This window comes from Oncorhynchus keta, chromosome 23, assembly GCF_023373465.1.
Source record: "Oncorhynchus keta strain PuntledgeMale-10-30-2019 chromosome 23, Oket_V2, whole genome shotgun sequence".
NCBI classification, from domain to species: domain Eukaryota; kingdom Metazoa; phylum Chordata; class Actinopteri; order Salmoniformes; family Salmonidae; genus Oncorhynchus; species Oncorhynchus keta.
The window spans coordinates 22,622,697-22,766,875 of NC_068443.1; the positions used below are offsets into that span (position 1 = coordinate 22,622,697).

Below are 144,179 nucleotides of genomic sequence, written 5' to 3' on the forward strand. Positions count from 1 at the left end.
CGTTAGCGTCTCTCGAATGAGCCATGTTTCCGTGAAGCAAAGAACGTTACAGTCTCTGATGTCCCTCTGGAATGCTACCCTTGGTCAGATTTCATCAACCTTGTTGTCAAGAGACTGGACATTGGCGAGTAGTATGCTAGGGAGTGGTGCGCGATGTGCCCGTCTCCGGAGCCTGACCAGAAGACCGCTACGTTTCCCTCTTTTACGACGTCTATTCTTGTTCTGAGAAATGAAGGCTATTCCATGCGAGAAATTGCCCAAAAAACTGAAGGTCTCGTACAACGCTGTGTACTACTCCCTTCACAAAACAGTGCAAACTGGCTTTAACCAGAATAGAAAAATGAGTGGGAGGCCCCGATGCACAACTGAGCAAGAGGACAAGTACATTAGAGTGTCTAGTTTGAGAAACAGACACCTCACAAGTCCTTACCTGGCAGCTTCATTAAATAGTACCTGGAAATCACCAGTCTCAACGTCAACAGTGAAGAGGCGACTTTGGGATGATGTCCTTCTAACTTGGATTAGCTAACACATTGTGCCATTGGAACACAGGATTGATGGTTGCTGATAATGTGCCTCTGCGCGCCTATGTAGATATACCATTAAAACATATGCTGTTTCCAGCTACCATAGTCATTTACAACATTAACAATGTCTACACTGTATTTCTGATCAATTTGATGTTATTTTAATGTACAAAAAATGAGCCTTTCTTTCAAAAACAAGGACATTTCTAAGTGACCCAAAACTTTTGAACAGTAGTGTAAGTCTCACAAAACTCTGTTTTGGACCAGACTGACTTTATTACCAAAATTATTCTATTTACACTTTGTAGTCAATTTTGACAGTAGAATAAATGTTTCTGACTTAAATCAATGCCATATAGTTTTCTAAATGGGAAGTTGTTTTTTAGAGGCAGTTGCTCTTTAAATCAAATCATGTACTTCATATTGATTTTGTTTTGTTGATTTTGAATAAGTTCTTTATTTTCCTCATGGTCTAAAGATTTTTTATTCGACCACACAAGACATTGTAGCTTAGAGTTACAGTTAATCATTACTGAAATAACAATGTAGTAAAGCTCTAAAAATAATATGTTGACTGACGATACTGCACAGATGACATTAATATCTCTCTCTCTCTGTAGATCTCTCTGTGTATAATAGTCAATTATAAACTGGGTGGTTTGAGCCCTGAATGCTAATTGGATGACAGCTGTGGTATATTTATTTTAACTGCTATTTTACGTTTGTAACCAGTTTTTAATAGAAATAAGGCACCTCAGGGGTTTGTGATGTATGACAAATATACCTCTGCTAAGGGCTGTGTCCAGGCACTCTGAGTTGCGTTGTGCAGAAGAACAGCCCTTAGCCATGGTATATTGACCATATACCACACCCCCTTGGTCCTTATTGCTTAAATAACCCATTGCATGTGTGTTTGTGTGTGACAGTGGGCCCACCCCCTTATTAAAAAATCTCAACTCAACTCAAGTGCATCCTCTCTTCTCCTTTCCCTCCACTATGACAGACCTCCTATTGTCATAAATATAAGGTCAGGCCTATGGGCCTAGTAAACGTCTCCTAGGCTACACACATTACAATGGAGATCTTTGTCGCTATATAGAGCCAAAACCGTGTTATGCAACCTGTCGGGGTTAGCACTGCTGCGAGTGAGCTACAGACATGGGCGGAGGGTTGCTCAAAGTTCCGCCTCTAGTTTACCAGACGGTTAAATGTTTTTATCTTTCTTCCTATTCTGTAGTTACAGAATCTGTCCGTGTCACTTCACCGCTGTGAAATTTACATTTAACTTTCGATATATCGGATGACGTGGTCAGGAAGAAGGAATAGGCTATGTGTTTACAGACCATCAGATGACTGTATTTCACTATTTGTACAGGTGTGTTACCTGTAGCGCCATCGAGAAAGGGGCAGTGTTTAACGTCATCCCTCGATATACCACTTCTTCCGGCACAATTATATGCTAATGAGGTGTAGCCTATCTAGCAGAAGGGAATATTGGTGATTAAAAACATCCCTGACAATTTCCCATGTTGTCGCGCTTGTTTATTCTAAGTTTGGAAATTTGCCAGCCTACATTTAAAGCTGCTTGCTGTCACTCAAGTAGCCTAGTGCTCTTAGTTCAGTGGCAATAGTCCATAGAGTCCACCTAAACAGGAGCACAGGGAGTCCAGATCCTAAAGAAGCGACTCTTATTTCAATTTCAGTGGTTGCTTGCGCACGGCTTTCACCACTAGAGCGGGGGCATTGACGCATTTTGGAGTCGACGGGTAACACTGCCAACCCGGCTGCGCTACAGACGCATCCATGAGCGAAACCGCGATGGCCGTGGTGCAGCTCGAGACAGAGGACCATCAACCGGAGAACGGCTTCGTGTCCCCCGAAACAGAGTCGCCGGGATTGCTCACACGCATCGACGATTGTGTCTTGCCTTTTCTTGGGGGATTTGGGAAGTATCAGAGACAGCTAATCGTGCTGACGTGGATTCCGGCGTTATTTATTGGATTCAGCCAGTACTCTGATGAATTCCTTCTTGCCCAACCGAACAATACATGTGTTCCTCCAACTGCAAATACGACTAATTTTACTATAATTCCTTCCTCTTTATTTCATGGTCCAAATAATAGTTTCCCACGAACAGCGGCGTACGTTTATTACAATGGCACCCACAATAATACAGCCAGGCATCTGCAACATTGTATGTGCAAGGAGTGGACGTTTGAGCTGCATACGGGACTAATGCAGAATGTGGTTACTAAGGTAAGTTGTGTTGCCTGACATTGAGCAATAAGGGCTGACTTTACATTGTTTATTTTATGTCATTAAGGCCTATACATGTCTTCCTCGATTCAGATGAGGTGCATTGGATCAATTGCATTATAATATCAGCATATTGTGGCGGGTTACCCACAACTACCCACAGCCATAGTAAAGTATGTTAGCAGACGAGGGCTAACACTATCACATTGTTTCATTGCGGGAATATTGCAGTCTCTCAAAGAAAATGCATATTGTTTTGATATAGGCTGGCACCTCTGCTTAACCGTCACACCTTTATGAGTCTAAAAGCATGTGACTGGTTCATGCATTGCTGCCTCCAATAGCCTGCTAGCGCATGCAGCCCAGGAATGTAATTTTCCACAATTGGCTATCCCTGTATAATAACACGAGCTGCTCCACTGAGTGCTTCAATAACCAATTCATGGGGCTATGAATACTCATGGACAATAACGACGAGTATGTCGGTTGGAGAGACTGTTCTGTAGCCTATAGCTCACCTAGATGCCGACAGTTCCTAAGCCCGTGATGTTATGCCATCACTCATAGGAGCAGCTGACGAGTTGCTACCTATCATGGAGAGATGTCCCTCCCTATGACCACGGCAGAATGTGCCATTGGTAATAATGGCCCAGACCTAAGCGATAATCGAGCTTTGATCTAGAGCAAAGGGCATGTAGCCCACTGTCACGTTCGTAAGTGCTCTCCCTCGCACACCTTGCGCCACGCGAGAATAATGAGTTCCCTATGTTGATTATCTCACCTGCTCTAAAATAAATCCAACGATTGTCTTTCTTCCTTATCTTATCTGAACAGTAGCCTATACACTCTTCTACTGTGCCCAGTTTCGACTCTGTATCAGACATTTCGTTTTAGTTACTTGGAGAGAATACTAATATTTCCAATGCTCTTGTGCTGTTGATGTTATAGTTCAGTTTCTCAGCCTCAGGTGTTTATCGATCCACACAGGCCTCCTAAGCCCATATAGCTATACTAAGCCTAGATATACTTTCTGAACCCAAATAGTGAAAGGACATGATTTCCCCATTTACACTTTCAAAATGGACCGTGAGGCCTACTATTTCTAGCCTGACGACTCACACAAAATTCTTCCTTTGCTCTGTCTTACGCAACATACTTTATTCTAGACTGCCATCATTGAAATCGTTTGTTAGTGACCGGTGGTGTTGTACAAAATAAAGTCATCAGCAATTGGATAATCTCTAACCAATTAGAGTATCAAAGCCAATGACACATTTTCTAACTGCAGCTTTACCCACGTGTTCCAAGGAGCCAAGGGTTCCGGTCTAGAACCACGGTTTTGACTACTACAATTTTGCTTCGGTACTGCAGTTTAACTGACCATTTCCGTAGACGCCACATAGAGAACTCCGATTTGAAAATCCTGAAAAAGACACTCTAGTCATCACCTTCGTGCACAAAACATCCATTGAATTATTCAAATAATTGTAGCTCAGGGAGATTTTTTCCCATCACTCACAGCCGACAGTATTAAAATGTTATATTCATCCACTGTCTGCCATGTTTTTGGATAACGTGATGACATCCACTGTCTGCCATGTTTTTGGATAACGTGATGACATCCACTGTCTGCCATGTTTTTGGATAACGTGATGACATCCACTGTCTGCCATGTTTTTGGATAACGTGATGACATCCACTGCGCATGGGATGTTGGTCCGTATAAACCCGATGCCACCCGGATATAGACCGTCCATGAGTCGGCGTGAGTAGATTACCTTGAAAATAACGGGCGGACATCTTGGATGCGGTCTCCAGTCCTTATACCTTAGTGGTGTGTTCTGGCTCTGGCCCAACCCATCGGTTTCTGGACCAATCAGACAGCCCCGGATGTGTTTGCAGTCGGTGAAGGGCCTGGGAGGTATTCGGATCCAGACTCATTGCGGAGAAGAAACTAACGTCCGTGGGCGTGGCGTAGCGTTTGGCCAGAGCAAGAGGTCTGGGAAGCAAGGCAAAACTATTTCACAATAGGGTGTCTTTTCTGTAAGAAAGATAATGAGAAATGATTTGGCATTCTTCTCATGGACCCCTAGAGGTATAAGAGTACATCCATTGCAGGGATGTCAGTCATGTCCTTCGGGGCTATTTCTGTGATGCTTGGAGGATCACACAGCAAGAAAACGACTACCCCATAGTGGACACCCCCTGGTTTTTTGTTGGTCTTGTACGTTATGTCCTATTGATTCCTTTATAATCTGTAGTAAGTTCTACAAAAACAAACTACACATCCTGATTTATATTTTTATCAAAAAGGTTAAATACTGAACTTTGAAGGGGCAGTGGAGTGATAAAATATATATATATTTGCACACTATGTTGAATCTCTGAAATTGTGAAATTTATTATAATGCTCTTTTAGTGTAAGCTTTTTGACATAAACACCTGGAATTTCAGTCTGTTCAGGTGGGAGGGAGTTTTTGGCCCAATATCAATGACTGGTCATCTTTTATTTGCATATGTATCCTCCTACTTTGAAGGGAAAGAGGGGTCGGCTCTGGAATATAGTCTAGACAATCCTGTCCGCCAATCAGGTCTGTGTATGTAAATATATTTACCTTTGTATTAACACGCCTACACGATCAGACTGAGCATTTCAATGGCAAACGGAGGCTCAGGGAAATGAATGCTTTAAGTATTTAGAGTTATTTTCATGGAATGAATACACAGTGATTTATTAGAATACAGTGCTTTAAAGATGAAATAAAACATACTTTATCTGGGCTTTAAGGTCACACATATTACTACATTGTAAATACTGCTCAATAGGCCTGTGGTCACCAACCGGTCGATCACCCAGGAATGATCTTCAAGGCATAACTATAAAGGCTTGCGCTTCGTGTTGCGCTGTTGGCAGTAGGTGCACTTGATTCAGACGCCCAGCGAATGCAAAGTGTTTCCATTTTGAACCATTTCATTAGTCTGAAAAGACAAACTGCACCTAGCCGGCTGACTGGAAGATCTGTGGCTAAATTCAGTGTGCCTACCGAGCTGGCCAATCGGATAGCTCAATCACCGTGCCTACAGTTTCCACAACCCCACAGCAAAGTTTGATACTAACCTATGTGAGATTTAATAACTTTTGAAACCTTGACCAGAGAGAGAGACTGTCAAAGAATACAGCAAAGAGCTGCTGTTTTTATGAGTGAGTTCACGTCTACGTTTTTATTTAGCACAATCAAAAATGTTTTTATTCAACACTATTACAAAACATAAAATGTGCTTCTCCCTACTTCCACTGGCGCTGCAATGAATGAGTAGCTAAGTATCGATAGCCCTGCGTTTTTATTATAATTTGCAGCTCATCGTGTCTATTTTAATGTCAAGGAGTGTTTCACTTTCTCTGGTCATAGAAATAAGATGAATTTGTGCATGAGACAGATGTGGTGCGACTCAAGTTTCGCAATCAGATGGATGACGGTGTCCCCTCTCTGGTCAGTCTCTCCGGAGGAAAGGAAGGAGAAATTAGGGACTGGGAGAGGCGGTCCCTCTATTGCTCTCTCCCTCTCTCCGCTGAGACTAATGCTATGTTCAAAACAACTGGGTACTCGAAAATCTCCGACTTCAGTGCATTCAAGACAACTGGGAACTCGGAAAAAAACAGGTTCCAACTGGCAAAGATCGTTTTGAAAGGTCTTGCAACTCGGAATTCCATGTCGGAAACGGGTATCTTTCTTGAGCTCTGGATTGCCGATCAGAAGATCACCGGCGTCATGATTTGACCTAGTTTTTTCCGAGTTCCCAGTTGTCTTGAAAGCACCATGACCATCAGATGCAAGTACCATCAGTGCAGTAAAATAAAACATCTAGTAATTTACAAATGAATTCAATTTATGCTCAGCGGTGCCTCGCAAGTGGTACACCAACGGATCTATTTGGTTATCAAAGCTTGAGTTCTGAATTACAATACGGTCTGAGAAGAACAACATTGGCATGCCAGGCATATAGCCAATATGTTGTAATGATTTATTAGTCCTACTGCACAAACCACATTTTTATTAGGTTAATGTTCCGACTTTATTAAGTCTTGTTTAAAAAATATAAAACATATTTCAGCTTGCTTCTTCTTTGCAAAAGCGATCTTGACTCAGAAAAAGTTGATGACCACTGCTATAGGCCTGTGACCCTGTCATTTGTGTTTCAGGTGAGTCAAAGGGGTGTGTGTTTACACCTGACTAAAGTTATATTTTTTCATCTTCAAGGAAATCTTGATGTTTATGTGTATCCTAACCCATCCATCTCCATGGGGGCGGCAAGGAAGAGTTAGCTTTTTTGTTGAAGCTTCATACATGTTCATTTATCAAACACTACTTAAAATACACCAGCTTACCCACAGACATGTCATCTAGTCTGCTCAAAGGCACAAGAGGACCAGCTTGATAAAGAGCCTGGTTTTGAAGCCTCTCTCAGTATTGCACAAAGGGGTTCTAAGTACCACACCAAGGCTTTAGGCCAGTGTGATACGACTAGGAGCAGCCAAGCGCCCCTCCCTCTGCCCACAGCCTCGGACATCTGTTCATCACAGATAATATCCCCTGTTAAACGAGCAGCAGATAAAAATGCGGCAGCCCTGCATGCACAGTGTTCCAGTCCACCACGAGTCAAGGAACACGTTAGCCACGCTTTCATTTTACTGTACTGTCTGGAGGGAGGCTAATATAGAATGTCTGTATGCTCAGAGGACAGCAGGCCGACTGCATAGCTTTATGGTACACACAGAAAGCAGGGGTGGGCAACTCCAGTCCTCGGGGGCCTGATCGATGACACCTTTTCTCCATCCCTAGCAAACACAGCTGATTAATCAAAATTCATTGTGAACTGAAGATCATGATTAGTTGATTATTGGAGTCAGGTGTGTTAGCCGGGGCTGTGGAAAAACTGTGACACCAATCAGGCCCTCGAGGACTGGAGTTGCCCACCCCTGCACTAAAGCATGTAAGCGTTCATATTTATGTTTCTATGCATAACATCCATCTTGGATATTCAAAGGCACATTTAGTCGCCGCCAATGGCAGCTCATACAATCAAAATTTGATTGGTAGAGTTGGTATCAACTCCAGGGTTGCAGAGTAAATGATGACGTTACAAGTAACGGATTACAAAAGAATGGTAACTCTAATCCTTTACGTTACCAGCAAAAATACTGTAACCAGATTTCAGATACTTAACTAAAAAGTTTACTTCTATTATTATTTTTACATTCAGAAAGGATGTTTGCGAAAACATTCCTTGACACCTTTCTGTTTTCTCAGTGACATTCAAATCAGCATTGAAAAAAGGCGCAAATTTACAGTAAGTTGAGTCTGACCACAAGTCAAAGACCACTATGATGGCACACCAAATGCTTTTGATGGATTGCGGGAAAAGAGCAGGAATAGGCTTTTGTAGTCTACAGTCCAAGCTATGTCTTCCAATGGTGTGACATCTGTCAGCATCCAAAGATTATCCAATTTGAATAAAGGCTTGGTGGGAAGGACAACAACATTGGTGTAGCCTACAGGCGGGGCGATATGAATATCACTTATTACGTAGCGCATTGATGTGAATTACACTGCGGCTCTCTCATTTAGCACCTTATTGATTATGGTTCTTGTGGATGGCTGTTCACAAATGTATAAGTGTACTTAACCCAATAATGGTTGAATTGAAGAAGATTAAGCTGCCTTTCAATCATTAGTTTTGTGACCAGTAGACAACCAATGAAAAATGCTGTCTTGCAACAGTTGCATAGTGCGGATCCCAGCCGGTGGAATAAAAGTTTGAGAGAGTTCTTCCCTTCCTTCGTATTGTGATCCATACTGTCAAAAACAAGTTTAATTTAAGAAGACCACGGGTGGAGATTATTACTCAATCTAATTGGTGATGATTTCCAAAGAAATTCCATAGGCGTAACGGACTCATGCTCAAACTCGCACACTTGATTACCTTAAACAGCTGCAAATTATCGAGATATCAAAGTGTCACCAACAAAAACATAAACAATAGGACTACAGTGGCAAGAAAAAGTATGTGAACCCTTTGGAATTACCTGGATTACTGCATAAATTGGTCATCAAATTTGATCTGATCTAATAATGTGCTTAAACTAATTACACAGAAATTATTCAATTTTTCTATATTGAATACATTTTTAAACATTCACAGTGTAGGTTGGGAAAGTATGGGGCGGCAGGTAGCCTAGTGGTTAGAGCGTTGGACTAGTAACCGGAAGGTTGCAAGTTCAAACCCCCGAGTTGACAAGGTACAAATCTGTTGTTCTGCCCCTGAACAGGCAGTTAACCCACTGTTCCTAGGCTGTCATTGTAAATAAGAATTTGTTCTTAACTGACTTGCCTAGTAAAATAAAGGTACATTTAAAAAAAAAAAAAAATGTGAACCCCAAGGCTAATGACTTCTCCAAAAGCTAGTTGGAGTCATCTAACCTGGAGTCCAACCAATTCATCGAGATTGGAGATGTTGGTTAGAGCTGCCTTGCCCTATAAAAAAACACTCTCGAAATTTGAGTTTGCTATTTACAAGAAGTGAACCTGATGTGAACCAATGTGAATAGATTTTTACATGCAAATAGCACTTTTCGGGTTGTGATTAAAGCATGCGAGCCCATGACAGCCCAATCAGTCCTCCAAGACAATAAAATCAAAAACAAAACTACACTCTGTGGTCGTTAGCTAATAAGTCCATAGTTTTTGGGTTATGGTCAGATAAAACAATTGAGCTAATCTATATTTTCAAGTCCTATTCTTGAAGTTCTGGTCCAACGCTCTAACCACTAGGCTAACTTCCATCCCAGTAGAAAGCAATGGGTTAGAAGAAGCCAACATAACAAACCCATGTAGTGAAATCCAACATCCATTTATGGGCAGCTTTGTAAACTCTAACATTGGCTTATCCTGCATTAGATGTCGTTCAATTGGTAATATACATTTTTGTCTTCTTCCAATGCTTCTTAAATGGAAGTCGGCAGATTATGTTACTGAGTTTGGGTAATCCAAAAGTGATGCTACTGATTACAATTTTGGACAGGTAACTAATGGATTACTTTTAGAAAGCAACCTTCCCAACCCTGCGAAACTCAAAACTATTTTATATAGCCTATCATTTTGCCTCTTCGCTATGTAATTAATTACAAAGCTATTACTAAGTTATCATCTATTACTGTATTAATTACAGCTTTACTACACAGGTACAAGAGCAGCTGACGGTAAAGTGTTACCACAATATTAACAATATCGAACAAAATGGCATATCATTCCATTACACACACACACCCAACAAGGTCGTCCCCAGAAGGAATTGATTCTCAGGTAAATGGACGAGTTCAATCCCACTAAAGGACCTCGCTATAAACCCCCTCCCTCGACTCCTGGGGCCTCATTTATCCATCATTCGTAGTCACAAACCTGTGTAAACCATGCGGCGGATCATTTCCATGCAAAGTATGAGACTCATCATTTTGAATGTTTGCTTGAGAGTGAGCGTAAGTTTACGTCACAGCCTTGACCAAGCGTGCACACAGTGCCATGTGCTGGAACAGGGGAACTGCTTGTCAAGCGTAGAATGGAGAAATATATGTTTAAAATGTGTGAAATTGCGAGTGTAATAATACTTTTTTTGATTTAGTTGTATTTCCATTGTGAATTCATGCAACATATTGACAGGCTATATATAATTTGACATCCATCAGTGCATTTGTTACGATAATAATCCATATAAAGTACAATCATTTGTTAATTCAGAGGCACTTGTGAAAGTGAAACCATTGTTGAAATACTATTATACTAATGCTAAGTCAGAGATTGCGTTTATGGCATGCTATTCTCATGCTTAAGTTCAAGGTCAGAATACACAGAGAGAAGTACATATAAAAGGAATCATGTTCCATTCACGCTTAACTCAGGTCGGAATCGGCCCCTAAAAGCATTGGATATATCTCCTTGAATAGTTATATCATAGACATAATGCAACTTAGTGATAATACAATCAGAGCTTTGGCTCTATCTCCTTGAAATACTGGCATAGTGACACAATGGATTTCTTTGGTAGCGTCTCCTTGAATAGTCATGGCATGGTAACAGTGCAGCTCTGTCCCCTCAGAGCGATGTTCAGAGAAGGCTTTGATAACGCTGGGCTCAGCGGTGTAGGGGATGGGGGCTGATGGGGAATCCAGAGTGGCTGGTGTGGATGTGGATTCTAATTGATACCTGGGGCTTCTTGGGGACAGAGCTGAATAAAAGAATAAAACGAGCCTGAATCATTACAGAGAGATACAGATGGGCCGGATGGGTGGAGTACCCCACTCTCCCTGCTTAATGCTTCATCCTTCTCTGCTCATATACTCTCCATTACATTCAAATGGCAGCAGCATCACACAGCCTGGAGTAGAGACAATAAACTACCATCACACTCTAGATTACACTGACTGAAATCCCCAGTATGTTCAAGGAAAGTTGTGATTGTGTGATTGTCCAAGTTCATTGGAGAGCTAGTGGTTAGAGAAGGATCAGCTATTCTTAAAATATAGCTGGAGATTTCCTGTCCTGTATCTAGATGGGACTGCAATTGGTGCCAGGCAGTGAGTGTGGAGAAATATTACGCTATCAACAGCATATAACAATGTAATTCCTCTTTACGTTAGAAAGGCATTTTGCGACACCTGCAATAACATGTGCTAAATATGTGTACGTGACCAATGCGATTTGATTTGAAAAGTAAGAATATACTCCTCCTCAAGCTGGCACCCCTGTGTCAGCAGATGTTACATTGTCTTACGAAAGTCTGTACGCTTTAACTGTACAACAAGATAACTGTGTGTCATAAGTACGGAGAGATAAGGTTTGCACCCAATTCCACTGTAGTGCTAGCAGGACTGGACAATGCTCCACAACGCCCTGAGAGTGAATACAGGAACGCCTAGTCCTTAAACATTCACTGTCTGTTTGTCCAGCTGTCCTGTCCTGTCTTATCTACAGACCCAGCATCAGTGTGGGACAGCATGAGACAAACACAGCTGTTAGGAGGGGTTAACCCTCTGCCCAAGTCAGTTGTGTGTAGACACACACACACACACGTCAGCTGTGAGGAAAGAGAGGTCTGCCTGTGGGACTGAAAGACAAAGCTTCATACAGTCATTGTATGTATTTGGTGAAGGGAGTTAGTTTCTCGTAGTGGTATTTTTGAGCAGAGCAGCAGTAAACCTGGAACTGAACGTGTGACCCAGAGCAACCTGTGTCCCTGGTCACAGTTGTTTTAATCACACCCTTTCTCTCCTTCCCTCTCTCTGCATAATCACAAACCGTTAGATTGTTCAAATTAATTGAATTATATGGTTCATCTACATTGCCATGACAGGATATGCTGGAGCACTATGTGTGTGTGTGTGTGTGTGTGTGTGTGTGCGTGTGTGTGTGTGCGTGTGTGTGTGTGTGTGTGTGTGTGTGTGTGTGTGTGTGTGTGTGTGTGTGTGTGTGTGTGTGTGTGTGTGTGTGTGTGAGTTAGAAAGCGATGAGAATCATGCAGAAACCACCTCTCGTTTTACCTACTATCCACCTAATACTATTTGTTTCGTCTATCTTCCTCTTTCCACACAAAATAAGGTTACTCACTCTCAATCTAAGCTACTATCTTAGTGTACACACACCCAAACTGAAGAATATATTTTTTATTCTTGTTGTTTTCAAGTCTGTCTGTGTGGACACTTTCAGGATACAGTAACAAAGTGTTGGGTATTGCCAGGCTCCCTGCAGACCTCAAAAACAACACTGCAGATGTATCTGATCAGCTAGTCTGTATCTCTCTCACACAGAAACTGGGCTGACAGGCACCGGAACCAACTGTCACTGATGGTGTGCCGTCTCGGACACACACACACACACACACACACACACACACACACACACACACACACACACACACACACACACACACACACACACACACACACACACACACACACACACATACCTCTCTTTATAGGGAGATTGTGGCATTGTGTTTGACTGTTGTCCTTGCCATGTCACTGCATGATCATTTGAGGAATAATGCTATGTTTCCTCAGACTGTTAATTGTGCCCCTAAAAGAAAAGATGCCATTATCTCCATAAAATGTTAACAGTAGAGATCGACTTCAATAGGCCACATTAGGTTTTTGACCTGAGGTGGTTTTTGAATAGATGTCTCCATTGTCTGCTCAACATGTAAATTGTATGTCTTTTTATTATTATTTTTACAAATTAATTTAACTAGGCAAGTCAGTTAAAAACAAATTCTTATTTACAATGACAGCCTCAGTTGTCTCAAGAGCATTCTCCTCCCCTTCATCTACACTTTTTGAAGTGGATTTAAGAAGTTACATCAATAAGGGATCATCGCTTTCCCTGACTCTCTCTCTCTCTCTCTCTCTCTCTCTCTCTCTCTCTCTCTCTCTCTCTCTCTCTCTCTCTCTCTCTCTCTCTCTCCTCTCCCTCTCCCTCTCCCTCTCTATATATATAAGGGGCAGACTTCAAAGGCTTTAGCTTGTATTGTTTACATATGGACAAGTAATTAAGGATGTGTCCTTCTCCTGCTGGATGTGTGCTTCTCTCTCTCACCTCCTACTCTCCTCTATTCCCTGATCCCAGAGATGAGAGAATTCTTCTAAACTTATACTGTAAATTAGAAAAAGACTCATAACCAAGGTGATAGTCTGTTGCTAGGCAGTAACTATGCAGCAGTCTCACTCCACTCTCCCTGTCTCCCTCCCCTCACACTCCCTGCCAAGCATTTAATGTGTCTCTGTCTCTCTATTTACTCACTATATTTCCCTATTCCCTTTCTCCTTCTTCATCTCTCTCCATTCACTGTCAAGCGTTTTGTTTCCTTCTCTATCTCACCCACCTTCTCCCTCTTTCTACTCATTCTCCCCTCCCTCCCTCCCTCCCTCCCTCCCTCCCTCCCTCCCTCCCTCCCTCCCTCCCTCCCTCCCTCCCTCCCTCCCCCTCCCTCCCTCCCTCCCTCCCTCCCTCCTTTTTTAAATGTATTTAATTTTATTGAACCTTTATTTAACGAGACGTATCAGTTAAGAACAAATTATTTTTTACAAAGACGGATACCAAAAGGCAAAAGCCCTCCTGCGGGGACGGGGCCTGGGATTAAAAAAAGAAAAAAAGTAATACCATGCAAATCTTGGACAAAACACACATCACAACAAGAGAGACACAACACTACTTAAAGAGAGACCTAAAGACAACAACATAACAAGGCAGCAACACATGACAACACAGTATGGTAGCAACACAACATGACAACAACATGGTAGCAACACAACATGGTACAAACATTATTGGGCACAGACAACAGCACAAAGGTCAAGAAGGTAGATACAACAATACATCACTCAAAGCAGCCACAACTGTCAGTAAGAGTGTCCATGATTGAGTCTTTGAATGAAGAGATTGAGATAAAACTGTCCAGTTTGAGTGTTTGTTGCAGCTCGTTCTAGTCGCTAGCTGCAGTGAACTGAAAAGACGAGCGACCCAGTGCTTTGCTTTGGGGACCATTAACAGAATGTGACTGCCAGAACAGGTGTTGTATGTGGAGAATGAGGGATGCAGTAGGTATCTCAGATAGGGGGGAGTGAGGCCTAAGGGTTTTATAAATAAGCATCAACCAGTGGGTCTTGCGATGGGTATACAGAGATGACCAGTTTACAGAGGAGTATAGAGTGCAGTGATGTGTCCTATAAGGAGCATTGTTGGCAAATCTGATGGCCGAATGGTAAAGAACATGTAGCCGCTCGAGAGCACCCTTACCTACCGATCTATAAATTATGTCTCCGTAATCTAGCATGGGTAGGATGGTCATCTGAATCAGGGTTAGCTGGGGTGAAAGAGGAGCGATTACAATAGAGGAAACCAAGTCGAGGTTTAACTTTAGCCTGCAGCTTTGATATGTGCTGAGAGAAGGACAGCCGTCTAGCCATAATCCCAAGTATTTGTATGATGTGACAACTTCAAGCTCTAAACCCTCAGAGGTAGTAATAACACCTGTGGGAAGAGGGGCATTCTTCTTACCAAACCACATGACCTTTGTTTTGGAGGTACTCAGACCAAGGATAATGATAGATAAAGCTATATGGACACTAAGAAAGCTTTGTTGTAGAGCATTTAACACAATATCCGGGGAGGAGCCAGCTGAGTATAAGACAGTATCTCTAGTTAGATATGTACTGTACATGCAGCTGTGGCCGTTGGTGTTAAATGACACGGTAGACACCGCAGCAGGGTGCCTGCAGGGGGGCTCCTGCCCCCCCTGAGCCCCCCTCCTCTGTCCCCTCCCTGGGGTAGTACTGTCACTTGGGTCAGTGTTCAGGACCTGATGCCCTCCCTTGCTGTCACACACATACCCGGAGCACCAATAGGCCTTTTGTACTCCCGCCTACCTGTCAAACTAAAGGATTAATCAGGCATTGCCGACTGTCTAACATAGAGCCTTCAATTCAGAGCCTTCAATTCAGCTATCCCTAATGAACACTACAATAGTGAGTGAGTGAGTGAGTGAGTGAGTGAGTGAGTGAGTGAGTGAGTGAGTGAGTGAGTGAGTGAGTGAGGGCACTAAAGGAAGCATAAGGGACAGAATGTTCAGTAGAACTTCTGTAGTGAAGTTCAGCTATAGGTTTACTAACATATTTTGTCCCTTGACCTCAGTCGTGGTTAGGATTTTTACCTTGGTTAACATTAAAACATTATGTTCCTATAACTAAGATGTGGTCGGGCATCTTGCACAGTCAGCTCTCTCTTTGGTTCCTTTCAACTGTGCGGTCACCAGCTGCTTTGAACCGCGTTCATCTGTCACGCTTAGTCAGTCACCCTGGCCGCGTGGTCTGGTTGAACCCCCACTCTGCACGGTCGTGAGTTTTCCATATCCCGTGGTCTTATACATAGTCCCAGCTCTGACACACATCACACTTTCAACACGCAAGTTTGACACGGCCAAAGACAGAGCAGACGTCCTTGACTTTGACACACTACCTCATGGTTTATGTGGTATTTCGCAACATTGGGGAACTTGTTTGCCTCCCATCTTGGTCTTGTCCCCTAGTGACATCGATACCAAAAGTATGCATGTGTGTGTCATGTGATCACTGCCTCGTGACAGTGAATAATCGTGGAGCTGGAGCTTTTTACCCTGAACAGGACAGATCGCTAAGCCAGAGGTTATAAGAGGTCATAAACTCTGATAGCCTAAAGACATATTGTGAGTGGGGAACTTCAGTTTCAAATGAGAATGAAATACAGAGTGCAAACTCAGTCCACCTGTCCCCAAATGAAGAATATTGTTTTATTTATTCTATGGCTGTTCCCGACTAAAATAAATCTTGCTAACCCGAAAGTCGTCTGTTCTTTCACCCAATTGAGGGGTCAAATTTGTTAAAAGTCTATTTTTCCATATACAGTTGAAGTCAGAAGTTTACATACACCTTAGCCAAATACATTTAAACTCAGTTTTTCACAATTCCTGACATCCTAGTAAAAATTCCTTGTCTTGGGTCAGTTAGGATAACCACTTTATTTTAAGAATGTGAAATGTCAGAACAATAGTAGAGAGAATGATTTATTTCAGCTTTTATTTATTTCATCATATTCCCAGTGGGTCAAAAGTTTACATACACTCAATGAGTATTTGGTTACATTGTCTTTACATTTCTTAAATTGGATCAAACGTTTTGGGTAGCCTTCCACATGCTTCCCACAATAAGTTGGGTGAATGCTGGCCCATTTCTCCTGACAGAGCTGGTGTAACTGAGTCAGGTTAGTAGGCCTCCTTGCTATAGGATTGAGGTCAGGGCTTTGTGATGGCCACTCCAATACCTTGACTTTGTTGTCCTTAAGCCATTTTGCCACAACTTTGGAAGTATGCTTGGGGTGATTCTCCATTTGGAAGACCCATTTGTGACCAAGCTTTAACTTCCTGACTGATGTCTTGAGATGTTGCTTCAATAATACAAAATCATTTTCCTACCTCATGATGCCATCTATTTTGTGAAGTGCACCAGTCCCTCCTGCAGCAAAGCACCCCCACAACATGATGCTGCTATCCCCGTGCTTCACGGTTGGGATGGTGTTCTTCAGCTTGCAAGCCTTTCCCCTTTTCCTCCAAACATAACAATGGTCATTATGGCCAAACAGTTCTAGTTTTGTTAAATCAGACCGGAGGTCATTTCTCCAAAAAGTATTATCTTTGTCCCCATGTGCAGTTGCAAACCGTAGTCTGGCTTTTTTTATGGCGGTTTTGGAGCAGTGGCTTCTTCCTTACTGAGTGGCCTTTCAGGTTATGTCGATATATAACTGTTTTACTGTGGATATAGATACTTTTGTACTTGTTTCCTCTATCATCTTCACAAGGTCCTTTGCTGTTGTTCTGGGATTGATTTGCACTTCTCACACCAAAGTACGTTCATCTCTAGGAGACAGAATGCGTCTCCTTCCTGAGCAGTATGACGGCTGAGTGGTCCCATGGTGTTTATACTTGCATACTATTGTTAGTACAGATGAACGTGGTACCTTCAGGCATTTGGAAATTGCTCCCAAGGATGAACCCGACTTGTGGAGGTCTACATTTTCTTTTCTGAGGTTTAGGCTGATTTATTTTGATTTTGTCATGATGTCAAGCAAAGAGGCACTAAGTTTGAAGGTAGGCCTTGAAATACATCCACAGGTACACCTCCAATTGACTCAAATGATGTCAATTAGCCTATCAGAAGCTTCTAAAGCCATGACATAATTTTCTGGAATTTTCCACGCTGTCTAAAAGCACAGTCAACTTAGTGTATGTAAACTTCTGACCCACTGGAATTGTGATACAGTGAGATAATCTGTCGTCCAAACAAGTCAAACAACGTTTCTATTTCATCTTCACGTACCCTAAAATGTAAATAAACTATAATATTTCATACAGAAAGTAGTATGTTCAATATAAAAGCTAAATTAGTAAGCACGCTCCCTCTCGCACCGAGAGACTGATATAGTTCCGGTGTTCTCTTCACCAAAACGTCAAATTCTTGCTATTTAAAAAAAAAACAAGCCTAAAACCTTGAATAAAGACTGTTGATATCTAGTGGAAGCCATAGGAATTGCAATCTGGGAGACGGAATTACATAGGACCGATAGCTTTCCATTATAACAGCCTTCGACCTAAAACAAAATACAATTCTGTTTTTTTTTTCTTTTGATTTTTGACTACCATATCAATTCTGTTATAGTCTCTGAAAATTGCTTTAACAGTTTTAGAAACTTAAAAAAAAGTATATCCAATGCGACCAATTATATGCATATCATGGCTTCTGGGCCTGAGTAACAGGCTTTACTTTGGGCACATCAGTCAGGCAGAAATTCAGGAAACTTGTCCCTATCCTATGTGTTTTAATAAAATAAACTATATGCATTGAGCTTGTCTGATGCTTTAAGCTTACGGTTTGATGCTTCAAGGGCACCAGAGATCTAGATAACCAGTAGAAAATATCCTGTTATATCCTGATAGGAGCTCACCAGAGCTGAGTACCGGCACCTCAAATGTTCTACTGCTTGAGCTCCTGTTCCTCTCATAGAATATTAGCTCAAATGTATTGTAGAGCTCCTGCACCTAAATATGAACAGTACCAGCACCCAAAATGAGTACCAGAACCTATTCCAGTCCAAGCCAAGCACAGATAAGAAGTAATCAGGTAGGCCTATTTTATGACGTTTCCACTGGATTAGAGCATGACATTTTTCCCTTTCACGCTGAGTGGTTATCGAAAGGGAGAAAGCTAGAAATATTTTTCAAATACATTGAGGAACTATTGTAAGATCCACAGGTCATAGTTGGTGATGCATAAAGCCAATCAGAAATACTATCAAATCCCCCTACTTCTATTCATGCGCAACCTTACTCAACATTGACAGAATCGCTCCAAACAAAACACAATGACTAAATTGACAAAACAAAAAAATGTTTTTCACAAGTGTAGAATAGGTTGTGCACTCCTCAAACAATGTGTCCACTCTGACAATGAAAACAGGAAGACTGGAATAATAATATTGAATGCATTATTATAAATTACTGTAACCAAAGTAACAAACATTGTAGATTAGAAATGCTAGGAAATAACAGTAAATCTACTACTGGTGATATATGTATTGTGGAATTGACAGACAATGACAATCAAATGCAAACAATTCACACCAATGAAGTTCTGAAACAATTAGCGGGAGAGAGTGCATTCTGGAGAGAGAAGTGCATTGTGCATCTAGGCACATTGTCAATCCGACTTCTGCCTTGGCCAGGTGATACGATCTCAGCAGAAGTCAGGGCATTCATACTTCTTGCGCTTTGCAGAACAGTGGAGAGCTGTTGTCAAGGAAGTGTGTTTGTATTTTCTACCGTCAACCAATCATGTCAATGTGGTGCTATACAGAGCCCTCCACGTTGTTACAAAATTTGGGAGGCGCATGTCAATACGGTACAGAGCTCGATTTGGCCTCTGCATGGCTGTGCAGGCTCAAGCATAAATTGGCTTTTAGTCTAGGCCTAGATTAGTTCACTGAGATGGTCACAAATATATTTATTACTGCTCGACTAAGACAATCTCGGTCAACCAACAGCCTAACGACCAAACAATCGACCAGTTCCGAGCCATTGCATTCACGTTTACCAGAAATCAAAAAGCGATGCAAAGTAATGGATGTGCTGTTTGGTACTTTCCAAAGCTGTGTCTTTGGGTATGTATTGGCTAATCTCAGAATTTGGAACCAAATCTTGTGTGTGCTTTTCTGTCTCTGTTGGCTAACCAGAGCTCTACTCTGGGTGTCACATCGATAGACAGACACCCCATGTGTCACACACCTGTCACCATCACGCCCCACCCTTACACACTCTCTCCTTGACTCTTATATATCCCTCAGACAGCTGGGAGCACAGAGGAGGCTCCATTCCAGACCAGAGTACCAGGAACCCAGTAACCCCAACAGCCTGCCTCTCAGTACTGTTTACTCACAGCTGCATTGGGCTGAAAGTGTGGGGTGATAGTGGAGTGGATAAGTCAAACAGATTTGGGGTGACATTATCATCATTGACTAAAGTGGGTTTATTCTGTATTGTACACATACTTTACATGTAGACTTGAATCAGTAAAAAATGTATTTATTAGACATACTCCACATACTGTATTCTACTTCAGTTCCCCCTAAGGTTTTTTCCCAGCAGCGGTGGCAGAGTTAGCAGGGGATGAATGGGGTCTAGCTATTTTTTGCACTGTGCTTTATTTATCAATGATTGATTGATTTCTCCAATGTGGGGTCATTCTGTTCACACATGTATGCACCTACAATTGTATTCATCCACAAATAATACAAAAAGATGAGCATGAATGTATTTCTAATGCACATCAGCTGTAGTGGCACAGCATACTTTACGTTCTTGGAAGCCTACTACTGATGGGGCAGAGGACTACACCACACAGCCAGAGGAAGAGCACACAGGCATAGGGGTTGAAGTGGGAGTTTACATCATTATAGACAACACACAGAGGGCAATCTAGACATCGGAAGGGGAAACTCAACATAATAGGCTACAGTACATTTACATGGTTGAACACTTTTAATGGAGGCTTTAAATCAATGGTTAGTCTCTCTTTATGTTTTAATAACCTCGAGTGACTCCCCATCCGGCATGAGGGAGCGTAATCATCGACCGACACTAATTAGCATAACGCAACGGACATAAATATTCCTAGAAAATATTCCTATTCATGAAAATCACAAGGGAACTATATTGAGACACAGCTTAGCCTTTTGTTAATCACCCTGTCATCTCAGATTTTCAAAATATGCGTTACAGCCAAAGCTAGACAGGCATTTGTGTAAGTTTATCGATAGCCTAGCATAGCATTTTGTCCAGCTAGCAGCAGGTAACTTGGTCACGGAAATCAGAAAATCAATCAAATTAAATCGTTTACCTTTGATGAGCTTCGGATGTTTTCACTCACGAGACTCCCAGTTAGATAGCCAATGTTCCTTTTTTCCAAAATATTATTTTTGTAGGCGAAATAGCTCCGTTTGTTCTTCACTTACTACGTCACAATGCTGTAGACACCTTGGGGAATACGGAGAAAAAGTAATCTGGTTGATAGCCCATTCACTGCTCAATAGGGACGCATTGGAACGCAGCGCTTTCAAAACATGAGGCACTTCCGGATTGGATTTTTCTCAGGCTTTCGCCTGCAATATCAGTTCTGTTATACTCACAGACAATATTTTACAGTTTTGGAAACTTTAGAGTGTCTTCTATCCTAAGCTGTCAATTATATGCATATTCTAGCATCTTGTCCTGACAAAATATCCCGTTTACTACAGGAACGTTATTTTTCCAAAAATGAAAATACTGCCCCCTAGTCACAAAAGGTTATTAACACAGTGTCCAAAGAAGAGCCAGAAGTATACAGAATGGTGTCGTCTGCGTAGAGGTGGATCAGAGAATCACCAGCAGCAAGAGCAACATCATTGATGTATACAGAGAAAAGAGTCGGCCCGAGAATTGAACCCTGTGGCACCCCCATAGAGACTGCCGGAGGTCCGGACAACAGGCCCTCCGATTTGACACACTGAACTCTATCTGAGAAGTAATTGGTGAACCAGGCGTTTACTACGGGAACGTTATTTTTTTCCAAAAATGATAATACAGCCCCCTAGTCACAAAAGGTTTTAAGGCGTTGTTAGCAAAGTGTGATGTCGGTTAGGGAGACTGGATTGAGATCAGGGGTGTGCTGCCTGGTTCAAATCCAATAGGAAGTTAGCTAGAATGCTCTTGTAGCTCTTAGTTAATGTTCCCATACAATCTGACAAATAATGTATATGCTTCATGTCGTTATTAGATATATTGAGTAACACTCTGGCTGAGGTTAGTCTGAATACAAAATGGCTGATGTGAATTGGTTTTTTCTCCGTATGCCATAGTTCCGCTGCCCTCTGTGTGTTTGTTACTTTGTGTGAGAGTCTTTCAGAGGATTTGGGATAAAGCAGAAGACACGTTTCTGTTTGACATTTGTGTTCATTAGACAATCCAGTAACCTTCCTCTGTTCTTCTTCGTCTTCTACAGTGGAGTCTGGTGTGTGACTCGGCGTGGAAGGTCCACATCGCTAAGTTCTCTCTGCTGGTGGGATCCATATTTGGATACCTGGTCTTTGGGGTCCTGGCAGACTGGTGAGCACAATTATTCACTATTACATAATAAGTTGTTACATGATATCTTTGCTTCATAATAAATGTATTACATAATATATTTTCATAGACATTTCATTCAGGAGTTTTCAGTGTGTTTCTTGTTAATGCTTCAGCTTGTATTGTTTAAATATGGACAAGTAATTAAGGATCTTTCCTACTGTATTTGTGCTTCATCCTCTCTCTCTCTCTCTCTCCCCCTCCCTCCTTCTCTCCCTCCATCCTCAGGTTTGGTCGCCACCCGGTCCTAATAATCTCGGTCCTGTTCATGCTGGTGTTCGGTCTGACCGTGGCCTTCTCGGTCAACGTTCCCATGTTCAGCACCCTGCGCTTCTTCGAGGGCTTCTGCTTGGCAGGCATCGCCCTCTCCCTCTACATCCTCAGTAAGTCCTCAGTAAGTCCTGCAGACCTACTACACCATGCTATTTTGAATGCCTTCCCTATACTGTACAGTCCATTGATTTATCTGTTAGGTGAGAATTTCTATTAGTGCTTTAGTAATGGATGTGCTGCTATGTGGGCAGTAGTTGGTTCCCATAGCCTTGTCCTTGTGTTGAGTTTCTTGAGTTTCTTATAGTTAGTAGACCCCCATGTCTTGAGTTAGGACTCACATTCTATATATTGTCAGATGGTGTACATTGCATTTGGAAAGTATTCAGACCCCTTGACTTTTTCCACATTTTGTTACGTTACAGCCTTATTCTAAAAACAATTAAATAATTGTTTTCCCTCATCAATCTACACACAGTACCCCATTATGACAAAACAAATACAGGTTTTTATACATTTTCGGAAATTTATAAAAAATAGAAAACTGAAATATCACATTTACGTAAGTGTTCAGACCCTTTACTCAGCACTTTGTTGAAGAACCTTTGGCAGCGATTACAGCCTCGAGTCGTCTTGGGTATGACGCTACAAACTTGGCACACTTGTATTTGGGGACTTTTCCCCATTCTTCTCTGCAGATCCTCTCAAGATCTGTCAGGTTGGATGGGGAGTGTCGCTGCACAGCTATTTACAGGTCTCCCCAGAGATGTTTGATCGTGTTCAGGCTCTGTCTGGGCCACTAAAAGATATTCACAGATTTGTACCGTGGCCACTCCTGCATTGTCTTGGCTTTGTGCTCATGGTTGCTGTCCTTTTCGAAGGTGAATCTTTGCCCCAGTCTGAGGCCCTGAGCGCTCTGAAGTAGGTTTTCATCAAGGATCTCTCTGTACTTTGCTCCGTTCATCCTTCCCTCAATCCCAGTCTCATGCTTCACCATAGGGATGGTGCCAGGTTTTCTCCAGACGTGAGGCTTGGCATTCAGGCCAAGGAGTTCAATCTTGGTTTCATCAGACCAGAGAATCTTGTTTCTCATGGTCTGAGAGTCTAGGTGCCTTTTGGCAAACTCCAAGTGGGCTTTCATGTTCCTTTTACTGAGGAGTGGCTTCCGTCTGGCCACTCTACAAAAGCCTGATTGGTGGAGTGTGCAGATATGGTTGTCCTGGAAGGTTCTCCCATCTCCACAGAGTAACTCTGGAGCTCTGTCAAAGTTACCATCGGGTTCTTAGTCATTCTTTTTTCTATATGTTTTTATTTTAAGATTTCACCGTTATTTAACCAGGTAGGCTAGTTGAGAACAAGTTCTCATTTACAACTGCGACCTGGCCAAGATAAAGCAAAGCAGTGTGACACAAACAACAACACAGAGTTAAACAAATGTACAGTCAATAACACAATAGAAAAAGTCTATATACAGTGTGTGCAAATGGTGTAAGGAGGTAAGGCAATAAATTGGCCATATTAGTGAAGTAATTACAATTTAGCAAATTAACACTAGAGTGATAGATGTGCAGAAGATGATGTGCAAGTAGAAATACTGGAAAGACTAGTGTGCCAAAGAGCTAAAAAGTAAATTAAACAATATGGGGATGAGGTAGGTAGTTGGATGAGCTATTTACAGATGGGCTGTGTACAGCTGAAGCAATCGGTAAGCTGCACAGATAGCTTATGCTTGAAGTTAGTGAGGGAGATATAAGTCTCCAACTTCAGCGATTTTTGCAATTCGTTCCAGTCATTGGCAGCAGAGAACTGTAAGGAAAGGCGGCCAAAGGAGGTGTTGTCTTTGGGGATGACCAGTGAAATATACCTGCTGGAGCACGTGCTACGGGTGGGTGTTGTTATGGTGACCAGTGAGCTGAGATAAGACGGAGCTTTACCTAGCAGAGACTTATAGATGACCTGGAGCCAGTGGGTCTGGCAACGAATATGTAGCGAGGGCCAGCCGACGAGAGCATACAGGTCGCAGTGGTGGGTAGTATATGGGGCTTTGGTGGAAAAACGGATGGCACTGTGAATGACTGCATCGAGTTTGCTAAGTAGAGTGTTGGAGGCTATTTTGTAAATGACATTGCCGAATTCGAGGATCGGTAGGATAGTCAGTTTTACGAGGGTATGTTTGGCAGCGTGAGTGAAGGAGGCTTTGTTGCAAAATAGGAAGCTGATTCTAGATTTAATTTTGGATTGGAGATGTTTAATTTGATTCTTGAAGGATAGTTTACAGTCTATTCAGACACCTAGGTATTTGTCCACATATTCTAAGTTAGAACCGTCCAGAGTAGTGATGCTAGTCTTGCGGGCGGGTGCGGGCAGCGATCGGTTGAAGAGCATGCATTTAATTTGACTAGCTTTTAAGAGCAGTTGGAGGCCATGGAAGGAGTGTTGTATGGCATTGCAGCTTGTTTGGAGGTTTGTTAACACAGTGTCCAAAGAAGGGCAAAATGTATACAGAAACGTGTCATCTGCGTAGAGGTGGATCAAGGAATCACCCGTAGCAAGAGCGACATCGTTGATATATACAGAGAAAAGAGTCGGCCTGAGAATTGAACCCTCTGGTACCCCCACAGAGACTGCCAGAGGTTCGGAAAACAGGCCCTCCGATTTGACACACTGAACTCTATCTGAGAAGTAGTTGGTGAACCAGGCGAAGCAGTCATTTGAGAAACCAAGGCAGTTGAGTCTGTCGTTATCTCCCTGACCAAGACCCTTCTCCCCCGGTTTCTCAGTTTGGCAGGGCGGCCAGCTCTAGGAAGAGTCTTAGTGGTTCCGAACTTCTTCCATTTAAGAATGATGGAGGCCACTGTGTTCTTGGGGACCTTCAATGCTGCAGACATTTTTTGGTACCCTTCCCCAGATCTGTGCCTCGACACAATTCCTTTGACCTCATGGCTTGATTTTTACTCTGACATGCACTGTCAACTGTGGGACCTTATATAGGCAGGTGTGTGACTTTCCAAATTTTTACATTACATTTAAGTCATTTAGCAGACGCTCTTATCCAGAGCGACTTACAAATTGGTGCATTCACCTTATGACATCCAGTGGAACAGCCACTTTACAATAGTGCATCTAAATCTTTTAAGGGGGGTGAGAAGGATTACTTTATCCTATCCTAGGTATTCCTTAAAGAGGTGGGGTTTCAGGTGTCTCCGGAAGGTGGTGATTGACTCCGCTGTCCTGGCGTCGTGAGGGAGTGTGTTCCACCATTGGGGAGCCAGAGCAGCGAACAGTTTTGACTGGGCTGAGCGGGAACTGTACTTCCTCAGTGGTAGGGAGGCGAGCAGGCCAGAGGTGGATGAACGCAGTGCCCTTGTTTGGGTGTAGGGCCTGATCAGAGCCTGGAGGTACTGAGGTGCCGTTCCCCTCACAGCTCCGTAGGCAAGCACCATGGTCTTGTAGCGGATGCGAGCTTCAACTGGAAGCCAGTGGAGAGAGCGGAGGAGCGGGGTGACGTGAGAGAACTTGGGAAGGTTGAACACCAGACGGGCTGCGGCGTTCTGGATGAGTTGTAGGGGTTTAATGGCACAGGCAGGGAGCCCAGCCAACAGCGAGTTGCAGTAATCCAGACGGGAGATGACAAGTGCCTGGATTAGGACCTGCGCCGCTTCCTGTGTGAGGCAGGGTCGTACTCTGCGGATGTTGTAGAGCATGAACCTACAGGAACGGGCCACCGCCTTGATGTTAGTTGAGAACGACAGGGTGTTGTCCAGGATCACGCCAAGGTTCTTAGCGCTCTGGGAGGAGGACACAATGGAGTTGTCAACCGTGATGGCGAGATCATGGAACGGGCAGTCCTTCCCCGGGAGGAAGAGCAGCTCCGTCTTGCCGAGGTTCAGCTTGAGGTGGTGATCCGTCATCCACACTGATATGTCTGCCAGACATGCAGAGATGCGATTCACCACCTGGTCATCAGAAGGAGGAAAGGAGAAGATTAATTGTGTGTCGTCTGCATAGCAATGATAGGAGAGACCATGTGAGGTTATGACAGAGCCAAGTGACTTGGTGTATAGCGAGAATAGGAGAGGGCCTAGAACAGAGCCCTGGGGGACACCAGTGGTGAGAGCGCGTGGTGAGGAGACAGATTCTCGCCACGCCACCTGGTAGGAGCGACCTGTCAGATAGGACGCAATCCAAGCGTGGGCCGCGCCGGAGATGCCCAACTCGGAGAGGGTGGAGAGGAGGATCTGATGGTTCACAGTATCGAAGGCAGCCGATAGGTCTAGAAGGATGAGAGCAGAGGAGAGAGAGTTAGCTTTAGCGGTGCGGAGCGCCTCCGTGATACAGAGAAGAGCAGTCTCAGTTGAATGACTAGTCTTGAAACCTGACTGATTTGGATCAAGAAGGTCATTCTGAGAGAGATAGCGGGAGAGCTGGCCAAGGACGGCACGTTCAAGAGTTTTGGAGAGAAAAGAAAGAAGGGATACTGGTCTGTAGTTGTTGACATCGGAGGGATCGAGTGTAGGTTTTTTCAGAAGGGGTGCAACTCTCGCTCTCTTGAAGACGGAAGGGACGTAGCCAGCGGTCAGGGATGAGTTGATGAGCGAGGTGAGGTAAGGGAGAAGGTCTCCGGAAATGGTCTGGAGAAGAGAGGAGGGGATAGGGTCGAGCGGGCAGGTTGTTGGGCGGCCGGCCGTCACAAGACGCGAGATTTCATCTGGAGAGAGAGGGGAGAAAGAGGTCAGAGCACCGGGTAGGGCAGTGTGAGCAGAACCAACGGTGTCGTTTGACTTAACAAACGAGGATCGGATGTCGTCGACCTTCTTTTCAAAATGGTTGACGAAGTCATCTGCAGAGAGGGAGGAGGGGGGGGGGGATTCAGGAGGGAGGAGAAGGTGGCAAAGAGCTTCCTAGGGTTAGAGGCAGATGCTTGGAATTTAGAGTGGTAGAAAGTGGCTTAAGCAGCAGAGACAGAGGAGGAAAATGTAGAGAGGAGGGAGCGAAAGGATGCCAGGTCCGCAGGGAGGCGAGTTTTCCTCCATTTCCGCTCGGCTGCCCGGAGCCCTGTTCTGTGAGCTCGCAATGAGTCGTCGAGCCACGGAGCGGGAGGGGAGGACCGAGCCGGCCTGGAAGATAGGGGACATAGAGAGTCAAAGGATGCAGAAAGGGAGGAGAGGAGGGTTGAGGAGGCAGAATCAGGAGATAGGTTGGAGAAGGTTTGAGCAGAGGGAAGAGATGATAGGATGGAAGAGGAGAGAGTAGCGGGGGAGAGAGAGCGAAGGTTGGGACGGCGCGATACCATCCGAGTAGGGGCAGTGTGGGAAGTGTTGGATGAGAGCGAGAGGGAAAAGGATACAAGGTAGTGGTCGGAGACTTGGAGGGGAGTTGCAATGAGGTTAGTGGAAGAACAGCATCTAGTAAAGATGAGGTCGAGCGTATTGCCTGCCTTGTGAGTAGGGGGGAAGGTGAGAGGGTGAGGTCAAAAGAGGAAAGGAGTGGAAAGAAGGAGGCAGAGAGGAATGAGTCAAAGGTAGACGTGGGGAGGTTAAAGTCGCCCAGAACTGTGAGAGGTGAGCCGTCCTCAGGAAAGGAGCTTATCAAGACATCAAGCTCATTGATGAACTCTCCGAGGGGACCTGGAGGGCGATAAATGATAAGGATGTTAAGCTTGAAAGGGCTGGTAACTGTGACAGCATGAAATTCAAAGGAGGCGATAGACAGATGGGTAAGGGGAGAAAGAGAGAATGACCACTTGGGAGAGATGAGGATCCCGGTGCCACCACCCCGCTGACCAGAAGCTCTCGGGGTGTGCGAGAACACGTGGGCGGATGAAGAGAGAGCAGTAGGAGTAGCAGTGTTATCTGTGGTGATCCATGTTTCCGTCAGTGCCAAGAAGTCGAGGGACTGGAGGGAGGCATAGGCTGAGATGAACTCTGCCTTGTTGGCCGCAGATCGGCAGTTCCAGAGGCTACCGGAGACCTGGAACTCCACGTGGGTCGTGCGCGCTGGTGTGGAGCGTTTGTATGGTCTGTGCAGAGAGGAGATAACAGGGATATACAGACACATAGTTGACAGGCTACAGAAGAGGCTACGCTAATGCAAGGAGATTGGAATGACAAGTGGACTACACGTCTCAAATGTTCAGAAAGTTAAGCTTACGTAGCAAGAATCTTATTGACTAAAATGATTAAAATGATACAGTACTGCTGAAGTAGGCTAGCTGGCAGTGGCTGCGTTGTTGACTTTGTAGACTAGCTGGCAGTGGCTGCGTTGTTGACACTACACTAATCAAGTCGTTCCGTTGAGTGTAATAGTTTCTACAGTGCTGCTATTCGGGGGCTAGCTGGCTAGCTAGCAGTGTTGATTACGTTACGTTGCGTTAAAAGAACGACAATAGCTGGCTAGCTAACCTAGAAAATCGCTCTAGACTACACAATTATCTTTGATACACAGACGGCTATGTAATCAAATCAAATCATGTCCAATATATACAATTTACCACAGGTGGACTCCAATCAAGTTGTAGAAACATCTCAAGGATGATCAATGAATACAGGATGCACCTGAGCTCAATTTGGAGTCTCATAGCAAAGGGTCTGAATACTTATGTAAATAATAACAAAGGGTCTGAATACTTGTAAATAAATAAATAAATGTAAATAATGTATTTCCGGTTTTTATTTTTATAAATGTGCAAACATTTCTAAACCTCTGTTTTCATTTTTTCATTATTGGGTATTGTGTGTAGATCGATGAGGATTTGTATTTATTTAATCAAAATATGGAAAAGGCCATGAGGTCTGAATGCCTTCCGAATGCACTGTAAGTATGTTGTGAGGGCCGGAGTGTTTTTTCCAACAGATACTGTTAGTTCAAGTTGCCTATGAAGTGTTAAAACAGGCCTCTGCATCACTAGAGATGACTGCAAGCGTTTCAGAATGAGCTGTGGAGACCTACTGGAGCCTCATAGAGAGATATACCTGTTGTGCATTGCTTTTCCTATGCGTTTCATGTAGATGCTGTTACAGCAGCTTCCATAGGTCCAAGCTAGCTGTGTTTTCACTTATCCCTGTTTCCACCAGCCCAGGCCTCTGCCTTGATAGAGATGACTACAAGCATGTGTACTTGTCTGGACACCTAGCTTGTGTCTGAAATGGCACACTATTCCCTAGATAGTGCACTACTTTTGACCAGGGTTCTACCTTTAACCAGTGCTCTGTGTCAAAAGCACATAGGGAATAGGGTGCTATTTCAGCTGCAGCTCTAGCCTTTCCAATGTGGGTCATGTTTATGCAAGGTCAGCAGAGGGTTAGAGGCTGTTGAATATGTACTAAACACAGAGGGAGGTTGGAGAATGTCAAAGGCCACTGTGTAGGCGTAGCAGCAATACTGTACCCGCAACCTGTCTGGTCTACCTCATGGATTGCTGGCAGAGCAGCGTCAGGCTCACACTTTTGATGGGGTCAGTTAAAATAGGTTTGTTTTGGTCTGAGTTTGTTTTGTTGTAGTTCTAGGGAAAACGACATGGCATTGCTGGTAGACAGAGAGTGGAAAGTTATCAAAAGCGTGTGTAACTGTGACGTCAAATTCACTTGATCAAAGAACCTTTCAGTGTAATGTAGCCTCTGATAGCATACAATTTCTATTTTGGAGTGCGTAACCTCCTTATGAGGAGGTATCAACTGACAGAGAAGTGCTGACTTTCCACATTAGGGTTATTCTTTGGCCCTCCGAAGAAGCACAATCAACATCACTCGGCCAAATAACAGTTTTCCCTGGGTTTGTCCTCTTACTGCTAATCAATAGACTGACAGATACTGAGAGGGAAACGGAAGAGGGAGGACATTGATAACCTGTCTGCTCCACTCTACTCCTTGGCCTTGCCGACTACAGCGCTTCAGTGGTACTGTGTGTACTGTACACTCCATAACAGTCACAGAGAGATGAATCCTCATTGCCGTTGACTAGTGACCTTTTCTCTCCACAGTAAAGGTTTGATGAGCGATAATCTACTTTAGACAGCCGTTCCAGTCGGTCCTGCCACTCGTTACTGTTGAAATAGATTTACCCAGCGAAGCGGGGGGAAGGGAGGGAGGTGGGGTGGGGGAGGGGGAATTAATAGCATCCTGATAACTAGCCTTGCGGTTGATGCCCAGTACAGTCCCGCTGTACAATAGATCCCTAAAAGCCTCTTTGCCTGCAGTAATTGTCTGTCGCAGAGGAAGGGGGGGACAGAGGGTGGCAGAGGAGCCCTCCATGTCCTTGTCATTCTAACTTAATCCATACTGTCTACCTTGAAAAGCCTTGCAGCTCGCCCAAAATAGAGCACTGGGATTGGTCGGTACTGAGTGGATTAGAGTCGAGGGGCCGGATGAATGCGGAGACTAGAGGGGTTCCTGGCTGTTCAGAGGTTGTGGAGAAAAATAATAGTTGTTGTGTAATGGGGCAGATGTTTTTAAAGCAATGATGAGGTATCAGACTGCTGAGTTTTTGACTGTTAAGAATGCAGAGTGATTGACATGTAAAGTACATGCTTCTGCACATTTTTTCCCATCTAATTTCTGTCTCCTTAGATGTTTTCTTTTTTTCACTGAGTTGAAGTTCTTTTAAGGAAATTAAATACATTCATTAAGCCCTATTATGAAAAGATTTGGCATGGGTCCCCAGATCCTCAAAAAGTTCTACAGCTGCACCACCGAGAGCATCCTGACTGGTTGCATCACTGCCTGGTATGGCAACTGCTCGGCCTCCGACCGCAAGGCACTAGAGAGGGTAGTGCGTACGGCCCAGTACATCACTGGGAGCAAGCTTCCTGCCATCCAGGACCTCATATATACCAGGCAGTGTCAGAGCAAGGCCCTAAATATTGTCAAAGACTCCATCCATCCTAGTCATAGACTGTTCTCTCTGCTACTTCAAGGCAAGCGATAATGAAGCGCCAAGTCTAGGTCAAATAGGCTTCTAAACAGCTTCTACCCCCAAGCCATAAGACTCCTGAACATATAATCAAATGGCTACCCAGACTCTTTGCATTCTCGTCGCCCACACCCCACACACACACAATTTTACGCTGCTGCTACTCTCTGTTTATCATCTATGCATAGTCACTTTAATAACTGACTACATATTACCTCGACTAACAGGTGCCGCCGCACATTGACTCTGTACAGGTACCCCCTGTATATAGCCTTGCTATTGTTATTTTACTGCTGCTCTTTAATTATTTGTTAGTTTTTGTCTTATATTTTTACTTATCTATTTATTTATCATTTTTTAAACTTAGCAGGTATGTTTTAAACTGCATTGTTGGTTAGGGGCTTGTCAGTAAGCATTTCACTGTACAACACCTGTTGTATTCGGCGCTTGTGACTAATGACACTTGATTTGATTTTAATCTATGGATTTCACATGACTGGGAATACAGATATGGATCTGTTTGTCACAGAAATCTTTTTTTTTTTTTAAGTAGTGGCGTGGATCAGAACCAGTCAGTAATGGGTGTGACCACCATTTACCTCATGCAGCGCAACACAGCTCCTTCACATAGTTGTTGATTTTGGCATGTGGAATGTTGTCCCACTCCTCTTCAATGGCTGTGTGAAGTTACCGGATATTGACGGGAACGGGAACACGCTGTCGTACACGGCGATCCGGAGCATCCCAAACATGCTCAATGGGTGACATTTCTGGTGAGTATGCAGGCCATGGAAGAACTGGGACATTTTCAGCTTCCAGGAATTGTGTACAGATCCTTGCGATATTTCAGCATGATAATTCTGTGAATTATCATGCTGAAATATGAGGTGATGGTGGCGGATGAATGGCACCACAATGGCCCTCAGGATCTTGTCACGGTATCTCCGTGAATTCAAATTAACATGGATAAAATGCAATTGTGTTCGTTGTCCTTAGCTTATGCCTACCCATACCATAACCACACCACCACCATGGGGCACTCTTTTCACAACGTTGACATCAACAAACCGCTTGAGATATCTTTGTTGTGTTGTGTGACAAAACTGCACATTTAAGAGTGACCTTCTATTGTCTCCTGCACAAAGTGCACCTGTGTAATGATCATGCTGTTTAATTATCTTGGCAAAGGAAAAAATACTCACTAACAGGGATGTAAGCAATTTGATAGAAATAAGCTTTTTGTGTGTCTGGAAAATGTATTTCAGATCATGAAACATGGGACCAACACTTTACATGTGACATTTCTATTTTTGTTCAGTGTACATACTATGTACTAATCATACACTACATAATATTTAGTTTGAAAAATATGAAAATGTATGCACTCACTACTTACTGTAAGTAGCTCTGCTAAATGGCTAAAAATACAAATGTAAAACATGGAACGTACTGTTTAGTAAAATTGATTGCAGTAAGCAACAAAATATGAACATACATGGTTTACCCATACTGAGAATGTGTCATCTAATGTGCAATTGCGTTGTTTCCGCCATTCGTTCAGTTGTGTACACTGCGTGACCTCATCTGGTTACCAGCTGTCAAGCACACCTGGGTTTGAAAAGACGCTTCGCTTCCTCAATAGTGTGCAGGGAATTCTACTTGATCAACAGCCAATTTTTTAAATTTCACAAACTATGAAAAAAATTGATTTTGCATACCCAAAATGGTTACTATTTAGAACGCAAGTATGGGCATTCAGACACGACCCCTGTGTTTAACCTCCACCTCTGTGTGTCTGTTTGATAATTGCTTTGGTTGTTTACATACCTTTTGCAGAGTCATCTCACTGTTTGCTGACTTGATACTGTGTGTATGGACACAATACAATTGAGGCCCAGTCTTTCTTTCTTTCTCTTGTCTGTCTGTCTGTCTGTCTGTCTGTCTGTCTGTCTGTCTGGGTTTCTGCCTTGCCAATTTTTTCTCTCTCTCCACCCTTCTCTTTCTCTCTGTCTAGTCTCCACATCTCCGCCCTTCTCTTTCTCTCTGTCTAGTCTCCACATCTCCGCCCTTCTCTTTCTCTCTGTCTAGTCTCCACATCTCCGCCCTTCTCTTTCTCTCTGTCTAGTTTCCACATCTCCACCCTTCTCTTTCTCTCTGTCTAGTCTCCACATCTCCACCCTTCTCTTTCTCACTGTCTAGTTTCCACATCTCCACCCTTCTCTTTCTCTCTGTCTAGTCTCCACATCTCTTCCCTTCTCTTTCTCTCTGTCTAGTCTCCACATCTCCACCCTTCTCTTTCTCTCTGTCTAGTCTCCACATCTCTGCCCTTCTCTTTCTCTCTGTCTAGTCTCCACATCTCCGCCCTTCTCTTTCTCTCTGTCTAGTCTCCACATCTCCGCCCTTCTCTTTCTCTCTGTCTAGTCTCCACATCTCCACCCTTCTCTTTCTCTCTGTCTAGTCTCCACATCTCTTCCCTTCTCTTTCTCTCTGTCTAGTCTCCACATTTCCGCCCTTCTCTTTCTCTCTGTCTAGTTTCCACATCTCTGCCCTTCTCTTTCTCTCTGTCTAGTCTCCACATCTCCGCCCTTCTCTTTCTCTCTGTCTAGTCTCCACATCTCCGCCCTTCTCTTTCTCTCTGTCTAGTCTCCACATCTCCACCCTTCTCTTTCTCTCTGTCTAGTCTCCACATCTCTTCCCTTCTCTTTCTCTCTGTCTAGTCTCCACATCTCCGCCCTTCTCTTTCTCTCTGTCTAGTTTCCACATCTCTGCCCTTCTCTTTCTCTCTGTCTAGTCTCCACATCTCCGCCCTTCTCTTTCTCTCTGTCTAGTCTCCACATCTCCGCCCTTCTCTTTCTCTCTGTCTAGTTTCCACATCTCTGCCCTTCTCTTTCTCTCTGTCTAGTCTCCACATCTCCGCCCTTCTCTTTCTCTCTGTCTAGTTTCCACATCTCTGCCCTTCTCTTTCTCTTTGTCTAGTCTCCACATCTCCGCCCTTCTCTTTCTCTCTGTCTAGTTTCCACATCTCCGCCCTTCTCTTTCTCTCTGTCTAGTTTCCACATCTCCGCCCTTCTCTTTCTCTCTGTCTAGTCTCCACATCTCTGCCCTTCTCTTTCTCTCTGTCTAGTCTCCACATCTCTGCCCTTCTCTTTCTCTCTGTCTAGTTTCCACATCTCCGCCCTTCTCTTTCTCTCTGTCTAGTCTCCACATCTCCACCCTTCTCTTTCTCTCTGTCTTGTCTCCACATCTCCGCCCTTCTCTTTCTCTCTGTCTAGTCTCCACATCTCCGCCCTTCTCTTTCTCTCTGTCTAGTTTCCACATCTCTGCCCTTCTCTTTCTCTCTGTCTAGTCTCCACATCTCTTCCCTTCTCTTTCTCTCTGTCTAGTTTCCACATCTCCGCCCTTCTCTTTCTCTCTGTCTAGTTTCCACATCTCTGCCCTTCTCTTTCTCTCTGTCTAGTCTCCACATCTCTGCCCTTCTCTTTCTCTCTGTCTAGTCTCCACATCTCCGCCCTTCTCTTTCTCTCTGTCTAGTCTCCACATCTCCGCCCTTCTCTTTCTCTCTGTCTAGTCTCCACATCTCCACCCTTCTTTTTCTCTCTGTCTAGTCTCCACATCTCCGCCCTTCTCTTTCTCTCTGTCTAGTTTCCACATCTCTGCCCTTCTCTTTCTCTCTGTCTAGTCTCCACATCTCTGCCCTTCTCTTTCTCTCTGTCTTGTCTCCACATCTCCGCCCTTCTCTTTCTCCCTGTCTTGTCTCCACATCTCCGCCCTTCTCTTTCTCTCTGTCTAGTCTCCACATCTCCGCCCTTCTCTTTCTCTCTGTCTAGTCTCCACATCTCTGCCCTTCTCTTTCTCTCTGTCTAGTTTATATACTACACATCTCCAAAGCCCTTCAGTCATTTCTCATTCTACGTCTGGTCCCGGAATTACCCTGGCGTTACCGCCACATCTCCACAGAAGGACCACTTCCGCTCTTTCTCTCTGTCTAGTCTCCACATCTCCGCCCTTCTTTTCTCTCTGTCTAGTCTCCACATCTCCGCCCTTCTTTTTCTCTTCTAGTCTCCACATCTCCGTCTTCTTTTCTCTCTGTCTAGTCTCCACATCTCCAACCTTCTTTTTCTCTCTGTCTAGTCTCCACATCTCCACCCTTCTTTTTTCTTTCTGTCTTGTCTCCACATCTCCGCCCTTCTCTTTCTCTCTGTCTAGTCTCCACATCTCCAACCTTCTTTTTTCTCTCTGTCTAGTCTCCACATCTCTTCCCTTCTCTTTCTCTCTGTCTAGTCTCCACATCTCCGCCCTTCTCTTTCTCTCTGTCTAGTCTCCACATCTCCGCCCTTCTCTTTCTCTCTGTCTAGTCTCCACATCTCCACCCTTCTCTTTCTCTCTGTCTAGTCTCCACATCTCCGCCCTTCTCTTTCTCTCTGTCTAGTTTCCACATCTCCACCCTTCTCTTTCTCTCTGTCTAGTCTCCACATCTCCACCCTTCTCTTTCTCTCTGTCTAGTTTCCACATCTCCACCCTTCTCTTTCTCTCTGTCTAGTCTCCACATCTCTTCCCTTCTCTTTCTCTCTGTCTAGTCTCCACATCTCCACCCTTCTCTTTATCTCTGTCTAGTCTCCACATATCTGCCCTTCTCTTTCTCTCTGTCTAGTCTCCACATCTCCGCCCTTCTCTTTCTCTCTGTCTAGTCTCCACATCTCCGCCCTTCTCTTTCTCTCTGTCTAGTCTCCACATCTCCACCCTTCTCTTTCTCTCTGTCTAGTCTCCACATCTCTTCCCTTCTCTTTCTCTCTGTCTAGTCTCCACATCTCCGCCCTTCTCTTTCTCTCTGTCTAGTTTCCACATCTCTGCCCTTCTCTTTCTCTCTGTCTAGTCTCCACATCTCCGCCCTTCTCTTTCTCTCTGTCTAGTCTCCACATCTCCGCCCTTCTCTTTCTCTCTGTCTAGTCTCCACATCTCCACCCTTCTCTTTCTCTCTGTCTAGTCTCCACATCTCTTCCCTTCTCTTTCTCTCTGTCTAGTCTCCACATCTCCGCCCTTCTCTTTCTCTCTGTCTAGTTTCCACATCTCTGCCCTTCTCTTTCTCTCTGTCTAGTCTCCACATCTCCGCCCTTCTCTTTCTCTCTGTCTAGTCTCCACATCTCTGCCCTTCTCTTTCTCTCTGTCTAGTTTCCACATCTCTGCCCTTCTCTTTCTCTCTGTCTAGTCTCCACATCTCCGCCCTTCTCTTTCTCTCTGTCTAGTTTCCACATCTCTGCCCTTCTCTTTCTCTCTGTCTAGTCTCCACATCTCCGCCCTTCTCTTTCTCTCTGTCTAGTTTCCACATCTCCGCCCTTCTCTTTCTCTCTGTCTAGTTTCCACATCTCCGCCCTTCTCTTTCTCTCTGTCTAGTCTCCACATCTCTGCCCTTCTCTTTCTCTCTGTCTAGTCTCCACATCTCTGCCCTTCTCTTTCTCTCTGTCTAGTTTCCACATCTCCGCCCTTCTCTTTCTCTCTGTCTAGTCTCCACATCTCCGCCCTTCTCTTTCTCTCTGTCTTGTCTCCACATCTCCGCCCTTCTCTTTCTCTCTGTCTAGTCTCCACATCTCCGCCCTTCTCTTTCTCTCTGTCTAGTTTCCACATCTCTGCCCTTCTCTTTCTCTCTGTCTAGTCTCCACATCTCTTCCCTTCTCTTTCTCTCTGTCTAGTTTCCACATCTCCGCCCTTCTCTTTCTCTCTGTCTAGTTTCCACATCTCTGCCCTTCTCTTTCTCTCTGTCTAGTCTCCACATCTCTGCCCTTCTCTTTCTCTCTGTCTAGTCTCCACATCTCCGCCCTTCTCTTTCTCTCTGTCTTGTCTCCACATCTCCACCCTTCTCTTTCTCTCTGTCTAGTCTCCACATCTCCACCCTTCTCTTTCTCTCTGTCTAGTCTCCACATCTCCGCCCTTCTCTTTCTCTCTGTCTAGTTTCCACATCTCTGCCCTTCTTTTTCTCTCTGTCTAGTCTCCACATCTCTGCCCTTCTCTTTCTCTCTGTCTTGTCTCCACATCTCCGCCCTTCTCTTTCTCCCTGTCTTGTCTCCACATCTCCGCCCTTCTCTTTCTCTCTGTCTAGTCTCCACATCTCCGCCCTTCTCTTTCTCTCTGTCTAGTCTCCACATCTCTGCCCTTCTCTTTCTCTCTGTCTAGTTTCCACATCTCCGCCCTTCTCTTTCTCTCTGTCTAGTTTCCACATCTCCGCCCTTCTCTTTCTCTCTGTCTAGTCTCCACATCTCCGCCCTTCTCTTTCTCTCTGTCTAGTCTCCACATCTCCGCCCTTCTCTTTCTCTCTGTCTAGTCTCCACATCTCCACCCTTCTTTTTCTCTCTGTCTAGTCTCCACATCTCCACCCTTCTTTTTCTTTCTGTCTTGTCTCCACATCTCCGCCCTTCTCTTTCTCTCTGTCTAGTCTCCACATCTCCAACCTTCTTTTTCTCTCTGTCTAGTCTCCACATCTCTTCCCTTCTCTTTCTCTCTGTCTAGTCTCCACATCTCTGCCCTTCTCTTTCTCTCTGTCTAGTCTCCACATCTCCGCCCTTCTCTTTCTCTCTGTCTAGTCTCCACATCTCCGCCCTTCTCTTTCTCTCTGTCTAGTCTCCACATCTCCACCCTTCTTTTTCTCTCTGTCTAGTCTCCACATCTCCACCCTTCTTTTTTCTTTCTGTCTTGTCTCCACATCTCCGCCCTTCTCTTTCTCTCTGTCTAGTCTCCACATCTCCAACCTTCTTTTTCTCTCTGTCTAGTCTCCACATCTCTTCCCTTCTCTTTCTCTCTGTCTAGTCTCCACATCTCTGCCCTTCTCTTTCTCTCTGTCTAGTCTCCACATCTCCGCCCTTCTCTTTCTCTCTGTCTAGTCTCCACATCTCCGCCCTTCTCTTTCTCTCTGTCTTGTCTCCACATCTCCGCCCTTCTCTTTCTCTCTGTCTAGTCTCCACATCTCCGCCCTTCTCTTTCTCTCTGTCTAGTCTCCACATCTCCGCCCTTCTCTTTCTCTCTGTCTAGTCTCCACATCTCCAACCTTATTTTTCTCTCTGTCTAGTCTCCACATCTCCAACCTTCCTTTTCTCTCTGTCTAGTCTCCACATCTCTTCCCTTCTCTTTCTCTCTGTCTAGTCTCCACATCTCCGCCCTTCTCTTTCTCTCTGTCTTGTCTCCACATCTCCGCCCTTCTCTTTCTCTCTGTCTAGTCTCCACATCTCCGCCCTTCTCTTTCTCTCTGTCTAGTCTCCACATCTCCGCCCTTCTCTTTCTCTCTGTCTAGTTTCCACATCTCCGCCCTTCTCTTTCTCTCTGTCTTGTCTCCACATCTCCACCCTTCTCTTTCTCTCTGTCTAGTCTCCACATCTCCGCCCTTCTCTTTCTCTCTGTCTAGTCTCCACATCTCCGCCCTTCTCTTTCTCTCTGTCTAGTCTCCACATCTCCAACCTTCTTTTTCTCTCTGTCTAGTCTCCACATCTCTGCCCTTCTCTTTCTCTCTGTCTAGTCTCCACATCTCCGCCCTTCTCTTTCTCTCTGTCTAGTCTCCACATCTCCGCCCTTCTCTTTCTCTCTGTCTAGTCTCCACATCTCCAACCTTCTTTTTCTCTCTGTCTAGTCTCCACATCGCCGCCCTTCTTTTTCTCTCTGTCTAGTCTCCACATCTCCGCCATTCTCTTTCTATCCGTCTTGTCTCCACATCTCCACCCTTCTCTTTCTCTCTGTCTTGTCTCCACATCTCCACCCTTCTCTTTCTCTCTGTCTTGTCTCCACATCTCCACCCTTCTCTTTCTCTCTGTCTTGTCTCCACATCTCCACCCTTCTCTTTCTCTCTGTGTAGTCTCCACATCTCCACCCTTCTCTTTCTCTCTGTCTTGTCTCCATGTCTCCACCCTCTGTCTTTCTCTCTTCTGTTTTTCCGCTTATTATCAACTGCCATCCAGTGATTTCTGAGTAAATACTGTAGAATGTATGTACACTTTAAGGTGTGCCACTAAATCACTCAGGCAACTCTCCTCAGGCAACAGTGATAAAAGACTATGTACGTACCCATTACATTTCATTCTCCATCAGTGTTGTTGAGCAACACCCCCCCCCCCCCTGACAGGCAGAGCAAGGAGATGGGGATTTTCCATCAAGATTATGTGCTAATTGGTCGGGACTACATTATCTGACCACTTGTTAAAACTATCATACATTCATAGTTATAATTTTTTTATTTGTTAGAATCAATAGTGTAACTAGCAAACCCATGGCGGGCCTAGTATATTGGCTTTAAAGATGTACCTAGATAATGCCTTGAGCTCGCCATTCATGTTTTAGTTTTCAAATTCCTACCAGTACAGTTTGCAATAATCGCACAATGTAATGAGTGTCATTTTTTTCTCTCTTACGGAGTTAGCTAGCTAGCCAAGTCATTGAAGTTGAGTGAGTCTCTATTGTCAGCTATATTGTGGTCCGTATTGTTGGGGTGGTAGTAGTGATATGTTTATGGTCAAAAAACTGTGCGTGTCTGATACACACAGGAGCTTGGTAGCAATTTCTCAAAGTATGAACAAATTCACTGTCCTTTTAACCAAATTCAAGGAGAAACACACATCCAACCTGAATGAACATTTCTTTGCACTTTGCTAGTAAAAACAAAAGACAGGAAAACACACCCAGATTCTAATCTAATCAGCAAGTCACCAGTCGCGAGTATCACCTTTTGTCATTCTTTCACTGCAGTAGCAATACGTGAAAATCCTTATAGAAATCTGTTGCAACTCAAGTCGACTTCAAAATCCACAATGCACTCTACAGGCTGGCAGGCTGGCAGGCTGGCTGGCTACCTGCAAGCAAATGTAGCTACACACAATAATAACAAACTCAATATCAGCATGTGTAGTAGCTAGTCAGCTGTAAAATCGCCTAAACAAACTGCACTGTCAATTTAAGAGTCTACAACCTCACCACACTCAACCTGCAGATCGATGTGCCTTGCAGAGTGGAGTCTGCCATTTGCAACGGCCATGCAATGGCACCATGCAACGGCACCATGCAACGGCCATGCAACGGCACCATGCAACGGCACCATGCAACGGCCATGCAACGGCACCATGCAACTGCACCATGCAACGGCACCATGCAACGGCACCATGCAACTGCACCATGGACTGAAAAGGCAGAAAATTCTGAGAAATGTGGTGGACCCTCTCGAAGTAGGAATATCTCAAAAATATGATCAATGGTTAATTCGAGAGAAGACAACCTCCCGTTAGAGCTGGGCGATATGGCCAAAATCTCATATCCCGATATAGGTCATTTCATATCCCGATAACGATACATATCACGATATTGCACATTTTCTGTAAATTCAATTTATAAATAGTTTATATAAAATGACCACATGTAAAGGCCTATTTCTTATTACATTTTGAATTATACTCAACAAATAAAAAGGTACTTACTCATATTAAATTATTTATTTTATTTAGAACCTGTGCAAATGTTCAATTAAGCATGTAACAAAATATCAAATATGAATGTATAAAATCTAAAAAGGTAAATAGAAAAAACTTTAACTATAGTTGCAAACAAAATAAATATAGGCCTAATATTTAAAAAAAAATGGGGGGGGAGGTCCTTGTCTGATTTGCATGTTATTTTGGCATTTATACGTGTCACATATCAATTTGCATTTGGTACCTTGGGTTGAGTGTTAGGACCAACTCACGAAACCCCCGTTTCACGACCATGTAAATTGGGGCCATGTCTTTTCAGATGTAAGTTGTAACGGCAGCTGTTATCTCCTTCCATCTTCGTGATTCTTTGCCATACGGTGTGGCACAGGAAAAAGCCTCTTGCAACGTCTGAGTCGGGGGTTTGTTTTGAGCACTTGACTGTACTTTTTGTGGGTCTCATCCGTAGACTCTCTCTGTACTGTTTCACATGATTCTTGCGTACATGGTAAAAGAGGTTAGTGGTGTTTGAGCCTGTTGTCAGGACCGGCTTGTGGCATATTTTGCAGTGAACGGTCTCCTGGTTCGTGTCAGAATTTTCATACCCAAACCACGTCCATGCGAATGAAGTTGCCCCTCTTTTAGGTACAAGCTTCGTGTCTCCGTGCTCTGTGTCTCTCTTCCATGTTTGTTTTCGTTGCAAATTTCCATTCACACGGCACGGCACGTGTGGAAGAACGCAAAGCTTCGTCCAATTGACAAAAAATATTGCCGTAAAGAGTGTGATTTGCGACGCAACAAAATAAATGATAGAGCACAATATGAAATGATAGAAAAACATCTATCTTCACACGATACATATCGTCATAACACCCAGCCCTACCTCACGCGTAATGACACTGGTCAGTATTGAAATGGGACATGTATGATAGATGTTTTCACGATCTAAACGTCTTATTCCTATTAACTCCCACTGTAGTGAGGGCTTTATAACAATGCTATGTCAAACTGGCTGGATTTCCGCCAGTTTTCTTGTATCACAAGAAAACATGAAATGACCTCGACCTAGACTAGTTACATTATATATACAAAAGTATGTGAATAGCCCTTCAAATTAGTGGATTTTGCTATTTCAGTCACACCTGTTGCTGACAGGTGTATAAAATTGAGCACACAGCCATGCAATCTCCATATACAAACATTGGCAGTAGAATGGCCTTACTGAAGAGCTCAGTGACTCTGGAGCAGTGGAAACATGTTCTGTGGAGGGATGAATCACGCTTCACCATTTGGCAGTCCAACGAACGAATCTGGGTTTGGCGAATGCCAGGAGAACGCTACCTGCCTCATAGTGCTAACCGTAAAGTTTGGTGGAGGAGGAATAATGGTCTGGGGCTGTTTTTATGGTTCAGGCTAGGCCCCTTAGTTCCAGTGATGAGAAATCTTAACGCTACAGCTTTCAATGACATTCTAGACCATTCTGTGCTTCCAACTTTGTGTCAACAGTTTGGGGAAGGCACTTTCCTGTTTCAGCATGACAATATCCCCATGCACAAAGTGAGGTCCACACAGAAATGCTTTTTTGAGGTCAGGTCAGTGTGGAAGAACTTCTCTGGCCTGCACAGATCCCTGATCTCAACCCCATCGAACACCTTTGGGATGAATTGGAATGCCACTTGTGAGCCAGGCCTAATCTCCCAACATCAGTGCCTGACCTCACTAATGCTCGTGGCCGTATAGAAGCAAGTCCCCACAGAAATGTTCCAACATCTAGTGGAAAGTCTTCCCAGAAGAGTGGAGGTCGTTATAGCAGCAAAGGGGGGACCAACTCCATATTAATGCCCATGATTTTGGAATGAGTTGTTCGACAAGCAGGTGTCCACATACTTATGGTCATGCAGTGTAATAGTAGGCCTATGTACAGTATGTAAGTTGAAGTGAATGCAGACTAAGGTGTAACCACAAAGAATAATCAATGCAGCCTTGTGAGTGTTGAGATGCGTCAAGACTGAAACACATTAGTCCGACTGGAATGAATCAACTGATCACATACAGGTAGTATGTCTCATTTACTGTCAGCGATTCACAGTGACCAAGATACAACCATGCTACTTTATCCCAGATAAAGAAACCTGGTAAAACCACCTAGACTAGATTTGTTGTGACTGACAACAAAACATGTTGTCCAATCTGGATAATCATACCCACACAGACTTGCGACTCCTAGTACACAGGGCTGGGGCACTCCTAATTAACGGTCGGATGACATCATCAGCTCGACTAGCTCATCCCTCAACAAAGGCCCTGGGGCAAGGCAATACACACACACACACACACACACACACACACACACACACACACACACACACACACACACACACACACACAAGGCAGGCAGGGGCAAGGCAATACACACACACGCACGCACGCACGCACGCACGCACGCACGCACGCACGCACGCACGCACGCACGCACGCACGCACGCACGCACGCACGCACGCACGCACACACACACACACACACACACACACACACACACACACACACACACACACACACACACACACACACACACACACACACACACACACACACACACACACACACACACACACACATAAAGCAGGCAGGGGCAAGACTTGGAAACACTGCAGCCAGAGTGACATCAAGTAGCTTCTATTGAGACACTGTTCAACATTGTAGGATCACAAGAGCTCCCAACACAGTAAATGAAGCAACAAGCAGAGGCCTAATAACAGGGTTGATGTGATATGATTTCTGTGTTTGCTTGTCTTCTATGACTGTGTTGTCCAGGTTGTAGATATACAATATACTGAGATCTCTCCAATACACTGTATACTTCTGTCATTAGACTAATGAATCAGAGCATGGTTGTCAACATTTACGATTCATTAAGTTAAAGGAATAAATTGTAGGCTACTAAAATGATCTGATGATCTAGCTAAAATGATCCAATTAAGACCGTCAGATGGGACATAATGTATGTAGTTCAGTAGTTGAAGTCAATCGTATCACGGGCTGGAAGAGAAGTAATGATCTCTATAAGTGGGGCAAAACATAACAATAACATACGCAGAGAGAACTAAATCTATCTAGCTAGGCCTACCCTACCCCAGAGCACAATAACCCTGGCAAACACTGATCACAGACCACAATGACCTCTCTCTCACACACACACACACATACATACATCTAGCATGAGTCAGACCCAGCCATGTGGGGAGCAAAACACTCCCTGGAAACAAGCTGATGAAAAACCCGGCTCTGCATTTACACGCTAAGCTACAGACGTTAACGTTAACGTGACCCTGGGTAAGCACTGGACCAATTCCTGATGCTACAGCACCAAAAACACTAACATACTGCAGTGACAGAACCCTGAGGTAAAAAAAGAAAAAATGGTGTATCAGATGACCCTTTAGGCGTATGCTTTGCTTATCTTCTATGTAAATAGATAGATAGGATGGATGGATAGGTTGGATGTGGCAGTCTTAAAATGGCCTACTGCTGTGGAGTGGAGAGCACATCATGGGCATTGCAGGTAAATGCACAACAAACCTTAATACAGATTGATAACATTAAATCATTAGCATACTAATGAGTCATTACATAGACAGATTGTGAGCTGTGATGCTTATATAATAGTCCCTCTGTAATCCCTCTCTCCCATCTGTCCCCTCGGTTTCTCTTTCCCTCTCACTCTCTTTCCCCGTCTCTCTCTCTCCCCATGTGTCTCTCTCTCTCCCCATGTCTCTCTCTCTCCCCATGTTTCTCTCTCCCGTTGTCTCTCTCTCCCTTTGTCTCTCTCTCTCTCCCCATGTTTCTCTCTCCCTTTGTCTCTCTCTCCCTTTGTCTCTCTCTCTCTCCCCATGTTTCTCTCTCTCCCCATGTCTCTCTCTCTCCCCATGTCTCTCCGCCCGTCTCTTCCTTTCTTAGTCTCTTTCTCTCCCTGTCTCGCTCTCTGTCTCACTCTCTCCCTCTATCCCCCCTGTCCCCCTCTACCCATTTATCTCTCTCTGTCCCCGTCCCTCTCTCTCTCCCCATACCCCTCTCTCACTGTACTCCTCTCTCTCCCCATCTCCCTCTCTCCCTGTATCTCTCTCTATCTCCCCCGTCTCTCTCACTCTCTCTGCCCCCAGTCTCTCTCTCCCCATATCTCTCCCCCAGTCTCTCTCCTCTCTCACTATCCCTCACCAGTCCTGTCTCCCCTATTTCCCTGTCCCCAGACTATCCCTCCCTCTGTACCCTCTCTTGCAGTCTCTCTCTCTCTCATGTCCCAGTCTGTCTGGATGGCAGTAGCATCAGGAGTAGTATTAGGTGTCGCCTCACATCAGCCCTGTCTGCCCCTGTAGTATGCCTGAACCCGACAAGCCAGCTTAGCGGAACAAACAGATATTTACACAAACCTCTCCCCTTACCGCCCGCAATACAACTCATCAAAAGGCTGGCTGGCTGGCTGATTCTGGGGATATAGTTAAGGGTAGGAGAGGGAGGGGAGTTGGGGGGCTGGTTCTGTCCTTTTACTAACCATATCCTCAGTGTTTCCCCTACATATCAGTATTCCCATTGGCGTTGTGGTACAGTAGGGCCCCCCAAGCAGCATCCAGGGTTAGGGTTGCAAAATTCTGGTAACCTTCACAAAATTCCCAGGTTGTTCAGAAATCCCGGTTGGAAGATTCCCAGACACAGAAGGGAATAAGTAACAAATCCGTAATCCTCCGAACAGGATTTCTGGAAAACCTGGGAATTGTGGTAAAGTTAAAGTCATTTTGCAAGCCTATCCAGGGCCCAAACATACCATGTGAAATACTTTCAGGCCCGGGAATAACAGGTGGAAGCTGTATGATGTAAGGGCCAACTCTACTTATGGAATGGTAGGGGGAATCACTGTCATACACACTCCAGAGCGTTTTGAGTCACTGTGTCTCTGTGTGTGACTGGAGGAGAACATGAGCCGCACAAAGAGTTTGTCAACGTCAAATCAGCTCTATGGTACAGCACTGCGTCCTGTGTCTAGGTAGAATGAAACCAGACACGGTAGCTTACATGGTGGTTTTACATGGGGAAATGTCACTTTGTTGACAGTGAACACCGCAGAGTTTTACCTGGATTATGGTCTCTCTCTTTAGACCGACGTGTGTGTGACCAACTGACAAAGTAAATCAGTCCACCGGGACTGTGATGACTTACTCACTGCCACACTTTGGGAAAAGGAGGAAGGGAAGAATGCCATTGATGTGTGAAATCACAGATTGCAAGGCAAGGTGATGTTACTACAGTCAGATATCTTTAATATACAGTCTCTCCCTTGCTCCACTGTTTTTCACAGGTTTCCTCCCAATTCGAGTCTCTTCACAGCAGTGCTGATATGAGAGTTGAGATGCCTGGCCTGTGAGGCTACCACGATTCCTTCCATTTTCCCTGAATGCTTGTGTTTTTGTGAACAGACTCTTTTTGTAAAGTTTGAATTACAATAAGACCAGCCTTATTAGCACCAGCATTAGTGGAGTTTTGACAATATACAGGGACTGGGAGACTAGTCAGGATCGAGGGAAAGATGAACAGAGCAAAGTACAGAGAGATCCTTGATGAAAACCTGCTCTAGAGCTCTCAGGACCTCAGACTGGGGCCAAGGTTTGTATTTGTATTTATTCTTATGGATCCCTATTAATTCCTGCCAAGGCAGCAGCTACTCTTCCTGGGGTCCAGCAAAATTAGGTCAGTTATACAATCTAAAAACATTACAATTACATTCATTACAGAATTCACAACACATAGTTTGTGCCCTCGGGCCCATACTCCACTACCACAGATCTACAGCACAAAATCCATGTGTACGTGTGTGTATAGTGCGTATGTTATCATGTGCCTGTGCCTATGTTTGTGTTGCTTCACAGTCCCCCCTGTTCCATAATGCATAATTTACCTGATGTGGAATAAAGTTCCATGTAGTCATGGCTCTGTGGTACTGTGCGCCTCCCATAGTCTGTTCTGGACTTGGGGACTGTGAAGAGAACTCTGGTGGCATGTCTTGTGGGGTATGCATGGGTGTCTGAGCTGTGTGCTAGTCGTTTAAACAGACTTTCAACATGTCAATACCTCTCACAAATACAAGTAGTGCTGAAGTCAATCTCTCCTCTACTCTGAGCCAGGAGAGATTGACATGCATATTATTCATGTTTGCTCAATGTGTACATCCGAGGGCCAGACGTGCTGCCCTGTTCTGAGCCAATTGCATCTCCAAGCCAATTATGCCAAGCAGTTTAGTCACCTCAACTTGCTTAATTTCCACATGATTTATTACAAGTTATTAGTTTAGGTTTAGGGTTTAGTGAATGATTTGTCCCAAATACAATGCTTTTAGTTTTTGAAACATTTGGGATTAATTTATTCCTTGCCACCTGTTCTGAAACTAACTGTATCTCTTTGTTAAGTGTTGCAGTCATTTCAGTTGCTGTAGTAGCTGACATGTATAGTGTTGAGTCATCCGCATACGTAGACACTCTGGCTGATGAGGTAGTCGGGCTGTGTACAGGTACATAGGTTAGCTGCTCAGACAGCTGATGCTTAAAGTTAGTGAGGGAGATATAAGACTCCATCTTCAGAGATTTTTGCAATTCGTTCCAGTCACTGGCAGCAGAGAACTGGAAGGAAAGGCACAGCATATCACTACTACCACCCCACAATACGGACCAAAGGAAGTGTTGGCTTTAGGGATGACCGGTGCAATGTACCTGCTGGAGCGCGTGCTATGGGTGGGTGTTGCTATGGTGACCAGTGAGCTGAGATAAGGCGGGGCTTTACCTAGCAAAGACTTACCTGGAGGCAGTGGGTTTGGCGACTGATATATAGTGAGGGCCAGCCAATGAGAGCATACAGGTTGCAGTGGTGGGTATTATATTGTGCTTTGGTGATAAAACAGTTTGCTGAGTAGAGTGTTGGAGGCTATTTTGTAAATGACATCGCCGAAGTCGAGGATCGGTAGGATACTCAGTTTTACGAGAGTATGTTTGGCTACATGAGTGAAGGATGCTTTGTTGCGAAATAGGAAGCCGATTCTAGATTTTATTTAATCTTTCATAATTTGGTCAGATATGCTTGGATATTATTATTATTATATTATTATTATATATGTGTAGTGTCCGCGTTTGTTGCTGGCATGTGATGCCTAAGTTTGCTAATCTTGCCAATGAAAAAATAATTAAAGTAAGTCGGCAATATCAGTTGGTTTGGTAATGAATGAGCCATCTGATTCAACGAATGATGGAGTTGAGTTTGCCTTTTTACTGTCATTCTTTATTTCATTTATCTTTGTTTAATAGTGTAGTTTATTCTTCTTTTTATTCAGTTTAGGCACATGATTTCTTAATTTGCAGTACATCTGCCAATCGGTTGTGCAGCCAGGCTTATTTGCCATTCCTTTTGTCTCATCCCTCTCAACCATACAATTTCATAAATGTGTGAAGTGCAATGTCTGTGTGCTCCTCATTACAGACCACGGACCAACAAATATTCTTTACATCAACAACATAGGAATCACTACAGAATGTATTGTATGACCTCTTATACACTATATTAGGCCCAGCCTTTGTAACTGTGGTTTTCCTAGCTATGGCTACTATATTGTGATCACTACAGTACATTTGATGGATCTGGATACTGCTTTCAAGCACAGCTTTGTAGCGTTAGTAAAGATGTGATCAATTCATGTTGATGATTTCATTCCTGTGCTGTTTGTAACTACCGTGGTAGGTTGACTGATATCCTGAACCAGGTTGCAGGCACTGGTTACAGTTTGTAGCTTTTTCTTGAGTGGGCAGCTTGATGAAAGCCAGTCAATATTTAAATCACCCAGAAAATATAACGTCTCTCTTGATATCACATACATTAACAAGCATTCCAACAGCTACCCTAAGCGCACAGCCAAGACAACCCAGGAGTGGCTTCGGGACAAGTCTCTAAAGGTCCTTGAGAGCCCAGCCAGAGCCCGGACTTGAACCCGAAGGAACATCTCTGGAGAGACCTGATAATAGCTGAGCAGCAAAGCTCCCCATCCAACCTGACAGCTTGGGAGGATCTGCAGAGAAGAGTGAGAGAAACTCCCTAAATACTAGTGTGCCAGGCTTATAGCGTCACACCCAATAAGATTTAAGACTGTAATCGCTGCCAAAGGTGCTTAAAAAGTGCTGAGTAAAGGGTCTGAATACTTATGTAAATGTCATATTTAGATTTTTTACTTAATAATACATTTGAAAACATTTCTGAAAACCTGTTTTTGCGTTGTCATTATGGGGTATTGTGTGTAGATTGATGAGAAAAACAACAACTATTTCATCAATTTTACAGTAAGGTTGTAAAATAACAAAATGTTTAAATAGTCAAGGGGTTTGAATACTTTCAGAATGTACTGTATATTGCGATTCTCACGATTCTGTATCTATTGCGTTTTAAAACTGTGATTTTATTGCGTTTTGATGATCCAAACATATTGCTCACTATATGTCTGCTGCAGGGAAAAGAGAGAGCATGAAAACATATGTCATATGATATGTCAGAGAAATAAAGTCGATACTGAGAGTCAAATATTAATATAATTAATATAATATCGACCAAAGATAATATTGCGATATGTAACTGAATCCATTTTCCCCCATCACATGTACATCATCGACATTGCTATACATTTAGCACAGAGACATTGATACACATTTAGCACAGAGACATTGATATACATTTAGCACAGAGACAATGCTATACATTTAGCACAGAGACAATGCTATACATTTAGCACAGAGACATTGCTATACATTTAGCACAGATACATTGATATACATTTAGCACAGAGACATTGATACACATTTAGCACAGAGACATTGATATACATTTAGCACAGAGACATTGCTATACATTTAGCACAGAGACATTGCTATACATTTAGCACAGATACATTGATATACATTTAGCACAGATACATTGCTATACATTTAGCACAGATACATTGCTATACATTTAGCACAGATACATTGATATACATTTAGCACAGATACATTGATATACATTTAGCACAGAGACATTGCTATACATTTAGCACAGATACATTGATATACATTTAGCACAGAGACATTGATATACATTTAGCACAGAGACAATGCTATACATTTAGCACAGAGACATTGCTATACATTTAGCACAGATACATTGATATACATTTAGCACAGATACATTGATATACATTTAGCACAGAGACATTGATACACATTTAGCACAGAGACATTGATATACATTTAGCACAGAGACAATGCTATACATTTAGCACAGAGACATTGCTATACATTTAGCACAGATACATTGATATACATTTAGCACAGATACATTGATATACATTTAGCACAGATACATTGCTATACATTTAGCACAGAGACATTGATATACATTTAGCACAGAGACATTGCTATACATTTAGCACCGAGATATTGATATACATTTAGCACAGAGACATTGCTATACATTTAGCACAGACACATGGATATACCTTTAGCACCGATACATTGATATACATTTAGCACAGAGACATTGCTATACATTTAGCACAGATACATTGATATACATTTAGCACAGATACATTGATATACATTTAGCACAGATACATTGATATACATTTAGCACAGACACATGGATATACATTTAGCACAGATACATTGATATACATTTAGCACAGATACATTGATATACATTTAGCACAGACACATGGATATACATTTAGCACAGATACATTGATATACATTTCTCACAGATACATTGATATACATTTAGCACAGATACATTGATATACATTTAGCACAGATACATTGCTATACATTTAGCACAGAGACATTGATATACATTTAGCACAGAGACATTGCTATACATTTAGCACCGAGATATTGATATACATTTAGCACCGAGACATTGCTATACATTTAGCACAGACACATGGATATACATTTAGCACCGATACATTGATATACATTTAGCACAGATACATTGATATACATTTAGCACAGAGACATTGCTATACATTTAGCACAGACACATGGATATACATTTAGCACAGATACATTGATATACATTTAGCACAGATACATTGATATACATTTAGCACAGATACATTGATATACATTTAGCACAGATACATTGCTATACATTTAGCACAGAGACATTGATATAAATTTAGCACAGAGACATTGCTATACATTTAGCACCGAGATATTGATATACATTTAGCACAGAGACATTGCTATACATTTAGCACAGACACATGGATATACATTTAGCACAGATACATTGCTATACATTTAGCACAGATACATTGCTATACATTTAGCACAGATACATTGCTATACATTTAGCACCGAGACATTGCTATACATTTAGCACAGAGACATTGATATACATTTAGCACAGAGACATTGCTATACATTTAGCACAGAGACATTGCTATACATTTAGCACAGAGACATTGATATACATTTAGCACAGAGACATTGATATACATTTAGCACAGAGACATTGCCTTACATTTAGCACAGAGACATTGCTATGCATTTAGCACAGAGACAATGCTATGCATTTAGCACAGAGACAATGCTATGCATTTAGCACAGAGACATTGCTTTACATTTAGCACAGAGACATTGATATACATTTAGCACAGAGACATTGCCTTACATTTAGCACAGAGACATTGCTATGCATTTAGCACAGAGACAATGCTATGCATTTAGCACAGAGACAATGTTCTACATTTAGCACAGAGACGTTGCTATACATTTAGCACAGAGACATTGATATGCATTTAGCACAGAGACAATGCTATGCATTTAGCACAGAGACAATGCTATACATTTAGCACAGAGACAATGCTATGCATTCAGCACAGAGACATTGCTTTACATTTAGCACAGAGACATTGATATACATTTAGCACAGATACATTGATTTACATTTAGCACAGCGACATTGATATACATTTAGCATAGAGACATTTCTATACATTTAGCACCGAGATATTGATATACATTTAGCACAGAGACATTGCTATACATTTAGCACAGAGACATTGATATACATTTAGCACAGAGACATTGATATACATTTAGCACAGATACATTGCTATACATTTAGCACAGATACATTGCTATACATTTAGCACCGAGACATTGCTATACATTTAGCACAGAGACATTGCTATACATTTAGCACAGAGACATTGATATACATTTAGCACAGAGACATTGATATACATTTAGCACAGAGACATTGCCTTACATTTAGCACAGAGACATTGCTATGCATTTAGCACAGAGACAATGCTATGCATTTAGCACAGAGACAATGCTATGCATTTAGCACCGAGACATTGCTTTACATTTAGCACAGAGACATTGATATACATTTAGCACAGAGACATTGCCTTACATTTAGCACAGAGACATTGCTATACATTTAGCACAGAGACAATGCTATGCATTTAGCACAGAGACAATGTTCTACATTTAGCACAGAGACGTTGCTATACATTTAGCACAGAGACATTGATATGCATTTAGCACAGAGACAATGCTATACATTTAGCACAGAGACAATGCTATGCATTTAGCACAGAGACAATGCTATACATTTAGCACAGAGACATTGCTATGCATTTAGCACAGAGACAATGCTATGCATTTAGCACAGAGACAATGCTATACATTTAGCACAGAGACATTGATATGCATTTAGCACAGAGACAATGCTGTGCATTTAGCACAGAGACAATGCTATACATTTAGCACAGAGACAATGCTATGCATTTAGCACAGATACATTGCTTTACATTTAGCACAGAGACATTGATATACATTTAGCACAGAGACATAGCCTTACATTTAGCACAGAGACATTGCTATGCATTTAGCACAGAGACAATGCTATGCATTTAGCACAGAGACAATGCTATACATTTAGCACAGAGACATTGCTATGCATTTAGCACAGAGACATTGCTTTACATTTAGCACAGAGACATTGCTATGCATTTAGCACAGAGACAATGCTATACATTTAGCACAGAGACAATTCCATGCATTTAGCACAGAGACATTGCTTTACATTTAGCACAGAGACATTGATATACATTTAGCACAGATACATTGATTTACATTTAGCACAGCGACATTGCTATGCATTTAGCACAGAGACAATGTTCTACATTTAGCACAGAGACATTGCTATGCATTTAGCACAGAGACAATGCTATGCATTTAGCACAGAGACAATGCTATGCATTTAGCACAGAGACATTGCTTTACATTTAGCACAGAGACATTGATATACATTTAGCACAGAGACATTGCTTTACATTTAGCACAGAGACATTTCTATGCATTTAGCACAGAGACAATGCTATACATTTAGCACAGAGACATTGGTATGCATTTAGCACAGAGACAATGCTATGCATTTAGCACAGAGACAATGCTATACATTTAGCACAGAGACAATGCTATGCATTTAGCACAGAGACATTGCTTTACATTTAGCACAGAGACATTGATATACATTTAGCACAGATACATTGATTTACATTTAGCACAGCGACATTGCTATGCATTTAGCACAGAGACAATGTTCTACATTTAGCACAGAGACGTTGCTATACATTTAGCACAGAGACATTGCTATGCATTTAGCACAGAGACAATGCTATGCATTTAGCACAGAGACAATGCTATACATTTAGCACAGAGACATTGCTATACATTTAGCACAGAGACATTGCTATGCATTTAGCACAGAGACATTGCTATGCATTTAGCACAGAGACAATGCTATGCATTTAGCACAGAGACAATGCTATACATTTAGCACAGAGACAATGCTATGCATTTAGCACAGAGACATTGCTTTACATTTAGCACAGAGACATTGATATACATTTAGCACAGAGACATTGCCTTACATTTAGCACAGAGACATTGCTATGCATTTAGCACAGAGACAATGCTATGCATTTAGCACAGAGACATTGATATACATTTAGCACAGAGCCATTGATTTACATTTAGCACAGAGACATTGCTATGCATTTAGCACAGAGACATTGCTATGCATTTAGCACAGAGACAATGCTATACATTTAGCACAGAGACATATATATCCATTTAGCACAGAGACAATGCTATGCATTTAGCACAGAGACAATGCTATACATTTAGCACAGAGACAATGCTATGCATTTAGCACAGAGACATTGCTTTACATTTATCACAGAGACAATGCTATGCATTTAGCACAGAGACATTGCTTTACATTTAGCACAGAGACATTGATATACATTTAGCACAGATACATTGATTTACATTTAGCACAGCGACATTGCTATGCATTTAGCACAGAGACAATGTTCTACATTTAGCACAGAGACATTGCTATACATTTAGCACAGAGACATTGCTATACATTTAGCACAGAGACATTGCTATACATTTAGCACAGACACATGGATATACATTTAGCACAGACACATGGATATACATTTAGCACAGAGACGTTGCTTTACATTTAGCATTGCACAGAGAAACGGCAGAGATACTGTATGAACTGAAAAACAGGAAAACACTAATCAACTCTAAAGACTACATAGCTGTAATAGGTCACATCCGTAGCCTCTCTTCCATGTGAGCCAGTGGGCAGCGTACCCCCTGTTTTCCCTGCTCTATCCTGGTCTGTTTCCCCTCTGGTGGTGGGGGAGTAAAGCTGGTTCATTCAGACAGGATTTTGCCCAGTTCTGTTTCCCTTCCTGCTGCAATACGTAGGACTGAACTGAGTCCATGCTTCACCAGTCTTGGATCCTTGTAGTTTCAATATCAGTTTATCTTTCTCTCTGTCTACCTGTCTACGTTTTAATTGATTGTCAATGGGTCTTTAGCTGGGTGGATGTATCACTCAGGCCTGTTCACATTAGCAGACACTGTCCATCTCTCTGCTATAGAGAAGAGCTTTTCATTTCCCCTCATCCAGTACGGATATGGCTTCCTGAGGACACCAGCCACAGCCTGCTGCACTGTGCTCAGTCACCCTCAGGACCTAGGATCAGTTAGAGACTTATAATGAAGGCATGTTGGACCCAGGCTTAACTGAACACAGATCACCTAGTCAAATCAAATCACATTTATTTATAAAGCCCCTTTTACATCAGCCGATGTCACAAAGTGCTATACAGAAACCCAGCCTAAAACCCCAAACAGCAAGCAATGCAGATGTAGAAGCACTACAGACAAATGGCTGCTGAGATCAGCCCTATTTCTCAGAGAGACAGAGAATGATGTCTAGGCGGAAGAAATGGAGCAGTTTCTCCAATGAGAGGAGAGGAGGGAATCTATGACTGGGTGGGTGATTCACAGAATCCTGTCCTCCCCCACTCCCCCACTTTTTGTGTCTATATACATGAGATAAGATGCACACTCAGTGCTTCCTCTGAGCAGGGTAAAGTTCACTTTTGTGCTGAGTGTACATTCCCCGGCTGCTAGGCAAACTTCCTTTCCTTCCTCCCCTATATCACTCCATCCCTATCTCTCACCCCTAGCCCCCATCCTTTCTTGGGGGTCTATATCCCTCCATCCCTATTTCTCACCCCTAGCCCCCATCCTCTCCTGGGGGTCTATATCCCTCCATACCTATCTCTCACCCCTAGCCCCCATCCTTTCTTGGGGGTCTATATCCCTCCATGCCTATCTCTCACCCCTAGCCCCCATCCTCTCCTGGGTCTATATCCCTCCATGCCTATCTCTCACCCCTAGCCCCCATCCTCTCCTGGGTCTATATCCCTCCATGCCTATCTCTCACCCCTAGCCCCCATCCTTTCTTGGGGGTCTATATCCCTCCATCCCTATCTCTCACCCCTAGCCCCCATCCTCTCCTGGGGGTCTATATCCCTCCCTATCAGAAGTCCCAGTGCGGTGGATGGATGGGGACCTTTTTTCCATAGCTTGATACTGTAGTAGGCCAATTTTGCAGACACTGTGTTATTCAAATAACTCACGCTTTCACAACATGATATTATAACACCCTTTGGATAAGTGTCATTTACCCACTGTCCAAAGCAACAGAGCAGGACCACATAGCATCAGACTGCATTGTGCCTCTTTTTCCTTCTCATGGTGTAGGGAGTCAACGGTAGACCTAATCTGTCAACTGTTTGGACCAGGTTGATGACTGTGGTTTTGTTGGTGCTATTTTGTAATTATTTGTGTTTGTGTTACACTGACTGGATGTATTTTATGTCTGTCTGGGGTCTCATCTGGGACTAGTAGAGCTGGGGTGTAATCACTAATACAAACAATTTTGCGACGAAAACTAGCGTTTCTATTGGATAGGTTCAGCAAACAGAGGGACCTATCTACCAGAGGGACCTACCTACCAGAGGGACCTACCTACCAGAGGGACCTACCTACCTGAGTCATTTTTGTTGCAAAAGTAGCAAAACCCGTTTTGCAACTGTTTGTAGTAATGATTAAACCGCAGATACAGTACATCCTTTTTGTGTTGATAGTAATGTCTGTTTTTACTACAGAGACACAAGCAAACTTACATGTGCGTGCACACTCACACACATTCATCCACGTTCAGCAAGCAAAGTTCTAAGTTGCAAATATTGTCATGCCATTTTGGAAGAAGGGATCAACGTAGTATTACTGTGAAGTTGTTACCTACACATCCCTCTATTCCTCAGAGGCCTTGGACCCATAGCCTATTGATCCTTACAGTTTAAGATAAGGTATTGATCAATGAGTGTGGCCTCACTTAAAGTCCACAAAGAATGAGATAGGCCTACTACACACACACATGCACTCAGGCGTGCGCACACACAAACACACACAAACACACAGTCTTACTCAACTAACCTTGTGGGGACACGAAATCCTATTTTCCCTAATCCCTGACTTTAACCCTGACGGTAACTCTAACTCTAACCCTAAAACCTAACCCTAACCCTTCTTTGTTGACTTCTGGTCCCCAGAGGCATAGATAAACACGTCCACACAGTCACTCTTCAGTCTCAACCTTTCTGGATATTGAGCACATGGTTGCACACACATTATTCCATTTGTACAATCTCTTTAAGAAAAAAACAGGAAGCAGTATTCTGAGTCTTATTATCTACAATCTTTTTAAGAATGATCATTCTAGCTGTACAGTGTAATATGTCTACCACCACATCTTTACTGCATTGAGAAGGAGCGGGCCCTGGAGCTGTTTACTGGCTGGGAACACACAAACCCAGTGGCCGGGAGCAGGGGGGAGGCAGAGGGTGACGACATGGCATGGGGCCATGAGGAGATCATGTGACTGCCGGGGAAAGGTCAGTGTGGTGTGTTACCCACTGGTCACAGGGAAACAACATCACTGCGGTGCCCCTAGTGGTCAGATACTGTAATGTTCTCAGAACAATGGAACCTCTTTGACTCACTGGACATTATGTTCTTGAAGTTGCATGTTCCATTCCAGAATCCACACTGTGTTGGACTACTTGATGAACAGAGGCTGCAAACCAGAGGCTTTTGTCAGATTATGGCTTTTGATGGTCAGGCTACTCCTTGGTACCAATGCTGTCCCCCACCATGGCTTTAGATAAGTCTTGTCAGTTGTCATCATGTGGCATGTGTGTTAACAAAGTCCTGTTTTAGTGCATTTGGTCACTCCTGTTTGGTCACTCCTTTTTGGTCACCCGTGGGTCACCTCAGTATCACCCCTGTGCCATTGTGGCCTTCTGTGAGTGCTTTGTGTGTGACATCACCTGAGCGCTGGGATTTGTGTCAGCAGGCAGGGCAGGACCTGGGCTGATGGTTGGAGGTTGGGGCCGGTGCAGGGCAGTGTGGGACTGCTGATCAGGAGGGATGTGGAGGATTAGGGTCAGCTGGAGTAAGGAGCTCATAGTACTTCTGTAGAATGTTTTGTAAGTACATTCATATGTTCGATTCACACACTCACAAAACCACATAACACCAACCCATGCTATTCCCAGTGACCCATGACTTTACTCACAAAACTCCCACAGAGAATCAGGATGAGGTTAATCCAAACCCAACACTCCCTCTCTCCCCTCCCACCTTGACCCCCTCTCATCTCTCCCCTCCTAACCCTCTCCCCTCTCCTCTCTACTCTCCCACACATCTCCCCTCTCCTCTTCCCCTCTACTCCTCCTCTTCAGTCTTAGCTCTGTCGTTCCAGCTGCGTTACTGTCACAGTGTCATGGTGAGGTTACACCAAACCCAACACTCCTTATCCTCTCTTCCCTCTCTCTCACCACTCTCCGCTCTCCTCCTCCTCCTCAGTCTTAGCTCTGTCGTTCCAGCTGCGTTACTGTCCCGTGAACACAGAGCATTATTCATACTAGCTAGGAGGGGGGAAGATGCTAATTGAAATTCCTGTCTTTTCCTCGGGGGTGGAGTTGCAGCCTGCTGACAGTGTATTATGCCGGGCCTGTCACCTCGAAAGACCCAGTTGGAGCTGAGAAAAATAAAAAACACAAGTAAAAATAAAAACATGAGGAGATATAAAGTGATGAGTGGAAGACAAAATACTGAGAAAGACAAGGGAAGTAAAGGGAACAGTTGTTGCAGTACAGTACCACTCACCAGCTTCATAAGATTGATATAGCCTATTTTATGCTATGCTATGCTGCCGCAGTGTCTAGCTTGCTAAAGGGCTGAGTTCTGTGTGTTTCTGCCGGCTAGCGTGGTGGTGGCATGCATGCTAATGTCTGTATAAATGAATCAAAGACTTTCTGAAAGTGACTGGGAAGAAATTTGTAGAAGGAGACCCTCATTACTTCACTGCAATAGATTTGGTTCAGTCGGATCAGGACAGGGACTGTGTTAGCCATGGAAGAGTCAGTGCTCTTCAGCTAAAATAGACTAATAGTCCCATATTCTCTGCATGAGAATGCAGCTTTATGCAGTAGCATCAGTCATACATTTAGAATCAGTTCTAGACAAGGTAATTCTGCCCCTGAACAGGCAGTTAACCCACTGTTCCTAGGCCGTCATTGAAAATAAGAATTTGTTCTTAACTGACTTGCCTAGTTAAATCAATTTTTAAGAAAAAAAAAAAAAAAGTGGACAATAATGTTCACAATACTGGAGTGGCATCGGTATCAGGATAACTCGTCTCCTTCCCAGGGATGGAGATATGTAGTGGAACTGTAGTGTCGACCCCTCTCCCTTCTGTCCACTCTCTCTGTCAAGTCGTGTATGTGTGGGAGTGTCATTGTTGACCTTGTGTTCCCTCTGCTACCCTCTCTATCATAGATGGAACTGTGTCTGTGGTCAGAGTGTGTGTGTCTATTTGTATTGTAGGTCCATGTAAGCTAACCTCTCTCTCCACTCTCTCTACCAGGGATTGAGCTGTGCCTACCAGCCTGGCGTTTCTCAATGACCATGGTTGCCAGCTTCGTGGTGCTGGGCGGGCAGCTCCTGATGCCAGGGATGGCATACGTCTGTCGAGACTGGCAGGTTCTGCAGGCTGTAATCATCTGCCCGCTTCTCCTCATGCTGGCTTATATCTGGTGAGGACAACAGCTACTTTACTCCCCATCTCTGGCAAAGTGCAAAACTGTTCTAGGACCAGGCTATACTTCAACACCTGCTACAATTTAGCAGCTCAGTGTTGATATATTTAGCTATTTATTATATGCATACAGGTGATCCCATTTAGATAGAAAATACTGATTTAATTCACTTGATTAGGTGCTACTCCCAATTATCTTACACTACAGTTCATGATTGGTTTCTGCTTTATGTTAATGTAGGTTCTATTTATCCAATGCTCATATTATGTATTGTCTTCTTCTTCTTTGTTTCATCTTTATTTAACCAGGTAGGCTAGTTGACAACAAGTTCTCATTTACAACTGCGACCTGGCCAAGATAAAGCAAAGCAGTTCGACACATACAACAACACAGAGTTACACATGGAGTAAAACAAACATACAGTCAATAATACAGTAGAAAAATAAGTCTATATATAATGTGAGCAAATGAGGTGAGATAAGGGAGGTAAAGGCAAAAAAAGGCCATGGTGGCAAAGTTAATACAATATAGCAAGTAAAACACTGTATGTATGAAATTAGTATGGGGCCAGCGGGACACGGGAGCACACGGAAGTGAACTATTATCTGTGTAGTTCCCCAGACACTGGAGGTTAATCAGATATGTATAGAATCAGAGGGAAGCTTCTAGGGTTTTCCCAGCTGTGTTTCCCTCTTATTTAGGTATACCTAATCTCCTATCATCTTTATAGCTTAAGAGCCTTCAAAGGACGTCTACTGTACATGTTAATACAGCTGGTCTTTTTAAAGCCTGGGTAATAAATAATAATGAATGAACCATCATTTACCCTGTATTACCCTGTATTCACACTGTATACCTGACTGCTGGGAAAGCTGCCAGCAGATCAAGTGGAAGAAACCTATGGGTTTTACTTCATCCTTGAGAATCACAGCACTTGTCATTTTCATTCCTTTCAAATTGCACACGTTAACAAAGGACTTGATATCCACAAGTTATGAAAGCATTTTAAAGGCAGATTCAATCCGAGTTTCAATCCGCTAGAAAGCAATCATGGATATACACATACACACACATATGCACATGGCCACACCCACCTTTCAGACTCAGGGATTCCCACAGAGCCTGAGGACGAGAATGATGTATTGAGATTCCTATTAGCCTCTCGTTAAATCCCAGTGAAAAAAATAGGTACTAATTTCATTTTGATTCAGCGGTTCATATTTTATTTAAGAGAGAGTGTTCTGTCTTGTCTCCATGCAGGATCTTTCCCGAGTCTCTGCGGTGGCTGCTGGCCACTCAACAGTACGGCCGCTCCAAGTGGATCATGGGACACATCATCAAGAAGAACCAGGTCAACCCCGAGCTGGACACTGACCACATCCTTACAGGTAGAGATCACTATTGTAATTATTACTGTAATTAACACTATCTAATTAGCCCAAGTGTTTTGTCTTTGGTTTGGATTCATTTCTTTCCTCTGCTATGGGTTTAATGTTGTTATTTGGAAGTGAAATGTTTGTTGATCCCTAAAGTGAAAGGTTCTTCTTAGACAATATCTCTAGCAAGGACAGTTAGGATAGTCTCTAGTTCCTTTTCATTATTTTCACTATCTATTAACTTTGAATACTTTGAACAAAACTCTGGCTGTGTTTACACAGGCAGCCCAATTCAGATCAATTTTTTCACTAATTGGTCATTTAACCAATCAGATCAGCTCTGAAAAAGATATTGTGTGAAAACATCTGATGTAATTGGTCAAAGACAAATTATTGGAAAAAATATCACAATTGGCCAGCCTGTGTAAACGCAGCCATAAGCATACAGTATAATAATGCCAATGTTAGATTCTCTCTGAGACAGAAAGGTCTGGTCAGGCTCAGTAGAGTGTAGGTCCCTGTTGTTCAGTCAACAGTCTATATGGATTATCTTGACTGACGAGGGAGATCCCCTTCCTTCCTCTCTGCCTGGTTACCATAGTAACAGACCTCTCTCCTGGGGGTGGAGGTATATCTTCAGCAGGGTAGTAAACCTACACCGTGACATCATGGACCCGACCCTCCAGACCCTAATTCATTTTATTACCTGTGTTGGGGAGTAGTGAACTAGAAGTAGTTCAACTAGTAATGTAACTACATTTTGCAGTAGCTTGGTGGAACAGATTCTAATCCAGTAGTGTTTTCAGTAGTCACTTACTTTTTTGCCATGTAGCAGTGTAGCTAGTGTAATTACATACTACATTTTGGCAAAAAAATATTCAGTTCTACCTAATTCTCACTTCAAACATTGTGTTTAATAGGATAAATATACATTCAGTTAACATCTGACTCCAGAGTGATCTGTTCTTGCAATGTGTATTCAATGACATTTCATTTCAGATTTAGATTTAGGATAATTTATCACAAAGTAGTTTGGATGTTGTGAACTACTTTTTCTAAGAACTTTAGTTAAGTAAACTATATTTTTCTTAAGGGTAGCTTTCTTCCAGTGTGAAGTATTGGTAGCTCGGTAAACTATATTTTTCTTAAGGGTAGCTTTCTTCCAGTGTGAAGTATTGGTAGCTCGGTAAACTATATTTTTCTTAAGGGTAGCTTTCTTCCAGTGTGAAGTATTGGTAGCTCGGTAAACTATATTTTTCTTAAGGGTAGCTTTCTTCCAGTGTGAAGTATTGGTAGCTCGGTAAACTATATTTTCAGAGTCGTTTCCCCAACATGGTTTATTAGGGCCTTTAGAGGGAGCGGGGCAGAAGGAGAAAGGGAGAGGCATCGCTCATAGACAACAGATGGGACCAGGTCAATCCCTTTGACCTCTACCTTAGTGTCTGGATAATGGATAAGTATAGCCAGGCCAGATTCCTGCAGTTTGGACAAGAGATGACTGGATGCTTCTCATGAAATCAATTTTAAAATGTCTGTAGCAAATTGAGTTACAAAAGCATGATGCATCACTCTGAGGACTAAGATGTCTAGTTTTTGGGAACGTGTCTTATTTTAAATACATTTTACATTTCCGCTTGAATTTTCTACATTTTCACTGTAAATCCTCATTACCAAAATGTGTCCAGATACAATTATCGGGTCATAAAAAAATGAGAGAAAAAGGTTTGTCCATAAATCATAAGAATGGTATACTAATTAAAGTTTACAGTAAACTATAATATATATTACGTACATACAGTGTCTGTGGACATCTCATTACCGTAACACTTTTTCAAGTTCCTGTAAAAGTTTTTTTTTTAAAGCTTCAGTTTTTAAATAAAGTTTTATTCACCAATGATGCATCATCTAGAGGATAAGTCCTTAGATGAGCACAAGTCAAGTTCATGTATTTGCTTATATACCTTCAGAATGAGGTTCTTATTCTCAAACATCCCCTTTACCGCACTTGGCCTTCTCATTACCAAAACTGCTAAAGAGCTCAAATTGGGAAAAGTCTGATTTAATTTGATAATAGTTCTATAATTACGGACCGTATACCTACCACTCCACGAGATACTGAAGGCCCCTCGCCCAACGCATCGAATCCCGCATGGTGTGAACGGTGTATACCGGGGCCCCCTCGATGTCCAGAGGGGGCGGAGGAACCTCCCGCACCAGACTCCTGGAGCGGGCCAGCCATCACCGGCCTGAGGAGAGACACATGGAACAAGGGGTTAATACGGTAATCGGGGTGAAGCTGTAACCTATAGCAAACCTCGTTCACTCTCCTCAGGACTTTAAATGGCCCCACAAACTGCGGACCCAGCTTCCGGCAGGGCAGGCGGAGGGGCAGGTTTCAGGTCGAGAGCCAGTGCGAACACCGGGGTCTCACTGCGGTGACGGTCTGCGTTCTTTTTTTGCGCAGCACGGCCCGCTGAAGGTGAACACGAGCAGCTTCCCGTGTCTCCTCTGCGTGCCTGAACCAGTCATCCACCGCAGGAGCCTGGGTCTCACTCTGATGCCAAGGCGCCAGAACCGGATGGTACCGCAGTACGCACTGGAAGGGAGAGAGGTTAGTGGAGGAGAGGCGAAGCGAGTTCTGTGCCATCTCGGCCCAGGGCACGAACTCTGCCCACTCCCCTGGCTAGTCCTGGCAATAAGACCGCAGAAACCTGCCCACATCCTGGTTTACTCTCTCCACCTGCCCATTACTCTCGGGGTGAAACCCTGAAGTAAGGCTGATCGAGACCCCCAGACGTTCCATGAACGCCTTCCAGACCCTAGACGTGAACTGGGGACCTCGATCAGACACTATATCCTCAGGCACCCAGTAGTGCCGGAAGACGTGCGTAAACAAGGCCTCCGCAGTCTGTAGGGCCGTAGGGAGACTGGGCAGAGGGAGGAGACGACAGAACTTAGAGAACTAGAGGACACTGGATGGGAGTGGGCTCTGCACGTAACGCCTGCTCAATGTCCGTGTCCAGCTCCCACACTACCGGCGCCACCAGGCAGGAGGTGGGGAGTATGGGAGTGGGATCCACGGGCCGATCCTCTGTGTCATACAGCCGGGACAATGCGTCTGCCTTCACGTTCTGGGAGCCTGGTCTGTAGGAAAGGGTGAACACAAAACGGGTGAAAAACATGGCCCACCTTCCCTTGCGAGGGTTCAGTCTCCTCGCTGCCCGGATGTACTCCAGATTGCGGTGGTCAGTCCAGATGAGAAAAGGGTGTTTAACCCCCTCAAGCCAATGTCTCCACGCCCTCAGAGCCCTTACAACAGCCAACGGCTGAGCTTCTTCGAGAAGAAGGCACAGGGGCGGAGCTTCGGTGGCGTACCCGAGCACTGAGAGAGCACAGCTCCTATCCCAGCCTCGGACGCATCCACCTCCACTATGAACACCAAAGAGGGATCCGGATGGGCCAGCACGGGAGCCGAAACAGAGCCCTCAGGTGACCAAAAGCCCTGTCTGCCTCAGCCGACCACTGCAAACTCACCGGGCCCCCCTTCAGCAGTGACGTAATGGGAGCCGCTACCTGACCAAAACCCCGGATAAACCTCCGATAGTAATTGGCAAACCCAAGAAACCGCTGCACCTCCTTTACCGTGATGGGAGTCGGCCAAATACGCACAGCTACAATGCGGTCACTCTTCATCTCCACCCCTGAGTTGGAAATGCGGTACCCTAGAAAAGAGACGTACTGCTGCAAAACAGGCACTTCTCAGCCTTGACGTACAGGTCATGTTCCAACAATCGTCCAAGCACCCTGCGCACCAGGAACACATGCTCGGCGCGTGAGGCGGAGTATATCAGAATGTCATCAATATACACCTCTACACCCTGCCCGTGCACGTCCCTGGAAATCTCGTTTACAAAGGCTTGGAAGACTAATGGAGCATTCATCAACCCGTACGGCATGACGAAGTACTCATTATGCCCTGAGGTGGTACGGAATGCCATCTTCCACTCGTTTCCCTCCCGGATACGCACCAGGTTGTAAGCGCTCCTGAGATCTAGTTTGGTGAATAAGCGCGCCCCGTGCATTGACTCAATCGCTGTGGCGATGAGCGGTAGCGGGTAACTATACCTCACCATGATCTGATTTAGACTTCGATAGTCAATGCACGGGTGCAGACCTCCATCCTTCTTCTTCACAAAAATGAAACTTGAGGAGGGGGGTGATGTGGAGGACCGAATGTACCCCTGACGCAGGGATTCGGAGACATGTGTTTCCATAGCCACTGTCTCCCCTTGTGACAGAGGATACACGTGACTCCTGGGAAGTGCGGAGTCTACCAGGAGATTTATCACACAATCCCCCTGTCGATGGGGTGGTAATTGAGTCGCCTTCTTAGAGAAGGCGAGAGCCAAATCGGCATATTCAGGGGGAATGCGCACGGTGACGTGGTCTGGACTTTCCACCGTGGTAACACCAACAGAAACCCCTAAACACCTCCCTGTGCACTCTCACGACCACCCCGTGAGAGCCCTCCGTTGCCAAGAAACAGTGGGGTCATGACAAGCTAACCAGGGTAGGCCTAGCACCACGGGAAACGCAGGTGAGTCTATGAGGAAGAGACTAATTCTCTCCTTGTGACCCCCCGGCGTCACCATACCCAGAGGAGCGGTGGCCTCCCTAATCAACCCTGACCCTCCCTAATCAACCCTGAAGGGCACAGCCACGGAAAGAATGGAGATTCCTAAACTATGGGCGAACAATCTATCAATAAAATTCCCAGCCGCGTCTGAATTGACAAGCGCCTTATGCTGGGAATGCGGGGAAAACTCAGGAAAAGTGACATACAAAAACATATGTACAACAGAGGGCTCTGGGTGAGAATGGTGCCGGCTCATCTGGGGTGACGCCAAAGCTCCCCGCCTGCTGCCCCGATACCCAGAGGAACCAACCCGGCACCAACCGTGCCCTCAGATGGTGCACGAGCTGGAAACCCCTCCGGTCTCCCTGCACACCGCCCCTCCCAGCTCCATTGGTATCGGAGAGGGGGTGCGGGGGAATGGAACCAACAGACCCCGATCTGAACGTCCGCGGGTAGCCAGCAGTATGTCCAGCCGGATGGACAGGTCCACCAGCTGGTCGAATGTGAGGGTGGTATCCCTGCAGGCCAACTCCCGACTGATGTCCTTGCACAGACTGCAGCGATAATGGTCAATGTCGTTCCATCCCGCGCCGGCAGCCAGGGTCCGAAACTCCAGGGCAAACTCCTCGGCGCTCCTCGTCCCCTGCCTCAGATGGAAGAGGCGTTCACCCGCCGTTCAACCCTCGGGCGGGTGGTCGAAGTCTGTCCGGAAGCGGCGGGTGAACTCCTCAAACTGTTACAACGCCGCATCTCCCTCTCTCCACACGGCGTTGGCCCACTCCAGGGCTTTCCCGGTGAGGCACGAGACGAGGACGGACACTCTCTCACGGCCCGAAGGAGCCGGGTGGACGGTTGCCCGGTATAAGTCTAGCTGCAACAGGAACCCCTGGCAGTTCGCAGCTGTCCCATCATATTCCTGGGGGAGGGAGAGACAAATCCCACTGGGACCAGGAGAACGGGGGGCGAATAGTGGAGACCCCGGTTGTGCTGATGGAGGTGCTGGTAGAACTCCTTGTTTTTCCCAGTGGTCCATAGTCTGGACAACGTGGTCCATGGCGGTGCCAAGATGGTGGAGCATTGCTGCGTGCTCCCGGACGCGCTCCTCCACCCCTATACCCGGGGTTCCTGCTCCTGCTGACTCCATAAGTTGGTCCGGAATTCTGTAAGGGGTGCGTGCTGGCGACAGAGGAGTTCATGCGCAGGAGATCAAAAACTGTGTTTACAACGGAGCAGCTTAAATAACAAAAAACCACCGGAAATCAGAACAAACAATCAATGGGTACGAAACCCGTGGCACACCAGAATAAATGTGCACATACACAATAAACAATTCCGTCGCCCTAACGTCACCCGAACAAGGAGATGAACCAACTTTGGGAGAAGTTGTGACAATTTGTTTATTACATTTTTGTACTTTGACAGTAACGATACTTTTGAAAAAATGTTGGTCAAATGTATAATAAAAAAACAATAATAAATACAAAATAGATAAGTACAGATCCTAATATCAGTGATTCAAGAGAACATTTTGTGAAAAATGACACTTGAGAATTGTTTGTTTCTTTGGACAGTTTCGTGAGAATGACTTAACTATGTTAACTAAATGTGTATAGTATAACCTCTGTCAATAACATAGTTGGGTCATTCTCACGAAACTGTCCAAAGAAACAAACAATTCTCAAGTGTCTAATAATACTGAATTTGTGTCATGTTTGAGTCTCTCAGATAACATAAGAACATGGCCATGGCAAAATATGTATAATTTAAGGAAATTAGCTTCAAAACTGAAATGTCTCTCAGCCCCATTACAAAATGTGTAGATTTACAGGAAACTAACTATAAAACTGTAAAATGTTCTCTCTGTCCCATGTAATAAAAATAAAGAAACACCAACATAAAGTGTCTTAATTAGGTCGTTGGGCCACCACGAGCCGTCAGAACAGCTTCAATGCGCCTTGTCATAGATTCTACAAGTGTCTGGAACCTATCGGAGGGATCTTCCATTAGAAATTCCATCATTTGGTGTTTTGATGGTGGTGGGAAACGCTGTCTCATTCAGTGAGCACTCGTGCCTAGTGGATGGCGGCATTGTCGACCTGGAAGAGACCACTCCCATCGGAAACGAAATTATTCACCATAGGTTGAAGGTGATCACTCAGAATGGCTGTGTATTTATTGCCGTTTCCCTTGCCCTCTAAGGGTTGTGTGGATCTAAACCATGCCAGGAAAAGGCACCCCGACACCATAGCAGAGCCGCCAGAAACCTCATTTACTCAAATGTTTCCTTTATTTTGGCAGTTAACTGTAGCTGTGCCCTTTTACCTAGGAGGTCTTCTTGTCAGGTATGATATGGCAGAGGAAAATCATAACCATTTACAAATTCTTCTGTTACTGTGCTACTCAGAGTGACAGTGTGAATACATCGTAAAACAGAGTTGTTTAATGTGAAATCAACAATTTTCTTAGCCTCCAGAGATCCTTTAGAGCAGTGTGTGCTGATGAGAGAGTGTGTCTGTCAGCCGGGTCGTCCCATTCGTCCTCTCCTCTCCTGCACACACAGCTCTCTGTCCTCCTCTTGTCATCTGCATCTATGGGTGAAGCTAGCTAGAGCGTTCTTTGTCTCTGTAGTGGTAGAGCTATGCTCGTGTCATCTTTCCATGGTGCACCTGGCTCTCTTAGCTGTAAACACTTCACAATAAAACCAGAAGCAGCCTCCGGGTGTTTGTCAAATCAAATTAAAGTTTATTCGTCACTTACCCAGTTTACTGCTGGTATAAACGGTGCAGCGAAATGCTTACTTGCGAGCTCCCTCGACAATGCAGTACAAATATGATGTATTGGGCCGTCCACACCACCCTCTGTAGATGACCTGCGGTTGATGGCTGTGCAGTTGTGTGTGTGTGTGTTTGTGTGTGTGTGTGTGCGTGTGCGTGTGTTATGTAGCCTTGTAACATAACTAGCCCCTGAAAAGGGCCTCTCGTTTAAGAGCCAATCATAGATGAGGGATTATGGCTATGCTGCTAGGCCAGAGGATGACTTCAAAGCTCCATTATTTTATAGAGCGATAAACTTGGAATGTGCACGTGCATATGTGTGTGTACATGCAGAAAGTGGAGGTTTGTTTCCATAGCAACCCATTATATTTCAAAACATCCGTGCTCCATGTCGTGATCCGTGCTTCGCTGGGGCGTTGTCCTCTTTCATTTTTCCATTCATTCACTCGTCTTCTTTTCCCCTAGTCACCCACTCCTTCCCCCGTCATACCTGTCTCCTAACAGGAAGAGATAAGTCACATGATGAAATGTGTTGGTATGAATCACATAGTGTGCAGCTGAAATTGTCCTTCCGTCACCTACCCCCATCATGTGGAATTAGATGATGCCCTGTGGTTGACTGTACAACCTGGTATAAAGCCCTTTGTGACTTATTTTCATTGTTTCAGAGCTGCAGAACGCTCTTCACAAGAAACCCAAAAAGACCTGTATCGTAAAGATGGTGGGGACAAGGAACCTGTGGAAAAACATTGTGGTCCTCTGTGTGAACTCGTAAGTATGTTCTTTGTGTGTCTGGCGGTGTGTGTCTGTGTGTGCGTGTGCATGTGTCCATGATGCAGCTGCCAGTAAGACACCTCTGGGTGTTAAATGCAGTGGCCGGTGTTCCGTGATGATGGGACTATGGACCTGTCTGCTCGATGCCGCATCGACCAGCAGTGGCCCTCTGTGCTGTTGGCAGGCCTGTCCGTCCGTCCATCCGTCTCTCTGTCTCTGTCTGTCTGTGCTGTTAGCAGGCATGTATGTTTGTCCATCCAGCCATTCATCTGTCTATCTATCTGCCTTCAGAATAAAGATTCACCACTTCCCTCACTCACCAGTCATTATAGACAGGCTATTAGCTATTTCAGTGCCCTGACCAGTCTGTTGGTCTGCCTGTATGTCTGTGCTGTTAGCAGGTCTGTCTCTCTCTGTCCGTCTGTTTGTCTGTCCATCTGTCTGTATGTCTGCCAGATGGCCTAAAGAATAAAGCTTCACCTTCTCACTCACCTATCCCAGTAATTTATAGACATGCAGACAGACACAGCCCTGGCTATTTCAGTGCACGGTGCCCCTGAATCTAGTCTGACCATGAATTTTACATGAGCTGTGTTCTTATGAGAGAACTGGAGATGAGCAGGAGAGGGTGTATGTGCGTGCTTTTGGCTTTGTTTCGGAGGAGACGAGAGGAGAGATTCATTTTCCTCCTCTTTCTTCTCCCTCACTCTGTCTGGACTCATGTCATTTTTCTTTACCCTCTCTTCCCATATCCCTTTCTATCTTTCTGTCCTCTCTGTACACTCTTTCATCTCCTCACTCCTTTTTCCCTCTCTTGCACCATCTCCCCCCTTTCTCTCTTATCTTCATTCTCTCTCCTCATTCTCTCCCCACCCTCTCTCTCCCTCTATCCAGACTGACTGGCTATGGCATCCACCACTGCTTTGCCCGCAGTATGATGGACCACCACGAGACCCACGAGTCAACCATGTTCCACAACTTCTACGCTGACTACTACACCATGGCGGGCATCGCCGTGGCTTCATGCATGGCACTGTGCCCGGCGGTGGGCCTGATGGGGAGGAGGGGAGGCCTGCTCATGTTCATGATCATCACTGCGCTGGCATCATTGCTGCAGCTTGGCCTGCTCAACTGTGGGTAGCCTACAGTGTTATACACATACTGTATAGTACACACGCTGTCACAAACTTGCTTGCACACATACACACACACACACACACACAAATATACAAACACACAGGCATGCACATGCACACACACACAAACATACACACACTCACACATACACTGCAAGCACTCACACACAAATTATCATACAGTCTGTGCATTCTAGCTGCTCACCTTAACCTCTACGGCACAAAGCCATACCTTGACCTCTACGGCACAAAGCCATACATTGACCTCTACGGCACAAAGCCATACCTTGACCTCTACGGCACAAAGCCATACCTTGACCTCTACGGCACAAAGCCATACCAAGACCTCTACGGCACAGTTTCATTATATCTCGTTGTGAGAGTAGCACGAGCTGTCTGACCTTAGATTACATGTGGCATATCATGCCATGTCTCCCCGCTAAAATGTCTCACCGTCACTAGCCAGCTGGTATATGTGGATCGTATCTAGTTGTATCTAGTTTTATTATGAATGTGAATAGGCAGAGGTGAAACAGCCTTTGTAGTTAGCTATAGTTGTCTTGGAGTGGGGTTTAAATGTAGGTCTATGTGATGTGGTGTTACTGTGTGACAAGGACAAATGATTGTCTGAAATCTGTCAGAGTATTTTTTTTTTTAAAGAGTCACTTATATGTTGCGTGAACAAATGTTTAACCTACAACTACAGGTACACATCAAGGTCAAACACATACACACACCACACATCTTGTGTTGTTATTGCTGTGGTGTAACTAGTGTGTGTTTTGTGACTGGAAAATTCACTTGTGGTACTGCATGGCTGTGTCTCCTTTTTGTGTCGACTATGCTCTGTGTGATGTGTTAGATGATCATTTGATTCCATATTAACCTGTGTATGTTTCCCTCTCACTCCCTTGGCTCCTGTAGTGCTGGGGAAATACAGTGTCCATCTGAACATAGGTACAGTACAACCATCGGTTTGTCTCCTATTCATTCTAGTGGGAACTCAGCCAATGTTGCCCTTGTTGCTGTTGCTCTGCCCTAGAATCTGAACTAATCAATACCCCATCATTCTGGCTCATAACTGTTTATCATGTTTACCGAATTATATTCAGCTTACTGGAAATACTTTAACTGCTTGATAAAGAACCAAGAAGGTCCTGGGCAGATGTGAGAATTCTGCAGTAAATTGATAGCCAATTTACCATCCTAAATGTGGTTCAAGCAGTTAGAAACACATTATGATAGAAGCAGATGTCCTCGGCATGATTTGTTTGATATGATTAGACATAAGATTGGAGGAACTGACATCTGTATGAGATTGAAGAACACTAAGAAAATGTCAGCATTATAAACCAACAGTACTAAAAATCAGGGCTTTAAATGTCACAATGAGTTTGTTGCACAATGCTGGTGGTTCCAGGCAAAGGTTGATTTTTCAACTCAACCTAAATACTGTGACTCTTCCTCGCTCTCCCTTCCTCCCAATCACTCCCACTCTCTTTCCCACCCACTCTCTAAAAACACAAACTCATTGCAGAGTTCAGTCAGGTCGCGATAGCCCAAACCATGACGTGCGTTTTCTGTTTGACAACTACGACGAGTGACAGTTCAGAGGCACCATGTGACTGGCTCAGTACGTCTGTAGGCATCAGTGAATAAGTAAATATCTCAAGGACGAGCGTTTCTGCGTTCTGTTTACTGCATACATACACATTCAGATCCAGCTTGCTTGTCCTTCACAGTGAAACGCCACAACAGACACATGAAACCAGCAGTTGTACAACCTTAGAGGCTAGTACACATTATACCTGGTATGAAATACATTATGCCGTATCACCATCATTCATCTGAGCTGCTTTTCATCTGGCTTGGTCTTCCTGTATTCAAAAAAGAGTAACTTCTTCTTAATGCTATTTTTCATTAGAGGTGGAATTACCAGTCTTCCTGTCTGTGTTCTACTCCCTGATCCTCCTTTGTCTCATTGACCCTGACGAACCTCTAGCCCTCTTCTTCCCCTGTGTATTTATCTCTCTTATGGTCTCTCCATTCTCTCTATCCCTAATCTTCCACCTGGAAGCAAACTGGGCCTGGCCTGTTGTCAGACAGCCAGAGGATTAGAGAGGAGCAGCAAACTGACCAGCCTCGGATGATCCTCTTTGGGCAACTTAAACATCTTAAATTTAGACACCAAACCGATCCGAGACCAGCCAGAGATTATCCTCTTTGGGCAACTGAAACATCTTAAATTTAGACACCAAACTGACTTGAGACCAGCCTCGGGTGATGCAATTTAAACATGCCTCATATACTGTATACACGTCATGGGAATGATGTAACCATCTACACATGTTATTTATAAACCCATAGTTTTATGTCAAGATGGCAGGAAATGTGTTGTTGAAGTATTAGGATCATCCTTCAACAACGCCCTGCTCTTAGGAGAAAGCATAGGTACTTTTCTCGCTCAGTGCAATGAGCATTCTCTTAAGAGAGTCATTCATCTGTCAGGGTTAGATATAGAATTTTCCTTTGAGCTTATCTCACCTTTCTACATTCTCTCTGTATATTGGCTGGATAATGGTTATGTTTGTTTGCTTTCTAAGCAGAGTGCTCATATACACTAATCTCACTTTAATCATTTAGGCTGAATCATTTGAATAATTTAGGCTGAATCGTGTTTAATGGCTGACTCGTGTTTTGTCTTCTTTCTGTGCAGAGAGCTCGGATACACTTAATAAGAACTTCTCCATCGCCTTTTCCATCATCGGCATGTTCTCCTCCCACGCTGTCAGCAACCTGAGCATCTTCTTCTGCGCTGAGATCACCCCCACCGTCATCAGGTGAGCCCACCCACACACTGGGACCGGACCACTGGAGCGTACCACTGAGGGGGGTTGAGGGATAGGATTCAGAGGGGCTGTGAGGATATGTTCAAGCCAGGGTTGAGGAGAAACCTTGGGTTTCATTTTATTCCCATTTTATTCCCCTTTTATTCAGAGATGGCTTGAGTAAAATGTCTGGTTCAGTTTATAACATTTTACAGAACATTCACTCTGTCAAGCAAATGTAAATATACTGTCTACACATCTGGAATTGAAGAAGAAAATACCCTATGTTTTATGATGCTCATTATCCAAATATAACATAGTCTTAGTCTTTTGATCGCAATAGAGAGGTTAATGACATAAGGTTGCTCTGACCTGCTAGGATATCACCAGGATATTACATCCCTGCTGTTAGCACAGCACTCCCACCATTTCAAAATATTGTGTGATCATGGAGCTCTACTTACATGCCCCCATCTATAACATAGTACGGGTGTAGTTCTATATCCACATATTGTTTGAATTAGCCTTTCCCTCTCTGTACAAACTACGACACAGCTTTGGATCTCATGATGCTGTGTTGTATTATGTAAGGTATGGTGCACTGTACTGCCTCGAGTGACTGCGGAGCACCACCTGGTGGCCAGTCACAGACCAGAAAGGAGAGAAATGATGGTCCTGCATTGGCAGGATTCTCTTACAAATCAAATCTAATTTTATTTGTCACATGCACCGATTACAACGGGTGTAGTCTATACCGTGAAATGCTTGGTTACGGGCCCTTCCCAACAATGCAGAGTGAAAAACTAAACAAATACAAGTAATAGTAACACATGAATGAAGCTATATCCAGGGAGTATCGGTACCAGATCAATGTGCAGGGATATGAGGTAATTGAGGTAGATATTTACATGAATGCCGTGTAAAGTGACTAATAATTGTAATAATAAGAGTAAAATAAAGAACAGAGTAGCAGCAGAAAGTATTCACACCCTGTGAGTTGTTCCACATGTTGTTGTGTAACAGCCTTAATTCAAAATTGATTAAATTGAGATTTTGTGTCACTGGCCTACGCAAAATAATACCCCATAATGTCAAAGTGCAATAATGATTTTAGACATTTTTACAAATAAATTACAAATGAAAAGCTGAAATGTCTTGAGTCAATAAATGTTCAACCCGTTTGTTATGGCAAGCCTACATAAGAGTGAAAATGTGCTTAAAACTTCTTAAGGCTAGGGGGCAGTATTTTGATGTCCGGATGAAAAGCGTGCCCAAAGTAAACTGCCTGCTACTCAGGCCCAGAAGCTAGGATTTGCATATTTGGTAGATTGGTAGATTTGGATAGTTTCTGCAGCTTCTAAAACTGTTTGAATAATGTCTGTGAGTATAACAGAACTGTTTTGGCAGGCGAAACTCTGAGCACAATCCATCCAGGGAAAAAATGTTTTGAGGTCAATGTGTTTTCTATTTGTTTTCTATGGGAAGCTATTTTTAATAGGAATTTGCTTGCAGTTCCTATGGCTTCCACAATATGTCAACAGTCTTTAGAAATTGGTTGATGTTTTTCTTTTGAGAAATTAAGAAGTAGCCCTGTTATTTCCCTGTGTCAGTCTTTTGGCGCGCACGACCTGGAATGTGCTTCACTTTGTTTTTGTCCAGTATTGAACACAGTTTATCCCGTCTTAAATTTGATTGATTATTTACGTTTTAGAATACCTAAAGTTGGATTAGGAACGTTGTTTGAAATGTTTGGACCAAGTTTACAGGTAACTTATTAGATACTTCGTAGGCATGTTGGGCGAGTTGAAACCGGTGTATTTCTGAATGGACATTTTGGGGATATAAAGAAGACATTTATCAAACAAAAGGACCATTTGTGATGTTTCTGGAACATTTTGGCGTGCCAACATAAGAAGATCTTCAAAGGTAAGGCATGAATTATATCGTTATTTCTGATTTTTGTGTCGCACCTGGCTGGTTGAAATAGGATTTTCTTGTGTTTGTATGCGGGGTGCTGTCCTCAGATAATCGCATGGCGCTGCAATTTCACTGGATCCCGTTAATGGTATCTGAGCTGGAATGGGGGTGAAGGGATCCCTAAGAGGTTTTTAACAAGTCGCATAATACGTTTCATGGACTCTGTGTACAATAATAGTGTTTAACATGATTTTTGAATGGCCTACATTGTATTTTTACCACACACATACAAGTATCTGTAAGGTCTCTTAATCGAGCAGTGAATTTCAAACACAGATTCAACCACAAAGACCAGGAAGTTTTTCCAATGCCTCGCAAAGAAGGGTACCTATTGGTAGATGAGTAAAAACATCCGACATTGAATATCCCACATCAAAGATAGACGTCCTTCCTAACTCAGTGGCCGGAGAGGAAGGAAACTGCTCAGGGATTTCATCACAAGGCCAATGGTGACTTTAAAAAAGTTTAACAATAGAACCGCCATAGGCCATTGGCCACTGAAGTTTGATTTTGTAAATAAATCAAATCTGCCCCAAAACGTTGCTATGTCCTGCCCATTTCCTTAAATTTTCCTAAATGTTTGTATTATAACATAATTTTGAAAACACAAAAGTATTTAGAGCCCTTTTACTTTTTTTCCACACTTTTTCCTAACTTAACCCACCAAGGCAATGTGCTGTAGGTTGTTGGTACCCAGCCAGGCACTAATGCGTCTCTCTCTCCTCACGGAATGAATGACAAATGGATGGGCCATACGTGTGTACCATACTTCACAATTGATTTGAAATTAGGCCTAACTGAATGATAAGGAGGGTGAAGAGGTTGATTTCATTTAGAAAGACACTAGTGTAATGATGAGTTTGTGTTATGCCGCGCGCCTTGATACCATTTTCTTTTAAGTTGTACTTTTTTAAAAATAAGCTGTAAAGGAAAACTAAAACATGCTACATGTTGCAGTAGGCCTTTCAAATAATGCAAAACATTTAATTGACTCTATACAGCAAGCAAATCATGCCATCCCCCACTGAATGAATGACCATTGGATGGATGGAATTACTTCACAATCAAATTGAAATTAGGCCTATCTGAATGATGAGGGTGAAGATGTTGATTTTATTTAGAACAACAATAGTGTAATGATGAGTTTGTGTAATAAGAATTAGTCTATAGACAAGATTAAATTGACAAGTGACAATATTAGGCCTATCAATTGTTAAATTGTACAAGCAGAGAGGGGTGTAACTGGTAATTTACAAATGCATGGAAAGGAGCATCACTTTTTCAAATCCTCCTTTTTTATTTTATTTTTATTTCACCTTTATTTAACCAGGTAGGCTAGTTGAGAACAAGTTCTCATTTACAACTGCGACCTGGCTAAGATAAAGCATAGCAGTGTGAACAGACAACACAGAGTTACACATGGAGTAAACAATTAACAAGTCAATAACACAGTAGAAAAAAGGGGAGTCTATATACAATGTGTGCAAAAGGCATGAGGAGGTAGGCGAATAATTACAATATTGCAGATTAACACTGGAGTGATAAATGATCAGATGATCATGTACAGGTAGAGATATTGGTGTGCAAAAGAGCAGAAAAGTAAATAAATAAAAACTGTGGGGATGAGGTAGGTGAAAATGGGTGGGCTATTTACCAATAGATTATGTACAGCTGCAGTGATCGGTTAGCTGCTCAGATAGCTGATGTTTGAAGTTGGTGAGGGAGATAAAAGTCTCCAACTTCAGCGATTTTTGCAATTCGTTCCAGTCACAGGCAGCAGAGTACTGGAACGAAAGGCGGCCGAATTAGGTGTTGGCTTTAGGGATGATCAATGAGATACACCTGCTGGAGCGCGTGCTACGGATGGGTGTTGCCATCGTGACCAGTGAACTGAGATAAGGCGGAGCTTTACCTAGCATGGCCTTGTAGATGACCTGGAGCCAGTGGGTCTGGCGACGAATATGTAGCGAGGGCCAGCCGACTAGAGCATACAAGTCGCAGTGGTGGGTAGTATAAGGTGCTTTAGTGACAAAACGGATGGCACTGTGATAAACTGCATCCAGTTTGCTGAGTAGAGTGTTGGAAGCAATTTTGTAGATGACATCGCCGAAGTCGAGGATCGGTAGGATAGTCAGTTTTACTAGGGTAAGCTTGGCAGCGTGAGTGAAGGAGGCTTTGTTGCGGAATAGAAAGCCGACTCTTGATTTGATTTTCGATTGGAGATGTTTGATATGGGTCTGGAAGGAGAGTTTGCAGTCTAGCCAGACACCTAGGTACTTATAGGTGTCCACATATTCAAGGTCGGAACCATCCAGTGTGGTGATGCTAGTCGGGCATGTGGGTGCAGGCAGCGATCGGTTGAAAAGCATGCATTTGGTTTTACTAGCGTTTAAGAGCAGTTGGAGGCCACGGAAGAAGTGTTGTATGGCATTGAAGCTCGTTTGGAGGTTAGATTCCTTCAGAATCACGTGCAGGTAAAACATATTTATTTCTATATAATATCAGGAAGAGCATATTCTGCAGTTTCTATTACACTTACCTTTGTCAAATAACTATCATAATTCAAGAGGTGCAGCTCTATTTCCAAATGTTACTTTTTCCAAGAATATCCATACTGTCAATGCATTCGGCACATGACCACTAGTGCAGCAGCAATGCTCTGTCTACTAAGTAAAAACTAGTAATCTAATCATCTTCAAATTAAAATATGAAATGTATCCTTTACAATTGTTCATGTACTGGTGCTTTTGTTTAGGAATACAGCAAATGATTTCACCTGTGCACCTGACTGGTTATAGTATGATCTTTTTTGTTCTACTTTGTCAAAATAAGCTTTAACTGGACTTTATTAATTACTCCTGTATAACTGTATTACTAATTGAATCTACAGATAAAGTTGATCAAATGGAGTAAACTGTAATATTTTTATTGTAAGGGAAATGAAAATAGGCTGGAGGTCTTGTGTTTTTTCTGGACTTTGAAGAATTATACAAACCATTTCTAGCTTTTCCACAAATATGTCTTAATGCAATTAATCCTTTACAATAGTTGATGTACTATTTATCAAGGGTTGGTGCTTATGTTTTTGCACCTTGTGGGTTGATATGGATCTGATGCGTAGATGAGAGAGATGTTGTGCAAGGTTCATAGTCCAGAGCTTCTGGCGACGGTTCACAGTCCAGAGCTTCTGGTGAAGGTTCATAGTCCAGAGCTTCTGGTGACGGTTCATAGTCCAGAGCTTCTGGTGAAGGTTCATAGTCCAGAGCTTCTGGCGAAGGTTCATAGTCCAGAGCTTCTGGTGAAGGTTCATAGTCCAGAGCTTCTGGTGACGGTTCCCAGTCCAGAGCTTCTGGTGAAGGTTCCCAGTCCAGAGCTTCTGGCGACGGTTCCCAGTCCAGAGCTTCTGGTGACGGTTCACAGTCCAGAGCTTCTGGCGACGGTTCCCAGTCCAGAGCTTCTGGTGACGGTTCATAGTCCAGAGCTTCCAGCGACGGTTCCCAGTCCAGAGCTTCCAGCGACAATTCCCAGTCCAGAGCTTCCAGCGACGGTTCACAGTCCGGAACCTCCTATGACGGTCCACAGTCCGGAACCTCCTGCGACGGTCCACAGACCGGAACCTCCTGCGACGGTCCACAGTCCGGAACCTCCTGCGACGGTCCACAGTACGGAACCTCCTACGACGGTCCACAGTCCAGAACCTCCTGCGACGGTCCATAGTCCCAATCCAGGGCAGGAGCCTTCCTCTGCGCCGGTGCCCAGCCCGGCGCCATGGCCGGATCCGGGGTCTGGGCGGGGGCTACAACCTGCACTCGAGCCGCCACTGACACTAATCACCCCCCCTACCCTCCCCATCTGGTGTTAGGTTTTGCGTCCGGAGTCCGCACCTTTAGGGGGGTACTGTCACATCCTGACCATAGAGAGCCCTTAGTTCTCTATGGTGTAGTAGGTCAGGGCGTGACTAGGGGGTGATCTAGTATAGATATTTCTATGTGGGTGCTAATATGGTTCCCAATTAGAGGCAGCTGTTTATCGTTGCCTCTGATTGGGTATCATATTTAGGTAGGTTGTTTCCCCGCCTGCATTTGTGGGATATTATTGTGTTTTGTGCATGTGCACCACGTAGTCACATTTCGTTAGTCGTTAGTCTATTGATTTATTGTTTTGTTTTTGCTAAGTTTCACTTTATAATAAATATGTGGAACTCAACATCCACTGTGCCATGGTCTGTCTCTCCACAAGTACGTGACAGCACAGAAAAAATCTGAGGAAAACCTGATTCAGTCTGCTTTCCATCAGACACTGGAAGACAAATTCACCTTTCCGCAGGACAATAACCTAAAACACAAGGCCAAATATACACTAGAGTTGTTTACTAGGGCAACATTGAATGTTCCTGAGTGGCGTAGTTACAGTTTTGACTTAAATCAAATTGAAAATCTATGGCAAGACTTGAATCTGCCACTCTATCAATGATGAACAACTAATTTGACAGACTTAAAAAAAATAATAATAATAATAATAATGTGCAAATATTGTACTATCCAGGTGTGCATAGCTCTTAGGGACTTACCCAGAAAGACTCACAGCTGTATTCGCTGCCAAAGGTGATTGTAACATATTGACTCTGGGGGGTGAATTCTTATGTAAATTAGATCTTAGTATTTCATTTTCAATACATTTGCGAAAATGTATTAAAACATGTTCTCACATTGTCATTATGGGATATTGTATGTAGATGTATGAGACAAAAAAATACATTTGATCCATTTTGAATTCAGGCTGTAACAACAAAATGTAGAATAAGACATATAGGTATGAATACTTTCTGAAGGCACTGCATAATGAGTGCAAAAGTGTGTGTGTGAGTGTGTGTTTGAGTGTGTGTGTGTGTGTGTGTGTGTGTGTGTGTGTGTGTGTGTGTGTGTGTGTGTGTGTGTGTGTGTGTGTGTGTGTGTGTGTGTGTGTGTGTGTGTGTGTGTGTGTGTGTGTGTGTGTGTGTGTGTGTGTGTGTGTGTGTTGTGTGGTGTGTGTGTGTGTGTGTGTTGTGTCGGTATGTGTGTGTGTTTGTGTGTGTGTGTGTGTTATACACATGCATGTGTGTTTGTATGTAATGTATGTGAACGTGTGTGGGTTTCGTGTCAGTGTAGTGTGAGTTTGTATATAGTGTGTATGTATAGTCTTGTGAGTGTGCATAGAGTAAGTGCAAGATAGGGTCAGCGTAGGTAGACCAGGTAACCTTTTCAGTAATTATTTAATTAAATGCGGCAATAATGACATGCAAACCTGGAAAGCTTTGTGTTCACATTGCCTTAAAAAAGGGAACCGAAACCATTGCCCTAAAAAAGGGAACCGAAACCGTGTATTTCAAGCTAACCGAATTCAGACTACCTCTCAAGATGGTCTCATTTCGGTTCGCTTTGGGGGCTCTTTTGACAGGTCTCAGTTCCTTTTGGAGTGTTCACACTGCACAGAAAAATTAAATGAACTGCACTGAGTTCACAAAAATGGTCTGAAAGGTGCCAAGTGTGAAAATACCCATACTCACATCGACCATGTAGAGCGAGATCACACAGTCATCCGTAACAGAGGCTTTCAAGCAAGACTCAGTGTTGTATTTCTCGAAGTGAGCATAAAAGGCATTTAGCTCGTTTGATAGTTCTGCATCACTGGGCATCTCATGGCTGGGTTTCCCTTCGTAATCTGTTATCGTCTGAAAAACCTGCCACGTAAGACGAGCGTCGGAGTTGGTGTCCTTTTGCATGTTTGATATTGCGTCGGAGGTCGCAGCAGGCTTTGTTGTATGTGTCCATGTCCGTGTCCCGTTCCTTGTAAGTAGCCTTTAGCCCAAGCGCAGATATTGCCTGTAATCAATGTTTTTGTTTTGGTTACGTTCGTATTGCTACTGTGGGGACGACGTCGTCTATGCTGCACTTACTGATGAACCCTGTGACTGATGTGGTAAACTCCTCAATGGTATCGGATTAATCATGGTATTGCAGCACTCTCTGCGGTTGTGACCTTAAAATGGCTGATAGGATATGTCAATAACACAATACTCACCAAGTGTGTCTTCGTAAGGAAATGAGTCTAGTAGGGGGTTGAATGTGCCATTGAATGTGAACATAGAGAACCTTGAAATTGAATCAACTCAGACAGTAACTAAGCAGATCGTTGCACTGGAAACAGCAGAGGTTGCAGGGCACACCCTTTCTAAAGAAAGGATCAGGTTTAAAGACAGTGGCGGTTTTGGAATCGGAAGTAGTCACGTGCTTCAGATATGGTGACTTCCTAGCTGACGTTCCATGTCTCACTTTGCAGGGGTGGTGGTCTGTATCACCTCAAATGTATATGAGAGCTGCCTAGGAGAGTAGGGGCCAAGGGTGGGTGTGAGATTTGGTGTAGATGTGTAGATTTCAGAAGTGATGGCTGACATGACGTTCCTTGTCTCTCTCTCCATAGGGGTGGTGGTTTGGGCCTGGTACTAGCCAGCGCTGGCTTCGGCATGCTGACCGCCCCCATCATGGAGCTGCACAATCAGAAGGGCTACTTCCTCCACCACATCATCTTCGCCTGCTGCACCCTCATCTGCATCATCTGCATTCTCCTCCTCCCAGAGACGCGCTACCAGCCCCTGCCCGAGACCCTGGCCGACGGGGAGTGTTACACCCGCCAACCCCTGATGCCCCCCAAGAAGCCTGGCGAACAGCGCCTCCTCCTGGCCCAGTCAGAGAGCAGCAGGGACTACACCCGGGTCCACGACACACCACTGCACGAGGCGGCCGCCACCACCGTCTTCACCATGGACTCCACGGCATCTTCCGCTGTTGACCTCACGGCACCGTCGTTTATAGTTATTTTGCCGCCCCCCGCTACAGAGTTGACGTCATTCCAGCCTGAGCCTGATCCTGATACTCTGCCCCTGGTTAAGAAAGACCTCAATGGGAAATCCGTTACGCCCCCATCTGGTACTCCCATGGCGGCCTTAGATAAGGCAGGCGTTGTACTGCCTAGTAAAGAGCACCTGTTATCTTCCAAACCTAGAAATAGTGCTCTCACTCCCTCCAATTCCCTTCTGAAGTCCACTGAAGATTCTACTGATATACCCCTAATTGAGATTCTACTGATATACCCCTCAGCCCCCTCCCCTACTAAGGACGTTACCACTGCCACTGATACAGAAGACCTCCCTACCTCCATCTTGGTCAACACCATTCCCCCTGTTATTGAAACCCATCCTATCTCTTCATTGGACTCAACCACTCCACCAGTACTTGATTCATCCTCTACCTCCACATTGGACTCTACCCCTCCCCCTGTCATAAAAAACACCCCTACATTGGACTCTACCATTCCCCCTGTCATAGAAACTCCTTGTACCTTGGGCTCTACCACTCATCCTGTAATTGTCCCTATCCCCCCTTCTCCAACACCCTCCCCTACTGTCATCAATGACATTGTTCCCCTTCCCCCCATGGTCGACTGTACCACTCCTATTGATTCTACTGACCCCATCACCACAGATTCGATCATTCCCATTCTAATAGACTCTGTAGATGACAAACTCCCCCCTCCTCCTACCCATAATTCAGACTGTACCATTCCCCCTGTCATAGACTCTGTCCATACTCCAGAGTTGGACTCTTCATGTGTTAAGGATGTTGTTGTCTCTCCCTCTTCCCTTGTCATAGCTCATTCCCCTGTTCATTACCCCACCCCCCTATCACCACCACTGCCACCCATTGACTCAGTTCATATCCCAACAACAGTGGTCTCTTCCACTCCCCCTGTCATAGACACTGTTCACCCCCTCACTGTGGACTCTACCACTCTCCCCATCACAGACATTGTTCAACCCCTTACATTGGACTCTACAACTCTGTTTTTCATAGACTCACTTCTCCCCAACATAACAGACTCTGAGACCACAGAGGCGGCCCCTGCTTCCACAATAATGGACTGCACCATTTCCTCTCCAATAGACTCAGGTATCCTCCCCGTAATGGATTGTGCCATCTCAGAAAACAACGCTGTCAACGGGGTGGTGTCTTCATGATCCAAGGCTCCACCTGTGGAACAAGGAGGTGGGCCCCTCCCTCATGGAGGAAGAAGCCCTAGACACCCATGTCACATGACGGGGGTCACTAACTGGTCTGTCAGGCCTCAGACATTTCAACTGCTCTGTCGGGAGACTGCCAGTGACAGACAGGAGGGTAACAGCTTGAGCTTGGGCCAAGTTTTTTGTGTCATACATCTTACTGGGAACAGCCAGAGAACAGGACAGGGTTGTGGTGACAGTGATGAGTGGTTAGGGACAGTTCGAAATTTACTGGGAGGGTAATGCGTTTTTTTCCCCTGGGTTTACATTCACCCTATTTGCAGGTTTTACTATATGATTTATTCCATCATCTGCTTGCATGCACCTCCCCTATATCAAGGTGTTTTGGAGGTTCCATTATGCACTGCACTTCTCCACATACTAACTATACCACAGGACAATATAGTCTACCAGTCTAACTGTCTATCCTGCCCTCTATCCACCTTTCATAGTGACAATAGTGGTAGGTGGATAGTTTGTTCAGATCTGCAATAACTAGCAATCATACCACACATAATATCATTCAAAGCTGCACCAATATAAGTGTAGAGATCAGGTGCGTCATTCCGCATGAAAGAACAGTGAAGACATGAGACATGCAGCTCAAACATCTCCCCTATACTGTAAATCTTGTTTTAGGGACTGTACAATTATTCTACCTAGACTAGCCTAGAACACATTATTGCTTTCAAGTCAGTACATTTTACTCTAGGCTGTGAACTGCAGTGAAAATGTCATTTGAATAATATTTCATTCCATTCATTCCATTTGGCTCTGAGTACCTCTCAGCCCACCTATGAGTAGCTCGCAGCCCACCTATGAGTAGCTCGCAGCTCACCTATGAGTAGCTCGCAACCCACCTATGAGTAGCTCGCAGCCCACCTATGAGTAGCTCGCAGCCCACCTATGAGTAGCTCGCAACCCACCTATGAGTAGCTCGCAGCCCACCTATGAGTAGCTCGCAGCCCACCTATGAGTAGCTCGCAGCCCACCTATGAGTAGCTCGCAACCCACCTATGAGTAGCTCGCAGCCCACCTATGAGTAGCTCGCAGCCCACCTATGAGTAGCTCGCAGCCCACCTATGAGTAGCTCGCAGCCCACCTATGAGTAGCTTGCAGCCCACCTATGAGTAGCTCGCAGCCCACCTATGAGTAGCTCGCAGCCCACCTATGAGTAGCTCGTAGCTCACCTATGAGTAGCTCGCAGCCCACCTATGAGTAGCTCGCAGCCCACCTATGAGTAGCTCGCAGCCCACCTATGAGTAGCTCGCAGCCCACCTATGAGTAGCTCGCAGCCCACCTATGAGTAGCTCGCAGCACACCTATGAGTAGCTCGCAGCCCACCTATGAGTAGCTCGCAAAATAATTCTGAAAGTACATGCAATATTCACATGGCCCACTGCAAACTGTCATAAACAAATCTCTCAAGTATCAGACACCGCAGCTTCCCAGCTACTATCTAATAAATGCACCGTTGGCATTATCCCACCCCTGGTTAGCCACTAAAGGCCTAAAAAGCCAAACGTAAAACAATATCTGCCAATTAATTTTCCAGCAATATTGCCCCGGTCTGTCTGTGTGATGCACGCGTTTGTCTATCACTTCATGTGGAGCAGGTTGATGTGATAACTGTCTATGAGTAAATATATCATTTGTGTCTAAACTGAACAAAAATATAAATGCAACATACAACCATTTCAAAGATTTGACTGAGTTTACAGTTCATATAAGAAAATCAGTCAATTTTAACAAATTCATTAGGCCCTAATATATGGATTTCACATGAATGAGAATACAGATATGCATCTGTTGGTCACAGATTTTGTTTTAAATAAAATAGGGGCGTGTATCAGATAACTAGTCATTATCTGGTGTGACCACCATTTACCTCACACAGCGCGACATCTCCTTCACATAGAGTTGATCAGGCTGTTGATTGTGGCCTGTGGAATGTTGTCCCAATCCTCTTCAATGATTGTGCAAGGTTACTGGATATTGCCGGGAACTGTAACACGCTGTCGTACGCTTCGATCCAGAGAATCCCAAATATGCTCAGTGAGTGACATGTCTGGTGAGTAGGCAGGCCATGGAAGAACTGGGACATTATCAGCCTCCAGGAATTGTGCACAGATCCTTGCGACACGGGCCATGCATTATCATGCTGAAACATGAGGTGATGGCGGCGGATGTATGGCATGACAATGGGCCTCAGGATCTCGTCATGGTATCTCTGTGCGTTCAAATTGCCATTGATAAAATGCAATTGTATTTGTTATCCGTAGCTTATGCCTGCCCATACCATAACCCACCAACCACCATGGGGCACTCAGTTGTAAGGCCTCTTGGACGTACAGCAAAATTCTCTAAAATGATGTTGGAAGTGGCTTATGGTAGAGAAATTAACATTCAATTGTCTGGTAACAGGTCTGGTGGAAATTCCTGCGGTCAGTATGCCAATTGCTCATTCCCTCAAAACTTGAGTCATCTGTGGCATTGTGTTGTGTGACAAAGCTGCACATTTTAGAGCTGCCTTTTATTATCCCCAGCACAAGCTGCACCTATGTAATGATATTGGTGTTGAATCAGCTCCTTGATATGCCACACCTGTCAGGTCGATAGATCATTTTTGCAAATGAGAAATGCTCACTTACAGGGAAGTAAACAAATTCGTGCATAACATTTTAGAGACATAAGCTTTTTTTGTATGGAAAATATCTGGGATCTTTTATTTCAGCTCATGAAACATGGAAACAACATTTTTTGCCTTCCTAAACTTCCTAAACTTTGCCATGAAATGAGTAGCAGCAGTACAGAACCATCGCTAGACCGCCACATTAGACGGCACATTCCTCACTTGTGGAATTAAAGGGCCAGATGTGGAACTAAAGGGGAATTACACTCAAAGATCAATTTATTTGTTTTTTCCAGACCTAAACAAAATAGATATTCTGATGTGATTTTAAGCATTGACATGGACTCAGAACATCCAATTTTGTTGTTTCTTAATTAACTATTATTGTCATTTTGAGTTTTAAATTGTTTTAATCTAAACCCACAATTTATTTTTTACTGAGAACTTAATTTGGGAAAATATTCAATATATTTTGGGGGAAATTATTATAATTTTTTTAATTAAAAATTATTTTATAAGGGCCCCCTTTTTAGAGTTGTTCATTAACCATTATTTTTACCAGGTATATTCACATAAAAAAAATATCTTGTACACTAAGGACCTGGCGATGAATTGCAGGGCAGACCCAGTTGTTCAGGAAAGCGTCACTCGTGCTCTGCCTCCGAGCAGCTATTCCTCGCGCACCTAGAACCTAACACTTCAATATAGCCTAAATATTTGTAATTTAACTTTTAAAATGGATTACCTTTTATGTGTGGCATAAACACAACCAGTCACAATATTTGAATCGGATTAAGCTACTTCAAACGTCTCCTGTAGGCTACATGCGTACATTTATCCAACATTTTATTCAGGCATCCAAACTGTCCAGATTGTGGTGTTGAAAACTCAAACCATGATGTTGAAGCAGCCAAAGTCCGTATAATTTGCTTATTGGTTGTTGTCCATTGGCACAGAGACCTGTTGGTGGAACATTTGTTGCATATATTTTATATAATTATAAACCGGGTGGTTGGAGCCCTGAATGCTGATTGGCTGAAAGTCGTGGTATATCAGACTATACCATGGGTATGACAAGAAAAAATATTTGTACTGTTCTAATTACGCTGGTAACCAGTTTATAATAGCAATAAGGCACCTCAGGGTTTGTGGTATATGGCCAGTATATCGTGGCTAATGGCTGTATTGAGGCATTCCGCATTGAGTTGTGCATAAGAATAGCCCTTAGCCGTGGTATTTTGGCCATATACCACACCCCCTCAAGCATTATTGCTTAAATATGGCATCAACATTTTGAAAATCTGATTTCCACCTAGCTGATCATTGTCTGTAGCTTGCTCTGATTGTGGTGTAGGTCTAATGAAACAGGCCGGGAGCGTTAGCTCTGTCCATGGTGGTAGGCGAACTCTCAACCTTCTGGCCCGTAGCCCTACGTTGCATCGACTGTGCCACAAAAACGTGATGAAGTGGAAAAGTTACATTTATAGACACAGGGTCACTATAGTTATTGTTATTTGTGGTCACAAACATTATTTAGAGTTAATTCTATGAGGGGCGACGGTGTGCAATTATTTTTTACAATACAAGGGGAGTGTTGTGTGAAAATGTTTTTTTTACTTTGAGGATGGGGGGTGCCATTTTTTTAGTACACCTCAAATGTTGAACTGTCCCTTACTCAGCCACAGTCTGAAACTGTCTGTAATTATGACGTTGTCAGCGTGTGACGTTGTTGTTGTTGGGGAAATCCTGAATGTCATTTTAGACTGAGAGACTACCAGCCAAAACTCCATTTTAGAATCCTTTATCCCAAAGGTTAGTTGGAGATTCCATAAATACCACAAAACAAATACATTTCACTGTACATTTGCCTCAACTGCAGACTTAGATGTATATCCAATGTGTTTGATGATGTACATTTGCCTTATCATGTAGAAAAAATACTTCAAGAATACAAAGCAGAATTTTGAATGTCAACAGTGACAGATTTCTCCTAATTGTTCTTGTTGTCGCTGAAATTAGTACTCAGAAACCAATTGGAATCTGTGTAGGGAAAAGAGCAATTTGCCAAACATAAAAAACCAAAAGTAAATATTGCTGCCCGGATGAACTGCCAATCGAAGGGCAATAAAGACAAGTATTGGAGGTATTTTGATGTATTAGACAATGAGTTAAAATCAAAAGTGAAACATCTCTAGACTCCAGTCCTTGTAATACAGGCATGTGTGTATGAAAGGTTAGAGAGAAGGAGAGAAAGACTTGAACTGAAGAGGCTCCAAAGTTAAAAAGACAATAGACTGTTTATGTCTGAAATGACAGTAGAAAAGGAGAGCTTTACCGGTGATGTGGTTTAAGTGAGTGGTCAGTTGGTCCTGTAGGGCTATGTTGTGATTATTGACGGTGTGGTCCTGAAAGTGAAACATTATTTTTTTTAAACTATTTCCCTGTTTCATGGGACTGAAGCGTCATCTTTTTATTTTTCCACTCTTTTCATAAATGCAATGAATTGTACTGTATGCAATGGATCTTGTAAACGTGATATTGTAGATAAAATTGCATACTTAATGTTGTTGTGCTACTGATGTTGAGCTTGATTACAAAAATAAGAAAAAAGATTTCCACTATAATCTCAAGGGGCGTGTCCTTAGTGTATACAGCTAGCCGGCACTGTCACCATTATTTGTGTGAATGTAAGTGGCACTTTATCCTTTACTATGGGGACAGAGCATGTAAACAAAAATGTGAACTTTTCCACGAAACAAAGAAGTGGTGTTCAAATGTTACCTAAAAAGGAACAAGAGCCATCGCTCTGAAATGGACACATGAATGACAAAAGTATTTTGTCAAATATATCTGTCATTGCCACCATCTTGTGTGTATTGTGTATGTGTCATTTGCATATTTGTTGTAGTAAAAATATTTTTTGTGTATTCCCTAGAAAAATATACTTCAAAATATTTTCATTTCACCAAAGTATGCAAAAATTATATTTTTGTGATATTGACTAAAATTCTGCTACATTTTGAAATGTAGGCTTACCCCTCTCTGTTTTTGTTGGATTTTTACTTCAAAATATTAACAACAATCATTAACATTAAGTACTTATTTCATTGTAATCAATACAGACATGATAGAGAAATGCTGTGATCTCTTGACTGTAAAAAACAACAAACATCTTTGATTATTTTTATTAAAATTGTGATGAGGAGCTTTCTTCTTCTTTTAAAAACCCAAATGGCTAGTGTCAACATCATGCTTTACCAACATCTGTTATTGACTGACTGTTGACAATAGTACATACCCGACAAACAAAATGGTGGCTATCAGTTCACTAATAAGGCTACTACATCCAATTGTGCAGAGATCTGTGTCAATTGGCCACTGTTTACAAATACAACATCACTAATTTATTGTAAAGCTTATTTTTCAAATCTCATTGATTGATGTCAAATGCCATGGAGTCCACATTCTTATATAGTGTGTTTATTATTATGTATTTAACCAGGAAAATACAATGGCTTTGGAGGTATCCAAAGTGTTGTGTATGATGCAATAGCAGCCAAAATGATCACTCTACTGTACACTAATCATACAGTAGTCATCACAACACATACTGTCATGTAATTTCTATGGATGTAAAAAATAACTATGATAATACTAAACGTGTCACAACATACTTTATGTTAATTCTCTGGTTATTTCCTGGTAAGTAAGCATGCTGTTAAAGAAGATATTATTTTCTTGTGAGATTAATTCCTAATACTACACCCTGTTCACAAGACTCACACATGGTGCAGAAAGGATATGTGAAACAAGTTAAACTTCAGTACACCCCTATATGGGCCTATTCACTTCTTTAATCTCCAATACACTCTAGGCCTCAAAGCACAATGTATCTTGGTGTCCTGCCAACTCAGAGTAGTTAACTCAGGAGTAAAGTCTCCCCTAGTTACAGATCTAGGATCAGCTTCCCCTCCCCTGATCCTAAACTTAACCATTGATTGGGAAAATGCTAAACTGACCCAAGATCAGTGTCTAGGGGCAACTTTACCCCAGTCCGATTAGCTTGTTTGGCTTGCAGTGAGATGAGGAGGCTGCTGTTGTGAACAGTCTGTCTGAGCACTCTTATCACTTCAATAACTGACTCAACATGTTGTATATGTACAATACACTTACTTTACTGTACATTCGGTCACTGTGTACTGTCTATTCACACTGGAACAACAAAATAGCTCAACCTTACAGATGTTAAAGAGGATATTGTCTGCAGCTGTACAGTAGTTCTCACCCCCCATTTCCTGAAATGCAACCTCACCATCTCATTGGTTAGCTGAGACACACATGCACTGACACACAGGAACAAATGGTGTAACCTCACATGTAAAAGTCAATTTTTAATTTGCATTCTGGTCATTCTAGCAGATTCTCTTATCTTCAAATGTCACAATACAACACATTGCAACCTTACATTACAGTCTCAGATTTCATATGTGATAGCAAAGTTAGCACCAGGCGCTAGTGTATGGTAAGAGTTGGGTGATGGCTTGGAGAGTGGCTATAGTTAAACAGAAAAAGTAGATAGAGCATAGAATACATTCAGGTAAAGATGATTTTCTCTAGGTTCATAGGTTGTTCATAGGTGGTGCCATCATACAGTAGTTTAGAAAGGGTTTTCAACTGAACAAATCAGGTTTTCAACTGATCAAATCTTCACTCATCCTACATGCAACCAAACATCTATATTGGTGAAATGAAAAACAACCCTAATATGGCACAGAGTTTCTGTTGGTGCAAAAGATTTGAATGAATAAATGTAAAAATGACAGACTACCAGTTTAATTTTTATTTGGGGATTTTGAATAATGCACTTGTATATAAGCCACGTGACATTGTAATAAACTTCACTATTTATTGATGAATGGTGTATTCCTGGGTCTTTGTTGAGTTAATTGTTCTTCAGACTATTTTCAAGCCACCTCTTGATACTGAATCTTGAGGTGTTTGAGTTGTCCCTTGTTTTACCAGTTGATGTCCTCTCTATCCCAAGATCATGCCATGGGCATAAAGTGTGTTGATGCTATATGTTGAGGATCAGTTTTCAATATGTCACTTGCTTATTGAATTGAGGCTGTGCTAGACAGTCATTCCATAAATGTGGTTTCGTATTTAGTATTTTTATTGATCTTTCAATTATAAGACCATTCTACTCAACCAACTATTAACCCACTTTTGCTGCCAATATATTTCTCTGCTTGGAAAACTCTGATTTTAACCACTTCCTGTTGTATGATGTCATACAATACCTCAATACCCTGTAAACATGCTCCTAGGGGTAAACTACTCCCCTCTCTACTAAACAAGTGATCAATAAAAACGAATATGTCTGTCTTGAGAATGGCATTGATAACATTGTGGATGATGTAGTTTCTGAGCTCCAAACTGTCAATATATTGGACATAATGTACACTGAAACGGATGCAGGAAGGCAAGCTAGAAGGTGGGCACAATGACTAGCTTACATTGAACAAGGGGATATTTATGAATTATCAAGTTGCATTTCCTTAACTTGGCAAATAATAACAATGCGCCATGTTTTAGATGAAAATTGATGCAGGAGCATCCTCATCCAGTCCACTGGCCCACTGCATCAAACGTTGCCCGCTGATAGGCTGGTGCGCGAGATTGGGATGCAGCGCCGGTGTGACGTCAGCATCAACATGATGACTCTCCCTGAGCTCACCGCTCGCCCTAGTAATGTTAAAACTGCTGAGAGGCGACACATAAAGGGGTAGCAAAGAGGTTGAGGACATCGGTGTTAGCTGAGACAAAAGGCTGCTGTCTGCTTGCACCCACAAGGCATCATCATGAGGGAGATTGTTCATATCCAGGCCGGGCAATGTGGAAACCAGATTGGTGCCAAAGTAGGTGGCATGTTTATAATTGTATACTGACGCAGTGGTTGTTATAGAGCAATAACTATTTTGTTAAGTGTTTGAAATGTTGAGACCTGCATGCTTTTTTCGCCCATGTAACTTTATTTAAAATAGGCCTATGTCGCACTGCATTTTCCAAGACATCAAATTCCCAAATACCATTCCAGTATTTTGGTATAATATTTTTGGCCTAATGTGTTATGGAAATTAGTATTTCATTTATTTAGAAATATTACATGATATTCGATTGATAATGGTGTGGTCCTATGGACTTGGGCTAGGAGGCAAAGTGTCTGCAGTGGTGTCGCGCATCTGGGCCGATGAGTCATGCTATCACCATGCGCAATAGGGATAGGGCTACGCACGAAGACCGTTCGGTATTTTTCAATGCGTCTTGAACAGGTCATAGCCAGAGCACAGAACATATTTATCTCTTAGTTCAAACCTTTATACATCAGTTGCAGTACCTACATCTCTGTCCCATTCACAGTTCTGGGAAGTCATAAGTGACGAACACGGCATCGACCCCACCGGAAGTTACCAAGGTGACAGTGACCTGCAGCTGGAGAGGATAAACGTGTACTACAATGAAGCATCGGGTATATATACATCTATTTGTCTAGACTGTGCATGAAGTAATCTCTGCATGCATCTGAACATGTGTTTAAATAAAATAATAAACCATAAGCACACTGTAATATCACTTGGCTTTCCCCCAAATTAAAACAAAAGTAAATCAATATTCCCTGGTGATAAAAACTGCAGACCTCATTGGATTTGCAAAGCCATGCTCTGTAGGGCTAATCCAAACTGAGTATGTGACATTGTAACCATAATATCTGTCTGGGTGCAGTGGGCTCTGTGGCAGGTCAGGGGAAATGAGGACAGCAGCAGGTACCTGCCAATCTCTCTCCCTCCCTCCCTCCCTCCCTCCATCCCTCTCTGGCAGGGCAGGGGAAATGAGGACAGCAGCAGGTACCTGCCGATCTCCCTCCCTCCCTCCCCCCCTCCATCCCTCACTGGCAGGGCAGGGGAAATGAGGACAGCAGCAGGTACCTGCCAATCTCTCTCCCTCCCTCCCTCCATCCCTCTCTGGCAGGGCAGGGGAAATGAGGACAGCAGCAGGTACCTGCCAATCTCCCTCCATCCCTCTCTGGCAGGGCAGGGGAAATGAGGACAGCAGCAGGTACCTGCCAATCTCTCTCCCTCCCTCCCTCCCTCCCTCCCTCCCTCCCTCGTTATTTCTCTCCCTGTATCACATCTTTCTCTCTCTCTCCTGCATCATTTATCCCTCTCTTTCTCTCTTTCCCTCTACCCTCTCTCCGTCTATCTCACTATATTACATTCAATGGAATTTATTGGCATGGGAAACGTATGTTAACATTACCAAAGCAAGTGACAAACCAACCAGGCTGCAGAACCTAGGTCCTATGAGGCCAACATGTCCTGTGGTTAGGTCTGATCATATTCCCAGTGTGTGCAAATGCTAAGCAGTATTGATCCCTCTTATTTCACAGTTGTCAGGCGTAAATTGAGCTTGCATGTGTGAGCAACTCTGCCATCCATTATTGTACATGCATTGTGCATTCATCGATAAAAAGTTTCCTAAAATAACAAGGCACTAATTCATAGAGAGATGTGTGTAGCAGCACGTTAACCCTCATACTACCAACATATTTTATATACGTGGATTACCAACTAGGGCCATTGTCCCCAAGAGTAATCTATTGGAAAAAGCAACCTTCATAGAAAATGTAAAATTAATTCTTATCAAAATATAATTAGACATGTAAATAATGTTATCTGAAATAAAATTAAAATAACTAAACAGACAGGTAATTTGCATATTCTGGAAAACAAAAATAGAACATTTTCCCATAAATAATGTGCAGCTTTTTTCCAAACTACAAAGTACTAAAAAGCAGATTGACCATCATTTGAGTAGTATCTTTTAGTTTTTAGACTTTTGGTACTAAATACTAATTTTGTCAAATTTATGTGGCAAAAAAACGACTGCCATTTAAAGGGCAGTACAACAACATTTAAATATACTTAATTGTATTCACAAAAAGTTATTAATCCATTGATCCTGAGTGACAATGACCAAAAACATGGCTTAGTTTTCTTTATTTACTTACCCCACAGCCAGAATTAGCATTGCTGCTAGTGAAACAATGGGAGTGGCAGGGCCTATTTTTTTTTTTTACCTTTGAGGCAGGATACTTACAAATCCTCAAAATCACTTCAAACCAATGTTATAGCAACCCAAATACCACAAAATGGTGCACATACAGTACCAGTCAAAGTTTAGACACCTACTCATTTTCAATAGGAAAGACAACATTTCAATGATTGTCGTTCATATAATTAAGAGTGAGGGAGTGAGGGGGGTGGGCTCTTCTACTCCATATTTAGTCTCAACTGTGGTTGCTGGGGTTTTTCTTTATTTTGACTATTTTCTACATAGTCGAATAATAGTGAAGACATCAAAACCATGAAATAACACATATGGAATCATGTAGTAGCCAAAAAGTGTTAAACAAATCTAAATATATTTTCTGTTTGAGATTCTTCAAAGTAGCCACCCTTTGCCTTGATGACAGCTTTGCACACTGTTGGCATTCTCTCAAAGAGCTTTATGAGGAATGATTTTCTAACAGTCTTGAAGGAGTTCCCACGTATGCTGAGAACTTGTTGTCTCATGCACGTCGTCTTGAAAATGACCGGACCAAGGTGCAGCGTGGTGAGCGTACATTTTCCTTTATTTTTAAATGTTGCCAACAAAACAATAAACAACAAAATGAATGTGAAGCTCCGTAAGGCTATACATGCACAAACGGAGACAACTACCCACAAATACAAAAGGAAAAAAGGCTTCCTAAGTAGGATTCCCAATCAGAGACAACGATAGACAGCTGTCTCTGATTGAGAACCATGCCCGGCGAAAACAGAAAAACAGAAAACATAGAAATAAAGAAACTAGACTGCCCACCCTAGTCACATTACATTTACATTTAAGTCATTTAGCAGACGCTCTTATCCAGAGCGACTTACAAATTGGTGCATTCACCTTATGACATCCAGTGGAACAGTCACTTTACAATAGTGCATCTAAATCTTAAAAGGGGGGGGGGGGTGAGAAGGATTACTTATCCTATCCTAGGTATTCCTTAAAGAGGTGGGGTTTCAGGTGTCTCCGGAAGGTGGTGATTGACTCCGCTGTCCTGGCGTTGTGAGGGAGTTTGTTCCACCATTGGGGGCCAGAGCAGCGAACAGTTTTGACTGGGCTGAGCGGGAACTGTACTTCCTCAGTGGTAGGGAGGCGAGCAGGCCAGAGGTGGATGAACGCAGTGCCCTTGTTTGGGTGTAGGGCCTGATCAGAGCCTGGAGGTACTGAGGTGCCGTTCCCCTCACAGCTCCGTAGGCAAGCACCATGGTCTTGTAGCGGATGCGAGCTTCAACTGGAAGCCAGTGGAGAGAGCGGAGGAGCGGGGTGACGTGAGAGAACTTGGGAAGGTTGAACACCAGACGGGCTGCGGCGTTCTGTCACACCCTGGCCTACCCAAAATAGAGAATAAAAGCCTCTCTATGGCCAGAGCGTGACATGTTGGCTGCTTTTCCTTCACTCTTCAGTCCAACTCATCCCAAACCATCTCAATTGGGTTGGGTGATTGTGAAGGCCAGGTCATCTGATGCAGCGTCACACAAAGACACGGTGGTTGAAACCAAACAACTCAAATTCACATTGATCAGACCAAAGGACACATTACCACCAGTCTTATGTCCATTGCTCGTGATTCTTGCCCCAATCAATTTTTTTTCTTCTTATTGGTGTCATTTAGTAGTGGTTTCTTTGCAGCAATTCAACCATGAAGGCCTGATTCATGCAATCTCCTCTGAACAGTTGATGTTGAGATGTGTCTGTTACTTGAATTCTGTGAAGCATTTATTTGGGCTGCAATCTGAGGTGCAGTTAACTCTAATGAACTTATCCTCTGCAGCAGAGGTAACTCTGGGTTTTCCTTTCCTGTGGCAGTCCGCATGAGAGCCAGTTTCATCATAGCGCTTGATGGTTTTTGTGACTGCACTTGAAGAAACTTCTTAAAATGTTCCAGATTGTCTTAAAGTAATGATGGACTGTAAACAGCTTGGAAAATCCCAGAAAATGATGTCATGGCTTTAGAAACTTCCGATAGGGTAATTGACATAATTTGAGTCAATTGAAGGTGTACCTTTGGATGTATTTCAAGGCCTACCTTCAAACTCTTTGCTTAACATCATGGGAAAATCAAAAGAAATCAGCCAAGACCTCAGAAAAATAATTGTAGACCTCCACAAGTCTGGTTCATCTTTGGGAGCAGATTACAAACGCCTGAAGGTACCTTGTTCATCTGTACAAACAATAGTATGCAAGTTTAAACACTATGGGACTACGCAGTCGTCATACTACTCAGGTAGGAGAAGTGTTCTGTCTCCTAGAGTAGAACGTACTTTGGTACAAAAAGTGCAATTCAATCCCACAACTACAGCAAAGGACCTTGTGAAGATGCTGGAGGAAACAGGTCCAAAAGTATCTATATCCACAGTAAAATGAGTCCTATATTGACATAACCTGAAAGGCCGCTCAGCAAGGAAGAAAACACTGCTCAAAAACCGCCATCAAAAAGACAGACTACAGTTTGCAACTGCACATGAGGACAAAGATCGTACTTTTTGGAGAAATGCCCTCTGTTCTGATGAAACAAAAATAGAACTGTTTGGCTATAATGACCATTGTTATGTTTGGAGGAAAAAGGGGGAGGATTGCAAGCTGAGAACACCATCCCAACCGTGAAGCACGGGGGTGGCATCATCATGTTGTGGGGGGGCTTTTCTGCAGGAGGGACTGGTGCACTTCACAAAATAAATGGCATCTTGAGGGAGGAAAATATGTATGTAGATATATTGAAGCAACATCTCAAGACATCAGTTTAATGAAGCTGCCAGTTGAGGACTGGTGAGGCATCTGTTTCTCAAACTAGACACTCTAATGTAATTGTTCTCTTGCTCAGTTGTGCACCGGGGCCTCCCACTCCTCTTTCTATTCTGGTCTGGGAGATGCCATCTTGGTCTGAATCAATTCTGCACGGCACATTTTATTCCCCCTCCCTACTTTGGACTGGAGCTAGGAAGTTCTCTGTGCTGCAAGGTGCTGCAGTCTGCAAATGAAGCGAAGTGAGAGAGCGAGACAGAGAGTGAGAGAGAGAAAGAGAATCAGAGGCAGTCTGAGCTTTGCTCTGTTTAATAAGCTGTGCGGGAGAGCATGATCAGGGGATGCCTAGTATTTTCCCTCTGTTTCCTTTGTAGAAAAAGGCAAACCGTTTGTATAAACCGTTTGTATAAACCGTTTGTATTTCCATAGTCCCAAATGCAAGTGGGGAACAAGATATTTCCTCAATGTTTACCGTGTAGGTTGTGCCCTCTGATGTGGCTTCACCATGCTATCTCACCCAGGGTAGTAAACGGTTTGGAGTAAACTGTTTCCATTGTGCAACGAAATCTGACTAATGAATACACCCCTGATGTCCCTGCCTCTCCTCCCCCCACAGGTAACAAGTTTGTCCCCCGGGCCATCCTGGTGGATCTGGAGCCAGGCACCATGGACTCTGTACGCTCCGGGCCCTTCGGCCAGCTCTTCAGACCAGACAACTTTGTCTTTGGTGAGTAGTGGTTATCATCTAGCCGAATTCCATATCTTCTTGTGCTATCTTGCCTAGCCTGGTCCCAGATCTGTCTGTGCTGTCTTGCCCAATTGGTCATCATTATGTCCTCATCAGCTCTTACATCTTTGACCCAAAGCATGTAATGTCTGTGACAGCATTCACTGTCATGTCCTTTGAAGCGAAGCTTAGTTTACCTTTCACATAGATGTACAGTGTGTTCTCTGTGCAACGTTTCTGCAGTTGTGTCAGGCAGAGACAGCCAGAATGGTGACTCAGCAGAATGCAGTCCAGACTGCTACTGCTGCAGTGCTCATCAGGATGGGGATATTGGGCTAAAAAAAAAATCCACCCAGGACATCTTACCTATAATACACTCACATCAGTACAATTAGATTAAAACACTACTTTTATTAGATACATTATTCAATGTTGTTTCAATGGAATGGAATTTTCTCTTTCACTGGAAATGAATGAATAATGTACACAATGCATATGCCTGTTACTGGTGACTTGCTTTTCATTCTCCTAGATGTATGGCTAGATATTTACAAGCACAAAGATGCTATGTCTCTAACCCAGGTTTTTCATGGGTCTTTCAGGTCAGAGTGGAGCTGGTAACAACTGGGCTAAAGGCCACTACACAGAGGGAGCAGAGCTGGTCGACTCTGTCCTGGACGTAGTCAGGAAGGAGTCTGAGAACTGTGACTGCCTCCAGGGCTTCCAGCTCACCCACTCCCTAGGAGGGGGCACCGGCTCTGGCATGGGCACCCTGCTCATCAGCAAGATCCGCGAGGAGTACCCTGACCGCATCATGAACACTTTCAGTGTCATGCCCTCACCCAAGGTGTCCGACACGGTGGTGGAGCCCTACAACGCCACCCTGTCAGTCCACCAGCTGGTGGAGAACACTGATGAGACCTTCAGCATCGACAATGAGGCTCTCTATGACATCTGCTTTCGTACCCTCAAACTCACCACACCCACCTACGGAGACCTCAACCACTTGGTGTCGGCCACCATGAGCGGGGTCACCACCTGCTTGCGCTTCCCTGGCCAGCTCAACGCCGACCTCCGCAAATTAGCCGTCAACATGGTGCCCTTCCCCCGCCTCCACTTCTTCATGCCCGGCTTTGCCCCTCTGACCAGCAGGGGGAGCCAGCAGTACCGTGCCCTCTCCGTGCCCGAGCTGACCCAGCAGATGTTTGACGCCAAAAACATGATGGCCGCCTGCGACCCTCGCCACGGCCGCTACCTCACTGTTGCCGCCATCTTCCGCGGGCGCATGTCCATGAAGGAGGTGGACGAGCAGATGTTGAGCGTGCAGAACAAGAACAGCAGCTACTTCGTAGAGTGGATCCCCAACAACGTGAAGACGGCCGTCTGCGACATCCCGCCCCGTGGCCTCAAGATGTCCGCCACCTTCATCGGCAACAGCACGGCCATCCAGGAGCTGTTCAGAAGGATCTCTGAGCAGTTCACTGCCATGTTCCGCCGTAAGGCCTTCCTTCACTGGTACACCGGAGAGGGTATGGACGAGATGGAGTTCACTGAGGCTGAGAGCAACATGAATGATCTGGTGTCTGAGTACCAGCAGTACCAGGACGCCACTGCTGACGAAGTGGGCGAGTACGAGGAAGACGAGTTGGAGGATGCGGATCAGGATGTCCAGCAGCACCAAGATGTCCGCCACTGAGGGATGCCATGTAGAAGCAGCACAGCAGTCTGTATGTTATATCCACCAGTCACTTTAAATGATCAATAGGTATGGAAGGATAGAGGCACAGAATGAGTTATTGTCGCGTCAAGATACTGTATATTGTAGCTGTTTAGTCTAAAGACAACTACTATTGCATTTCATTGTTCTTCAAATATGTCTCGAAGACCATAAGTGAAACATAACAATTATGTGAGTATTATAAATGTCATTGGTTTTTCCAATTCATGCTGTGTCAATGTCAATAAAAACAACATCGTTACACTATCGAAACTGAGTTTTGTAACATTTACCTCAGAATGCATTTTCTGTCGCAAAATAAAATGGTCCTGTCCTATGAATATCACTCTCGTTAGCCTTCTTTTCATGGGATTGCTCATTGTATTCAGCAGATGAGATACAATGAACAATCCAGACTTTTCATGAGGTAATGAAGATAGATAGATACGATAAGATAAATATATGTTTTCTGGTTTTTTATACAAAGCATGAAATGTGAGTCATCTTGACTATTGGTTTATTTTCTCTGTCTGTCTGGGACAGGAGGCACTTTTTTTGATTGAAAGACCAAGATTATTTTTTATTCCTCTTCATCATGATCTGTCAGATAGTAAATCTGATTTAGGGCTGTCCAGACATGGTGACTATCCGATCATCAGGTTTAATGTGTGGGGACGTCCAATGGCAGAATTTTTTGCTAATAATGCAAATCTTTAAACATGTAAACCTAATAGGATCTTTACATATTGGTTCATCACCATATTACACACCTTTATTCCACCTGCTCAATTTGCTTGATATCATTTACATAAAGGTCCTCTGGCAAGGTTCAAGTGTTTCCGCTTTGTTAGAGGTACAGTAAATCGGTTGTCTTTTTCATTGCTCTGTGGTCCATAAATACTTGAAGACTCTGAAGTTGTTCTATTTTGACAGCAGCCATCTAAAAAGGCAGACCAGGCAGAATGTTGTTAGTATAATGTTATCCACCTCTTGGCAAATTCAGACACAACTGGGGGAAATATGCTCTTGTCAATTGAAAGATCGTGTGGTTACCTAGGAGGATGTAGCAGAGACAGATACATTAGAAACCAACAGGAGGACTCAAAACCACAGGTAGGCCAGTCGTAGGTTATGGCAAGGGTTGAGACTGGGTGTGGACGTGGAGGTGAGTGTTAGGTTTATTTCTGGGTTATGCCGGTGTGTGGACGAAACAATGGTTAGGGTCACTTTCTTACTAATGTTAACCTGTTCCAGGTACATCAAAAGTGACATCGTGTTATATGCAGGTGTGTCCCCTGAGTAACTATAATATGTCTGAATTTACTCAGACTATAAGTGCCGCAACCCCAGTGTTGATTATGCACATTAATACCTTTTGCCTCTTACCATCAGTCTCCTGTCTTTTACATCAGACCATAGGAGTAATAATGTATGTGTCACTTGTCTGTCATATTAGCTTAGAATAGAACATCTGAGATCAGGTCACCTATCTGGCACATTATGTGAGGTCTTGTCATGCTCTGGTAGAGTAGGTCAGGGCGTGACTAAGGGTTTAGTCTAGTTTATATTTTCTATGTGGGGTTCTAGTTTGTTTTTTCTATGTTGGTGTTTTGGTATGATTCCCAATTAGAGGCAGCTGGCTATCGTTGTCTCTTTGGGGATCATACTTAAGTAGCATTTTTTACACCTGTGTGTTATGGGATATTGTTTTGAGTTAGTGCACGTAGCATTCCCTGTAGTCACGGTTCGTTATTAGTTTATTGTTAATTTTTTTTACTCTTTACTAAGTTTCACTTTCTTTAATAAATTATGTGGAACTCAACATACGCTGCACCATGGTCCGTCTATACCATGGGTGTCAAACTCTGGCCCGTGGGCCAAATTTGGCCCGCGGGGTAATTATATTTGGCCCGCGAGACAATACCAAATTACTACTAGAGCTGGCCCGCCGGTATTATACAGCGCATTCACCACTAATACTACGAATCCCATAATGCTTTGCTGTTTTCGCGCGCCAATCAGGACAGGACCCAGAAACGCTCTCTCCTCTGTGACAGTAGTCATAGCAACATAGACGCTACAACTGTCAGCGAGCTAACCCTTCCCAAAAATGGCGAAAAGAAAGGCAGAAAACAGGAGCTTTCTGGACAAGTGGGAGGCAGAATATCTGTTTACATATGTAAAAGACAAACCTGTTTGTCTTGTTTGTGGAGTCAACGTGGCTGTAAGTAAGGAGTACAACATTAGACGACACTATGAAACGAAACACCATGACAAATACAAGGACCTGGACATGACTCAAAGGAGCCAGAAAGTAGAGGAGATGAAAAGAAGTTTGGTTTCACAACAGAATATGTTTAAAAAAGCCACATCACAAAGCGAGGCTGCTGTAAAGGCTAGTTATATAGTGGCAGCAGAGATCGCAAAATCAGCCCGGCCCTTTAATGAGGGAGAGTTCATGAAAAAGTGCATGATGAAGGTTTGTGACCTCGTATGCCCAGAGAAAAAACAAGCATTTTCAAACGTGAGCCTGAGCAGAAACACAGTAGCTGATCGCACATGTGATCTTGCCACCAATCTGTATGACCAGCTGATGGAAAAGGGAAAAGATTTTGTTGCGTTCTCCCTCGCTGTGGATGAGAGCTGCGACGCATCTGATACTGCTCAGCTGTCAGTCTTCATCTGTGGAGTGGACTCAAATCTGTGTGTTACGGAGGAGCTATTAGGATTCAAATCAATGCATGGCACAACCACAGGAAAGGAAATCTTTGAGGAGGTTTCCAAATGTGTAACTGAAATAAAGCTGCCGTGGGATAAACTCGTTGGATTAACGACAGATGGTGCGCCAGCGATGTGCGGTAAAAAGAGTGGACTGGTGGGCATGGTTCGGGAGAAGATGCGGGAAGAGAACTGTGCAGGTGAGCTAACTGTTTACCACTGCATCATACATCAGGAAGCACTGTGTGCCAAAGCCCTAAAGATGGAACATGTTATGACCACAGTAACACAGGTAGTTAACTTTATAAGAGCCAAAGGTCTAAATCACCGCCAGTTTAAATCTTTTCTGGAGGAGTGTGGTTTGGAATACGCATACGTGCCGTATCACATAGAGGTGAGATGGCTAAGCAGAGGAAAAGTACTGAACAGATGTTTCGAGCTGCGTGAGGAAATATGTCTATTCCTGGAAACCAAAGGGAAGGATACAGCAGAGCTCCGGGAGCAAAAGTTCCTGTGTGAGCTGGCCTTTCTCTGTGACATCTCGAGCCATCTCGATGCGCTGAACCTGCAGCTTCAGGGGCGGGGGCGCATCATCACAGACATGTACGCTGCAGTGAGGGCCTTCAAAACTAAACTGTGCCTGTGGGAGAATCAGATGCTGCAAGGAAACCCTTGCCATTTTCCCTGCTGCCAATCCATAAAAGCGCAGATCTCTACCGCCGTGTTCCCATGCGCACAGTTTGCTGAAAAACTCAGTGTTCTCGCCGCTGAGTTTAGCCGGCGATTTGCCGACTTCGATGCCCAGAAATGCAAGTTTGAACTGCTTAGTAATCCCTTCGCAGTTGATGTGGAAAATGCACCAACCAACATCCAAATGGAGCTGATTGAACTCCAGTGCAACGACACGCTGAAGTCAAAGTATGATGCTGTGGGCGCCGCACAGTTTCCACGGTTCATCCCTGACACAATGCCTCAGCTCCGCACCCAAGCTGCTCAGATGCTGTCCATGTTCGGCAGCACTTATCTATGCGAGCAACTTTTCTCCTCGATGAAGATGACCAAAACAACTCACAGGAGACGTCTGACTGATGAACATCTTCGCTCGATACTGAGGATTTCTTCAGCTCAGAGCTTGAGCCCAGACATTGATGAACTAGCATCCAAGAAGAGATGCCAGGTATCTGGCTTGGGCACATCAGATTAGACCAGTGTGCAATAATTAACGTTTTCTTTATGCACTTTTTCTTGCTACAAGGCATGGGCTTGAATGGTTGATTGATTTATTATCATTTTATTTGTAAAGTTATTAGCCAGTGGAAAAAGTTGATTTTGGTATTTAAATCAGAAGGCTGCAAATAGAAAAGAGGCATACAATTTTTATTTACATTTTATTTATTTAATAAATGAATGCCATTGATGTGTTTTTTCATTTGAAATTCGATTTTGCATGTCTCCACTATTAAATTATATATTGTATGGTAATAAGCGATGCTTGTTCCATATTCAATGTTAAAGCAAAACTTGTTTGGGTCCATTTTAAAAGGTTAATTTGTTCAATGTTGGCCCGTGACTTTGTTCAGGTTTTACATTTTGGCCCACTGGGTATTTGAGTTTGACACCCCTGGTCTATACAAACGAACGTGACATAATATTCCATCAACAAAGGAACAAGCAGCGGGCCCAGGAGGAGGAAGTATCCTGGACTTGGGAAGAGATTCTGGATGGGAAGGGATCCTGGACTTGGGAAGAAATCCTGACAGGACAGGATCGCCTACCATGGCAGGAGACGCAAGGAGAGAAGGGAGAACAGCGACGACGCCAGGGTTCGCGGCCACGACGAAGCCCAAGAAGCGGCCTCAAAAAAAGAAATTGGCGGTACACACATGGTGTTCGGCGAAGTTGAGGGGTGAGTCAGAGACCGTTGAGGAGTTATTGGATAAATTGGAGGAGAGTGAACGGAGGGGAGAGTTAGAGACCTTCGAGGAGTTGTTGGATAAATTGGAGGAGAGTGAAGCGAGAGAGCTGTTGGTTTGGCGTAGTATGCACGGCATTCGCCCTAAGGAGCGTGTTAGCCGCCCGATGCCACCTGAGTCAGCTCCCCGTACTCGTCCTGAGAAGTGTGTTAAAGTACCGGTACAATTGATGCCGGCTATACGCACCAGGTCTCCAGTGCGCTTTCACAGCCCAGTACGTCCTGTGCCAGCTCCTCGCACTTACCGGGCGAGGTGTGTCATCGAACCGGTACCATTGATGCCAGCTATACGCACCAGGTCTCCAGTACGTCTCCACAGCCCGGTACGTCCTGTGCCTGCTCCTTGCACTCTCCCTCAAGTGCGCCTTCCCAGTCCGGTACGTCCTGTGCCTGCTCCTCGCACTCTCCCTCAAGTGCGTTTCCCCAGTCCGGTACGACCTGTGCCTGCTCCTCGCACTCTCCCTGAAGTGCGTGTTCCTCGCACTCTCCCTGAAGTGCGTGTTCCCAGTCAGGTACGTCCTGTGCCTGCACCAGTCTGGCGCCACCTGTCCCGGCTCCATGCACTAGGCCTCCAGTGCGACTTCCCAGTCCAGTATGTCCTGTGCCTGCTCCTCGCGCTCGCCCTGAGGTGCTTGTCACCAGCCCTGTACCACCAGTGCTGGCCCCACACACAAGGCTTCCTGCAACGATCCCCAGTCCAGAGCTTCCGGCGACAGTTCCCAGTCCAGAGTTCCTGGCGACAGTACCCAGTCCAGAGCTCCTGGCGACAGTTTCCCAGTCCAGAGCTTACGACGACAGTACCCAGTCCAGAGCTTCCGGCAACAGTTCCCAGTCCAGAGCTTACGGCGACAGTTCCCAGTCCAGAGCTTACGGCGACAGTTCCCAGTCCAGAGCTCCCAGCGACAGTACCCAGTCCAGAGCTTCCGGCGACAGTTCCCAGGCCGAAACCTCCGGCGACGCTTCACGGTCCGTAACCTCTGGCGACGGTCCGTAACCTCTGGCGACGGTCGACGGTCCGGAACCTCCGGCGACAGTCCACGGTCCAGAACCTCCTGAGATGGTCCACGGTCCGGAACCTCCAGCTCCATGGCCTGAGCCTTCCCCTGCGCCGATGTCCGGTCTGAGCACGGCATCCAGTTTAGCTACAAGGCCAGAGTCTTCTTCTGTGTTAGTGCCCAGTCCCGGCACAGCGTCCAGGCCCGCTCCATGGCGGGAGTCTACCCCTGCGCCGATGTCCAGTCCAATCACGGCGTCCAGTCCAGCTCCATGGCAGGAGTCTTCCCCTGCACCGATGTCCAGTCCAAACACGGCATCCAGTCCAGCTCCATGGCAGGAGTCTTCCCCTGCGCCGATGCCCAGTCCAAACATGGCATCCAGTCCAGCTCCATGGCAGGAGCCTTCCTCTGCGCCAATGCCCAGTCCGGACACGGCGTCCAGTCCCGCTCCATGGCAGGAGTCTTCTGCACCTAGGTCCAGTCCAGGCACAGTATTCAGCCTGGGTCCATGGCTGGATCTGCGGGATGAGCGGGTTCTTCGCCCCTCACCACAGCCACCACCGACACTAGACACCCTCCCCCCCTAACCCTCCCTTCTTGTTTCAGGTTTTGCGGTCGGAGTCTGCACCTTTTGGGGGGAGGCACGTCCTGACCATAGAAAGCCTTTATTTTCTATGGTAGAGTAGCATTCTACGTAGCATTCTCTGTAGTTTATTGTTGATTTGTTTTTGTCTTTGCTAAGTTTCACTTTCTTTAATAAATTATGTGGAACTCAACATACGCTGCACCTTGGTCCGTCTATACAAACGAACATGACAGGTCTCCTGCCTATATCACCAATTTTCATATAACACTGTACTGCATTATTCATATGTATGTTAGCATATTTCATGGTATTATACAGTTTATTAGGTACACCCATCTAGTACCGGGTCGGACCCCCTTTGTCTCCAGAACAGCCTGAATTCTTCAGGGTATTCTACAAGGTGTCGGAAACATTCCACAGGGATGTTGGTCCATGCTAACGGGATGGCATCGCACAGTTGCTGCAGACTGGACAGCGGTAGATTCATGCAGCGAACAGCCCCCGTTCCATCTCATCCCAAACCTGCTCTACTGGGTTGAGATCTGCAGACTGCGCAGGCCACTCTCCTTCAAATTCTCTTATCATCAAGCTATTTTTGTCCACAGGACTGCCACTGACTGGATATTTTTTGTTTGTCGTACCCTTATTGATAAACTCTAGACACTGTCGTGCGTGAAACTCAGGAGGGCGCCTTTATCTGAAAAACTCAGGAGGGCGCCTTTATCTGAAAAACTGGATCCGGCGTGCCTGGACTCAACGATCATACCACGCTCAAAGTTGTTTAGGTGACTTGTTTTACCCATTCTAATGTTCAATCAAACAGCAACTGACTTCCCCAGTGCCTGTCAGCCTGATTTTTCTATTTTAATAGCCTTAAACATTGAGTTAGGAATAACTCATTTCAAAATAGGCCATTGTCACCATCAATCGTGAATGATAATTCTTCACATTTTAACTAGTGAAATATCCAAACTGTGTCTGCATGCCAATAGTTTGATCTGAAGCAGTTTCTTGAGAATATGCATTTAGATATTCTTCAATTACTGTTTCGTCAGCGAATTAGAGCAGATGGTTTTAACAAACTTTTAACCTGTCTTGTTTTTTTTTCAATCAAAGCATATAAACATGTATCCTGCCTAGTGATGCACACTGTTGCGTTCTGGCCACATGAGAAAATAAATGCTACTATTCAGTTTCAGCTCCTAAAATCTCACTAGAAAAGAGGTGTTTTTCGTGTAACAGTAACTTTATAAGCCTAATATGCTGTGGTAGTATAGTCAGTTCTGTTGTGTAAAATACTCATTCATCATTATGTGATCTTGTGGGACAATGATTCAGCTTCAGAAATAATTTTCCAGATTTTTTTGTTCCCAGATCTGTGTATTCTCAAATTGAAAGCACGCTCCAGCAGCACTTCACCCCTGCCCATTGCAAACAGCAGCAGTTTAGACAGAAGCCCCCTCCCCCAACTTCTCATTACATTGTTCTGAATTAAGAGTCCAGCACCATATCACAGTAGCAATCCAGCTGGTTTTAACATCCTTATGGAATCAAATACTCCTTTAACATTTCTCTGGTACTTAATCTGTGATAATATTGTTCCTGACAGACATCAGTGATCAACTCTGAAAATCAATAGATTTCCCAATGAATTCTGTGAGTGGGTGGTGGGAGGTGAGTCAGTGTGTCGTTTGAAAACTGGTTAACACTTGTAAAGTCCTCTTTGGTAGAGCCATCTTTATTTTTTTCCCCCCGGTTGAGCAGTGATAACATCTAAACTACAGTATGTAAAGATGTCACGGTGTGATAAGAGTGATACTATAAAACAGGATTTTACACTCTCAATCTCCAGAAGAACCACTGAAACACGACAGTGAGTGAGATTCTAAGAAAGAAATTGCATGAAACCATAACACATGACTAACTGAATGTGTATGGTATATGTTCAAGTTGATTATTCTCTCAAAATCAGAAAACATTTCATCAAACTTTTTAGCTCACAATGAAGGACAGACATACTGCAGGCAGACGCCATATCTCATGACACATACAGTATAATATATTAGACATGAAAGATTGCAGCCAGGTCAACATCAATCTCAAACTTTAATGCAGGGGTGTCTAGCATAACGCCCACGGGTTCTTTGAGTAAAAAAAACAACAATAAATATATATATATATATCATTTGTGGGGGGATACGAACTATTGATAACACAGTATGTTATCAATATACATTAAAATGACTAAAACCAAATTGAAACTGTGTAGAATTGATAATGGACCTACATTCATACAGAAACGTGACTGTCTCCAGCTCGCTAATAATCACTGAAATGAAAGACAGTCAGGGAGCATTGAAAATTCCCCAAACTATGGATAGAGAAAAAAAAAAACATTTTCACGGCGAGAAATATAACACATTTTCAATGCAGCCACCCGAACCTCGTTGAATAGTGAATGTGGCCCCAGGGGCAAAACACATTTGACACCCCTGCTTTAATGCATATCAGTGTATAAGCCAAGCCCACGGTAAGCATTTTACATAATCTCTATTTTTAGCTCGAATGTTGAGATTAACAAAAATATAGGCATCATTTAATGTACATTTTCCCAAAATAATATTACCTATGCATCAATAACTTAAATCATGGGATAAATTAATGCATATGAGACCCAACAGAAAAACAATACACTCTTTGGCTTAAAATGTAAAATATAACAGAAAAATAGTGTCTTTTTGACGGGTCCCACACTTCTCTGGTACAATAATTTTGTATGTCCCGCTTGGAAACCTTGACCTACTGAACTATGAATTACATCAAGAATTGACAATCTCAGTAAAAAAAGCTTTATCAAAGATAGTGTCACGCCTTGGTCATTGTATTTTGTGGTTTTATATGTTTGGGTAGGCCAGGGTGTGACATGGGTTTATATGTTGTATTCGTATTGGGGTTTGTATTATTTGGGATCGCGGCTGATTAGGGGTGTTGTTAGGCTTGGCTGCCTGAGGCGATTCTCAATTAGAGTCAGGTGCTTGTCGTTGTCTCTGATTGGGAACCGTATTTAGGGAGCCATAGTTTCGCTTTGTATTTCGTGGGTGTTTGTTCCTGTCTCTGTGTTGTAGTCACCAGATAGGCTGTAATTAGTTTCACGTTCCGTTCTGTTGTTTTTGTAGTTAGTATCAGTTATTTCATGTACCGCGTTCTTTCATTAAAGTCATGAATAACCAACACGCTGCATTTCGGTCCGACTCTCTTCTTTCAACAGACGAACGCCGTTACAGATAGACACATTTCCTAACCTGAACAATTAATACATCACCCACCACAACATTTGAATGTTTAGAAAAATATTTCACTCCTTTCAAATACTGATTCGATTCCATGAATTCATTATTTTTTATTCAATTTCTTCTTCTGTAATCAAGTATCTTCAACTCAATCATTAATTCACAATGTATCAATGAATCATATTTAGGATTATATACCATCTGGTAATCGTGATAATAAAAACTAAAAGTGTTATAAAAGAGTTGTTAACAAACAATGGGTAGAATTCCTGTATTTCAGACCAGCAGAAAGCACCAGTACCTCTATCTCTTTCTCTCTCCCTAGAAATCACCTTTAAACCCACAGTTTTTCTACGCTATAGTACTGGTCTCAACGTATTTCTCAGTGACAGATATTTTCTTCTCTTGCACCACAGCTGTGTGGCTGCTGCTACAATGTGCAGATGTGGGCGTGGTGGTGACTTTGACAGCAGTAGCAGAGGCCTCGTTTGACCCTGCCGTGCCACACAGGGAGCTGGAGCTCAACGAGGAAGCATCACCCTGACCTCTCATTTCTACACTATGACATTTGACCTCTAACCCCTGGCCTCTCTGCAGCATGGTGACCTGGGCAGCCCCCAAGCCTGCGCTGCACTCTGCTGCCGAGGCTGACCCAGACCCGCTCTCAACAACCAGCACTTTCCTGGACCCGGACAGGCTTCCCTGTGAGAAGTTTCCTCCTGGCGATAGATGGCCTTTTCCGACCATGGTCTGGTCTGCCCCCTGTAGAAACTGGCCTCCCCGTGTAATGGTTTGGCTCGTCTCTGTAATAATGTGACCTCCCCCCAAAATAGTGTGGCCCGCTCCCTGTAAGACCTGGCTTGCCCCCATAACAACATGACCTTGTCCTTCCCCACTACCACCTGCTCCTACCTGCCTCTCCAGTAAAATCATGCCCTGAGAACCATGGAGCCCTCCTACCTGCACCACCCCCTGACCCATCCCTACCCCCACCTGGCTTACCGCCTGCTGGGCACGGACATAACCACCTCCCCCTCTCTGCTCCACCAGCACCAACTGGGGCTGGGGCTCCACCATGTACATGGTGGGGGCAGCAGCGTAGTACATAGGGGGCTGCTGGATGAAGAGGGTCTTGTTGGGCATCACCTTGTTCTCCTGAACCTTGTGGATGGTGGCTGATCCTTGGGCCCGAGTAACCAGGTTCTCCTGTAGGGGTGTGGAGGAGGTGGAGGATGAGGTGTTCAGGGTATTGACATTGAGAGCTGTGTCTCTATTGACCTCTGTGTGGGTGGATGTGGTAGGCCTAGGTCTAGGGGATGACACAGACATGTTGACAGTCTCCGCCTCCATAGCTATTGACCCCTGGCAGATCTTGGCCAGGGTGTTGAACTTGGGCCCCAGGTCGTTGAGGAAGTCCAGGTCGTCATCGGCCCCCAGGAGGCTGCAGCAGCCAACAGATCCTACCGGTGACCCCTGACCTTCGTAGTCGTAGATCAGTAGGTCATCTCTCTGTTGGTCGTTCTGCGCAGCATGATTGGCCTTCTGCAAAGGTCATATGATAGGAACAGATACAGTATATTAACAAATGTAATCAAAATGGCTACAATAACGCTGCCCTCAACTCCTATGTTAAAGGAGTAATCCACGGAATGTACTTTCACCGACTCAGTATAATCTCAATACTAATGCATACACACTTTTACTGGTCTTCAAACGATCATGATCTAAGATACTCACTGCAGAGTAGTACTCCTCTAGGTCTCCCTCGGAGAGAGCGATCCCGTCATAAGCTCCAGCTCCATATCTGGAGAAGTGTTCATGTCCAGTCATGGTTCCTCCACCCACGCCGTAGCTCACCTTCACTCTTCCGCTGGGCTGGTGTGAGCCATGGGAATGGTTGTGCTCCCATGTACTTATTGCGGACTGGGTGAAGCCGTCCCCGAACACTCCTCCTGCTGATCCTCCTGCAGCCCCTGCATCTCTTATTAATCCCATTCCCACCACGTTGTTTTCCAAGTCAACAACTTTGATGGAGCCATCTATCGCCACAGGAATTTGCAGGAGTGGAATTTCCTGTGAGGGGGAATGAGTGGGCCAAATTTCAACTTGGAAATGGAACATAATACAGGTACAGTACCAGTCAAAAGTTTTGACACACCTACTCATTCAAGGGTTTGTCTTTATTTTTTACTATTTTCTACATTGTAGAATAATAGTGAAGACATCAAAACTATGAAATAACGCATATGGAATAATTTACTAACCCAAAAGTGTTAAACAAATAAAAACATATTTTATACTTGAGATTCTTCAAAGGAGCCACCCTTTGCCTTGATGACTGCTTTGCACACTCTTGGCATTCTCACAACCAACTACACCTGGAATGCTTTTTCAACTGTCTTGAAGGCGTTCCTACATATGCTGAGCACTTGTTGGCTGCTTTTCCTTCACTCTGTGGTCCAACTCATCCCAAACCATCTCAATTGGGTTTCAGGTCGGGTGATTGTGGAGGCCAGGTCATCTGATGCAACACTCCATCACTATCCTTCTTGGTCAAATAGCCCTTACGCAGCCTGGAGGTGTGTTGGGTCATTGGTCTGTTGAATAATGATGCGTATCGCTGCAGAATGTTGTGGTAGCCATGCTGGTTAAGTGTGCCTTGAATTCTAAATAAATCACAGACAGTGTCACCAGCACCACACCCCCACACCATCACACCTCCTCCTCCATGCTTGCAATCTGAGGTGCAGTTAACTCTAATGAACTTATCCTCTGCAGCAGAGGTAACTCTGGGTCTTCCTTTCCTGTGGCCAGTTCCATCATAGCGCTTGATGTTTTTTGCGACTGCACTTGAAGGAACTTTCAAAGTTCTTAACATTTTCTGGATTTTCTCAAATTAAGGATGGACTGTCGTTTCTCATTGCTTATTTGAGCAGTTCTTGCCATAATATGGACTTGGTCTTTTACCAAATAGGGCTATCAAGGCAAAGGGTTGCTAAATTGAAGAAACTCAAATATAAAATATTATTGATTTATTTCACACTTTTTTTGATTGAATATCCGAAACATACAATACACTTGCAGTGAAGCCGCTCAACAACTACACCATACCGGTCATCCAACAGACTCCAATTCAGAGTGACACACAGAAGCATCCAGGGTCAATGCCCTCCTCAAGGGCACGTTGACAGATCTCCCACCAGGCCAAAAACGTGAACCCGCACCTGCACAGCATCAGCCTCAGGCAAACCGGCATTAGTTGTAAAAACACTGCCCCTCAGTGTCATTCAAACATAATTTTAATTATGCTTTATTCAGACTTTTTTTCTTTGACCATTATTCTCCTGCACAGCAACTCGACTCCCACTTGTCTCCAATTCCACATCCCAACCCTCAGCTTCCTCAGCCCATTCCATCTATCTCTGCTGGCCACCCTCTTCGGGTTTCTACGCAACACATAACTTTCAACTATGCTGTTATGTTTAACGTTAATCTATATAATCGAATAGAATCCACAGATTGTGGAGTTGAAGATAAATACCTTTACTAAGAGTATTAGTATATTAGTAATTGACTGACCCGGTCTCTCCAGATCTCCTAACAGTACTATTTCTAGGGTAAATTTTAGATCAATGCTATGCATTTTCAACCATTCCTGAACCTAAGACCAGAAACAGGCTACCTGAGATCAATACAAAACTAAATGGTCTATTGATTCTGTATCCTCACAACAAAATTTGCAGAGCTTCGATGATTGTATGCCCCAAATATTCAACATTTTGTTGGTGGCAAGAATTCTATATAATAATTTTAGCTGAAAAGCACAGTTTTGAATCTCAGACACCATGGAATCGGTACATCAAAAATCTCTTTTGCAATCTGTATGGCACTGGTGTCAACATCCTGGTCCTTATCCTGGTCATATTTATGCTATTTTTATTCCTCTGACAGTTTTGATCCTTTATATTGGGAAGGCAGAACCAATTCCCTACCTCCTCCTACTACCACCTGCGACCTGCCATTATGGGGTAATTATGTAATCAATTGGTTGTACTCTTGGATTGAGCAGACCTTCCCGTACAATTCTGAACTTTATGAATGACATAACTCTACCATTCCAATGTACAATATCATTAAAAGAACAAAATACCCGTTTCAAACATCTTTCCCATAAATATCAACCAGCACATTTGAGTTCAGTCATAATATTTGTTGTAATATTTGTTCTCTTTTTATGCTTCAATGCTTGTTTGAAAAAGAGAGATACTTTGAAAAAAGTACAATTTTCAATTAATTGAAAATGAGACTTGGCAATCTGTACAAAGGCAAAAAAGGCATTTTTTTAACAATGGGTGAGCTTTTCTTAGTAATCTACTTGAGAACCATTTAGGGTTCAAGTAAAACCTTTGAATAAGTGAACATTTTAGAGAGAAGTTTAGTGCTTTTATATTTAATATTCTCAACCCACCCAATTCATATTCATTATATAGATAGGCACGTTTTTGTTTTGTCTGGTTTAGCATCCCAGATAAAGCAAAGTATTTTTTGCTCAAATTATTTGAAAAACGAATCATCGGGAGTAGGCAGCGCCATAAGTAAGTGAGTAAACTGAGATATGACTAAGGAGTTAATCAGGCCATTTTTTTCCATAAATAGACAGGTATTTACCTCTTCATGGTTGCAGGATCTGGTCTATTTGTACAAGGTTTCTATTGAAATTCATTGTGGAGAGCTTATTTACATCTTTTGTGATATGAATACCAAGTATGTCTACTTCACCATCAGCCCATTTTATAGGTAAACTGCAGGGTAATGTAAAAGTTGTATTTTTTAAAGCTCCAATAGGTAATATTGTACACTTATCATAATTAGGTTTTAGTACAGAAAAGTTATCTAGATCTTCAATAAGACAATGCAGGGATCTAGCTTGCAGACTTAATATAAAACTTCAGACATCGGCATACATGGGCACCTTTGTTTTTAAGCCTTGGATTTCTAATCCTCTAATGTTGTTATTGGATCTGATTTTAATAGCTAGCATTTCGATGGCCATAACGAATAGATATGGTGACAGTGGACACCCTTGTTAACTCCGCTTGACAATTCAAAACTCTCTGAGAAGTAGAAGATCCGATCGCATTCTGTCTCCTATTAAAACTTTTTAACCTTTGATGCAAGAGAGAAAGAAAGTAGTCAAGACGACCAGCTTGATTAAGTCTCCTCCATGTTTATTATTCTTTTAATTTAACCTTTATTTAACTAGACAAATCAGTTAGAAACAAATTATTATTGACAATGATGGCCTACACCGGCCAAACCAGCACAATGCTGGGCCAATTGTGCGCCACCCTATGGGACTCCCAATCACAGCCGGATGAGTTGCAGCATGTACAGTTGAAGTCGGAAGTTTACATACACCTTAGCCAAATACATTTAACTTCTTATGGCTGGGGGGCAGTATTGAGTAGCTTGGATGAATAAGGTGCCCAGAGTAAACTGCCTTCTACTCAGGCCCAGAAGCTAGGATATGCATAGTATTAGTATATTTTGATAGAAAACACTCTGAAGTTTTTAAAACTGTTTGAATGATGTCTGTGAGTATAACAGAACTCATATGGCAGGCAAAAACCTGAGAAAAAATCCAACCAGGAAGTGGGAAATCTGAGGTTTGTAGTTGTTCAACTCTTTGCCTATCCAAGATACAGTGTACATTTGGTCTGACTGCACTTCCTTTTTTTTTACCTTTATTTTACTAGGCAAGTCAGTTAAGAACAAATTCTTATTTTCAATGACGGCCTAGGAAAAGTGGGTTAACTGCCTGTTCAGGGTCAGAACGACAGATTTGTACCTTGTCAGATCGGGGATTCGAACTTCGGTTACTTGTCCAACGCTCTAACCACTAGGCTACCCTTCTACTGTAAAGTGGGGTGAATGAGAGCCATTTCAACCAGAGGTCTGGTAGAAGGCCATGAGCTCAGTCAGGCGAACGCCCGTGAGAGGTAGCTGCGTTCCATTGCATTTCTAAAGAAAAAGGAATTCTCCAGTTGATAAAAACATCCTAAAGATTGATTCTATACATTGTTTGTCATGTTTCTATGAACTGTAACGGAACTTTTTGACTTTTCGTCTGGCCTGCGTGTCGTTAATATTGATTTGTGAACTAAACGTGCAAACAAAAAGGAGGTATTTGGACATAAATGATGGACTTTATCGAACAAAACAAACATTTATTGTGGAACTGGGATTCCTGGGAGTGCATTCTGATGAAGATCATCAAAGGTAAGTGAGTATTTATAATGCTGTTTCTGACTTCTGTTGACTGCACAACATGGCGGGTATCTATCTGTATGGCAGTTTTAGAAACACTTTGAATGATGTCTGTGAGAAAAACAGAACTCATATGGCAGGCAAAAACCTGTGAAAAAATCCATCCAATACTAATAATATGCATATCTTAGCTACTCAATACTGCCCCCCAGCCATAAGAAGTTTAACAAGACATTTGTGGAGTGGTTGAAAAATGAATTTTAATGACTCCAACCTAAGTGTATGTAAACTTCTGACTTCAACTGTATATCGCACTAGGTCGGGTTTTTTAGTCTCCGAATATCTACTATTTCTAATGTGTCCATAATATTTGTGATTTCCTTAAGGGCACTTGTTGTAACTCCCATCCCGTGAACGGGATCGTTGTCATCATCTGACACTAATTTGCATAACGCAACAGACATAAATATTACTAGAAAATATTCCTATTCAAGAGAATCACAAGTGAAATATTTTGAAACACAGCTTAGCCTTTTGTTAATCACCCTGTCATCTCAGACTTTCAAAATATGCTTTACAGCCAAAGCAAGACAAGCATTTGTGTAAGTTTATCGATAGCCTAGCATAGCATTATGTCCAGCTAGCAGCAGGTAACTTGGTCACGAAAATCAGAAAAGCAATCAAATTAAATTGTTTACCTTTGATGAGCTTCGGATGTTTTCACTCACGAGACTCCCAGTTAGATAGCAAATGTTCCTTTTTTCAAAAAATATTATTTTTGTAGGCGAAATAGCTCCGTTTGTTCTTCACGTTTGGCTGAGAAATCAACCGGTCACGACAATGCTGAAAAATATTCCAAATTAGCTACATAATATCGACAGAAACATGGCAAACATTGTTTATAATCAATCCTCAAGGTGTTTTTCAAATATCTATTCGATAATATATCCACCGGGACAATTGGTTTTTCAGTAGGAGCGAGAGGAAAAATGGCTACCTATTTTACGCAAGACTCACTCTGAGAGCCATCACTTGCGCAATGTAGCCGCTTATGCTTATTCTTCAACATAAAGGTGTGAAACTACGTCACAATGCTGTAGACACCTTGGGGGATATGTAGACAAAGTAATCTGGTTGATAGCCCATTCCCTGCTCAATAGGGACGTATCGGAACGCAGAGCATTCAAAACATGAGTCACTTCCGGATTGGATTTTTCTCAGGCTTTCGCCTGCAATATCAGTTCTGTTATACTCACAGACAATATTTTTTACAGTTTTGGAAACTTTAGAGTGTTTACTATGCTGTCAATTATATGCATATTCTAGCATCTGGTCCTGACAAAATATCCCATTTACTTTGGGAACGTTATTTTTCCAAAAATGAAAATACTGCCCCCTAGTCACAACAGAGAGTGATTACCTTTACGGTCCATTGAGGTACTTAACACTGTGTTATAGTCTCCTGCCATTATAATTTGATCAATTGTTGCCTGTAAGTTCAATAAATTAGTATAAATGTTTTCGATGAGGTATGGATCATCCTGATTTGGACCATATAGAATAATGAGCCAAATCTCTTTTTCGTCCACTTTCATATTCAAAAAGATCCACTTTCCTTACGAATCATTCCTGACTATTTGCACATTCAGATCGAAGTTGTTGTTAATTAATATCATCACACCTTTTGAGTTCCTTTGTCCATGACAGAAACATTTTTCACCACCCCATTCCTTTTCCCACGCAACTTCATCTAAGGATGTAGAGCGAGTTTCCTGTCTACAGTATATGTTATATTCCTTTTCTTTTAGCCGCATAAAGACTGACCTTTTTTAAAATCTGCTAAACAATTAGAATTATAATTGGCTATACTTATTTCACCCCTTACCTTAACTGGATACTATTCTCAGTCTAAATTGACCATAAATAGTGCTTGTAAATTTACTGCCATCAGAGCTATTATGACGGTCAAAATAAGAGCTTTCAAATGACTGATATTTAGAATTCAATAAATAAGTTCTAGCAATATTTGTTTTATTCCCTTGCCTGTTTGCTTGTGAGCCAATACCACAGATGTTAGAAAATTGAGACAAGATATTATGTGTGTAGTAAATCTGAGTAGGATGATGTGTATATTGGATGTGATTTAGTGAGTGTGTACGATGTCTGTATAAGAGTAAGACTATAATATGTAATGTCCAGATAAATAATATGCCAATTTGCATGGTTGAGTGTCTATGTGTGTAACATGTAGTGCGTATAGCCTTAATATTCATGATGATAATTGTAATCCATATCATATCACCGTCATAGTTGCATCATAATTACCTTTAACATCATTGAAAAACACATCCCAGCATTTCCATAGCAATTTACATTTCACATGATCAAGAAAGACACCTTGCATTACTCTAGAGACGGCTTCACTACAGTACAAATGTATTCCATACAATATGTTATTATTCCCCAATGTCCCTATTCTGATATCTTCCCCTTGTTTGTTGTAAACATATATAAACGTGTAGACAAATAGACAAACAATAAACATATTACATTTTAAAACAGTTCTCGACAATAGAGAAGAGAAAAGAGAGAAAAAGAGTGAGAGAAGAGAGCGAGAGCAGGTGTGTGAGTATGTATAAGTCTGTATGTGTAAGCGAGCATGTAATTGAGTACGTGTGTGTTCATATCAATTTCATATCCACTTCATTTTTACAGTTCCCATACTTTCTTTTTTTCGTAACCTGAAGTCCCTGTAGAATTTAGTACAGCCATGGTGTTATGAAGCTGTCTCAGAATAGCTGTCCATCTATAAAGAGTTTGTCCACAATGAGAAAGGCACGCATACCCTTCTCCCTATGTTGCCTTTGTACCGGATACAGTCTCTTACGACGTTCGTTTATCTCCCTTGGTCACTGAGACTGAATTTGGTCCCTGCCTCTGCTTTTGATCAGCTCCTTTTGTTGGTATTGTTCAAATTTTGCAATGATTGGTCGGGGACCCTTGGTCTTGTCGCTCCGAGCTCCAAGTCTGTGCACTCGGTAAAAAGCCACCTTGTTTAAAGTTTCTATAGGAAGTTTCAATGGGAATTGCATGAATTCTCTGATCGCGCCCTCTGGATTATTGGATGTGTCCTCAGGAATCCCATAAAAAAATAGATTTTCACGCATGCTACGACTTTGTATGTCTAGTAGCGACTCCTTCATCACCCTGTTTTCCCTGAGTAGACAATCCATGTTGGAATCGTGGATTTCTACCTTGGCTGTGAGTGCCTTGTTTTCTCCTTGGAGTGTGAGAATTTCACTCTGGCTAAACTCCCCCTCAGCCCTGCTACCTCCTCACACAACTTTTCCAGTGTTGCATGGATTCCAGACAGAGCACTAGCCTCTACATCAACGGTAAGTAAATCATCCGTGTCTGTAAATTAATCTGTTTTACATTTTTTTTGTCGGGTTAAAGTTATTTTGTGAGGTAGTCGGATCTTTCCATGATGGAGTATGTTGTTCCTCCATAGTGTAAAGATTTTGGCACTTTACTGCAACCAGTTGATTTATGAAAAGATAACAATGAGTCTTTCCCACGATGACGACAGGTGTCTGTAGTACAGCCAGCTAGCACTCGCGGAATCCACACAAAAAATGGAACACAAACTTGCAGTCCCAGTCGTAAAGGCTAACCGCGTCATGGAAACCTTAGCAACAAAACTTTAGTTCTGATTAAAATCTATTTAATGAAAATGTTTTAATATAAACAAACCGAGTGTACAAAGTACAATGTTCTGTTGTGCGCTCTGATGACGTATCTGATGACCTATCTGTATACCAACACAGCCAACTGATTGGCTGAAAAGTATGAAGAAGGAAAGAAATTCCACAAATTAGCTTTTAACAAGGCACACCTGTTAATTTCAATGCATTCCAGGTGATTACCTCATGAAGCTGGTTGAGAGAATGCCAAGAGTGTGCAAAGCTGTCATCAAAGCAAAGGGATGCTACTTTGAATAATCTCAAATATAAAATATATTTTGATTTGTTTAAAACTTTTTTGGTTACTGCATGATTCCATGTGTTATTTAATCATTTTGATGTATTCACTATTATTCTACAATGTAGAAATTCGTTAAAAAAATAAAACCCTTGAATGAGTAGGTGTGTCCAAACATTTGACTGATAATGTATGTCCAAAGATCATTCTTATTTACAACCTCTACTACAGACACCAGTTTGATGTCATCCATTGGCAGTGCCATCATGTATAAAATACCTTGTCTTCTCCTTGTCCCTCGGTGTGATATGGAATCAGGTGTTCTTTAGTGTCAAATGGCATGGCCTTAAAGTCACCTATGGATGCCACTCCTCCACACAGACAGAACAGCAGCAAGAGGGGCACCACTGTAAACACACATTCCAAATTTCAACTAATGTTCACAAAACACAAAGCCCAAGACATGCTGTTCGGTGAGAGGTCTGAATGCCTTGGGACAAAGGGTTGTAGACATAACCCATCAATAGCTATGTTTACATTACCTTGTCCAGTGATTTGTTGTCAACATTTCGAAAGTTTGAATAGAAAATTGACGCGACAATTGCATGCTATTGTGTGTTTCTATTTAACTATATTGAGTCAATAAAAACAGCTAAACATAATGACGTCACACCTAAAATCTATACTCTTAGAAAAAAAGGTGCTGTCTAGAACCTCCAAGGGTTCTTCAGCTGCCATAGGATATCCCTTTGACGAACTCTTTTTGGTTCCAGGTAGAACCCTTTTGGTTCCAGGTAGAGCCCTTTTTGGTTCCAGGTAAAAACCTTTTTGAGTTCCATGTAGAACCCTTTACAAAGATGGTCCTACAAGGAACCCAAAAGAGTTCTACCTGGAACCAAAAGGGTTATCGTATGGGGACAGCTGAAGAACCTATTTTGAACCTTTTTTGTAAGAGTGTAATGTAGAATAAAAAGAACTGGTGTTTCCATTTTCCATTTAGGCAAATTGCACATTAGGCCTAATAAATTGGTGACAGTAGCTTATGTCCTCTATCTGTTTCATGTCTCAGGTAGCCCGCGAAAGCCAGAATGAACAGAATACAATCATTGACAAAAATGTGCTATATTCAAACAACGATCCTGTGCATGGTCCGTGCCATGGTGAAATTTGCACTCCTGTAAATCTGAAATAATTGGATGGTGAAACTTTTTAGCCAATCATAAAAGCAAGGTGAAGCAATTCATGCATTCTTGAAAGTCAGGACAATCCTTGTCCTGCAAAGAAAACATAATTTTCATAGTTGAAAAAAATGGCTGAAGCAAAAACTATGCTTTCAGAAAGAAATGTGGAGTGGAGTTTTATAGAAGCGTGATGACATCACGTGCCTTCAAAATTATTCAACAATCATAATTTACTCAAAAAAACACTGTTTCCATCATCATTTGTCGCAGTAAAGAAAGCAGGACAAAATACAAATCCACCCCTGTAGAGCAGATAAAAATGTTGTTGATCTTTAGAAAATGTCTCCTACATGTATATCTGCCATTTCCATTACACACGTCAACATATATTATTTTGTGACATTGCTTTTGTCGAATAAACCTGGGTCAATGTAAACCTGCCTAGTGACTTGTCTTGCCCAACTTACTAATCACTCAAAACATATTGAAATACGTTAGTCAGCAGCATTATGAAGCAGTCTCTCCTCCCTAGATCTTTATCAAGTAGGCAGATTGAGGAAGCTAACAGAAGATGAAGTTACCAGAGGTCCTACTCACGCAGCAACAGCAGGAGGCCCAGAAGGAGCAGCAGGATGGCAGATGCTCCTAATGTGACGTCCTTACCCATCTCCCGGGCGAAGCAGACCTTATTGACCTGATCACAGGTGCACACATCCACGTTCAGAATCTGGATGTCAGCACAGGCCTTCCCCTGCTGGTCACTGATCTCCACAGCAACCTTGTAGTGACCTGGCCACATGTGGGCATGGTCTCGTAAAATGGCAGTGGTAGCTTAAATAAATATGAGAGAGACAAAACAAACATGAATTATACAAATCTAGACATCAAATCTATCAACCAATTCCATTCAAACACACCACAATATGTAATGTAAGTTCAGTTTAAGACTGCTCATTCTAAAACACCTTCTATCAGGCTCAACAAAATAAAAGCAAAACACCCATTGATTAAGCTTGTCATACTGTCTATCTGATTACTAATCCCCAAAGTCCCAGATTAGTTATGTTACCATTGAGGTGCTCCACTGTCCACTTCTGTTTGCTGTCCCCCTGAATCACTCTGAAGTTGAAGGGAGCTCCGTTGGGGAAGGTGTCCCCATCCACAGCCTTGACATACACAGTGGTGTCCCCCAGACACATGGTCGTAGCCGTAGCTGTCAGTATGGGACAGTGGTCGTTAAAGTCCTCCACCTGGATAGCTATTGTCCCTGTGGCCGTTTTGGATGGCAGATCTGTACACCAAAAGAAAATACAGAATTACGTACAGACTTGACTTATTCTCTTTTAGCTCCAAGTGGAGCAAAGGTCCTAGAGTGCATCTTAAGTCGCCAATGTTCTGGACAGATTTCTTGACTTCTTGATATCTTACAGAATGGCATGAGGACAAATTGATTATAGTATGGGTACTTGCCGGTTGTGATGGCTATTATCTTGGCGTAGTATGTTCCATTGACCAGGTATTTGGACTCCCGATCAGGCACTTTGTTCAGCTTGATCTCTGCTGTCTTTTCATCAATGATCAGCCAGTTGTCTACATCAGATTGTTTGGCATACCTGAGTAAATGATAATGACAAGAGCACACAATTAGGATCAACTCAAAGATCCTTTAGTAAGATGGAGATGAACATAAAATCACATAATATTCACTCCGATAAAACAATATGAAAACATCTGGGACCTCACCTAACATTTTTAGCAGTCAGTAGTGTGTCACTGTCGATGGCTGCGTAGGTCGTGATGACCTTGTTAATGGTGACTGTGGTGGAGTCCTCAGAGATGGTCACCACTTTAACCATTGGCTGGAATTTGGGGCCCTCTTTCTGGTTGATCACATTTATCTTGATGGGGTAGGTCTTACCACCGCCCGTCATACCACCGCCCGTCATACCCCTGCCTGCAACCCCTCCTCCTCCTATCCCTCCACTCGTAGAAGAGGAGCCAAAGTAGTACACTGCTTTGTTGGAAACACTTATTGCAAGGTTGAGCACTTTCAGCTCCTCATAGTCCAGTGCCTTTAGATTCAAACGGCAGGGATAAACAGTAGAATGAGTCCAGTGATACAAACAATGTTGTAATATTATGAGAATTGAGAAGACTAGTAGTTACAAGACACTGAGGCTGGAATTACATTGAAAAGAAAATGTTCGAAATGCTTTCGATTAAATTCAAGCCTGAGTCAATCTTCAATCATAGCCCATACCTTGGTTATCATAATAATGCCTTCGTTGGTCTTGGAGTCGGTAGTGATAGTGAAGTAGCCGGCTTCGTTGCCTGTGATGATGGTGAACACAGCCAGCCAGTTCTCAGTGTACATCAGGTCCAGATCAGTGGCTTTGATCCTCAGCACCTCCACATTGACTGTGTTCTCCAACACACTCCCCTCGTACTGAAAACACACATTCACACATCAAAAGTTCATACATCACCAGCAACATATTGCTTATTTGCCAGCAGCATACCACCCTGCATACCACTACTGGCTTGCTTCTGAAGCTAAGCAGGGTTGGTACTGAGACCAGATGCTGCTGGAAGTGGTGTTGGAGGGCCAGTAGGAGGCACTATTTTCTCTGGTCTAAAAAAATATCCCAATGCCCCAGGGCAGTGATTGGGGACACTGCCCTGTGTAGGGTGCCACCGTCTTTCGGGTGAGATGTTAAATGGGTGTCCTGACCTTGAGGTCATTAAAGATCCCATGGCACTTATCGTAAGAGTAGGGGTGTTAACCCCGGTGTCCTGGCTAAATTCCCAATCTGGCCCTCAAACCATCACGGTCACCTAATAATCCCCAGTTTACAATTGCCTCATTCATCCCCCTCCTCTCCCCTGTAACTATTCCCCAGGTCGTTGCTGCAAATGAGAATGTGTTCTCAGTCAACTTACCTGGTAAAATAACAAATAAATACAAAATTAAATATTGCAGTGAATTTTGGGTGTCCAGCAACTATCAAGCCAACACATTAACCATTGTGCCAAGAGATCTGAACTTCTCAACGAGGCTGCTAGGTGTTGGGTTATGGTTGCTACAACATAATAAATATAAAAACACTATTATACTAATAGAGTTATTGTCGCTTCAATATAATAAATATAAAGAGGTTGAGATCTTACATATTCTTTCTCGAGGGTGGGGATGTTGTCGTTGATGTCCAGGATTTTAATCACCACCTGTCCTGTTCCTGAGTTTCCACCCATTGCTCCGTTCATGTCTGAGCCTTTTACAGTCAGGGTGTAGGTGTCTTGGGTCTAGACAACCAAGAAATATAATAGAGCTTATAGTTAGTTACTTATTGTTGTAGATATCAACATTACTGGCTGTGAAAGTGTCAATGCATACAATGCATACAGTGCTGTGGTCACTTTTGTGAGCAGGCCTTTCTAATCGACAGGGTTTCCTGGAATGATATTGACCTCATCCCGTCGATGATGCCTGGTCGATCTTTAAAAGTAACTTCCTCACCATCTTAAATAAGCATGCTCCTTTGAAAAAATGGAGAACTAAACAAATATAGCCCTTGGTTCACTCCAGACCTGACGGCCATTGACCAGCACAAAAACATCCTGTGGCGTACTGCATTAGCATCGAATAGCCCCCGCGATATGCAACTGTTCAGGGAAGTCAGGAACCAATACACGCAGTCAGTCAGGAAAGCAAAGGCTAGCTTTTTCAAACAGAAATTTGCATCCTGTAGCTCTAACTCCAAAAGGTTTTGGGACACTGTCAAGTCCATGAAGAACAAGAGCACCTCATCCCAGCTGCCCACTGCACTGAGGCTAGGTAACACGGTCACCACTGATAAGGCTTTCGACTCTGTCAATCACTGTATTCTTATTGGCAGACTCAATAGCTCTGGTTTCTCAAATGACTTCCTCGTCTGGTTCACCAACTACTTTGCAGACAGAGTTCAGTGTGTTAAATCGGAGGGCCTGTTGACCGGACCTCTGGCAGTCTCTATGGGGGTAGCACAGGATTCAATTCTCAGACCGACTCTTTTCTCTGTATATATCAATGATGTCGCTCTTGCTGCGAGTGATTCCCTGATCCACCTTTATGCAGGCGACACCATTATGTATACTTCTGGCCCTTCTTTGGACACTGTGTTAACTAACCACCAAACAAGCTTCAATGCCATACAACACTCCTTCCGTGGCATCCAAATGCTCTTAAACGCTAGTAAAACCAAATGTATGCTTTTCAACCGTTCGCTGCCTGCACCCGCCCGCCTGACTAGCATCACTACCCTGGACGGTTCTGACCTAGAATATGTGGACAACTACAAATACCTAGGTGTCTGGCTAGACTGTAAACTCTCCTTCCAGACTCATATTAAACATCTCCAATGCAAAATCAAATCTAGAATCCTTCACTCACGCTGCCAAACTTACCCTAGTAAAACTGACTATCCTACCGATCCTCGATTTCGGCGATGTCATCTACAAAATAGCTTCCAATACTCTACTCAGCAAACTGGATGCAGTTTATCACAGTGTCATCCGTTTTGTTACCAAAGCCCCTTATACCACCCACCACTGCGACCTGTATGCTCTAGTCGGCTGGCCCTCGCTACAAATTCGTCGCCAGACCCACTGGCTCCAGGTCTTCTATAAGTCCATGCTAGGTAAAGCTCCGCCTTAGCTCACTGGTCATGATAACAACACCCACCCACAGCACGCGCTCCAGCAGGTATATCTCACTGGTCATCCCCAAAGCCAACACCTCCTTTGGCCTCCTTTCCTTCCAGTTCTCTGCTGCCAATGACTGGAACGAATTGAAAAAAATCACTGAAGCTGGAGACTTATGTCTCCCTCACTAACTTTAAACATCAGCTATCTGAGCAGCTAACCGATCGCTGCAGCTGTACATAGTCCATCTGTAAATAACCCACCCAATCTACCTACTTCATCCGGTTTTTATTTACTTTTCTGCTCTTTTGCACACCAGTATCTCTACTTGCACATCATCATCTGCTCATTTATCACTCCAGTGTTAATCTGCTAAATTGTAATTACTTCGCTACCATGGCCTATTTATTGCCTACCTCCTCATACCATTTGCAAACACTGTATATAGACTTTCTTTTTTCTATTGTGTTATTGAATGTACACTTGTTTATTCCATGTGCAACTCTGTGTTGTTGTTTGTGTCGTACTGCTTTGCCTTATCTTGGCCAGGTCGCAGTTGTGAATGAGAACTTGTTCTCAACTAGCTTACCTGGTTAAATAAAGGTGAAATAAGAATAAATAAAAACATGCACAGTACACTGTATAATAGTATACCAAGGTATCGCTCTCACCTCTCTGTCCAGCGTAGTCTGGCGAACCATGATCTCTCCAGTCTGGTAGTTGATGGCGAACATGCTATCTGAAGAACTCTTCTGCACTATGCTATAGTAAATCTGAGAGTGTAGCGTGTTCACTTCATCTGCATCTGTGGCTAAAACTTTCATGACAACGGTTTCTGGAATTGACCAAGGGAAGAGTTACTTGTGCAGTACACCAGTACTACTACTGTACTATTGCTATTACCACTACTACTATTACCACTACCACCACTACCACTACTACTACATAAGTAGGATATTAATATGAGCCCGTTTGCTACAGCAGGAAAATAATCCTGCAGCAAAAGGAAATGTGAATTATTATGTGGATTATAATGAATGCACATTTTTTCATTAGGTCAAATAGAGTCTGACATTTCAAAGTGGAAATTACAAACTTTAGAAGCCTATTTAAAACACAAATACACTAAACATTTGAATACGCTGTGAAGGTAAAATTCTCAGCAACAAAAGTGATCAAATTAAGATCCCACATCTGTACTACTACGACGCCGATGACTACTACTACTATTACTGTATCACTACTGTGACTATTTCACTGATAACACTGGTAATAACACTACTACTACAACAGCTACAGCTTGAACCATTACCACTACTCTGGCTACTAATTCTCATCAAGTTTGATAGAAACATTTAAAATAATTGGAACATGCCTGCAGCACTGGATTCATTAACAGATCCAGATTGGCCAAAGACGAACACTGGTTGGCAGTCATTCTGGTCCTCAACGGAAATACGCAGGTCAATGTCCTTCTCTGCTCTGCTTCCATTGTTGTATGTCGCTACTCCAAGTAACTAAAAGAGAGACCATGTTAGAACATCAGACATTCATTCATATCTTACATCTTGAGCACAAGCATTCCATTCCTTGGATTAGGTTTTACTGGGTAGCTTACGTGGTAGGAAGGTATCTTCTCTCTGTCCAGAATTCCATTGATTCTGACCAGGCCTGTATTTGGGTTGACAGTGAATAGGCTCCTGGGGTTTTGGTCTGCACCGATCCCAGTCAGTGAGTAAGTCACCTTTGACGTGTACTGCTCATCAGAGCGAATCTGTCAAAAACACACATACCAATCAGTCTTGAGAGTAAAATACTATTATTATTGTAATAGTGTTGATATAATAATAAGCATCGGTGAATAGCTAGGATAATACCACAAAAGTCTTCTTTTTTTACGGAACCTATTTTTGGAGTATAGCCAAAATGTCAAATGTACATCCGGAGATGTAGCTGAACACATGCTATCATATCAAGGTATACTGTAGGTATGAAACTATTGATAGATGAATGGCATGTTTGTGTTGTAGAAGAGAGATACAGGCAGAATGTGTTGTAGAAAGACTATTTTACGCTGCTACTCTCTGTTTATTATCTATGAATAGTGACTTTAATAACTCTACCTACATGTACATATTACCTCAATTACCTCGACCAACCGGTGCCCCCGCACATTAACTCTGTACAGGTACCCCCTGTATATAGCCTCACTATTGTAATTTTACTGCTGCTCTTTAATTATTTGTTAACTTTTATTTCTTATTGTTTACTTATCTATTTTTTTTATTTTTTATGTTTACTTAGCAGGTATTTTTCTTAAAACAGCATTGTTGGTGAAGCATTTCACTACACCTGTTGATTTTGGCGCATGTGACAAATAACATTTCATTTTATTTTGATTTGTTTTGTTTTTAGACTAAACCATTGCTCAGTGACTGTAGGTATGACCGCACATTGGGCTGTATCTCTCAGCAGCTTGTTCCTAACACAGAAATCACAAACATAACGATTACACAGGTATTCCTTCACTTTAGAGTCCAACACCTAGCTGACACAGATATACTGTATGCAACCAACCTGATCAGTAGAAAGTAAGACAACATTCAGCAGTTCTTTGGTTCATAGTACGGACATCGATAAACTTTCAAAGTGCTAATGTTGACTAAACGCTAAAGCCCTGTATCTTCATGGATCTTATTATGCATGATTCATTCTAGACAGACAACTGACTTATCCGATGTGTGGCCTAAAGAGCTATGCCATGCTCAGACTTTTTCATGTCTCATGGTTGTCAGAAACATCTGAATCACTCCATGAGTTAGAGTAAGACGTATAGGATCAGATCATACCTTTGCGATGTACTCTTGGCTGGTGTAATCTACATTCTCCTTCAACCTCTGAGGAGGAATGATCCATTCTCTCTTCTGTCTTCTCAGCTTCAGCCCACCGCCTTCTGCTGCCACCACACATAAAAACTGCAGAAAATACAAAAGAAAAAACACAGCATTATAATATTGACTCACTAAGAAAGCCTATGGGTTTTATGCTAACGTGATAACAACACTGTAATAACACTGCATTGCTCCTAAATAACTCACAACTGCAGACTACAAGTTGCTCAATAACTTATACATTGAGTGTACTAAACATCAGTAACATATTCTTAATATTGAGTTGCACCCCCTTTTCAGTCTTAATTCGCCACAGCATGGACTCTACAAGTTGTTGAAAGCATTCCACAAGGATGCTGGCCGATATTGACTACAATGCTTCCCAATGACAGATGTGTCAAGTTGTCTGGATGTCCTTTGTGTGGTGGACCATTATTGATACACACGGGAAACTGTTGGGCGTGTAAAACTGCATTGCCGTTCTTGACACACTCAAACCAGAGTGCCTGGCACCTACTACCACACCCCGTTCAAAGGTACTTAAATATTTTGTCTTGCACATTCATCCTCTGAATGGCACACATACACTCAAAAAACCTTCTTTAACCTGTCTCCTCCCCTTCATCTACACTGTTTGAAGTCGATTTAACAAGCGCTATCAATAAGGGATCCTAGCTTTCACCTGGATTCATCTGGTCAGTCTATGTCATGGAAAGAGCAGGTGTTCCTAATGTTTTGTGCACGCAGTGTAAGTTCTAGCGCAATAGTTAAAGCCATGTTTAAATATCATGTCATGATTGTTTCCTCAGTGTCTGTACCACTTTGTATAGATTAATGGATTTAGTGCCTTCAGTATTCACACATTGGTATGGCAAGACAAAATAAATTCAGGAGTAAAAATATGCTTAACAAGTCACATAATAAGTTGAATGGTTTCACTGATAGCAATGATAGTGTTGAACATGATTTTTGAATGACGAGCTCATCTCTGTACCCCACACATACAAGTATGTGTAAGGTCCCTCAATCGAGCAGTGAATTTCAAACACAGATTCAACCACAAAGTCCAGGGAGGTTTTCCAATGCCTTGCAAAAAAGCAGACGTTGAATATCCCTTTGAGTATGGTGAAGCTATTAATGAACCGCTAGATGGTGTACCAATACGCCCAGTCACTTCAAAGATACAGGCATCCGTTCTAACTCAGTTGCCAGCCAGGAAGGAAACCACTCAGGGATTTCAATGAGGCCAATGGTGACTTTAAAACATTTCGAGTTTAACGGCTGTGATAGGAGAAAACTGAGGATGGATCAACAACACTGTAGTTACTCCACAATACTAACCTAAATGACAGGGTGAAAAGAAGGAAGCCTGTACAGAAAAAAATATTCCAAAACATTCATCGTGTTTGCAATGAGGCACTAAGGTGAAACAAAACTAAATATGTCAAAACAATTAACTTTATGTCCTGAATACAAAACGTTATGTTTGGGGATAATCCAACACAACACATCACTTAGTACCACTCTTCACTCTTCGTACCACTCTTTCAGGCATGCTGGTGGCTGCATCATGTTATGGGTATGCCATCGGCAAGGACTTAGGGAGCTTTTTTAGGATAAAAATAAATGGAATAGAGCTAACCACAGGCAAAGTCCTATAGGAAAACCAAGTGCAGTCGGCTTTCCAACAGACACTGGGAGACAAATTCACCTTTCAGCAGGACAATAACCAAAAACACAAGGCCAAATATACACTAGAGTTGCTTATGAAGACGACATTGAATGTTCCTGAGTGGCCCAGTTACAGTTTCGACTTAAATCAGCTTGAAAATATATGGCAAGACTTGAAAATTGCTATCCAGCAATAATCAACAAACAACTTGACAGAGCATGAAGAATTTTATAAAGAATAATGTGAAAATATTGTACAATATTACCCAGAAAGACTCACAGCTGTAATCACAGCCAAAGGTGATTTTAACATGTATTGACTCAGGGTGTAAATAACCTGTGTAAATGACAGTTCAATAAAATTACAAAAATGTCTAAAAACATGTTTTCACTTTGTCATTATGCGTTATTGTGTGTTGATGGGTGAGATTTAATAAATATATTTAATCCATTTTGAATTCAGGCTGTAACACAACAAAATGTGGAATTAGTATGAATACTTTCTGAAGGCCTAACGTGTAGTTTCTTGCGAAGGCAAAATATAATTGCATGTTTATGCCAATTCATAATCAAAGACATATGACAGGCATACTTATAACTGAAAAGTATATAGCTTTAAGCTATTAATAGTTTTCGTTCACTGTAACAACGACAGGAAGCTGTATGTATTCAGTTTATGATAAAATCGTTATCGTCTGTATGCAGAAGACCCAATGAAAATGTTGAACAAATCAATTTCACAACATTTAAACTAAGAGAAAGTTGTGATAGTGATATCAGTGTCGATTGTTGCTGTTGATAGATATCATATTCAGTAACATTCTCTAAAATCGGAGCGAAGTTTTTCACCAGCTGTTCTTTCACTGACATTGACCAGATGTGTTCAGACTTTCTCTCGGCAAATGACCACTGGGCACCATTACACAGCTAAACTGTTTTTGTTCTCAATCTCATGTTGTCCGTAGTCGGTGTTGCACGCGAAATATGAACGGGAGAGTCATAAAATAGCGACATATGAAGTAAATGTTCTCTTCAAATAAGTGAAGGTTACAATCCTAAAAAGAAAACTGTTTTGTTCCGACATTGTCATTGAGATGCTCACATCTAGGCTGCCTGAGAAGTGTCGCACCTAAAAAAAAAACTGTTCCGTTATTGCTTGTGTAGCCTATACCTATTTACCAGCATTACCATGCTACAATATGAAAAATAAGAAGTTTTACTCACCGTTAGTATGAACGGCAATAATAAAACAGTGGCTGTGGCTACACGGGCCATTGGAATGATTGTTGACTTAGGTCAAATGCTCCCCTGTTGAAGTGTAGCCTAATCCTTTAAATCTGCTGCTCAGTATTTTCTGTTGAAGCCTACATCAATTTCGGCCTTTTCGAAATTGTAAACTCTTTATTCTTTGATTATACAGACTGCAATAGGCGGCGTCTCTCAACTAGTTTCACAACAGCATCGCTCATAGGCTGATTACAGAAAGGGCGAGGCAAAAGATGAAGCTTGGTTCATCACACATAGATGGAATATTTGTGCACAGCTCACATACAGTAGATGGAGTATTTGTGCACCGCTCTGACCGGGAAATCTATTATTATTGTGTGACAATATAGAATGGATATCACCTATGAAAACAAATTGGTTTACTTATCACAATTGGTCACCAATATATGTTGCCTTCCAAATGGTCCAATAATTGAATGTATTGCATTTAATCATTCAAACTCTAAAATATTTGGACTTGATCTTGAATCCAGTGCTCTCTCACTCGTGTGTTAAACTTCACCCCAGGACTGCCACATTCCAAAACTGCTTTCAGCTGGGAAGGACAAGACTCATGTAACGGTTTTCTAGGTGTGGTGAAGGAGTCTGACCAAAACGCAGCGTGTAGATTACGATTCATGTTTAATGAAAAAAAAAAACACACTAAACACAAACGCTACAAAACAATAAACGTAACGAAAACCGAAACAGCATATACTTGTGTAAACTAACACAGAACAAGGACATCAGGACAATCACCCACGACAAACTCAAAGAATATGGCTGCCTAAATATGGTTCCCAATCAGAGACAACGATAAACACCTGCCTCTGATTGAGAACCACTCCAGACAGCCATAGACTTTGCTAGATCACCCCACTAGCTACAATCCCAATATATACACACCAAAACCCCAAGACAAAACACATCACAATACAAAAACCCCATGCCACACCCTGGCCTGACCCAATACATAAAGATAAACACAAAATACTTCGACCAGGGCGTGACAACTCATAGAATAAGGAAGGTGTGTTGGGTCATTGTCCTGTTGAAAAACAAATGAAAGTCCCACTAAGCGCAAACCAGATGGGATGGCAAATCGCTGCAGAATGCTGTGGTAGCCATGCTGGTTAAGTGTGCCTTGAATTCTAAATAAATAACCAACAGTGTCACCAGCAAAGCACCCCCACTCCATCACGCCTCCTCCTCAATGCTTCATGTTGAGAACCACACATGCAGAGATCATACACTCAGCTACTCTGCGTCTTACAAAGACATGGTGGTTGGAACCAAAAATCTCACATTTGGACTCATCAGACCAAAGGACAGATTTCCACTGGTCTAATTTCCATTGCTCGTGTTTCTTGGCCCAAGCAAGTCTCTACTTATTATTGGTGTCCTTTAGTCGTGGTTTCTTCGCAACAATTCGACCATGAAGGCCTGATTCATGAAGTCTCCTCTGAACAGATGGTTGAGATGTGTCTGTTACTTGAACTCTGTGAAGCATTTATTTGGGCTGCAATCTGAGGTGCAGTTAACTTTAATGAACTTATCCTCTACAGCAGAGGTAACTCTGAGTCTTCCTTTCCTGTGGTGGTCCTCATGAGAGCCAGTTTCATCACAGCGCTTAATGGTTTTTGTGACTGCACTTCAAGAAACTTTAAAAGTTCTTTACATTTCCTAGATTGACTGACCTTCATGTCCTAAAGTACGCTATCGTTTCTCTTTTCTTTTACTTTTCTTAGGGGGTGGTCAGCTTTAGTACTGCGGGTAGATTGCTTCCATCAATGTAATTGTCTGCATCATTTCCATTCCCCCACATATTTTTTGTTAAATACAGTGGTGCAAAAAAGTATTTAGTCAGTCACCAATTGTGCAAGTTCCCCCACTTAAAAAGATGAGAGAGGCCTGTAATTTTCATCATAGGTACACTTCAACTATGACATACAAAATTGGGGGAAAAAATACAGAAAATCACATTGTAGGATTTTAAATGAATTTATTTGCAAATTATGGTGGAAAATAAGTATTTGGTCACCTACAAACAAGCAAGATTTCTGGCTCTCACAGACCTGTAACTTCTTCTTTAAGAGGCTCCTCTGTCTTCCACTCGTTACCTTTATTAATGGCACCTGTTTGAACTTGTTATCAGTATAAAAGACACCTACCTGTCCACAACCTCAAACAGTCACACTCCAAACTCCACTATGGCCAAGACCAAAGAGCTGTCAAAGGACACTAGAAACAAAATTGTAGACCTGCACCAGGCTGGGAAGACTGAATCTGCAATAGGTAAGCAGCTTGGTTTGAAGAAATCAACTGTGGGAGCAATTATTAGGAAATGGAAGACATACAAGACCACTGATAATCTCCCTCGATCTTGGGAGATCACGCAAGATCTCACAAATTTTATTTTACCTTTATTTAACCAGGCAAGTCAGTTAAGAACATATTCTTATTTTCAATGACGGCCTGGGAACAGTGGGTTAACTGCCTGTTCAGGGGCAGAACGACAGATTTGTACCTTGTCAGCTCGGGGGTTTGAACTCGCAACCTTCCGGTTACTAGTCCAACGCTCTAACCACCAGGCTACCTGCCGCCCCATACTTTCCCAACCTACACCGTGGGGTCAAAATGATCACAAGAACGGTGAGCAAAAATCCCAGAACCACACGGGGGGACCTAGTGAATGACCTGCAGAGAGCTGGGACCAAAGTAAGAAAGTCTACCATCAGTAACACACTACGCCGCCAGGGACTCAAATCCTGCAGTGCCAGATGTGTCCCCCTGCTTAAGCCAGTCCAAGTTTGCTAGAGAGCATTTGGATGATCCAGAAGAAGATTGGGAGAATGTCATATGGTCAGATAAAACCAAAATATAACTTTTTGGTAAAAACTGAACTCGTTGTGTTTGGAGGACAAAGAATGCTGAGTTGCATCCAAAGAACACCATACCTACTGTGAAGCATGGGGGTGGAAACATGCTTTGGGGCTGTTTTTCTGCAAAGGGACCAGGACAACTGATCCGTGTAAAGGAAAGAATGAATGGAGCCATGTATCGTGAAATTTTGAGTGAAAACCTCCTTCCATCAGAAACGGCATTGAAGATGAAACGTGGCTGGGTCTTTCAACATGACAATGATCCCAAACACACCACCCGGGCAACGAAGGAGTGGCTTCGTAAGAAGCATTTCAAGGTCCTGGAGTGGCCGAGCCAGTCTCCAGATCTCAACCACATAGAACATCTTTGGAGGGAGTTGAAAGTCTGTGTTGCCCAGCAACAGCCCCAAAACATCACTGCTCTAGAGGAGATCTGCATGGAAGAATGGGCCAAAATACCAGCAGCAGTGTGTGAAAACCTTGTGAAGACTGACAGAAAATGTTTGACCTTTGTCATTGCCAACAAAGGGTATATAACAAAGTATTGAGGTAAACTTTTGCTATTGACCAAATACTTATTTTCCACCATAATTTGCAAATAAATTAATAAAAAATCCTACAATGTGATTTTTCTGGATTTTGTTTCCTAATTTTGTCTGTCATAGTTGAAGTGTACCCATGAGGGAAATGACATCTCATCTTTTTAAGTGGGAGAACTTGCACAATTGGTGGCTGACTAAATACTTTTTTGCCCCACTGTATATACATTTTACAGACCCTGTATGTTTTACATTTGTTATATTGTTGTTTTTAGTTCTACCCTTCAGCTCTATTCAACCCCTACCATCTATCTCGTAACACCATCCATTTAGAATTTTTATTTGCCGTATATCTGTACTGTGATGCTTCACAAAAGTACTGAACCTTTCTATTCTCATAGTTTCTACTGATTGTAAATTATAGATAAAAAAATATTATATGATTGATAGATTGACTATGACAGTACCAAAATAAATGATCTAATGACTCTGCCTTGAGTGTGACCTGGGGGAGGGGATGCATCTGGTTCTGCACTAGGGGAGGTGAATGTAAAGGGTATGAGAGAGACTGTTGAAGTAACATAATTTCTAGAAGTTTGAACAGTCAGGATAAATAAAAAAATACATGAATATTATAGTAAGATTATAATAAATGTCAAGACGACATCAGCAATTGCCCGGTGAGGCCATTAATCTTCCGCATAGGTCATCTATTTTATTGTCCAAAGATTGCACGTTTGCTTGCAGAATGGAAGGAAGTGGGGGTTTATTTCGATCGCCTACGAAGTCTCAGAAGGCAGCCCGCCCTCTGGCCACTTTTTCTCTGCGTCCTCTTCACGCAAGTCACTGGGATCTGGGCCTGTTCCCGAGAAAGCAGTCGGCCTCGTCAGAATCGTTAAACGAAAAAACGATTCTGCCAGTTCATGGTGAGTAATCGCAGTCCTGATGTCCAGAAGTTATTTTCGGTCATAAGGGAAGGTAGTGGCAACATTATGTACAAAATAAGTTTAAAAAATAAGTTACAAACAACGAGTACTTATGTAAATAATGTATTTCTGTTTTTGTTCTTAATATATTTCTTAAAACCTTTTTTTGCTTTCTCATTATGGGGTATTGTGTGTAGACTGAAACCCCATTTTTTTAATAAAGCTGCAACATCATAAAATGTGGAGAAAGTCAAGGTGTTGAATAGTTTCCGAATGCACTGTACATGGTAAAATCGAAATTATGCGTGATACCTATCGATGAGTGTTTTCACTACGTATATTATTTTGTAGAGTTTGTGTTTATTCGTGTCTACGTTGTTTAAATAAACATGAATCGCAATCGACACGCTGCAGTTTGGTCCGACTCTCCTTCACCACATGAAAACCGTGACAGAATCACCCACCGTAAACGGACCAAACAGCGTGTCAACAGGCAGGAACAGCCCAAAGAGGAGCTGCGTATTAAGGATTTCTGGACATGGGAGGAAATCCTTGACGGGAGAGGACCCTGGGCTAAACCAGGGGAGTGTAGCCGCCCAAAGGTGCAGCAGGAGAAGAGGAAACAGGAGCAGCCCAAAGAGGAGTACAGTATGGACTATACTTCTTGGGAGGAGATAGACAGGTGGGCGGTCGACCCAGGGAGAGTGCCGGAGCCCGCCTGGGATTCGATGGAGCAGTGCGCCGAAGGTTACAGGAGAACGAGGTTGGCGAAGCAAGCACGACGGCGCGGACGGAAGCCCGGGAATCAGCCCCAAAAATGTATTGGGGGGGCTTACAGGGAGTATGGCAACGCCAGGTAGGAGACCTGCGCAAACTCCCTGTGCTTACCGGGGGGCTAGAGAGACCGGGCACGGTGTCCCCAGTGCGGGTGCATAGCCCGGTGCGGTATATTCCAGCTCCGCGTATCGGCCGGATTAGATTGAGGGTCGAGCCAAATGCCATGAAGCCGGCTCTACGCATCTGGTCCCCAGTGCGTCTCCTTGGGCCGGCTTACATGGCACCAGCCTTGCGCTCGGGTGTCTCCGGTTCGCCTACATAGCCCAGTACGGGCTATTCCACCTCGCCGCACTGGCAGGGCGACCGAGAGTATTCAACCAGGTAAGGTTGAGCAGGCTCGGTGCTCAAGAGCTCCAGTGCGCCTGCACGGTCCGGTCTATCCAGTACCACCTCCACACCCCAGCCCTCCGGTAGCAGCTCCCCGCACCAGGCTTCCTGTGCGTGTCCTCGGCCCAGTACCACCAGTGCCAGCACCACGCATCGGGCCTGCAGTGCGCCTCGCCTCTCCTGCGCTGTCGGAGCCTTTCTCCTCTCCTGTGCTGCCGGAGTCTCCCGCCTGTCCGGCGCCGCTGCCGGAGTCTCCCGCCTGTCCGGCGCCAGAGCCCCTCAGCCCAGAGGCGCCAGAGCCCGTCAGCCAGGATCCGCCAGAAGTGCCCGTCGGCCAGGATCCGCCAGAAGTGCCCATCGGCCAGGATCTGCCAGTCGGCCAGGATCTGCCAGTCGGCCAGGATCTGCCAGTTGGCCAGGATCCGCCAGTCAGCCAGGATCCGCCAGTCAGCCAGGATCTGCCAGATCTGCTAGTCAGCCAGGATCCGCCAGAAGTGCCCGTCGGCCAGGATCTGCCAGTCGGCCAGGATCCGCCAGTCGGCCAGGATCCGCCAGTCGGCCAGGATCCGCCAGTCAGCCAGGATCCGCCAGTCAGCCAGGATCCGCTCGTCAGCCAGGATCCGCCAGTCAGCCAGGATCTGCCGGAACCACCAGCAAGCCAGGATCTGGTAGATCCATCAACCTGCCTGAGCTTCCTCTCACTCCTGAGCTTCCTCTCACTCCCGAGCTTCCTCTCACTCCCGAGCTTCCTCTCACTCCCGAGCTTCCTCTCACTCCCGAGCTTCCTCTCACTCCCGAGCTTCCTCTCACTCCCGAGCTTCCTCTCACTCCCGAGCTTTCTCTCACTCCCGAGCTTTCTCTCACTCCCGAGCTTCCCCTCAGTCCCGAGCTGCCTCAGTCCCGAGCTGTCCTTCAGTCCCGATCTGCTCCTCAGTCCAGTGGGGTTCTGGGTGAGGACTACTAGGCCATGGTCGGCGGCGAGGGTGGTCTATCCAGGGACGCGAGGAGAGGGGACTAATTGTGAAGTGGGGTCCACGTCCCCCACCGAAGCCGCCACCATGGACAGACGCCCACCCGGACCCTCCCTATTGATTTGAGGTGCGTTCGGGAGTCCGCACCTTAGGGGGGGGTTCTGTCACGCCCTGGTCGAAGTATTTTGTGTTTTTCTGTATGTATTTGGTCAGGCCAGGGTGTGACATGGGTTTTTGTATGTGGTGTGTAGCTTAGTGGGATTGTAGCTTAGTGGGGTGTTCTAGGAGAGTCTATGGCTGTCTGAAGTGGTTCTCAATCAGAGGCAGGTGTTTATCGTTGTCTCTGATTGGGAGCCATATTTAGGCAGCCATATTCTTTGGTTGTATTGTGGGTGATTGTCCTGAGTGTCTTGATGTCCTTAGGCTGTGTTAGTTTGCACCAGTTAAGGCTGTTGCGGTTTTCACTACGTTTATTGTTTTGTAGAGTTTGTGTTTATTCGTGTTTACGTTGTTTAAATAAACATGAATCGCAATCGACACGCTGCAGTTTGGTCCGACTCTCCTTCACCACATGAAAACCGTGACACCATGGCTCAGGTGGCTTGAGTCCCTGATTTTCTACTTGACGTTCCTGCAACACCTGGTGTTGTAGGTGTTCCGGAGGGCAGGCAGTGTGCATCAAATGGTGTGTTCTGCTGAGTGTACCTGGAGGCGAAAGAAACATACACCTGTTTAAGTGAGGTAGAATACTTGAAAAAGAACAGGAGAGCCGTATACTCCAGGAGCTCAGATGCAAAAATGTAATAACCTAATAATCAATGGCTGAGCATACCACCATCTGTAACACCGAGTGGTCATCAACGGTGGAGTTGCCTTACCAGGCTGTGATGCAGACAGAATGCTCTCGATGGTGCTCCTCTAGAACACTGTGAGGGCCCTTGGTGATAGACCAAATTTCTTCAGCATCCTGATGTTGAAGAGTCGCTGTCGTAACTTGTTCACTATGGCGTCTGTGTTGTTTGGCCATTTCAGATCCTCTGAGATATGTACTCCAAGTAACTTGAAGTTTTTGACCATCTCCACGTCGGCTCCATTGATGAGGATGGGGGCGTTCCCAGGCTGGTTCCTCCTGAAATCCACAATCAGCTCCTTTGTTTTGCTGGTGTTGAGGGAGAGGTTGTTTACCTAGCACAACGCCGTCAGAGTGCCTACCTCCTCCCTGTGGGATGTCGCATTGTTGTTGGTAATCAGGTCCACTACTGTCATGTTGCCAGCGAATTTGATGATGAAGTTGGAATTGTGTGAGGCCTCGCAGTCATGGGTATACAGGGAGTACAGGAGGTGACTGAGGACGCACCCTTGTGGGGCCCCAGTGTAGAAAATCAGTGTTTAGGAGGTACTGTTGCATACCTTCACCACCTGGGGGCGGCCCGTCTGGATGTCCAGGCCCCAGTTGAATAGGAAGGAGTTCAGACCCAGGGACGTGAGCTTTGTGGTGAGCTCAGACGGCACAATGGTATTGAAGGCTGAGCTGTAGTCGATGAACAGTATCCTCACGTACGCATTTCATTTGTCCAGATGGGTGAGGGCAGTGTGCAGTGCAATGGCGATTGTGACGTCAGTGGATCTGTCAGGGCGGTAGGCGATTTGGAGAGGGTCGAGTGTGTCTGGGAGGGAGGAGGAGATATGGAACATTGAAAGGTAAATTGAAATGTTGTGGCTTGATGTTGGAAGAAATATAAATCATAAATCTAGGTGATAACCACAACTAAATATTTGAAATATTCAGGGCAAATAAAACTAAGACTTGTAAATCATTAGAAGAAAAAATACGATAAGGCCTGTTCTTCTATTGAGTCATGTTTGTAAAATTGACTGTGTAATTAAAGGAACAGTTTTATGTGAATGAGAGAGTTAGGGAGGTAACATCAAAGCATCTCATCAAATTCTTCTGGAAAGTCTCCAAAATTATCCAGTATGAAGAATAACCCTACCTGAACCTTTTCACACTATGTTCATGCACATGTTCGTCTTCCAGATCTGGTTAAGGATGGTTGTTTTCTACTTAAAATAACTCTCCCACAGGAAATTGTGTGTGTGTGTGTGTGTGTGTGTGTGTGTGTGTGTGTGTGTGTGTGTGATCCCACCTGAGGCCAGGACACCATGTGTGTCCAGTGATATGGTTCTCTCTCGCTCTCTAACTTAATAAACCCCCTGGACTGCCTCACCACACCTTGTTTGGCACAGAACAGGTTTTAGCAGCATTTCTCTCTGGATAGAGAAGAGCAGATAACATCACTATGGAAACGGCCATAAGTGAGACGTGTAATGACTGCATTAGCCAATCAGATAGCACTGGGGGGGGGTTTGTGTTTTGTTTGTTGATGTGTCTAAGGACTAGAATTAACGTCTTTATGTGACAAAGTCAACTATGTAGTGATATTGCACATAACCTGTGGGTTTGTAAAAATGAAAGTGTTATTGACTGTACAACAATCAATTGCCCTCAGACCAAATCCCAATACTGACAGTGCAGTAGTTTGTTAGCTCAAAGACGTAATCATCATTATGAATACTGTCTACGTTGACAATAACTGACATCACTATAACCCCTTATGAACTTGAAAGTAAAATGATTCACCATAGCTACAGGCCTGTGCAGTGGTAGAGGGTGGTGTATTGTGGTTGTGTTAAAACTCATGCAGGTGTCAACAAGCATGTATTGGACACACCTATGTACAGTAAGCTCTAAATTACTTTATCAGTAAATGGATGACTAGTGTGGGAGAAAGAAGAGATCGTGTTTGTGTAGCAACACAGAAATTCAACAACAGACTTAATTGTTCATCACTGGGGCCGAGCTCCCTGCCATCCAGGTCCTCTATATCAGGCTTTCATTTATTGTACAACATTAAAGACTGAAATAATGAGTTGTAGAAAGGCCACAGACCAAAGTCCTTTGACTTAAAAAATCCTGATACTGACAGTGCAGCAGTTTGTTAGCTCTTCTGTCTAAGACGTAATCATAATTATGAATAGTGTCTACGTTTTCTAGGCTTCTAATGCAACTTCTCTCACCCAGACAATGAATCATCCTCATACTTAATGGCAGTGCCCCTCCCTCTCACTCACTGGCTTCAACCCAGCTTGAGCTGGGAAGGGGAGAGGGTGTTTGGGTGGGTGGGGTGAGGGACAATGGTAGCTTAGGAAAGGAGTGTGAAAGGTGTGGGGGGGGGGTAGAAGGAGGGGGAGATGTGGGTGGCTGAGGGAGGCAACGGGTGAAGGGTGCAGTGTGGGTGTGAGAAAATATTATTTCTCTTGGATTCACAGAGCCACACCCTCATCTGTCAACAACAATTCTACTGAAGTTGCAAAGACCTGAGGTATTGTTTTGTGTTTACATTCAACTCAGAGCATCAACAGACGGTAGAAAGAATTCCCAAATATTCCCAGATATACAGGTACATAAAAAGTATGTGGCTTGATGTTGTAAGAACACATAAATCATACATCTAGGTGATAACCACGACTAAATATTTGAAATATTCAGGGAAAAGACTTGTAAATCATTAGCAGAAAAAATATGAACCCAATTTGTGATTTGGCTATGCCCATAAATGTAACTGCTTTAAATGATGAGACCTGTTCTTCTATTGGGTCATGTTTGTAAAAATCGACTGTGTAATTAAAGGGACTGTTTTATGTGAATGAGAGAGTTAGGGAGGTAACATCAGAGCATCTCATCAAATTCTTCTGGAAAGTCTTCAAAATTGTCCCGTATGAAGGATAACCCTACCTTAACTTTCTCACGTTATGTTCTTCATGCACATGTTCATCTTCCAGATCTGGTTAAGGATGGGTGTTTTCTACATAAAAAGAACACTCTCACAGGAAATTACTATCACAGGTTAGAATATATATATATATATTGTGATATATTGTGTTAACAATAACTGACATCATGTGATGGTTCACCATCACTACAGGCCTGTGCAGTGCTAGTGGGCGGTGCATTGATGCTGTGTTAACTCTTGCAGGTGTCAACTAGCATGTACAATACCAGTCAAAAGTATGGACACACCTACTCATTCATTTACTCATTTTTCTTAATTTATTAAAACTATTTTCTACACTGTAGAATAATAGTGAAGACATCAAATCTATGAAATAACACATATAGAATCATGTAGTAACCAAAAAAGTGTTAAACAAATCAAAATATATTTTATATTTGAGATTCTTCAAAGTAGCCACCCTTTTCCTTGATGACAACTTTGCACACTCTTGGCATTCTCTCAGTCAGCTTCAGCTAGAATACTTTTCCAACAGTCTTGAAGGAGGTCCTGTGATGTGGTGTGGTTGGACCCAGGTACAGAGAAGAGACCAGACGAGGAATCAATGCTTTAAGGATAAACATAATACTTTACTTAGAAACGGTGGCCACAGGATCACAGTACACTTGAAAAAAACAGTAAGCTCTAAATGACTTCATCAGTAAATAGTTGACTAGTGTGCGTGAAAGAAGAGATTGCTATTGTTAATCACTGAGGCCGAGCTCCCTGCCATCCAGGACCTCTATATAAGGCGGTATCAGAGGAAGGCCTGAAAAACTGCCAAAGACTCCAGCCACCCAAGTCATAAGACTGTTCACTCTGCTACCGTCCGGCAAACGTTAACCGGAGCATCGGCTCTTGGACAAACAGACTCTGAGAAAGCTTCTACCCCCAAGCCATAGGACTGCTAAATAGTCAATTCAGACGCGTTTCTTTTTATGCTCTTTACTTGTCAGTGTTCCAAACATAACATTATTTGTCTTTTTACCTGATCATGCAAACGCCATCCGATATAGTTCATAGCAAGCAGTGCTTTGGGTTAGTCAGATGTTATTAAATATAACAATAATAGATTAACTGGAATGACATTCCATCTCACAAGATGGTTGGCCAATAAGAACTAACTGAAAGTCACACCCCCAATAAGCCAACGATATGACTGCATTGAAGCATAATGTCACTTTGCTTCTATGGCTATATGCAGCATGCCAGTGCCTATTTTATTTATTCATTTAGCGAAAAAGACAGCTCATAATCCAGTGCCCTTATTACAGTCAACACACCTATATTTTGCTAAATTGTGTGTCAGCCTCATGGCAAAATGTGTATAATAGCATGAGATTCGCTACAAAACTGCACATTTTTTCTCTTTGCCCCATGGCACATTTCTGCAGGCCCACCCACCAACAAATTTCTGGCTATGCCGCTGAGCTAATTATTGGTTACCTGGACTATATATAGTACATGTATATATATCCACTGTGTATTTCTGTTTTCAGAATATTTAGATAAAGCTTGGAATAAAAGACTACCTATAATTAAATTGTAAATTGATTTAGCTTCTATGTGATAAATGGCACGTGTGTATATAGATTGTGTATATAGATTGTGTCCCATACGAATCTTCTCTTCGTGACAGACAGGGTTCAAATGCCTTCGGTTTCTTTTTTTCTGTATTTATTTATCTGTATATGTTATGTGCGTATGTATACCGTCTGTACGTTTGTATGTATATTGTTTTTTACTGCTCTAGGGATATAACTATTATTTGGATAACCTTAATTACTATTATGTATTGATTTTTACCTTATATTTTCTCACCCTTTATGCAATGTGCAATGCAGAGAACACCGGAAGAAGAATTAGCATTTAATTACCAAAGTGAATTATTGTAATGTTTGTTTATGTGTCAATTAATCCCATAAGTGATGGGTTGCCAATTGGCAATTTGACACAATCTTTAAAAATTCCTTCTATATATATATATATATATATACACACTATACTGTATGCACACACATTCTACACTGACACTGTAACGGCATTCATTAGAAGAAGGTGAAGACCAAGGTGCAGCGTGGTACGTGTTCATATTATTTATTCTGACTGAACACTGAATACAAAATAACAAAAAGAATAGCCGAAACAGTTCTGACAAGTGCAACAAACACTAAACAGAAAATAACCACCCACAACTAACAGTGGGAAAACAGGCTTCCTAAGTATGGTTCTCAATCAGAGACAATTAAAGTCAGCTGTCCCTGATTGAGAACCATACCAGGCCAAACACATATAAATACACAACCTAGACATACAAACATAGAATGCTCACCCACATCACACCCTGACCAAACAAAAAAATAGAAACATACAAAGCAATCTACAGTCAGGGCGTGACAGACACTCTCACACAAACCCCCACACATTCACATACACTACCTACACATACCGACAACACAAACACACATACACTCGTCATATGCTGCTGCTATTCTGTTCTTTATTTTACTGGTACTGGTACTCCTTGTATATAGCTCCACATTGATCTGGTACTGGTACTCCCTGTATATAGCTCCACATTGATCTGGTACTGGTACTCCTGTATATAGCTCCACATTGATCTGGTACTGGTACTCCCTGTATATAGCTCCACATTGATCTGGTACTGGTACATCCTGGTATGTATATAGCTCCACATTGATCTGGTACTGGTATGCCCTGTATATAGCTCCACATTGATCTGGTACTGGTACTCCCTGTATATAGCTCCACATTGATCTGGTACTGGTATGCCCTGTATATAGCTCCACATTGATCTGGTACTGGTACTCCCTGTATATAGCTCCACATTGATCTGGTACTGGTACTCCCTGTATATAGCTCCACATTGATCTGGTACTGGTACTCCCTGTATATAGCTCCACATTGATCTGGTACTGGTACTCCCTGTATATAGCTCCACATTGATCGGGTACTGGTATGCCCTTTATATAGCTCCACATTGATCTGGTACTGGTACTCCCTGTATAGCTCCATTCTTATGTACTTTATTCCTCTTGTGTTACTATTTTTATTCAATTTGTTTAACCACATCGTTGGGAAGGGCTCATAAGCAAGCATTTCACGGTTAAGTGTACACCAGTTGTGTTCGACGCACGTGACAACTACAATTTGATTTGATTTGTGAGGATGAGGTTGATTTGTTTTCGTCTTTACTGATATTAACATTTGCACACAGTGAATAATCCTTTATGGTTTGCACAAACAGCATTGCTGGACTAGCCCCTATAAAAGTGCATCACTTTCACTTGGAGACTGACAGAAGAGAGAGAGTGGAGATGACATTGTTTTAGGCGCATTTGCAGTGTGTGTGTGTATCTGGTTTGCATTATGGTGTTATATTCTCCCTGAAGGCCTCTCATTATGTCTATTATGTCCCAGACCCACAGAGAAAACAAATATTTCACTGCAAGTGTGCTTGTTGTCTGCTCTTCTCC

At 43.3% G+C, this 144,179-nt stretch overlaps 3 protein-coding genes and 1 long non-coding RNA gene across 16 annotated transcripts; 2 read left to right on the forward strand and 2 right to left on the reverse strand.

Moving 5' to 3' along the window:
- The first annotated feature begins 1,760 nt into the window (after positions 1 to 1,760).
- Positions 1,761 to 83,700, forward strand: LOC118402012 (solute carrier family 22 member 23-like). Its single transcript, XM_035799800.2, has 10 exons — positions 1,761 to 2,783; positions 21,949 to 22,052; positions 22,299 to 22,453; positions 59,124 to 59,292; positions 60,556 to 60,683; positions 68,750 to 68,852; positions 69,750 to 69,988; positions 70,916 to 70,948; positions 72,708 to 72,831; positions 81,256 to 83,700. Exons 1-10 carry the CDS (start codon positions 2,331 to 2,333, stop codon positions 82,847 to 82,849), a joined length of 3,102 nt encoding a protein of 1,033 aa, XP_035655693.1. The 5' UTR covers positions 1,761 to 2,330; the 3' UTR covers positions 82,850 to 83,700.
- LOC127911027 (uncharacterized) lies at positions 83,584 to 84,357 on the reverse strand. Of its 12 annotated transcripts, none has more exons than XR_008077408.1 (4): positions 84,082 to 84,357; positions 83,906 to 83,971; positions 83,752 to 83,861; positions 83,584 to 83,707 (listed from the first exon to the last, which is right to left on the reverse strand). It is a non-coding gene; the product is annotated as an uncharacterized LOC127911027 (long non-coding RNA). The 12 variants fall into 12 exon arrangements; XR_008077403.1 differs by having other exon boundaries at positions 83,752 to 83,839; positions 83,906 to 83,993; XR_008077407.1 differs by having other exon boundaries at positions 83,818 to 83,861; positions 83,906 to 83,993.
- A 6,875-nt stretch (positions 84,358 to 91,232) lies between these two features.
- Positions 91,233 to 99,210, forward strand: LOC118402013 (tubulin beta chain-like). 2 transcript variants are annotated; one of them, XM_035799802.2, is made up of 4 exons: positions 91,233 to 91,441; positions 91,944 to 92,052; positions 97,042 to 97,152; positions 97,755 to 99,210. In XM_035799802.2, exons 1-4 carry the CDS (start codon positions 91,385 to 91,387, stop codon positions 98,846 to 98,848), a joined length of 1,371 nt encoding a protein of 456 aa, XP_035655695.1. In that variant the 5' UTR covers positions 91,233 to 91,384; the 3' UTR covers positions 98,849 to 99,210. The 2 variants fall into 2 exon arrangements, with proteins under 2 accessions (XP_035655695.1, XP_035655696.1); XM_035799803.2 differs by lacking the exon at positions 91,233 to 91,441 and adding an exon at positions 92,307 to 92,639.
- An 8,017-nt stretch (positions 99,211 to 107,227) lies between these two features.
- Positions 107,228 to 130,668, reverse strand: LOC118402014 (cadherin-4-like). Its single transcript, XM_035799804.2, has 14 exons — positions 130,326 to 130,668; positions 127,389 to 127,514; positions 126,158 to 126,313; positions 125,915 to 126,056; positions 125,211 to 125,374; positions 123,028 to 123,162; positions 122,120 to 122,305; positions 121,603 to 121,931; positions 121,330 to 121,472; positions 120,929 to 121,150; positions 120,457 to 120,690; positions 118,958 to 119,085; positions 110,168 to 110,503; positions 107,228 to 109,972 (listed from the first exon to the last, which is right to left on the reverse strand). The coding sequence occupies exons 1-14, from the start codon at positions 130,374 to 130,376 to the stop codon at positions 108,782 to 108,784; spliced, it is 3,543 nt and encodes a 1,180-aa protein (XP_035655697.1). The 5' UTR covers positions 130,377 to 130,668; the 3' UTR covers positions 107,228 to 108,781.
- Between the last annotated feature and the right edge of the window lie 13,511 nt (positions 130,669 to 144,179).

Coding starts and splice junctions, on each gene's coding strand:
- LOC118402014 (XM_035799804.2), bottom strand. CDS start 130,376: ATGGCCCGTGTAGCCACAGCCACTGTTTTATTATTGCCGTTCATACTA. Junction 122,306..123,027: donor CCACCCTCGAGAAAGAATAT/GTAAGATCTCAA, acceptor GTGTGTTTTCAG/TACGAGGGGAGTGTGTTGGA. Junction 120,691..120,928: donor GACAGTGGAGCACCTCAATG/GTAACATAACTA, acceptor TATTTATTTAAG/CTACCACTGCCATTTTACGA.
- LOC118402013 (XM_035799802.2), top strand. CDS start 91,385: ATGAGGGAGATTGTTCATATCCAGGCCGGGCAATGTGGAAACCAGATT. Junction 91,442..91,943: donor GAAACCAGATTGGTGCCAAA/GTAGGTGGCATG, acceptor TCCCATTCACAG/TTCTGGGAAGTCATAAGTGA. Junction 97,153..97,754: donor ACCAGACAACTTTGTCTTTG/GTGAGTAGTGGT, acceptor TGGGTCTTTCAG/GTCAGAGTGGAGCTGGTAAC.
- LOC118402012 (XM_035799800.2), top strand. CDS start 2,331: ATGAGCGAAACCGCGATGGCCGTGGTGCAGCTCGAGACAGAGGACCAT. Junction 22,053..22,298: donor TTTGGGGTCCTGGCAGACTG/GTGAGCACAATT, acceptor CTCCATCCTCAG/GTTTGGTCGCCACCCGGTCC. Junction 60,684..68,749: donor CACTGACCACATCCTTACAG/GTAGAGATCACT, acceptor TCATTGTTTCAG/AGCTGCAGAACGCTCTTCAC.